The sequence below is a fragment of the Protopterus annectens genome, chromosome 8.part1 (genome assembly GCF_019279795.1).
Source record: "Protopterus annectens isolate FY-2018-M chromosome 8.part1, PAN1.0, whole genome shotgun sequence".
NCBI lineage: Eukaryota > Metazoa > Chordata > Ceratodontiformes > Protopteridae > Protopterus > Protopterus annectens.
In genome coordinates, this window is record NC_056742.1 from 546,202,635 (window position 1) to 546,346,813 (window position 144,179).

The window sequence follows — 144,179 nt, forward strand, 5'->3', positions numbered from 1 at the left end:
GGGTACTGTACATATGTACACAAAGTGACTGTCCCATTTGTTTTCAGTACTGTGGAATACCTGTAGTAAGATGTGCATTATAGACTCCATGCAGCATGTATACAAACCAGATGGCTTAGTGATATGCCCAGTGACCTCAGTGTGCATGGTCCAGGGTTCAACACCTGCAAGCCTTGTTGATACTGTCAATTAGACAGTTGTAAGCAAGTGTAAATGTGTTTTTGTGACAGTAAGCAGCAGGTACATGCAGGTAACAGACATGTACAACTCGCAGTGCACTTGAAATGCCCTTCTTTGGCAATCCTGCTGATGTCACCCACCTACGAATACACCTCTGGGAGTACTGTAACCTAATAATTTCCATGGTGTGTGCTGTAACTGTGTAATGCTGCAGTGTGTTAAACTAGTTTGGTAGGTGTTCTAGTCTCAGACAGGTCAACTGTGTGTGTGTGTCTGTCTGCCTGCCTGTGAAAGAGACATTGCCTTTAGAGTAGGCACACTCTTTACAATTCACACACCAACCTTTGGCAATCCTGCTGATGTCACCTACCTAGAAATACACCTCTGCGACTGCTGTAACCCAGTATTCACCATAGCGCGTGCTGCAACTGCGTATTGCTGTAGTGTGATAAACTAGCTAGGTAGGAGTTTTATTCCAAGTGAGGCCAACTGTGTATCTGTCTGTCTGCCTGAGAAAGTAACAGTGCCTTTTAGAGTATGCACACTCTTTGCAATTCACGAGATTCACACAATATAACAGAAGTAAATAGGATATATAACTATGCAACTAAATTAATAATGGATAGTCTTACCACAAAAACACATGGTAGTATGGGAAAGGAAGGGAAGAAATTGAATGCCATCATGGATGTACTGAATACAGAAAACTAGCAGTTAAGACAAGAAGTGTCATTGTTAGAAGAGTATAAATGAAGAAACAGATCAAGAAAAATACTCAGAAAGATAGACATGATAAAAGCAATGCACAGTATCAGAACAGATCAGAATCTATTGTGCACTGCTGCAAATAATAAACTAAAAAAATCAGCACAGGCAGAAAATCTTAGAAGATATGCAGATAAATATAAAAGAAAAATACAAAATAAGCAATTTATTGATGACCCCAAAAGTTTTACAGAGAATTGGGAAACAAAGTAAAAGGAATCAAAACACCACCAAAAAAAGAAGAAACAGATACATTTTGGAGAAATATATATGAAAACCCTGTGGAACATTACAAAAATGCTAAATAGATAGAATTAAAAGAAATAATAATAAGTTCAAATGTGCAGCATATGCAATGGGATGAAGTAAAGACCAGAGAGATTAAACAAAGTTAAGAAAAGCTCCTAAATGGAAAACCCCAGGCCCAGATGCAGTATCTAACTTCTGGTTAAAAGTGTTAACATCTTTATATGAAGATTTAGCCATGAGTAAGAACTATTTATATGCACACCACGAACAGACACCAGCCTGGCTAACAACAGCAAAAACAATAATCCTACTTAAGACTGAATCTGCTAACTATCCTAAAAATTATAGACAACTTGCTTCTGAAGACCTATAACCTATACACTGGAATTGATGCCGACAGAGTTTAAAGTCATTTAGAAGAAAACTCAATCATGGCAGTAGAACAAAAGGGTAATAAATGAAAGTCCTGTGGAACAAATGATCATTTGATGTTAAATAAAGTCATACTGGAGAACTGTAAAAAGGGGAAAAATCTATATAAGTATGGTATGGATAGATTATAAAAATGCATTTGACAGTATCCCAAATTCATGGCTAAAAGAATACTTAAAATGTACAAGGTATACACTATACTGATTGATTACATTACAGTGACCATGAAACAGTGGCAAACCACTCTGCAGTTAAGCCATGATAAAGGACATTTTTTTATTCCATGGATAATTCAAAGGGGGACATTCCAGTGTCACTCTCTTTCACCACTACTCTTTTGTCTTGCCTTTAACCCATTAAGCTGTCTACTTAACAGATTAGGCCATGGCTCTAATTTGGCTCCCAGAAAACAACAAAGTGTAAAGACTTCTCATTTTCTTTTTGTTGATGATTTAAAACTGTATAGTTAATCAGATGAGGAACAGAAAGCTCAACTGCAAGTGATCAAAACTTTTTCAGATGATATAAGAATGTCATTTGGTCTTGATAAATGTGCAAAAGTAACCTTTAAAGCAGGAAAGCTGCAGGACCAAGAAAATATCAGTCTGGGAACAGGAATGTGGTATAAAGGAACTTGAGTAAAAGAAAGTGTATTAAAAAAATAATTACACATCTAGATCTACAATCATAGAACTGCACTTATCTGCTGACCTCACAAGATCCAAACACTGAGAAAATGTTAAGGCATGAGGAGATCAAGTCTAAGATTACTTCCCCTGCTTAGTTTAGCAGAAGCATATCGGCATCAAGCAGGAATGGAAATCAAACCAGAAATAAATAAAAATCAGGCAGCAACTGAATGTGCCAAAAAGCAAAAGAAAGAATATAAGGTGAAGTATCAGATGAGAAGGCAAGAAATGTGGAAAATCCATAATTATAATTGCAAGTACAGAAAACTCCTGGAACAATCTCATGTCGATCAGGATCTAATGCTGGATGGTTAAGGAGAGGTGAATTTAAACCAAAAGATGAAAGGTTAATATTGGTGGCCCAGGATAATAGACTATGCACACATTGGTTTGCAATGTCCATTGAACATGTTGGAGAAACAGACAAATGCAGATTTTGTAAAACAAAACTGGAAACAGTTGCACAACTTGTTGCTGGGTATGATACATTAATGACAGAAGGGCTGTATACTGAAAGGCATAATAATATGTCAAGACTGTTGCATTACAAACATTATAATACTGAAGTAGATTAGAAGCATTGGAAACATGAGCCACAAGGCATTATAGAAAATGATGAAGTTTATATCACATGGGATTATCCATTCCCAATAGTTCAAAAAATAGATGCGAGAAAACCAGATATAGTGGTCCAGGAAAAGAAGACAAAAGTAGCATCGATCATTAAAATTGCTACACCCAGTGATGACAGTGTCTTACGTATAGACAGACACAAAGTCATAAAATACTAGGATTTACAGGCAGAAATGAGGGTAATGTGGAAGAAGGAAACCCAGACAGTTCCAATAGTAGTAGGAGCATTTGGTATCATAAAGCAGAATTTACAGTCATATTTAGAATATGTTACAGATATATTAAACTCTGTATGAATTGCAGAAGGAGTTATTTTAGGGCACATCATGGGTGCTGCAAATAGCACTTTTGGTTGACAGTAAAGATTGAAACAGTACTAATTTCATGAACTTTAATTATACTTTGACTTAGGAATGGGGTCCATTTCCATCATGGTATTAGAACCCCAAAAGTCTTGGAAAACTTAAAAAGGGATGAAACATACAGTATACCCTTCTAGGAGCAGGAAAAAGGACTATGACATCAGGGTATTGCCAAATGTAATTAAGAATTTTCAGGGACACGCCCATTAAAGGTTCAGCCTCTCACAAGGATTGCTATAGCAACTATTGATGTGATGAAACTGAGTTTGTGGATTACTCTATTTCTGCTGCATTATCTTCAAGACCTCACCAAACTGGGGGGTATGAGATGGACAAGGAGGGAAAGGTAGCCCATTGTGATCATCTGCAATCTTCAAAATGTGTTCATAAGCTTGTAAAATCTCTAAATATTTATATTAGCAGAGGCATTTCTTGGACTTCTTAATGATTAGAGAATCTATAAAGCAAGACTCCACCTTCTTAAGCTTAGCAAATAGGTCAAACTCTGCAGGAGAAGAAGGATGAACTACTCTCTGTGGTAGTGTGAATCCCAGTGGGAAGAGCAGGAGTCTACCATGACAGGTTACTGCTGAGGACAAAGCACTGGCTTGCATGGCAGGATCTGGGTGAGATAACTGTGTCTCTTTATAAAACTGAGTGAGAGGGACTCTACCTTTCATATTAGAATAACATTGGTAAAATCACAAGTGATGGGAGAATAGACAGCTATAGAACAGGAAACCAGACCAGATAACAGAGGGTGGACCAACACTGGATAAATCAATATACATAGGCTGCTACCCAAGAAACAAGTCTCACTAGAGCTGATACCTACTCTACCAATATTAACTGGACTAGTATTTGTATGGCAGCATCTATGGGATCAGTACTTGCAAGGAGACTCTAAGTAGAACCTTTGCAGATCTTGAAAGAAGCTGACAGTCAGCAATCAGTCAATTACCCTCTTAAAGGCTGATGATAATTTTTATAACCATTTTCTGGTAGTATGTGGGCCTACTAGATCAGTAGAAAATGGACTAAGACAGACAACAAGGTAAACAGTTTGCAGGTGTGGATACAGGCCTTGGTGAGAAAGTTTGCTCTTGTATATTGATATGAGCTTAGGTGAGGCAACAAGGTAAACTGTTTGCAGGTGTGGATACAGGCCTTGGTGAGAAAGTTTGCTCTTGTATATTGATATGAGCTTAGATGAGGTAGACAGTAAGCTCACTACAAGTAAACATAGACAACCTGGCCTTGTATTCTGATGGTTGCTTGAATAGTTTGTACATTTTCTCAGACTTTTCAGTGAAACAGCATGCCAGCATGTAACACTACTGAATGTCTTTATTAGTTTTCTCACATTTTTTTCTAAATTTTATAAACCTTTCTGTTAAATAAAATTAAAAATTCAATACACAGGTGGTTCAGATTCAAACGTTTACTAGTGTACACCAGGAGGCAAAAAAACATACAAGTACAGAATTTTGTCTAACATGAAACAGGAAGCACACAATCTTATATAGGTTTAACATTCAAGCTGTGCCCACCTTACTGACGTGATATGTCACAGGGCATCTACATCACTTCAGCTTACAGTCCTCTATTCATAAAAGTGCTGATGCTGTATATTTAAAAAAAGTTTTCCTCTGGTAAAAATACGGCCTTGCTATCCACCTGGTCAGACATAATGTATTTCTGTAAAGTTACTTCTTCAAGGTTTCATATCAGTTCGAATACAATAGCAGATTCAGTCTTTTAATACACATCTTTGTTCACTGTTACACTTTCCCACCAGCTGCATGCTATCTCAGTAACACATATACAAGGCCAAATCATGCCAGCAGGAAAGAGCAGAAGATTTCATTATTTCACACATTTAATTTCCTGACCCAGCAGATAATCACTTGTGAAAAGCCTAAACATTAAAACTTACAAAGCTAGCATCTGCCAGGGTCGAAGGTCAGCTTGCTTTAAGCCACACTACAGTTTCAAAACTACTTACATTTAAACATGAATTAATCCTTTCTGTTATATGATTAATAGAATAAAATGCATTATATACTACTTTCCTTTTAAACTAACATTTCTCATATATTCAAATACACATTTTTCTAACATTTCCCCCCCTATTAATACTTTTTATTCTATTTTGAAGTATGCACAGTATCATTTCATCTCCCAACTTCTTCCACTTGGGATTTTCAGCTAGGTGAGTCATTCAATCTATACTTCAGAAAAAATGTCATCTGAGATCAATTTTTCAATTTCAATATCTTGATACAAAGATTCAGTAACAGATACATCAATAAAATCTTTGATTAATCTTTTCATGCAGGGAATTCCACAGCAAACACATGCTCCAATTAGGAGTATACCCACACAAATGGCAATCAGAATATTCATTAGGATGGAACCCCACCCCCCCAAATAGATTCTGGAAAAAGTCCGTCAGTGGGTTTGGGCCTGGTTCAGTCATGGCTGATACTTGCTGAATTACCTCTAGGTGATTATTAATTTCATGTCTGTTATCTGGTATATACGCACAGCATTCTTATAGTTTCATAGTTTCATAGTATAGTACTAGGCTATCTGCCCTGGGGCATTTGTAAGCCTAGCCATAGTGATGTGGCTTTTGCCACCCCATGAAATGGTACAAAAATGTACAGAATAAATCTAGAATACTGTGCCTCTGTCTAGTAGTGACACAATGAAGGTCCCCTTATATAATATAATTAGTTTACTGTGCCCCTGTCTAGCAGTGACACAGATGTGACCCCTGGGGTAAACTTTCGATCTCCCATCCACTCATCAAGATTTCTCTTGAAGAAAGTCAGTGAGGGGCTCTGCCTAATACGAACTGGAATCCTGTTCCAAAGCATGGGAAGCCTCTGGGTTATGAATCTATCCCTCCAGAATGTCCTATTCATACTTGTGCCGAGGTTTAAGTCTTTAGCGCTCGTGGTCCTGATGGATTTGGATTTTTTGAGGTGGAGCATGTCCATCAAATCCTGATTGGACATGGCCTTGTACGTCAGGCAAAGATCACCTCTGAGCAGGTGGTATGCTACTGAATAGAGCTGAGGTTTCTTTAGTCTGGCGAAATAAGACATATGTTGGAGACCCTTGATCCTTTTGGTGAGGTACTTTTGTGGTCTCTCCAGCTGTTGCAAGTGCCGGGTGAGGTACATACCAAATGGGGCATTGTACTCAATCATGGGTCTGATGAGGGAGGAATATAGGGGTACAATGACATCCTTGGATCTGGATGTGAATCCCTTCATGATGAGGTGTGCAAGGCAGAATGTTTTTCTAACCACTTTGGCAACGTGGGTGTCAAATGAGAGGTCGCTGTCTACTTGGGTCCCTAGGTCTCTGATTACTATTTCCATACTCAGTGGGTTTCTGTCTATGTGATAATTTTGGGTACTTTGTTTTTTCCAAAAGGGATGACTATACATTTTTTGGCATTTAGTTTAAGGCCGTGACTACGGCACCAGTTGTCCATTTCAGTGAGGCCTTTTTGTAGGATGTGTGTGCCTGCTGGTGTATCGACTATGGCGCCCAGTTTGCAGTCATCTGCGAACTTTGTCAGCCACAGCCCTCCCATGTTTGCTTTAACATCCGAGAAATAAATACCGAACAAGAGGGGTCCCAGGACAGATCCCTGTGGGACACCACTTGTGACTGGCTTTGACTCTGACATTGCTCCAGCGATTTTAACTTTATGGGTTCTTTCCTTTAGCCAGTTTGTAACCCATCTAGTGACATAAGGGTTTACTTTTAAGCTGTTTAGCTTATCTATGATGGCTGAGTGGGGTATTGTGTCGAAGGCCTTAGCCAAGTCCAGGTATGCTGTATGGACTGATTTGCCCTCATCAATGGCTCTAGTGACTGTTTCAAAAAAGTCAACCAGGTTTAAAAGGCAGGATCTGCCCTTCACAAAGCCAAACTGGGTGGGGTCAAGTGTCTGTAGGTCCCCTATGTCTCTGTTTATGAGTTCCATAATGATTCTTTCCATAGCTTTGCATACCAGGCTAGTTAAGCTTATGGGGCGGTAGTTTCCAGGGTCTGTAGAGGCACCCCCCTTGTGGAGTGGGACCACTGTTGCTGTACGCCAGTGTACAGGTACATATCCCGAAGTAAGGCTAAGGTTAAATAGCATTTTTATGTGTGGGTTTAGCTCCTCTTGGAGTTCACGTAACACGCACCCAGGATACCATCAGGTCCCATTGATGCTGTGTTTTTGCTTTGTTTAGGGCGGTTCTCACTTGGACATCTGAGATGACAGGAGATTACATTCAGCTGGGATAATTATTTCTTCTTTTGGGGTGAAGGAGGCGAAATTTGCACTGAACCTGTCAGCCAGAATGTTAGCAATATCTGTGGGTTCAGTGTATTTTTTGTTGTTGTGAACCAACTCTGAGCATATCTGAGGGTTTCTGCCCAGGTTTCTAACATAGCTGAAGAAGGCTTTGTGGTTATCTTTGGTGTCCTTAGCGATTTTTCTCTCAAAGTTTGCCTTGGATGTTTTTATGAGAAAACATAGTTTTCTGCTAATGTTGATGAGAGACGTCTTCCCTTCATGGGATTTCACTCTGACGTGCAGTAGCTTCCTTCTTTTGTTATACAATTTGTTTATGGCTGAGGTCCACCAGACAGGACGCTTACATTTGGTGGAGAGGGACTTGGATTTGTTTGGGATTGCATGATCCATGCATTCTTGGATATGTCCATAGAAAGCATTTGTGAAGGATTCGGCATTGCGGGATGTGGTATCCACTGGCACAGTGGGTTTAAAGGATGCCATCTCTGTCTTAAGAAGAGTGAAGTCTGCTTTTGAGAAGTTTTTCACTGTGGTCTTTTGTGCTGGGGGTGGAGGTGGGATATGTATATCCAGGGTGATTAGTCTGTGGTCAGATCTCACTAGTGAGGGGTATACTTCCGGTGTGGAGCATTTTGTCCCCATGTTTGTGATGATCAGGTCTAGTATATTATCTCCCCTAGTGGGAGAGGTGACTAGTTGTTCCAGGGCATTTGAATTTATGAATTCCAGGAACATTTGGGCTAGGGTATTAGGGCTAGAATAATGTACCCAATCTATGTTTGGGTAGTTGAAGTCTCCCAGTATGATGGTATTTTGTGATACATTCATATCCTCCAATGTCTTCAGGAAGGCTGAGTGGGGTTCTTGAGATTGGGAGGGTGGTCTGTAACATGCTACCAGTTGTATAGCAGTTTTGCCTATGGTTAGTTGCACCTGTATGGTCTCTGATGCTTCATGTGTTGCTACTAACCTGGAGGTGTGGGTGTCCTTTATGAATATGGACACTCCCCCTCCCTTTGTGGTTCGGCCCGGGTTTTGGGGCCGAAAAGCATGATACGAGGTATAACTTGGTAGTGCTGGGGTGCTCTCAGGAGCCTTGAACCAGGTTTCAGTTACTTCTTCTTTGATAAGCGCGCACATACCACCTCTCACCGCTAGGGTGAAGTCAAGAGCCATTTGATTTTGTAGCACAACAGTTCTCATTGCATTCATTTCATCAGTCACCAGTTCTAGGGCAGAAAAAGTTGCGTTACTCATTACTTCGAGAAGTTTCGACAACTTCCTCAGCTCCCAGATCGATTTGACTGCTCAATAAGCTGGGAATATTCCTGCCCAAGATATAACACTGTCACTCAAGTCCATATGAGTCAATTTACTTTTGTCTTTCACGCTATTATGGTCTTTCCAGCCAGCTTCAATCTTTCCAACTGGATTCAGAGGTTTTTCAACTGGACCTTCGGATTTTCGGGCTGCTTCTCTCACGTTTCGTATCTTACCCAAAGGTAACTCTGCAGTATGTCTTATTGCCGGAACCAAATAACCCAAAAAACAACTGCTGGACCAATTCTCAGGTAACTATTTATATGCCTTTTTCCCACAAATAAAATAACAGTTTTCTACTTTAGTACTAATAAGCATTAGCCCTGCATGAAACATTTTCTGATCTATAACTGGCAATTGTTTAAACAAAACTAGATTCTTGCGAATGTCATTCATGGTTGTTTTCAATGAGTTCAAATATGAGTCATAATTAGTATTGCAAAAAGTATTGCCATTACTATTCTTAATATAACATTGGTAAGATATGGTTATATTACAATTGCTCCAGCCCACCTGGAGAGTATCATTTTTATAAAAACATACAATTCCTTTTTGTGTGACAGGTAAAAATAAAGCTATTTTATCCTGTGATCTCACAATTCCTGTATCAAAGAGTAAATTCTCCCAAGTCTCATTTATCCCCAAAGGGACAGCGGACATTATCAGTCCTCCATATGCTGTTGGTATAGCTGTACAAACCCAGCAATTTGAAATGTTCTTAGTCTCTGCATATACACATTTCATAGCTAGGTATGTGTTAAAATTTGGATGCCAGTCTATAGACGTTTCGTCACGCCTTCCCACTTTCACTTATGTGGTTGTGTGTAGGATAAACCACAACAAGAGGAAAATTGTCACAATTACAGTCAATAAATGTATACTCAGCAAAATGATTATGCAACATCTCTGGGGTTGATCTAGATTTCTATTCACTTTGTTTTTGGCCATCTTGGTCTGGTTGTATATCAGTCACAAAGTTTTTATCAAGTTGAAAGTTCTTTACTGGTTTGCAGTGTGTCAAATAAACCCAGGACGTCCTCTCGGCCACTTTGACTGCAGTAGGTGTTGCCAACAGAACCTGATACGGTCCTTCCCACATTGGACTTGCCCAATTCTTCCTTTTCATCACTTTCAGCCACACCCATGACCCTGGGGCCAAGACTGCTTCCATCGGCCTGGTCTGTTCCTTATGTGAAAAAGAGTTAAACTGCAAAACAGATTTATTTGTTAACAGTTTCCTCATATAACTAGCTAATGAACTGTCAGCCTCTTGCTTTGCAGGCATGAGAGCTTTCCACTGAGGCACATAATATGCTCTCCCAAAAACCATTTCAAAGGGAGTCAAACCCTTTACATTTGGAACCGTTCTCATACTCAGCAGTGCTAAAGGCAGACTGTGTATCCAATTCTTTTGGGTTTCCTCAACTAACTTCCTAAGTTTATTTTTGAGGGTACCATTGTACCTTTCCACCAGTCCTGCTGACTGTGGGTGGTAGACACAATGGTTCTTTAAGGAGATACCAAAAAATCTCCTAATTTGCTGAATTGTCTGGTTCACGAAATGTGTGCCATTGTCACTATAAATCCTTTCTGGAATGCCAAGTCTAGGGATTACTTCTTTTATCAGGGCTTTCGCCACTGTTGCTGCATCTGGATTCTTGGTTGGAAAAGCTTCTACCCATTTGGAAAACATGTCTACAATAACTAAACAGTATTTCTTCCCTTCACACTTATTCAATTCTATGAAATCCATACAAATAGTATGGAACAGATATGGTGGTATAGGAAAACTTCCTTGCTTGGTTTTAAATGCCCCTTGTGCATGGTGTTTGTTACAAGTATGACAAGCTGCACAAAATTTTTGTGTGTAATTTGTGAATCCGTATGTTTGGAATATTCGGTTTACTAACTGTACCATCCCCCCTGTTGAGACATGGCACTGCCCATGGCTCAACAAAGCTGCATATCTAAATAAATTAGACGGCAATATAATTTTTCTCTCTTTGGAAATGTACAGTCCATTCTCAAGAATTGCACCTCGTTTTACCCATTTTTGTTTTTCTGCTTTTGTAGTAAGCGTCTGCATTGTTTTTAACATGTCTAAATCTAAAATCTCAGAGGGTTGTAATTCCTCATTCAAAAATAAAGTTTCTGAGTCTAAGGCTGCTTGCTTTGCAGCTGCATCAGCTCGTGCATTGCCTTTTGAAATCTTATCCTGTTGTTTTGTATGAGCTACACATTTACAAATAGCCACTTTGGTAGGTAACTGAATAGATTCTAATAACTCCAAAAAAAATTGCGCATGATTAATAGGTTTTCCACTAGATGTTATCATTCCTCTATTTTTCCATTGTTGTGCAAATACATGTACTGTAGAAAAAGCATACCGACTATCAGTATATATGTTTACACACTTGTTTTTTGCTAAAGTACATGCCCGCGTCAAAGCTATCAATTCTGCTGCTTGTGTAGATAAGTTATGTGGTAAGGATTGGGCTTCTAGAATTTCAGTGTCTGTAACTACCGCATACCCCACCAGATTCTTTCCTGTAGGACCCCTTCTGCATGAGCCGTCCATGTAATATGTCACCTCGGCATTATCCAAGGGCATATCTGTGAGATCTTGTCTAGGTAAAGCTAACTGTTCAATTTCCTGCAGGCAGCTGTGTGGTGTGCCATCCGCAGGAGTTGGAAGTAATGTTGATGGATTTAATGTCATACATCGTTCAATTGTCATATGAGGTTGGCTCAGCAGTATAGTCATACATGGAAGATGTCTAGCAGGAGAAAGGTATGCCACTTTTTCTTGCAGTAAAATTATTGCAACTGCATGAGGCACTCTCAATGTGAGAGGGTGGAATAACACCACTGAGGCTGAAGCCTGTACTGCCATTGCAGCTGCAACTACTGCTTGTACACAGTGAGGCAAAAATCGCTCCACTGGGTCTAACTGCGATGAATAATAGGCTATGGGCGTTGCTTATCCCCATGTTGTTGCGTCAATACTGGTGTCATATATCCTTGCTTGCAATCTACGGTCTGAAAGAACCGTTTGTGATAATTTGGAAGTCCTAAAACTAATGAAGAAGCTATCAACTGCTTCAACCTGCAGAAAGCCATTTCTGCTTCAGGTGTCCATTGTAAAATATCTTGTGCTGCCATTGGTGTCTTATATATCAAGTCAGTTAGTGGAGCAGATTCCAAAGCATAATTTGGTATCCAGTTCTGACAGAAATTAGTTGTACCCAAGAAAGACATCATTTCCTTCTTGCTTGCTGGTTTGGGTGCTTGCAAGATTGCTGTTTTTTTCTCCTCTTCTAATATTCTACCTTCATTGGATATTACATATCCTAGGTATCTAACTTGTTTTCTCCAAAGTTGTAACTTACTTTTGTTTACTTTGTGTCCTTGTGTTGCTAAAAATTTCAATAATGCTACAGTATCTTCCCTGCATTGTTGCTGGGTGGGGGCTGCTAGCAAGATGTCATCTACATAAAGTAGAATTTGACTACCTCCCGGTGGGGTAAACCCTGCCAAGTTGCTAGCCATTTCTTGTGCAAATATTGTTGGGCTCTCACAATATCCCTGTGGTAGTCGAGTATATGTATACCTTTTACCCTGAAATGTAAATGCAAACCAATATTAACTATCAGGATGTATAGGTATTGAAAAGAAAGCATTGCTGATATCTCCCACAGAGAAATACTTCTGTTGCGGTTATAAATCATTTAACAAAGTATGTGCGTCTGGCACCATAGGTGCTCTAGGTATTACTGCATTATTTACAGCTTGTAAATCTTGTACCATCCGCCATTCCCTATTCGCTTTCTTAACAGGAAATAGGGGTGTATTACATGGTGAATCAGGAGATTCTACCAGTACTCCTTCTTTGAGTAATGCTGCTATTATAGGTTTGATTCCTATTTCTGCATCCTTTCTCAAAGGGTATTGTCTTTTCTGTGGTCTAAATGCTGACTTTGGGGTAATTGTAACTGGCCCTGCTGTTCGAATAAGTCCTACATCTGACTTGCCTGTTGACCAAAGAGTTGTTGGAATTTCACATAAGGCCTTTTCTTCTTCTTCTAATAAAAATGCTAATCAGCTGTCCTCGCTAGATTGCAAGTGAACAGCTGGATGTGTCTGTGTCAACCAATTCAGTTTTTGTTTTTGTATCCCTTGTTCTGATAGTTCTAAATCAGTCTGTTTCTCCCATCTTGTTACTTTTTCTCCTAAGTTTGCCCATTTTACACTTTTGTTCTTTGTCAAGCTGACATGTGGTAATCGATTTGATCTATATAATGCAAGGAATTCTTGAGGTAATGAACAGCTAACTACACTGTTCCCCTCAGTATCCCAGTACAAAGTATGCAATACTAGTCTAGTTGCACGATTTCTGAACAATTCTTGCTCATACTCTCTATCAGGTCCTGGTGTAGTACAGTAGTATAGAATACAGTGTAACAAATGCTGTCGATCAGTGTCGAGGGAGGGGGCTTTACTGATGGCTACGTTCATCAGTTCCTCAGTTACTGCCCCTGGACCAGTCGTGACTAGGTCCTGGCAGTACCAGTAAAAAGTTTCACCCTCCGATCGCACTACAAAGGTATCCATTTGTCTCTGTGCCTCCATACCTTGTACAGTTGGAACTACTGCTATGCCAAATATCTGCATAAGGTCCCTGCCCAATAGGTTTACTGGACACTTTGCAGAAACAACAATTTTACTTCTCTGGGTCATACCTGAAACAGGGTCAGTTATTGCTATATAATGGGAAAGTGGTTCCCTGTATAGCTGTCCATTTGCTGCTTTTACTAGTATATAATCAGGTGATTTGGAATGTTCTGGTAACTTGGAGGGGTGTATCAGGGTCCATGATGCTCCTGAGTCACACAGGAATTTGACTTCCCTTCCCTCCACCAGAAGTGTAACTTCCAGTTTCGTATCTGCTAAGTAGAGCTCTAAGCTCAATAATGCTAAGTCCAAAATTTCACTTTCTTCATCCTCCATATCTACTTGCACTTCCTCGACTCCTTCTATCACATTTACATTTGTTTTCTGTTTATTAACTTTTCCTGATGATTTCTGACTTTCACATGATGTATCTTCACTATCATATAGTCAGTCCTCATCTCCCTTATCTTCTGAAATTACCTTTTTGTTTTGCTTACAATCCCTTGCTAGATGTCCCTTTTTCCCGCACTTGAAGCATTCACCTCTCTTTTTCCTTTCTTCAAAATCTTCTGATCATTTGTCAGACTGTTTGTTTCCCTAGGCATTCTTCTTGCCCTTTTTACCTGACTGTAACACAAATACTTCAGCTCCGTCTTCAGCAGTGAAGACTTGTGCCTTCTTTTTCTTTTTACTATTAAAATGTCTTTCAGCATGTCTAGCGTATTCAAGTAAAGCTTGTAGCCTCCCTGTTCGATGGTCTATCATATGCTTCGTAATGAAGCTACTAATAGGTGCAATGCAACCTTTCAAAAATGCATTTTTCAATTGTTGTTCATACGGGGAATCATTCGTTTGGTTCTCAGGAACTGACATACCGCTATGATTATTAAAACATTCTAATAATCTAGCATAGTACCCATCTATTGTCTCATTTTCCTGTTGTATGCATTGATTAATGCAAGTCCAGTCTGCTCTAGGTTTCCATTTCTCAGAGATTCGGTCTGTTAGACCTTTCACTCTGTTGTCTAATTCTGCGTCACTATGTGGGAGTGGTTTAAGCTCTGCATTACGAGGATTCCAGGTGCCACAAATCATGTGCCAATCTGGACCTATAATTTGTCTTACTACTTTTTCTACTTCTTCCCCATTCAAGTGGTAACTCAACCTCATGCCTTGTAAATCTTCTAAAAATTTCTTAAAATTAACTTTCGGATGGGGGATTCCCTCAGTAGCTTTCCGGATATCCTCCGGTGTCCATGGTCTATATACTAAGAGTGTTGGGTCCTGCCCTTCCTGTCCTGCCTGAGGATTTGGAACTTCTATAAGTGGGCATATTTCTTCCTCACTCTCATCCTGTAGGTTTCTCTCTATTTGATATGATTCTACGTCCCTATGTATTTTACGTGTTCGGGACCTAGTTTCAATAGGATCTCTAACAAATGGTTGTGGTCTTGCTGAAACTTCAGATAAAGCGGAGGCGAACCAGCCTGTCCACTCGCTTCATATCCTGAAAAGGGTAAAGGAGGGGGCAAGGGAGGAGGAGGAGGAGCTGTTGCTATTACCAAGTTATCTTCTTTGTCTAAAAATAATGTTTTTGAATTTTTAAGCTTCTGTTCTCTACGATTTGCTTCCTCAATTCACCTGTGTGCCTGAGGAATGCCTAATTGGCGTTGCTTTTTTGCCTGACCTCCTGCATCAGATTTAAGCTGTTTAAGGAGTTTAACTAGTGAAGTTTTATCTAGTTTACCATCAAATTTATATTTGTTAACCCATTTCGTATAATACCTAACGTTATCAGAACGTTGTAATTGCATGTATTTTGCGTTTTCGGTTAGGGGCGGATCTCACAATGTTTTAGTGCACTGATTTCCCATAGTAAAGAAAAATGTTATGTAACCCTTTTTATCACATGATATCAAGTTCTCAGTTCCTTTTCACAGTTTATCTAGAATAACTGCCTACCTTATTCTGTTACCCTGATCTATGACCAAATATACAGTACTTCCTTTTGTCCCTGATCTGCAAAACAAATCTTGACAACAATATACTGTAACCTAGTCCCTGATCTAAAACAGAAAAAAGGCAAATTCTTCCTACCTGAGCCTCCGGTATTGAATCGTCCAATATCCGCTCTTCGGCCACAGATCAGAAAGTGGCCAGCCTCTTTAAACGACAATTCAGTCGGAGGTCTTTTCACCCAAGAAGAACCGTTTCGGTAACTTCTCCTGTGCAGTATTCGACCACCGGTAGACTCTGATCTGCAGCTGTCCGAGGGAATTCCAGTCCGAAGGACCAAACTGTCAAATAAAATTAAGAATTCAATACACAGGAGGTTCAGATTCAAAAGTTTACTAGTGTACACCAGGAGGCAAAAAAACGTACAAGTACAGAATTTTGTCTAACATGAAACAGGAAGCACACAATCTTATATAGGTTTAACATTCAAGCTGTGCCCACCTTACTGACGTGATATGTCACAGGGCATCTACATCACTTTAGCTTACAGTCCTCTATTCATAAAACTGCTGATGCTGTATATTTAAAAAACGTTTTCCTCTGGCAACAATACGACCTTGCTATCCACCTGGTCAGACATAATCCCCGGGATTCATGAACCTTGCGCCAGGCGCACGCATAGCATAGGCATTACAACACCAAATATGGCCGCCGAGCGATTCAGGTACGATCCAATTCCATGTGCACTACCGGCGTGCGCCAGATCTGCGCAGCCCTCGGCGTAGGTATGCTAAACACCCCATGTGCGGTGTGTCACCATGCAAATGAAGGCATATAGTGATTCACGAAGTGGTGCAGGCGTAGCATAAGCCCACGGCAATGTAAACCAAAAAAAAATGGTTTACATTTTCTCAAACATAACATCGGAGTAATGGAAGAGTATCAGACCCAGGTATCACACTGTTAACATATGCCAATGGCGAAATACACAGACAATGGCAAAAGAAAACATGCACAACACGTAAATAACAACTTAAATGGCATATCCACAGTAACTCACATCAGAACCGCAGGACATGTGTGTGGAAGGTGCAACATAATGAAATAATATAACAATGTTATAAAACAGCATCGTAATAGACATCAGGTCCACAGCATAATACACCATGGTATGCATGGAACGCCACAACCACGGTGCAAGGGTTGCCAAGGACTCGAGGCAGTCTTCGGCGTGGTAACTATAAATTAGTAGTCAATGCCATGCAAATGAGGCAGATAATACTGAATCGCAAACTCCCCGTCGGAGTAAGGTTGTACCAAACAGTGCAGTGGTAATACACCGAGGAGTGGCTCAGAGGGAATACATGACATCTGCAGAGGGGTGTGCCACCGTAGCAGTAAGTACATTGGAGCACAGCAAACCTGGGCTGTACATCACAAATCAAAGCTGCAGGACCGGGGTGTGGGCAATAGTTTAGCTGAGAGCACACAATGCGCGCAAAAGTGCATGTGTACGAGGATGACAACATTCCCGGAACCTAGTCATGTGACGCACGCCCCGCAAATAATATCGGAAACAGGAAGGTGATGTGAAGAATATAAGGAAATGCGGAAGAAGTGTAATTGGAGTACTAATGAGCAATCAACACTAATCAACCCACAAAGGCCAATCGGCGGCAGCTGACAACTCTGCATGCAGAAACCTGCAAAACGGGACAGGGGAGGCATATGAATGCAAAGAAAGTAGGGGAGGTAGCAGATTGCAAAGATAGAAGACCTGACACGGCAGAGCAAAGCAGACAGGCAGCACAACGGCAGTAGCACACAAAACGCATGATATGCCATGTTCATGAAAGTAGAAATGACAGTGCTCTGCAGGATGCATGCCAGAAAATGGTAGGTGCAACATGCAGAAATAGTAAGGGAAGGTCGAAAGGTAATCCATGGCAGGCAAGAGTAATGCAACACCAAAGGCAACACCGTTGTAGTTCCATCGGTAAAACACGGAAGATAACCCTTAGATACGGTCGTACAAACACACCCGATGACATCATCGGTGTGCACAGCACAATAGTATAAAGTGTGAATGCACACAACACACAGCCGTGTATTCCCAAACACTGCACCATAGGTGTAAACACACGGGGAACTTTTAAAATGTACATGTTGGGTGCTGCCGTAGCTGTGAACCATCAGCATGTGTTAGAGACAGACGGTGTTGTGGAGGAGGATTCCGACAACCACCACAGGCCTCGGAGGAGAAGGAGAGTGTTCAGACCAAGGGTAACCTACCAGGGGCTACATGACCAGGAGATAGTAGAGCATTACAGGGTGGGCAGGGACATGTTGCAGCAAATAGTGGAGCTGTGCCAGCCACGCCTGAGAACAAGAAACAAAAGAGGGGAACCCATCCCAGTGGACACAAAGGTATGTGTAAGCTTGCGAATACTGGCCACAGATACCTTTCAAAGGCCAACTGGAGATATAATGGGCATCTCACAGGCATCAGCATCCAGGGTACTACACCAGTTCCTGGATGCCATGTTACCACATGCCAATGAGCATATATACTTCCCCAGATCTCAGGAGGAGTTGGCTAGCAATATGCGCCACTTCCACCATGTGGCACAATACCCGGAGGTACTGGGTGCGATAGACTGTACGCACATACAAATCAAGTCACCACCTGGCGAGCTGGGTAGACGCTACATAAACCGCAAGGGATTCCACTCCATCAATTGCCAGGTCATGTGCAATGCCCAGGGCATTATCATGGATGTGTGTGTGCTGGCAGCCCTGGAAGTTACCACGACTCCCATATCTGGCATGCCTCACAGCTGTATCAGGTATTTGTCAGGGGGGACATCCCACAAGGCCATCTCGTGGGGGATGCTGGCTATGCACTGGAGCCGTGGATGATGACTCCCATCAGAAATGCACACACACACATGCAAGAACGCCATAATGAGGCACACACACAAACCAGAATAATCATAGAGCGTGTGTTTGGGATGCTGAAATCACAGTTCTGGTGCTTGGATACGTCTGGTGGAGCCTTGCAGTACTCTCCAGGCACATGTGCCCACGTATTCATAGTATGCGCCATGCTACATAATATGATCCTGCGGAAGCAGCTGCTGCAGGGACATAATGGTGAAGTGCCACAAAGCCCACCACAATTGCCAAGGCCAGTCCAGGCACAGAGGGTTCTGGACCAGGAACACACTGTGCCAGCCCCAGTAGGCAGATGGAGGCCTACCCAATATGCCTATGCCTTGGCAAAGAGGGAACGTATAGCACATAGACTGACAGCGTAGGCCCCATGGACTGACACCTCCCCACCTGCACACACAGTGAAATGGACGGCACACAAACATGACCACCTGTAAAGTGTAATGTATGGGTGGCCTTATGTGTGACTCCAACATAGGCAGCCCCCAAACACTGTAAACCCAACAGCCAGTGGAACATGTGACGCCAACACCTGAACAGTACGTGAGTCCTACAGCATATGGCATTGCTGTGTGCCTGCCATGGTCGCCGCAAGATGTATACACATAAATATATATATATATATATATATATATATATATATATATATATATATATATATATATGTATATATATATATGATATATATATAGATAAATATGTACACATATACATATATATAATACAGATAAGACAGGGAATTAGAGGGATATAAGGTGACTGAGGGGTATCCCGCGATATCTCTACATAGTATACATAGTGCAACGACAATCTGAACATCCGGGAGGTTCAAAATAAGAGGATACCGCCAACCATGGAACATGTAACATACCGATATGCATAACCGCGAGGCTGAAAGCCCGCCAGAACACAGTACTGTAACAGTACATGCACGTGTAATAGTATGATATGAAGGGAGAGGTAGACACTGCCACCGGTGTTGCGGTCCACGTAGGTACTATGTGCAACCGTCCCAGTGAGTGCTGTAGTATGCGTACGTGTGCGCTGAGGGTGCCGTGTGCGTCGCTGTGTGAGTGTAATGTGTGTGTGTCTGCAACATGTGTATGTTGGTGCCAAGTTAGAGGCAGAGCAGAATATTAGGTGTAGGCATACGGTAAACTAGCCTCAGGCATATGTTCACTACTCGTCCCACAGTAGTAGTGACAGCCCCACCCTGGCTAGGTGTGTCGTGACATAGAACGATACAAAGTGAATATGTCCCAGATGGTAGCACAGGAATATTCCCCATAAGAAATGGAAAGGACGTATGTAATAGTCATGCCTGCATGTACGACACTGATATGTTACATGCAATATGATACGTTGGCAAAGTCACACAGCAATAGGTATGTATCGTGGAAATATGTATGTGCTACCCCAGTACTGACCGTGGCCACGTGTTGGCCCGTAAACACCGCTGTGTGTTCTACAAGTGTCAAACAATCAATTCCCATCTGAATATGTGGCAACCAGTGGCAAACAGGCTATCCCAACAACAGGACCACAATGACTGCAAATATCTGGGACAGACTGACAAGGGATATTTGTCACGTACACATAACCGCTGATATACCACAGATGTTACGGAGGTATACATGCATCAAGCTCACCTGCAGGCGATACCGACACCACACGACAACAGCCCAACCTACAATCCCATAACAAAAGACTATTAACTGTTAACTCTCCAAATAGGGATGGAGCACACAGACAACTACACTGGTCATGTAGAGATGCAAGGCCCACAAACCGTATCCGTGACGTACAACCACCGATATCCCCCACTGTAGATAATAAAGGAATGCAAACCGTAATAGCAGCACAAACATACAGTCAGTCAATGACATCTGCATAACCACAACATATCGCGTGGGAGACACAATTAAAGGCGGATGCATAATTGCATGCGTCGTATAAATGCAAACAATAGCCATGTTACAGTTTGGAATGCAATACTCCGTTATCATTTGTCAGCAGGACAGGTACACCCACGTCGAACCAAATAGTACACCTGTCACACACAATCCACGGGTGACTTGAGTGCAGAATATACTTGTCCCTATGCACAGCAGATGCAGTTACCCATAACATAAGACAATACAGACCATCCCCACGAAGGTAGGGCAAATATCCAACGCCCAGGCGGAGAATCCAATTATACCCCAGTATCGACGCGTAATTACCGAATGGAGTAGATTCACAGTTGATATGCACGTAATTACTCACGTACACATAGCCGCTGATATACCACAGAAGTTACGGGGGTATACATGCAACAAGGCCATGTGCAGACGATATCGGAACCAATTAGCAACAGCCCAACCTACACTCCCATAACAAAAGACTATTAACTGTTACCTCTCCAAGTAGGGATGGAGCACACAGACAACTATACTGTCTCTGTAGAGATGCAAGGCCCACAACCCGTATCCGTCACGCACAACCACCGGTATCCCCCACCGTAGATATTAAAGGAATACAAACCGTAATAGCAGCACAAACATACAGTCAGTCAATGACATCTGCATATCCACAACATATCGCGTGGGAGACACAATTAAAGGCGGATGCATACTTGCATGCATTGTATAAAGGAATACAACAGCCGTGTTACAGTTTTGAATGCAATACCCCATTATCATTCGTCGGCAGGACAGGTACATCCACATGTCAAACCAAATAGTACACCTGTCACACACAATCCACGGGTGACATGACTTCAAAATATACTTTTCGATACGCATAGCAGTTGCAGTTACACATAACATAACACAATACAGACCATCTCCATGAAGGTAGGGCAAATAGCCAACGCCCAGGTGGAGAATCCAATTATACCCCTGTATCGACACATAATTTCTGAATGGAGTAGATGCACAGGTGATATGCACGTAATTACTCACTGAGGAACAGCAATTGGTGGGATGAATCCACATGTTGCAGGTATCGACATATATAAGGAGGACTCTCAGGATATTCAAACCGTATGCTCATACCAAAACAGCATTGTACTACCGAAAACGAAAGGAAATGGAAAAATGATACACGGAACGACACACCAACAAGGTATGTAGAACACACGATATGTAAGGTTGTGTAACGCATGATCTGTATTAATAAGCTGTACTGTATGTGAATGGTGGTTGTAATTAATTACACTTGTCTGTAATGCAGAAAGTAGTGAAAGGTAGTTATGTAGTGATATCTTGCTGAGCACACCAACACTTGTAGACACCGTGTGTACAGCAGTGGGACATCATGTACACAGCGGAGACACCACAAGTGATGCCACAGGAGGGCATTAAAGAGAACAATGCCTACCACACCCTGTTGCTGGCAGTGGATGTCCAACAAGGAAGCGCCATAGCAAGGGATAGTACATGTATGTATACTGTCACAGCACGCATGTGTATGAGCATATACCGTTGATGTCATATGTAGGGTGTGGCCGACGTGCAAGTATGCCCTGCATTAGGGGATACTATGTGACATATGTGTAATGTAAAGTTGTCTAGGTAGATATGGCAGATATCATACACAGTATCACAGGCATATCATGCATAACACAGGTATCGCCTGTTGGTATGTACAATAACAGGATACATATGGCCTGTAGGTATGGGACAGAGTAGTAGCATGATAGCTAGTCTAAATGGAAGGGACACCAAGTAACCGTGCCCAAAGGACTTGTAGTAGCTGCACAGGTGCACAGTGGGCAACAATGCAGTCTGGCAGGTCCATGTGTAAGCACATGGGCAGTGTACACAGTAGTGTCACCTCTCCATGGTAGTGTCCTGTGAACAGCAGAGGCAGGTGTCAACTGCACCACTACACAGTACCGCTGCTGTCGTGGTACCAGGACTACGTGTCACTCAAACAGCAAGGGAGGTATCACATGAACAGTGCTACTGTGTGTCCCTGCGGGATGTACACAGGACCTATGTTCCACAGCATGGTGTGTGTTGCGTTCGTGGAAGTAACACAGAAGCCCAGCCCATGCAGTGTGGCGTGTGTGCACATATCCAGGAGCATTTCGTTCACACTGCCCACCGCAGATGGCATGTATGAGGAGTATAGTTTTATATGTATAATACCTACATAGATATATAAATATATATATATTTGTATTCTTCTCTGCCTACTGTAGTCTTTATGTAACCTGTCCTTTTTGGACATTCTTCTATTTTAGACATTTCTTACAAAGATGTTTACTGTGTTGTATTGGGCTCTGTTTTCCTTTGTGTGTGGAGCTTTTCTCCCCGGGCCTCTACTGAAAATGGACATATATCCAGCTAGACTAGCCCAGTCAACAAATGTAAAATAAAAATAAAATAAATATGCATCACTAATGTGGAGGACATGGGCCATGTCAGAGCAGAAGACACCCCTGAGTATGTGGTATGCAGATGTGTACAGATGTGTTGTCCGTATGTCAACTGCATATGTAAACTGTCTGAGCCCAGTAAACATCGTGGCATGTCAATGTTGTGCCATGTAAAGCTGTAGCTGTTGTGGAAGGTACACCATAAATGTGGTATTGTACCCTTGACTGTGTGTAGATGTGTGTAGTTCACAGGTACAATGGCTACCTATGTACCAGCATCACACACAGTACAGATAGGTGTGGCCTTGCAGAAGGATATCCATGCCACAGTGGAATACGGTAACCACAGGACTGTGTGTGGCATATGTGTGTACTGCAACCATGTACAATGTGATATGTTTGTACGGGACCACTATCCATGTGATAGTCAGTGGGTGAATGTTGTTATGCAAAGGTGATGTGCATGCACCATGTGTAATGCACCCTGATGCCATGATACGCATATGATGTATCCGCCACACTGACACCCGTATGGTCGGTATCGGTATGAGCTGGTGGAGCAATAATGGCGCTTGGTATGTAGGTGTGTGAAATCTAGGCACGGACAGTACTCTGTGACAGCATGTTCTGTATGTAAGCATATAGTGAACATGAGTGGCCCTATGACTGAGGACTGTGTAATGCAATATGTACCTGACATGTAGTAGGTACTATGTTATGCTGGCACCACTGTGTGTACAGTCCATGAGCCACATAGCATAACATCCTGAGACACAGGGTATGATGTGCAGGTGGATGTGTATGTTGTCAATACCAGAATGTGGAATGTTGCTGAAAGGCAATGTGAGGACAACGTATGATGTGTCGGCCTCCATACCATCCTCACCTGCCCATGCAACTGTATGACAGGTGGCCAGCATGTGTATGTGCCTTGCTATGGAATACACAGGCCCAACACGGGTGCTAGGAAAGGACTCGAGGTCATCAATGTGTGTGGGAATCACGTTCCTGAGGATGTGCCCCATTGCCATGCAGAATGGTCCAGTCATGGATGTATGACTATAGTCCCACTCGTGCAATGCAGTGCCACCCATGTGTAGTGCGATAAATGCCGCTGTGCGGCAGTCAGGGTCCACAATGTCCAACAAAAGGCTAGCAGTGAATATAGTGGCCTGGTGCGGAGACATATACCGAACAGGTTGGTGGGACATTACAGCCAGGGACATTGGAAGGTGACATTGGGCCAGTGTCCCAGGACATATTGTGTGCATGTCAGTACTGTGTATGTGACCACAGGGACACTACGATGTCCATGTACGGATTGCAACCCTGTAGTGAGTGAGAGTGTGTATTGTCGGTGAGTACGCCATCGCCTGGCACGTTGCCAACATTAGCTCGGTCTGCAATGCTTGGGTGACTATTGTATGTGACATCAGATGTGGATGTTGCCAAAGAATACTGACATACCACCACAATGCCTGAGGCCCCACACCGCAATGTGCAGCAGTCATGTTTAGGTAGCTAGCCTTGGAGTATGTGATGATGGACCTCGGGGACCCACCATGGCTGACAAGTGATGCACCCCACACATGTGAATGTACACCACTGTGCAACAGCCTGTGCATGTGGTTGGACATCATATATGCATAGAACATGACCACCACAGTGGCGTCTGTGAACTGGTCAGTACCGCCATGTCCCTGTGTGGAATAGCATGATTCCTGCTATTGTGTACACGCTACTGCAGCGCACTGTGGTATGTGTCAGCATATGTATGTGCAGTGTCCATCTGCTTGGGTGTAATGATGTTAACAACTGCTGTCAGCAGACGTCCGTAGTAGTTGTTATAGTACACATGTTCTGTGTATGCTGTGATGGGTGTGTTTCCAGGGTGTGGCTAGCAAGGCCGTGTAGCATATGTGTTGAATCCACCAAAGAGGGGATAACCCCAGGTGTGTCACACCAGTAACATGGAGGTAGTGTTCATGCTAAGGGTAGTGTAGGTATGGTATGTGTTGTGTATTGTTTCATCCAGCTGTGCAGAGTGCATGACTCAAGCATGCGTAGGTACATGGGTGTCTATCCCAGGGAAGTGTGGGTTACTGTCAGCACACAGTGATGGTAGCTGTCTGAGGCCCAATGTACACTATAACAACACAGACTGTACGTAACCTGTGGTGTACACTGTCGACTCTGTTGCGTGTTACAATGTGTATAGCGGTCACAAACACGGTTATCTGCACATGGAGCACCTATGATGCATTGTGTTAAGCAACTATCCAGGATGTGTGCAAAACACTGTGTGATGTGTGAACCCCTCATCTGTGGGTGTTCCGGTCCAGGTATGTGCCTGGAAGGTACGGTCCGTGTACAATCCGTAATCGCAGGTGTGCTGCGCAGAGCATGGAGGCAGGTCCCAGTCATCACAGAGATATGTGAGTGGTGCAATAGTGTGTGTGCCTCACTTGTGTGCATCACAGTGGAAGATGCAAGCATTGTTCCACATGACCCCATGCCGTGCCTGCCAGTTACAGCCCTGCCGGTGACAGTTATGTGAAACTGCCAGAGAGGCAGTATAGCATGTGATGATGTACATGTGTGCTCTACACCCCAGGCCGATGGCTGCAGGTCATGAGTGCCACAGCATTGTGTTTGACCTGGACTGTCATAGCGGTTGGATACCACATGCCTGTACAATAACAGTAGGAGCATAGGCAACTGTTGCAGTGACACAGTAGGTCAATGTACAGTGTCCCCGTGTCCAGACCACTGCCGACTGTACACCATGGCTAGACACACACCCAGAGGGCTATAACACCGGTGAGCCATTGCATGTCCCAGTACACATAGTCTGTGTATTGCCATCACAGGGCAGTCACAATAACATGATGTAGGAGAGATATATTGTACCAGGTGATGTGTCATGTGTGCGTATGTTGAGTGTCAGAGGTGTTCACCTGTCCGCAACAACTCAGTGCATGATGCCTCGTGTAACATGATGTGTGGAACTACAGTGTGATTCACAACAGCGTCATCCGTGATTGGTGTGTTGTGAATGGTGTAACCCATGAGTCTGCGGGATATACACTGATGTTGGCTGCCATGCTGGTGGCCACCAGTGGTGCCTACAGTGGTCATACAGACATATTGCATATATTGTTCTTGCAGGAATGTCCATTGTTGTAGATGATGTGGTACTACATGATGGTAGGTGTGTGTTGTGAATGTTACCCATCCAGACGTGACCGTCAGGTGCAGTCATGGTTGTCAAAAATATTGTACCGCTCCAATCCAGGAACCACAAAAAGCAAAAGAACCACGACCATCAACCACAGGTTAGCAGATACTGACAATGAGGCACCGACCAGGAATGTAGTAAATCACCATTTAATCCACAGTTATTCACATAGACTGAGCGCTTTCTCAGAGAAATTGCAGTCATGATTGTCGACAGCATCACCCCCATCCACAGCTGTCAGCACCCTGTCCCCAGAATGGGTAACAGTAGCCCTCGTACTGTGTGACTAATGTGCAGATCGTAGAACACCTACTACTGACTGCCTAACAGTGTCATCTAGGAAGGGTATATGATGGCTGGATCACGCTGCTCCAATGTATAAATATGATATCCCAATGAATTACAATGATTCCCATCTAGTAAGCCATGGCTGGCATGTAAACCGTGTACAACAATGACTGTGTGACAGACCCTTCCAATGTGGAGCCGTGATGAACATGCACCCGTTAGAACACCAAATGAGGTACGTTGCACGTAATGATGTACAACTGACAGCTATGGGCACAGCATGGATGCAGAAGCACATCTCCCACAGGCAGTACCGCTGTACGTTGGTAGGGGGGCATTGCACGAGTACATGTGACAGTTGCTGTATTGCCACATGTACGACATATCCGTCATATAGGGGTAGCACTGGTACGTGACGGTTGGACATGCCTGTACATACGACCATGTCCCACAGGATATGTGTTAAGTGTGTACAACACCTGTCGTACCTTCAGCAAGCTGTGAAGTGTATGACTGCCAGTGTACCTGTGTGACATGTTGTGCAATGGGTGCAAAGGTACGCAGTAGCGCATTACATGCTCACATGTCCTGCACAGGTGCATACCTTGACAATACAATACAAAGAGGGTGTTGGATAATAGCAACCTACAAGAGGTGATGGGTACGGGTGGCAATGCACTATCACCTTTCCGGGTAAGGTGTGCATGTCCATGACACATTAGCACCTGAGATGTTAGCAGTACAGCTGTACAGGACGGCATGTATATTTAATTACAAATACCTTTGCGTGTTCCACCAGTGGCCTGTTGACAGACAAACATCAACACAATGTGCAGCATTGACATGTGCACAACACATCACCGCTGGCTACAGTAGAACAGGGTTAATGCGTTGGCATGTGCACAGAACATCAGCGCCAGCTACAGTCGAACACGGTATGTGCTGAACCCCAGCGTCATTGTAGCCCATGCCACAGAGAGAAATGTTATGCATCTGTGTATGTACGGCTGGGTATGGACCTGGCCTAGCAGTATAGCTGTGTCAATGTTGCGAACAACATACTGAATGGGCTGTGTGTGGGAGGTGTGTGTCATAAGTGTATGGTCTGATGGATGATACCAGCATTGCCACTGCCATGTGAACATCCCCATCCCCATAAATGCATACCTCAGCTGTGCTCAACACCATGGTCACTGTGGAAGGGATGGTGCTGTGCGGTGCACCCGCCGACATGGTGGTGACAGCAGGCACTGGATGTAGACATATGAGGTACCCATGTCAGGTCGGGGTACCATCCATGTGCACGGGATATCACCGTGCGGGCATATACAGCACTGTGTTGAACAATATTATAGCACATAGCACCTGTCAGGGGTAATTTTTATGCATGGATGTGCGATACCAGCATGCACCATACACACCCCCACCATGCAGCATGCTGCCTACCTTGCAGAAGGACATTGTCCACACCATGATGATGGACATGCGACATGTCCATATACCCATATAAATGACATATGGAATGGACAGCCACCGTCCCAATACTGATATTCCACAGGCTGGACACATCCCTGTGCCATATATGTGATATACCCTGCCATACCATGCAACCCTGTCCATCAAGGCTGCACGTGCCATCAGTCATACATGGTGCGATGGCCACATGGCACATGCACTATCAACTGACTGGATCAGTAATGTGGCACTGATGCACCTTGTGGTGTCACAATTGCTGTGTGACAGCATGTAAAACATGCGCGCACATGCTATGTTTGACCATCCCTGCAAATGTCATATGATTAGACATTGTCCCATGTGTATCACATGTGCAATACAGGCGAGCTGTGGCAGGATGTCCAACACCCGTACAGTGCTGAGTAGATGAAAATGGCAAAACACATGCATGTACAGGTGTCCATGTGTATGTGTGCAGTGCCACTGCTGACATCCATAACGGCTGCGTCTGTGATGCTATGTGACATATACACAGCATCCAGGTGAACAGTAGTACTGTGGACACATCGGGCCAAGTGCAGAGTGGTAAGAACACAGGTGCAGGCAGGTACACATGTCCACAGCAAGTTACCATCTACATGGAGTATGTACAGTGTGATGAGTTGACACAGAGATATGATATGATATCCACTGCATAACGGTGTGACAGGTGTGGCAGCAACACGTCAGCTGTGTCAGTGTCATGATGCGTCCCAGAGATTACCATGCAGATGTCGTACATGTCATAGCAATGTATGTTCAGCGGTATGCCAGTACATCAGCGTGAATGTGACCTGTCACCATCTTTATGTCTTACAGATAATGCCACGTTCACGACTCCCAGCCTTCAGCCGCCAGGAGGATGAAGTCATCATACCACTGCTCCATGACAACTATGACGTGCTGTTCAGCCATGCGCCACAGCAAGCGCAGCAGCGGGATGACCTGTGGCAGGATATACGCAGGAGGGTGAATGACATGGGTGGCAACAACCGCACCTACCAGCAGGTACGCCAACACTGCACAGACCTCATACAGCATGCGAAACAGCATGCCACTGCAATCGCCAGAGAACAAGGTGGAACGGGTGGTGGGCCACCAACCCAGCCCCCACTCACACACACAGAGGAGCTACTGGCCAGTCTGGGGACACCCAGGGAACAGCATGCAGAAACACAAGCCGCCATCGTGGAGGTGGGTGTCTCCCAACCAATGAGCCTGGAGCTGCCTGGTAAGTCAGTCCTGCATATGAGTATGATATCCACTGTAGTTGCAGGTGTCACTGTACATCATGTAAAGTAACAACACATGCCAGGTATATGGGCACACAAGCCGCATACTACAGTATGCTACATTGTGTATGCAGACGTGTGCATACCATATGCTATCACACAGGTACATGATGTCACATGCACAGTGCGAACTGTGGCTGTCATACAGTCATGGATAATGTTTATACTGTTGTGTCGCCCCTATACAGGTACCTCTGGTGTGTCGCACAGACATGGGTCAGTCGCAGGTGAGACTGTTGTCAGTATCAGGCATGTTACAGTGTAGAGTTATTTGCCATGTGGCCAGGTATAACATGCATACCTGGGTTTAGTTCCAGTCACGTTATACAGGTTGCACCACCAGACACACATGCCACCTGTGTGCAGTAGATACAACCGTTATTATACACCGGCATGAAACCACAGTACCTGTCAATGTGATATGTGCGGTCAGCTATGCATACCACGGTGGAGGTGTTCTACAATGGATGCATATGTAGTATGCATTGGAACAACATTCGTGGTACGCACACAGTACCACACAGTGAGCAGTGATCTGGGCAGCACACAGGTGTCACCAATGTGACATATGCCCCTACATTGTGTGCACACATTGTGACCCGCTACCTGACATGTCCCAAGCTTGTGGTGTTCTGTCTGCAATATTGTCACACCATCACATGACCTACACCCGACATAACAAACATCCACACTGTTGTCTGCATAGCCCTGTGGATTGTGACACCTCTGACATGTATGGGTGTATGTCACATGGGACACCACAGACATGTGTACAAGATGCCCATCACACACAATTGTCCAAGTCCCGTTCACACATGGCCATGGGTGATAGCCACAGGCATGTTGCCACACAGTACGCCTGATGTGGATAGACCCCATTGCACATTGTCCACACATAGTGCAATCATAGCCGTAGTGGACCACCTGTACATTTGATGTGTTACACCGGACAACCGGAATGCCTGTCTGCAGCCACCGGAGGTGTCTCCGATGTCTACCATATATGTGCTGTGGAACAGCATGACTGTGTTGCAGTCATGGCAATGCAATGCGTCCATGCTATGCATTGCACAGCAACATACATGCATCCTGTTGCCATGCAGTGGCACAGTGCCAGTACTCCACACTGTATAGCTATGTACACGGCTCACACTAACCACACCTGCACATACATATGTGCTAAACATGCAGCCTATCTGTAGGCTGTACACACAACACTGCACTGTGAAGCCCATTATGATGTGGTGCATGTGGCGGGACACCATTGTGTCACACATGTATACATGTCACTGCACATGTCAGCGGAGGACATGTCAAGGTAACGTCAGCCATGTGTACTGTTAACCTGTTTGTGGCCACATGGTGTATCACGGTGATGCATGCAAACTACCATGATTGTGTGTACTGCATGCCTACTGATATGACACATGCTTGATGTAGTGTGCACCCCAGGGTGGTATGCATATTAACACTATTAATGTCTGAGCTGCATTCCCTGTGCTGTAGTGCAGGAATGCTGCATGCCATCTGAAATATCACATGCATGGTGTGTCTGTCTGTGTGTGTGTCTGTGTGTATGTCTGTGTGTATGTCTGTGTGTGTGTGTCTGTGTGTGTGTCTGTGTGTGTGTCTGTGTGTGTGTGTGTCTGTGTGTCTGTGTGTGTGTGTGTCAGTGTGTAATGTACCTTACAGTATGTCTTTGCATTCACAGGTGGTGTAGCTGTGTTACCCCCCTGCGGTCCATCTGATGTTAGTGTCCCCACAGATACTAGTGGTGATGACCATATGCATGAGGTACAGGCAGGGTTGTCGCGGGCAGAATCTGCGCCATTGGTTACCATCCCACCTATGTCCCTCTCATCCCCGCAAACGGTTCTGATGCCAACACATACCACATCACCGTTGCCCATAGAGGAAGGACAGTCAGCGTCTGTTGGCATTGAACAGGAATGTGCGGTAGCTACAGAAGGTGTGACTACACACCATGTTGCCAGTGTAATGACTGGTGATGTGCCACACAGGCATGTGGCTGGTGCTGCTCGTAGGAGGACCTCTGGCAGACATGCACCTGCAGTACAGGGCGCAGCAGCTGGTATCACCAGACGCATGTTCCAGACTGTAACGGCGGCACAGGCATGTGCAGAACGGCAGAACCAAGAAGGGCAGAGGCTGCAGAGGGCTGCAATCCGTGCCCTAAAAGACAACATCCAGTCATTGGCGAATGCTCAACAACAGATTGCTAATCTACTGGATAGGCGATTAGGTGAAATGGTTGGAATCCTCGACCGAGGCATGGCAATCCATGAGCATGAGCTGTCTGTGCTGGAACACCTGGTAGGGGTGAGGCGTAGGACACGTGGGCGTAGGCCAGCAACACCACCTAGTGGAGGTCGACGTGTGCGTGCCACCTCTCATGCCCACTCACATAGTGCCGGTAGCAGTAGCAGTGCAGCTGGTGCTGCACTGTCCACACCAGGACACAGCAGGCCACATGGACGTGGCCCTGGCTGGTACCATCGTGGACACAGTTCCAGTGGACATGTGTCATCGGACAGTAGCCACTTTATACCTCCACCTGGTAGTGCCCGTGCAACCCCAGGCAGGCACAGGTCACGTGGCCGCAGACGGACACAGTGAGCTGTACAACCTGCACTGTACAGTCTGGGGCTGTCAATTATACCCCGTGTAGGCATCACATATGGCTGAACTGTGTACACACATACCCACACACAGCAGACACAACTGTAGGGCTCCACCACATCCACATGCATTCTGCACAGACATGCCCAGTAAACTCACTGGCCCTTACACACACACATGATGCTATCCATTGGTGCAGCCTATGCCCCTGGCTAACATATCACCCTGTGCATATGATGAAGCCTCTGCCGCATCCCTGTCATCCACAACATCGGTGCAGGGTTATGCAAATATATTCCGATGCACAGGGTGGACAGGATAGTGAGAAGTGTATGTGATACCTGTGTATGCATAGCGTGGGATGTGTATGTTGCAGTGGTTGTGTATGAAAACTGACAGATGCGTATGTGATGTGGGTTGTGTACTGTCAACATGCAGCAGACATACCATGTTGTGCAGGTGCAGCATGCATTGTGATGTGTTCACGGTATGTGTGACGGTTACATGTGTAGCACCATGTTGGTTCTGATAACCTGAATCCCTCCTATGGTGTACTCGCATGTGCCTACAGGGAGCACTGTTATCGGTCCCCATGTGTAGCTGTGGACTACCCACAGGCACATCTGGCAATAGCAGCATACTACATGTACTCGCAACCTGCCTGGACACCTACATGACACACATGTCTGCACATATACTGCACCTGACGCATGTGGACGGTGCCACAGGCTACAGTGGACAGAGACGTCACATACATAGCAGGACACACTACAGGTATGGTGACATGGTGCAGGTGTCATACACAGCGTGCTGGCCACTGACTTCACGTGTCACCTGTCAGCTGTGGGGCATGCTGTGCAGCAGTCAGACCCTGTAACAGTACAGGAATATGGTTGCAATCGCGGGGTGTACACCACTATGACGCACACCCCATAGTGTGCAGATGGGGACACCTGCTTGTGTGGTCAGCACCCTCACAATGATATGCACCCACATGCCATGTCACAGGGGGCAGACTTGCACAGGTGGCCAGTATGGCTCACACCTATGGCATTGACAGGGTTGTGCAATGCAGCACCAGTACGGGATGGTCACCCTGTGTGGTTAGTGTCCGTTCACAACAGTATATTTGCATACACCCTCACACCAAGCAGCAGACATACAAACATGTTGACACACACACACTGTGGTGACCACACATGTATACACGGAGAGACAATGTGTTGCATGTACTGCACCATCCAAATCCATGCACCCCACACTGAGGTATGTACAGATCTCTACTATGGTGTACAGGGATGTGTAGCACGTGGGACATATTCCCCCCGAGATGTGGCATACATGGGCACACATTCATGCCCACATGTCAGTGCTGGGAATACTACACCCGCCATATGATACGTGTGCAGGCATGCAGCGGTATGTAGTGCATTATGTGTACCAACACTGTATCCGGCAGATGTGCTGATATATGCACTTGGTAGGTGGTAGGTGTTACAGTTGCCATGTGACATACAGGCGATGACACCTGACCGCTGGGTATGCATTATGTCAGCACTGTCATGTAACAGTGACATAGCATACTGTATGCACATGGCAGGTTAGGATGGTGTGTGACACACCTGTGAGCCACCATCTGCACACATGCATGTAGACAGGTGTTTAAACACATGATGTACACGCATACCTCCATACGTGCTGTTTCTATGCCACCATATAATGGCCCCTATGATGGGTACGCATGTGGTAGGGTGTTGCAACTATGTTATGGACATCGGCCACTGCTCATGCATGGCTGCTCCGTGCACAGTGCATGTGTCACATGTGTCTCCTGTTGCCATGTGTGTATGCATTGCTACGTTTTGACATGTGTGTTGACATACATGAAACATGGACTGTGGTATGGTATCACAGCTGTCACAGGCAAACAATACAAGGGTATGTGTCCCAGTCAACACCGCTACACCCTGTAGTGGGAGCATTCCACAGACATGGGTCCACCTTCCATTCATGTGTGTAGCACCACGTACGCCAGTGTTATGCATGTGGTACATCACAGGCTTTGTATGTGTCACGTGTGCAGTCCATGCACACATCCAGACAATCACATGTATGACATATCCGGACGTTGGTTCACTCTGGTACAGCAGCAGTCGTGTGTCACAGCTCTGTCAGGGCCGTGGTATGTGTGGAGCCGACCTGTCCATGTATACAGATATGGGTGGACAACATCACACATGTTGGATCATCGTTAGTACATGTGTACTCTGCACAACTGGTGTACACCGCTATACAGACCTGTGGACATATGTCACATGTTGTCGGACCGTGAGGCTTACTGTTGCACCGATGACATGGTGCTGGCATGGCAGCTACAGTGTTCACTGCAGTGTGTACATGTTTGACCTGCACCCGTGATGCCTGTGATGTCATCTGTGTGTGTACGAGTAACTGCATGTGTGACCACCCTGTGCATGTGGACAGGTTTACCTTACCATGACCTGCAGTGTGTACACTCCGTCTGCATACTGGACGGCGCGTAGCAAATGCTAAGTGTGTGACCATGCCCAGTAAGCAGTTGTGTAGATGGACACACAGTACAGTGCACACTGCACCCTTCTGTGAGTATACCCTGTGTGCATGTATGTTTCCCCTTTGCAACCGCTAAGTGTGTGAGCATGCCCGGTTTGCTGTTGTGTAGGTGGACACACAGTACGTTCCACACTCTGCCCTTTCATGATTATACTCCATGTGTATGCATGTTTGCACTTTGCAAATGCTAAGTGTGTGAGCATGCCCAGTAAGCCATGCATGGACACACAGTACATTCGGCACCGAAGTCTGATACTAGGCATGTAGCCATGCCCAATGACATCCTGCATACTCATGGTGGCCGTCCAGGTGAATTATATGTAGTTGCTATGCCACAATGGATGCCTACATCATACACACTGGTTGCTCTCTCAAAGGGTGTACTGGCTGTGGTGCATCCCGTATCCATTTCGTGCTGTACTGCTCCGTAGATAGGTAGTATTCCTGAGTGCAGCACTGCCATGTTACTGTACGTCCACCTTGGGATAGTAACATGCTGTGTGACTGCTCATTCTGTATTCATTCCCTATCGGCATCCTTGCAGATGATATCACCCACCTAGGAGTATGCCTCTTGACAGTGCTGTGCTCAGTAATCTCGGTAGCGTGTTCTGTAAATGCATCATGCTGTAGTGTGTTCATGTAGTTAGGTGTAAGTTCAACTCCCAGCCCTTCCCTGTGTGTGTGTGTTTCCAGCCGCCTCTGGGGACAGTAATGCTTTTAGACGCTTCACAACACATACATTTGCTATCAGCATCTATTCCTTTGCGGATGATGTCACCCACCTAGAAGTATGCCTCTGAAAGTGCTGTGCTCAGTAATCTCGGTAGCGCATTCTGTAAATGCATCATGCTGTAGTGTGTTCATGTAGTTAGATGTAGGTTCAACTCCCAGCCCTTCCTACTGTGTGTGTGTGTGTGTGTGTGTGTGTGTGTGTGTGTGTTTCCAGCTGCCTCTGGGGACAGTAATGCTTTTAGATGCTTCACAACACATACATTTGCTATCAGCGTCTATTCCTTTGTGGATGATGTCACCCACCTAGAAGTATGCCTCTGACAGTGCTGTGCGCAGTAATCTCGGTAGCGCATTCTGTAAATGCATCATGCTGTAGTGTGTTCAAGTAGTTAGATGTAGGTTCAACTCCCTGCCCTTCCCACTGTGTGTGTGTGTGTGTGTGTGTGTGTGTGTGTGTGTGTGTGTGTGTGTGTGTGTGTGTGTGTGTGTGTGTGTTTCCAGCTGCCTCTGGGGACAGTAATGCTCTTAGATGCTTCACAGCACATACATTTGCTATCAGCATCTATTCCTTTGCGGATGATGTCACCCACCTAGAAGTATGCCTCTGACAGTGCTGTGCTTAGTAATCTTGGTAGTGCGTTCTGTAAATGCATCTTGCTGTAGTGTGTTCATGTAGGTAGGTGTAGGTTCAACTCCCGGCCCTTCCAAGTGTGTGTGTTTCCAGCCGCCTCTGGGGACAGTAATGCTTTTAGACGCTTCACAACACATACATTTGCTATCAGCATCTATTCCTTTGCGGATGATGTCACCCACCTAGAAGTATGCCTCTGACAGTGCTGTGCTCAGTAATCTCGGTAGCGCGTTCTGTAAATGCATCATGCTGTAGTGTGTTCATGTAGTTAGATGTAGGTTCAACTCCCAGCCCTTCCCACTGTGTGTGTGTGTGTGTGTGTGTGTGTGTGTGTGTGTGTGTGTGTGTGTGTGTGTGTGTGTGTGTGTTTCCAGCCACCTCTGGGGACAGTAATGCTTTTAGATGCTTCACAACACATACATTTGCTATCAGTGTCTATTCCTTTGCGGATGATGTCACCCACCTAGAAGTATGCCTCTGACAGTACTGTGCTTAGTAATCTCGGTAGCGCGTTCTGTAAATGCATCTTGCTGTAGTGTGTTCATGTAGGTAGGTGTAGGTTCAACTCCCAGCCCTTCCCACTGTGTGTGTGTGTGTGTGTGTGTGTGTGTTTGTGTGTGTGTGTGTGTGTTTCCAGCCACCTCTGGGGACAGTAATGCTTTTAGATGCTTCACAACACATACATTTGCTATCAGCGTCTATTCCTTTGCGGATGATGTCACCCACCTAGAAGTATGCCTCTGACAGTGCTGTGCTTAGTAATCTTGGTAGCGCGTTCTGTAAATGCATCTTGCTGTAATGTCTTCATGTAGGTAGGTGTAGGTTCAACTCCCGGCCCTTCCAAGTGTGTGTGTGTGTGTTTCCAGCTGCCTCTGGAGACAGTGATGCTTTTAGATGCCTCACAACACACACATTTGCTATCAGCGTCTATTCCTTTGCGGATGATGTCACCCACCTAGACATATGCCTCTGACAGTGCTGTGTTCAGTACTCCGAGTAGCGCGTTCTGTAATTGTGTCATACTGTCCTGTGATAGGGTAGGTAGGTGTAAGGTCAGTTCCCATGCCTGCCAGATGTGTATGTGTGTGTGTCTATGCTCCCAGCCGCATGGGTTTGTAGGTTATGGTTTTAGATGCTTCGCAACACACATATATCCTGCTGACATCTCTGTGTTTGCGGATGTTGAGACGCAGCTAGTGGACTGCCTGTGTGTCTGCTGTGGTTAGCGACCTCCGTAGCATGTTCTCTATGTGCGTCCTGCTGTGGTGTGATAGGGTAGTGATGTGTAGGTTCCACTACCGGCCTTGCCACATGTGTCTGTCTGTATCTCTCTCAATGTATATACATATACATATTTTATGCCCATGGCGTTGCTCTTGCATGGACAGCTGTCAGTTCCATGTATCGCATATGTGCACAGCTTACACATAGCAATGTGGTACGATGCAAATCCAAACATTGTCCATGCAACGTCCGTGTTCTGGGAGGTGTTACACGCCCTACACACATCTGCTGTACACACATCTTGGCAGGCAGCTATCCTTGCTGTACTGTCACTGTACTCGTACACGCCATAGACTTAGTGTATCATTTCCTGTTTATGGTGTGTGTATGTCTATCTGAGCTGTGTGCATGGCCGTGTGTATGTCCCACTGTAATCATCTGTGCAGGTGTCGCCAATATGGGTAATTCATGTGGACTGCTGTTTAATGTGCATATCAGCACATACCTGCGGACAGTACTGCCCTTCCTACTGCGGCACATTTCGTCATCTTGCAGTGGATAATAAAGTTTCCACACACATGTATCTGTGTCTGTTCATAACACTCCACCTCAAGGAGCGTATATCTGGACAAGGCCTTATGTGATAGTGGGACACTCAGGGTCAGTCATGCCATGTTGCTCTTAGAAACATTGATAGTGGGCACAGTGATATGTTATGCATGCGTATGGCATTTCTGTCTGATTTGGCGTCTTCATCGCATGTTTGCCGTTGTTTCCTGTCGTCAGTTATCATGAGGGTGCCGGACTGTTACTGTTACGTGGAACACAGCAAACATATGAAGCATACTTCTACACAGTCTGCGTACATCTGTGCAGTTGCAGAGTATGTGTCTGATACAACATACCTACTGTCTGACTACAATACACACACAGTGTATGGCGGCATGACAGACCACATGACATTACCTTGTATTTGCACGACACACCCACGCAGACAGTTGTACTCCTCACACAGGTCTACATCTGCTTATCCACACTAATTGTTCTTTCATGTACCATATGTGTGCGTCGTATTTGCGCTTTCCATCAGTGGCGGGGCTCACGTACGACTATGGGGGACTGGTAATTGTTATGTTGACACGTCATGACACCCTGGGGGACACTCTACTTTTGTGTCTGGTTACCTTCCACATTGACCTTCACGGGGCATATGTTGTCATTCACATCTTCCGGGATATGACTTATACATGTTTGCACATTTGTCCTGCTGTCTTTCTTCTCACCTGTCCGCCTAGTATCACCGGTTCAGTATATGTATTTTGGACAGGTTAGCTCCTTCATACCCTTGACCTGTTGTCATTATGTGTACACGCCCTGACGTTCGGCCTTTGCCCTTGTTATGTTTCACATAGTGATGTGCCTTCCTAGCTGATTGCTACCTAGACATTACGGACTGTGCGGTAGGTGATGGTGACCGCTATCTCCATTGCATGATTGGTGACACTCATAACATCCGTATGCATGGCTACGCCAGTATTCGCACAACGGTCTGACTTTGTCTGGGGTATTTATAATATAGTCCCTATCTGTATTTCCTGTACTATGCCTTACTGCAGCTGTGTTATTCTGACAGTTTTCCATTTATGGATACCATCTTGGTCGTACGCATGTCCATCCATGGGAATCGCCTACAGGACACTGATATAGGGCTGTACATATTTCCAACCTGCTTTCCGCATTATCCAGTGGATGCTTTGCACCATTAGTGGGGATAAAGGCATGTGCTATACCCACATCCCTCCCACGGGGCGGGCCTACGGATTATCCACCAAACAACACCTAGACCCATTTCTGCATACCCAGGTTCCCATGCCTGCAACCCCCTCCGGTACACATTACACATGGTTAATGTGTGCAGTACTGGGATGTGGATGCACTTATATGCACTCCCCACTCTAGGGATATCTGTTCATATGTCCTGCATTTCATGGACACATGTGTCATCACCCTTGAACCTGCTTTTAGTGCATGTATAGCTGATTCGTATTTGCGGGTGTTACTTCTTTTGCGTCAATCGTAGCAGGTGCTGCGAATGGATACATTTTTGGAGTCCTACAATGGACACCAATATGCATGTTTAAAGTGTAGAACTTGCTGGACTGTCACTTTCTGGCCAATGATTTTGACTGCTGCTGTATGTTCCCCATTCGTGGATGTCTGTTTGACTACCCATATTATCTATTACTTGGCATATTTATATCCATGTGTCATATATATGGGACATAGGTCTGTTGTGTGTACATATATACATGTAAACTCCTCGTTTCATACCTTGCTTTGTTAATGTCTGTGGATTACCTGTGTACACACATCTATAACCATACCATACCTTTCCACTGTACAGATACTGGCAGAGTGTACGGATGGTTGACCCTTTATCTTAGGTGTGTTTTACATTGACCTGTGTCTATCTGGCAATTTGCTGGCTTTTCATGTGAGACTTACGGTGGCACCTTCTGACAAGTAGGTCAGGTTACAAATGCATACCCTTCGTCAATCCCTGCTACTAACACACCCGTTATTCTATCCACTTTCTATGTTTGTCTTAGCAAATATCATGTGTTTTTCACTATTTGTACCAGTACTTTGCATGGCATTGTCCGGTTCCATACTTTCAGAGGCTGACAGTTTTGAGACATGTATAACTAACGTGGGGGAAACAGCATTAGGTTACTCTGCTGTGAGCAGATCACACACGCAGAGGCACACTTGCATTCCCTTATTGTGGGTTACGCGCAGGCGCACATGCATATCCGTATTCTGGGTTACATATGTTTACCGAGTCTGTGTGCTTATGTGGCCTGTATTAGTTGTGACAGTTCCAGGGACATATCTCTGATCCAGTTAACGGACGTATGCGGAACACACTTCCACCTTTACATATGTCACTGTCTTTGCGGCACAGAAGCATTAATTACACGTTCACATTTATATGTTCTATAGTCGTAATTCAAATGGGACTGCATTCACGTTGGCCGATTGCTGTGACTACTACACGTTTCCGTTTGGTGTTCTGTCTCATTTATATGCATACCCATGGTACATAGCTACATTAACATATTCCCCCCCACCGCACTCACTTACGTCACAGGCATCCATTCTCCTGCTGAGAAAAGTGTGGTACTACATGTTACACATTCCCTATTCCCTAATGCTCTTGACCCAGGATGCATATGGCGTAACCGCAGGGATATTCAGAACACAGAGGCTTATAGCCCCAACGCATACAGGTCTTTGATTGTCAGGGTGTTTCTGTGGTGCTCTGGGTTTGGTCTTGTCCACCTAGTGTACAGAACTGCCCTGACCATGTACGAATGTCAGATGAGGCACATGGGCACGGTTTGTCCATGTTCATTATACCATAACCCCCCCATTATTCCAAACCGTGCACGCTGATTGGGCAGCGTGCCCGTTGTAAATCGAGTTATAGTAATGGAAAACTGTCCGGTCGCCCGGACCTATTTCTATTAGTATACCTCGGTATTTAAAACCTGTGTCGCTATGTTACATGGGTTTGACATAGCGTGACAGCTTTAAATAAGCCACGGAGATGTCCGTTGCTTACTTTGAGGCAGTCTCGCTATGCTATACACATTTAACATAGCGAGACAGGTTGTAAAACAAAGCAACGGGGACAGCAAGCTCTCCATTGCTTTTTTGTAGTGTTTTGCTATGTTAACTGGGTTTGACATAGCGAGACAGTTTCGACATTAGCAACGGACATCTCGCGCAGTACATCAGCACCGCCGCGGATGCCAGACTTCTGCGGATGGGCAGCAGACAGGCATTATACTATGCCATTATGTAAGGGAATTAATAGTTTATTTTCTTACATGATGTCATGGTATAATAGCAATAACCCACTTATGGGTGTAGGTAATGCTGTATTTACCCACGGTTGCCTTTGTTTGGTCCCTTGGGCTTCGCCCTCGGGACCACACCATGCCAACCGTGGGTATATCCGGCATTACCCACACCCAGGCATGGGTTATTGCTATAATATTCAATCCGTGCTTACAGACACGGGTGTTTGGACAACCGACAATAGCTTATGCTGTTGGCATACACTGATGTGGGTGATGCCGGTTATCATACATATTCCATGTTGTGCGCTGTTCCCATTCACAATTGTCTATCCCCTGTCATCATTCATACGTGAATATTTATGTAGCACATGACTGAACTATGTATTACCTGCAGGTATGCTGTGTTACAGTGGACATATGTGGCGGTTGCTTACAGTGTATATGTGTACGTACCTCTGTGATACTGGTGACTACCACACATCCTTCACAGCATTGCATGCGTATGTACATACTATTATTCGGTGGCCTGTTGAAGGTTGTGAGAGCACCGATTACGTGTCCCTATTTGTGCACGCATCGTGTTAGTCTTTGTCCAGCTTTTGTTGCTGTCACGGGTTGGACGGTGGTGTTGGTGTGTCATTGGGTTGTGTTTCTACTGCCGATACTTCAGTGGGGGGTGGGGTTGGCACTTGTTCCTCTTTGCGGGGGAGGCCCCATTATGGACATTTGTGTCCTGCATGGACACTTGACACGTGCCATATGTCCTGTGATATTAACACAGTAGTGTATTTCTTACCTTCATTACTACTTGCATGTTACAGGCATTTTGTATCTGGTACACATAACTATTATATTGGATAGCTGAAGCTATTCACATGCTATGCAATAACTGTTCATTCTGGCATATACGTGTTATTCTATCCTTTGCATTGGCCATGGGTGTTTTACCATACAGATCCACACATCTATGAGTGATGTCCCACCTTGACAATCTGTGCATGTGGCAAGCCTGCTGGGGTGGCCTGCTTGGTGGACGGCTGTTCCGCCCTGTGTATTGTGTTTGGCATGTCTGCATAGCTACTCATCAGTACCGTGGCTGCACATACTGCTTTGTCCAGATGTGTACAGTTATGGACACCGTGGCGTGTGAACACCTATGGGGTTTCGACAGGTCAGTAACCACACGCGGGATGTACACATTCTGCCAACACATTCACATGCAGCCATTTGGATTTCAATACCTGAGATGGGATGTTGACATATGTGGGGTACATATTTGCAAGCCTGTCACTGCCTAGGACAATACTTCCTACTACTTATGGGATATACCCACTCTGTGTAGGTGTGCAGCTGTGCATGGCTGCTAGCTGGATTGGGTGGACATTTGGACATGGGTGCGGGTTACGTGCTATGACGGGGTTGTTGTGTATTACATTTGCATGCATGGGTTCTGCTTCTGGATATTCCGATTCGGCATATGCCATCCTATGTGTATGTGACAGTTACGTTGCTGTGTATGGCACATTTTACTATACATATGTTTGTGTGTGTTTGGGATATCTGGTGTCTTTATGGTTGTTATATGGCCACGACTGCCCGGCTGTGTACTATCACTACCACTGTGGGACTGCTGGTGACCATGCCCATGGGGCTGGTCGTGTGTATTTGCGGCGCGCTGACATGATGCAGTACACCTCCGCTGGGTATGACTGCTGACAGTGAAATACGTAACGGACACAGTATTCTGAGTATCATGTGTTCCATGGACGGGAACATTTTGTATGTCGTGCATTTATGTTTTAGTTTTCCATTTTGTGTGGACGGGTACTATGTAGCATACTTTGCATACGTTTCATTATCCACAGACACTGGTAGGTGCGGTTACTATTGCAGGCGGCCTGTAAGACTCAGCACATTAGGTTGCTCATCGCCTGCCGACTTGGCCACGCCTCCGAGCACAACCTAGTTAGGCTCCCTGGAATCGTGCACGTGCCCTATGCACGTGGTTGTGGTTGCAGTGCACACTCATTACTATGCATGTGGTGCTGCTACACCATTTGTACGCTGCACGGCCGGCACAAGCCTTACACCGGCCTTGCGCCGGGCTTCATGAATCCAGGGGAATGTCTTTCTGTAAAGTTACTTCTTCAAGGTTTCATATCAGTTCAAATACAATAGCAGATTCAGTCTTTTAATACACATCTTTGTTCACTGTTACACTTTCCCACCAGCTGCATGCTATCTCAGTAACACATATACAAGGCCAAATCATCCCAGCAGGAAAGAGCAGAAGATTTCATTATTTCACACATTTAATTTCCTGACCCAGCAGAAAATCACTTGTGAAAAGCATAAACATTAAAACTTGCAAAGCTAGCATCTGCCAAGGTCAAAGGTCAGCTTGCTTTAAGCCACACTGCAGTTTCAAAACTACTTACATTTAAACATGAATTAATCCTTTCTGTTATATGATTAATAGAATAAAATGCATTATATACTACTTTGCTTTTAAACTAGCATTTCTCATATATTCAAATACACATTTTTCTAACACTTTCTTTGGTAGGTAATGGCTAAAGGATGATGCAAAGGGCTCTTTTTCCACTTTCTGGTGCTTCTCTGATATCAAAAATGTCTGTAGAACTTTTCTTCAGTATCTTTTAGTGTTATATTTCAACCTCCTATACACTGAACACCTTTGTATGTCCTTTGTGTGTTCTGGAATGGAGCAACACAAATTAAACTCCTGGTGTTCAATCTGCAGGGGTACATTTATTTGCCACAGGGACATTTATTTTCTAAAGCAATGACAGCTAAAGCAGACAAAGATCTGCCTGAGACATTGGCTAAATAAAAGATAAAAGTAAATAGAAAACTACTTTTTAAGTGGCAACAAGGGTATAGGAATACGTGACAAAAAAGAGCATCAAAATAAGTTGTAAGAAGAAAACATTTGTCTCAGAAATGTTATCCTTTGTTCATTGAATTAGTCCCACTATGCTTGTGGCCTGTTTTCAGGAAAAACCTGAGGTGATATTTATATAGCTCAGGGGACCTGTATGCTGAAATTTGTACTACAGATTTCTGAGGACCAGCAATTGCAATGCATTCAAGCAATGATTTTTTAGAATGTGTATACAAACTCATTAACAAAATCTACCGTTGTAAAGGACTAGTATGTGGTCTGAGTCACACACCTCAGCCCTACATAATTTGTATTTGTTAACTGAGGTTTAGGCAAATGGAAGATGAAAGAATCAAACTCATAACTCATAGCCCTAATCCTCTGTACCATCTGAGAGACCTTTTCTCATAAAAGTGATCAATATCCCTGAAGTATGTATGTACACAGCTGCATACTTGGAGTACAAACTGCAACTGTAGCAGGAACCATGCACTCAAAGGTGAGATGTTGCTCAGCTGTATAATATCAAGCAGCAATATCATCTTAACCCTACAGGGTGGGAGATTAGCATAATGGTTAAGGTGTTTACCTTACAAACAGAAAGTGCAGCGTTTGATTCTCATATGTGGTAATTAGCTAGGCTTAAAATGGCCCACAAGGGCAGTTAGCCTAGTGCTAATCTATAAACCTATGAAGCCACACACATTACTTTGGTAAAGGGATGTAACTCTACAGCCCATAAATACATAAAAACACTGTTTCAACTGTACCTGTCCTGCTCCTCAGACTGAAATGCAACTGCATTTCTACCAATGGGAGCTTCCATGCCACCAGATCCCACTTTACCATACTATGTAAATGACCCCAGCTTTGCAGTCATAGCAAAGGAGAATGAAATTATTATTACTTTCTCCCTTCCTTGTCTGCAGAGATGGAGGTAAGAAAGGTACCACGCTGTCAACCCTTACTAGACTCAGAGCAGTATCATCGGGGATAGCTATTGTTCAACAGTATAAGGATAAGACAAACTGACATGTATGAGCAACATCTTATGGGCTGGTCACTGCTGTACATAGCAGGAAGATCTCAGAGAAGCTGTCTTGTAGCTTCAACCATTCTGACTATAGTATTCAGACAGTATGCACCACAGCTATGGTGAGTGAGTCTACTACATATATGATATGCTCAATGTCATGGCAATGAAACAACATGCCAATGTGACAGCCTTTCCACTATACCATAATCATCCTTGGAGTCTACAATAGTTGCTTTGTAGACTTGCATGTCTAGCCTAGGCACATTCCTTATGTAGTATATTGATCCCCCAAATAACTATGTACAGGAATCTCCCAGTGTGCCTGTCAGACCCTAAACTGCACAATCTTATCTTTTAAACATATTTCATCGGTACATGTGTCTGATTTCTTTTTCTTTTTGCTTTTTCCTCACAACCTTCCTTCATTATTATTATTGGCCTGCGCCGCATGCCCTGTCTGTGTTGGGTCAACCAGTGAGTCCATGACCCCCAGACTTATTCTGGTAAATCACTAGGTCTGGTTATGGATTGCATGCAATGGGGCTTGGCACATCTGAACTTCTGTCTGTGTGGGGAGTAACTTTGCCCTACCCTCTTACTCCTTCTCCCCTTTTGTGGCAGTGTAGTATGGTCCTGGGGGCATGCAGTGTAGGAGCTGCAGTGTATCACCCCACCTCCGTGGCAGCTCAGTGAAGCACCATTTCCTCCTGCTGACCATGCTTTCTTTGGTAAAATCCCTGGCCTACACCAGGAATCGATGTCTGTAGATGCCTATTTACATATGCCACCCTACCCCAGGATGGGCATATCCATCTCTCCCTGCGAGCCCATCAGTTGCCAGAGATGTTAATCAAACCTGGGTTACCTGGGTCATAGTCAAGGCTTTATCCCTCTATGTTACTAGAGTGGCTGGACATGTGTCTAATTTTTTACTGCACTTCCAGTTGCAAACTCTTTCCATCAGTATTGTAGGCCGTCACTGGACACTTGCCTTAACCACATGCACCATGCCATTGGTATGCATTCTTCTTCCTGTGCAGCAATGCATGGTCCATGTTTCACAGACATCATAGGTCTGTACTGCACAAGTTACAGTAGCAAGAACTTTGCCTTCATGAGTCATGCTCCATTTGACAGCATGTACTATGCATACCACATAAACTTCTTTTAGGGAACTGCACACTTTGTTGATGACTATCCCATTGTGATTAGAAGACATGGAAATTGATGAAAAAAAAGCTCTTACTGAAGCTTTACATGAAAGAAAGGTTCAGTGTTGCTGGTTCTGAGCAGTAGTTGCACAGCTTCTGTTCTGTAAAATAAAAGATGAGTTGTGAAGATGCCATAATGGTTCAGGTACACCAAGTTGAGTATCCTGGTCATATGACTTTTCCTTTTCCTGGAAATGCCAAGTAATATATATATATTTATATGGGTCTAGTTCATTTGATCGAAAGACCATTTGACTGAAACCCTTTTGGTTGAAATTTCATTTGATCGAAAACCAGAATTCAAGACAAATAACAGGGACTTGTCCCCCTTCCCAATGCCGTGCGACCCTGGAGTTGGTATATATAGTTAGGGGATGTGTGGGAGGTGCAGCCCCCCCACCTAGTTTCCTTTAAAAGAATAAAATAACACAAAATGTGCAGATTTTAAATGAAAATAGGTGGGGGGGGGCTTCACCTCCCACACACCCTATCTATATATACCAACTCCAGGGTCGCATGATATTGGGGAGGGGGACAAATCCCAGTTTATGCCTTGAATACTGGTTTTCGATCAAATCAAATTTCGACCAAATGGGTTTCAGTCAAATGGACCCATATATATATATATATATATATATATATATATATATAGATGGATAGATATAGATGTTGCAATATAATGAGCAGATATACTGCATTTTCAGAATGAAATGTAAACGTTCATGCAATAAAAATAGTTCTACAAACTTCAGAAAGCAAGACTTACTGCTCAGTCCTTCATTAAAGAATGCTATTCTTAGTGTGACAGTAAAGTTCTCAAAACAGGTAAATAAGCATAAAGAACAAATGACTGAAAAAAGTGCAGCTTAATAAAAGAAGCAAATCCAAGCCACATTATTAAGGAAGGGATTGATTGAACTGCTTGCATCAATTATCATAAGTTCTGAAATTGGTTAAAGTTGCTAATGTTATTTCTTTGGACCAAACCATTCCAAAAGAATAAGTATTATGTCATGCATTTGCATGGTACCAGATATGTACTGTGCCAAGGAATTTTCAATGGAAACAACAGCATAAAGATTTTTAACCAGCTTATTTAGTGATATCCAATATCTGTTGCATATTTTACTTGAATAAATTGAAATATTACTTAACAGGAACACACTTCTGGGTTATACATTCGCATAATAACATAATAACACATGCACACTGTCTGCACTATACAAATGTGATGGCCTACTTTGGTTTACTGACTCAGAATTTGCTGCCATAACCATACAGTGGATCAGCTTACCACCTCTCTGCTATGCCATCACAGCAAATCTTAAACATAACAGTCTGAGTTAAAATGTTTTTCAGTTTGACCCCCTGTCTTCTGTGGGTGTTCTGCTCTCATATCTCATAACACCCAGGCCTCTAAATATGATACCGCTGAGGTTGCAGTACTTCTAAGAAGTGCCAAATAGATTGTTCCTTTTTAGCAGGTTGTATGTCTACAGAAGAAGCCTATTTAGAGATCAGGGTTGCAAGGGCTATGGGGTTAGACCCCCTTCATTGGGGGTACAGACTGTCTGAAAATGTTATTAATTTAGCTCTGCTCAATTAACATCTATGGTGCTTAGTTAAGCAGAGGGACACTGTAGTTAGCATAGCTGACATTAGGCATTTCATCTTTGAGAAATTGCAGAAGTAACTCATATGCTAACTAGGCACAGTCCTCAGATATAGATACACTGAAGTTAAACAGAACACCTCACAAATAAAAACTTGTACTTTAGCAACCCCTTCACACTACTTCAAAGCTTCATATGGACCTAAGCAGGTGGGGGTATGTTTGTTAAGTTGTGTGACATACTGTTATCAGAAGATCGATAAATTTACATACAATAACTAGATGCATTCATAATATAAGGATAGCGTATGTATTTATTATTTATTTATTTATGTATATACTCTGTTAACTAGGATAGGCCAAATGAGCCAAAAAAGATCCCCTTTCAGTGGTGTCCAGGGGAGGAAAAAAAGCTCAACGGATAACATTCAAAAACACAGAAACAATTATAGTTATTGTATAAAGAATGATGTGTATATGGTAGTGATAAAAATAGACATACTAAGAGAAAAAGTACTGATACAATGTTTCATATGACATTATAATAATACAAAAGTAGCTAAAATATATGATTTTATGCAAATATTCCAAATTTATGTGTATGTACATATATGCATATATTTATAGATGCATTTTGCTTTGTCAAATGCTCATTCTGTCAACAGAGTATAACGCTTGCACTTTAAGTTGATTGAGAGATCTCAGAATTGATGTATACAATTAGCAGGAGGTGTGGTGGTGCATCCACTCACCACCTAAATGGAGGGTGCCCCCCCTCAAAAAAAAAACAGTCCCCTAGATTCTGTATGCCTTGCACGGCATGTAGGATCAGTGTAGCAACTCTTGCAGGCAATATGTCTGCCATGCGATCCAGGTACAACCTGCAGGGGCATGCATGAGCACTCCTGCACTAGTCCTGCATGGACTAAGCCCCTATATGCAAATCACCCCATTTGCAGGAGAAATCCATGCAAATGAGGTGAATTTGCGAACCAGGAAACTTGCAACCGGCCATGCAAGACTAGTGCAATCAGCAGAAATGTACTCGGTTAATAACCGAGTACATGTCTGCAAAATCCAAAACGGAGCCGTGACAGCTCCAAATAAAGGCTTCATATCAGTCAGGAAGCATGCCAATGGACAAGTATAAGGACATTGGCATTGAAAACAACATAATTAAAAAAATCAACTTTTATTTTTTAGCCGATCTCGGCTGTTTAAGCACAGGGCAGCGGAGTGTAAATGGGATTGGGGGGAAATAAAATAAACCTAAAATAAGCATTCTAACTAAAATCACTATTCTGCCATGCAAGTCAATGGCAGATAGAAGACAACATGGCCAGTGAGTAGTGGTTGCTAAGGGGGGAGGCTCAGTGTGGGACATGTAACTAAGCATTACCAGGCAATCCTATGCAAATGAGGGGAATGATACTGAATCTCAGTTTTCCCCAGCATGCTAGTCAGGTTCCAACAGTGTAAGAGTAAGAATAGCTTGGTGCAAGCCTAGGGGTTAGCTGACATCATGGGGGGGGGGGTGTCAGGCATACTGTAAGTGGACTGGAGACCTGTGGCTCAGGTTTGCTCCTAGCTAAGCACAGCTAAGCAGGGGGGGGGGTGTCTGACTCTGCCTAGCACTCTGTACATTGCCTAAGTGGGTGTGCATGCCACGCACCAGGTTTTAAAGGTTTAAAAAAAAAGTTAAACCAGGAAATAGCAGTTCTGTGCACATTTGAGCACTCTGTTTGTGTGGCGCGCCCCTGGGCTTAAACAGGAAGGCAATGGAAAGGGAAAACAGCAGTAGGAAGGTAAAATAGAAGATCAAGCATAGCTGGCAGGTGAAATGTATCAAAATCAGCCAATTACACAGGTAGCAGACCAGCCCAGCTCAGAACACTACTATAAACTATGCAAACACCTTCCCCTCTGGTTTTTCCCACACTCTACACCACCAGTGTAAACAAGCAGGGAACTTTTAACACTCACAACAGCAAAATGATAGTGGCTGCAACAGCTATCATACAACAACTTGTGGAAGAGGCTGAATGTGGTGAGGATGTGAATGCTATCAACCAACCCACAGTGAGGAGATGGAGAAGAGTGTACAGACCCATAGTAACCCACCAGGGGCTACATGAGCTGGAGATAGTGGAGCGCTATAGGGTGGACAGGGACCTCCTACAGCAAATTGTTGGGCTGTGCCGGCCACACCTCACAAACAGAAATAACAGAGGGGAACCCATCCCAGTGGATACCAAGGTATATGTAGGCCTAAGAATATTAGCTACAGGTACCTTCTAAAGGCCAACTGGGGATATGATGGGGATCTCACAGTTATCAGCATCCAGGGTACTCCACCAGTTCCTGGATACTATGTCAGCACGTCGGTGAGCATGTACATTTCCCCAACATCCATAAGGTGTTGGGCAGCAATATGCAACTGTTCCACCAAATAGCAGAATACCCTGAGGTAGTGGTACTATAGACTGCATGCACATATGCATCAAAGCACCACCCGGTGAGTGGGGTAGGGTCTAAATCAACTGCAAGGGTTTCCCCTCCATCAACTGCCAGGTCGTGTGCGATGCCCAGGGCATAATAATGAATGTGTATGCTAGCTGCCCTGGAAGCTATCACGATTCCCACATCTGGCATCTGACACAGCTGTACCAGAGATTTGCCAGTGGGGACATCCCCCACGGTCACCTACTGGGGGATGCTGGATACGCACTGGAGCCATGGCTGATGACACCCATCAGAAATGCACACACACCCAAATAAGAACTTCATAATGAGGCACATGCACAGACCAGAATTATTGCAGAGCATGTGTTTGGGATGCTCAAGTCATGGTTCCAGTGCCTGGACACATCCAGTGAAGCCTTGCAGGACTCATCAGTTACATGTACCCAAATTGTCCTCATATGTGCCATGCTGCACAATATGATCCTGCAGAAACAGCTGCAGCAGGAATAGCACAGGGAAGGGCCACACAGCCCTCCCCCCACCATTGCCAAGGCCTGCACAGGCACAGAGTGACTCAGAGGAGGAACAACCTGAGCCTGCCCTAGTAGGCAGAAGGAGGCATGCCCAGTATGCCCTGACCTTGGCAAAGAGGCAATGCATATCACATACACTGACACAGGAGGGACCCAGGGAATAACACCTCTCTCTGACTCTCACATACAGTAAAAGGGATGCCAAACATTACACTACCTGTGCTCAGTCATGTGTAGGGAGTGTACTATGTGCATCCGACTTATGCAGCCCTGCAGCACCACCCTCATTACTGGGACACCCACAAGGTAAGTGACTCACACATGCCAGTCAGGGAGTTCACATATGTAACAACAGTCACAGCCAGCAGGATAGGTGTAGACAAACACAAACAAAGGCTGTGCTATGGCCTCTGAATGATGCCTATGGGTACCCCCCAGGCCTACACAGACTACAGCAGGTCAGGCAGTGGGACATTAGTTCTGAAGGGTAGAAAGTCAGAAACTAATATGTAGGTAAATCAAAGGTAAGATCTGTAGTACACTGGTATGCCTGTAGTCAGCATGATAGGTAAGAATATTGAATGAAATGGAGTACCTGACATACCAGTACAGTCATAGCAAATGTGTAAAAGTGTCAGGTGTGCCCTCCCCATTCTATGTAGTAATGTAATAACAGTCAGGTGTGCCCCCCCAATCCTGTGTAAACATATAGAAATAGTCAGGTGTGCCCCCATCCTATGTAGAAATGTAGTAACAGTCAGTGTGCCCCCCCCCAGTCCTGTGTAGAAATGTAGAAATAGACAGGTGTGCCCTCTCATCCTACGTAGAAATGTAGTAACAGTCAGGTGTGCCCCCCAATCCTATGTAGAACTGTAGAAATAGTCAGGTGTGCCCCCCCCATCCTATGTAGAAATGTAGTAACAATCAATGCCAAATGATCGACAGATACCCTGCAGAAACAGTATGCTACCTGTAGGTGTACAACACAAAGGTCAGCACTGCAGTACAAACTATCTGGACTTGATCCACACATTCAATACAGACAGACATGCAGGGCATGCTCACACATTTAGAAAAATGAAAAATGAAGGCAATGTCAGTCAACAACATACTGAAAGGTCATACTGGGCATGCTCACACACTTAAACACATGAAGGCCATGTCTGCAAACATCAGTGGACCAGACATATCTGGCAGTCACAGATGTTAGTGCAGACACTCCTCAGTATGCACCACACATGCTTTGCACACACAGTGTATAGGAATACAGACATATATCTAAGGACAACACACTATAACAAGCCAAAGATAGACATACATAGATGTGTGGAAGAGGGTGACTGTGACAAGGAGCCATCCAGGCCTGTCCCACCCAGTTCACAGCCAAAGGTCCACAACTACATGAAGTACAGATGTCGCTCACTGTAGATAATAGTCACTGGAATCTGTCAGCATTACAGACTATGTAGTGCATGTGCTAGCTGTGCAACATGACTGTACAAGGAAGTAGTCATCTAGCAGCTTTATACATGTACCTGTGAAATCTGACCCTGTGAGTGCCTGCATGTGGTGAGTCAATCTTTAGATGAATGGGTTATGGCCCATGCACACACACTGCCCTCCCCATAGCTCTACTATGTCAAGCCTGCTGAGGTCATCCACTGTGAAATACACCTTTGGGAGAGCTGTAGCCCAGTAATATCCATGATGCATCCCATAACTGCGTACAGCTGTAGTCAGATAAACTAGTTAGGTAGGAGTTACAATCCCAGACATGGCAACTGTGTGTGTGTCTGTGTGTGTGTGTGTGTGTGTGTGTGTGTGTGCGTGTGTGTGTGTGTGTGTGTGTGTGTGTGTGTGTGTGTGTGTGTGTGTGCGTGTGTGTGCGTGTGTGTGTGTGTGTGTGTGTTGCTGTGTAGAGAGCAATGCTTTTTAGGGTAGTTACACTCCCTACAACTCAAATGCTCTACTTTGGTAAGGCTGCTAATGTCATCCACCTAGAAATACATCTCTGGGAAGGTTGTAGCCCAGAAATCTTCATAGCATGTGCCATAACAGTGTACTGCTGTAATGTGATAAAATAGTTAGGTAGGACTTGGCAAGTGTGTGTGTGTGTGTCTGCTTGTGTGTGTGTGTGTCTGTCTGACTCTGTGTAGAGAGCTATGTTTTTTAGGGTAGTCACACTCCCTACAATTCAAATGCTCTACTTTGTCAAGGTTGCTGATGTCATCCACCTAGAAATACACCTCTGAGAAGGTTGTAGACCAATAATCTCTGTAGCGCGTGCCATAACTGCGTACTTCTGTAGTGTAATAAAATAATTAGGTGGGAGTTCTAATCCCAGACTTGGCAAGTGTGTGGGCGTAAATGTGTGTGTGTGTGTGTGTGTGTGTGTGTGTGTGTGTGTGTGTGTGTGTGTGTGTGTGTGTCTGTGTCTGTCCGACTCTGTCTGTGTAGAGAGCAATGCTTTTTAGGGTAGTCACACACCCTACAATTCAAATGATCTACTCATGCAAGGCTGTCAGTGTCATCCACCTAGAAATACACCTCTGGGAAGGTTGTAGCCCAGTAACCTCCATAGCGCATCCTATAACTGTGTACTGCTGTAGTGTGATCAATTAGTTAGGTAGGAGTTCTAATCCCAGACTTGCCAATTGTGTGCGTGAGTGTGTATGTGTGTATGTGTGTGTGTGTGTGTGTGTGTGTGTGTGTGTGTGTGTGTGTGTGTGTGTGTGTGTGTGTGTGTAGAGAGAGAGCAATGCATTTTAGGCTAGTTACACTCACTACAATTCAAATGCCCTACTTTGTCAATTCTATTGATGTTATTCACTTGAAATACACCTTTGGGGAAGGGGCACTACAGTAATCTTTGTGATGCATCCTATAACAACATCATGTTGTAGTGTGGTATAGAACTCTGGTATGGGTTCTATCCCCACACATGGCAGTTGTGGATGTTTTGTGTGTGAAAGAGCCAAGAGGCTGGGGTGCAAATCCATACCCCTAAATGTGACATCAATGCCAGTTGAACAATGTTAGCAACCCTTGTATTACCCAGGGTACACTGTCAACCCATGTCTCATACACACACACACACACACACACACACACACACACACACACACACACACACACACACACACACACACACTTCCCTAGGCAACAGCCACTGTGGTGGTAGTGCCCTGCTTATTGCCCACTGATAGTAACCATGGTGTGATTGCAGTGGGCTACAGATGACATGGCACCCTGTCCATTAGTCCAATAGGCATGTACTTGCTAACAGTTAATCTCCCCCATGTTCCCCACTGGACACCTGCAACACTTGTGTTGCCATCAAATGTGACCCACAAAGGACATAACATGCCTGAAACACAAGCCATGTATGGACAAATGCCACTGACACCAGGGAATACTAGTATCATGCTATCAATGTAGCTGCAGGGCAAACCTTCTGTCCATGAACAGTTCCCACTACATGAGACCAGGACTGGCACATCTGATGATAACAATCTATGTAGACAACATGGGCCAGACACCCCAGGTACAGTTCCACATGTCACTGTACATGCATGTGGGAGGTGTGCACATCCCAGACACTGTCCATATCATGGACTAAGGAACACATACATGGCAAGCAATGCACAGCATTGGCCACACGCAATAGTCACCCAGGTGACTGGATGGTGAATACAATACCCACATGTGCTGGGCAACTCTAGACACTACACCCCTGAGCCACAATGCAGACCATTGTAATGTGGCCTGATGACAAGGTGTGCCCATCACCTAGCCTTGTATAGCCGTCTGGCACCGTAAACAACAACGCACCTGTGAAGCAGTGCACACATGCATGTCAGTACAGGCACCCATGTCTATTTGTGTGGTGTAAGAAGCGTATGATCACATTCACACTTACTACAACCCCCACTGCCATACTGACACCTCCACATACCATTTGCACATATAAACTCCGTATGACCCCTGTGGTGCATGTGATACCTGCACAGTACTGTGTTGTGGCAATCCCACTAGTGATGAGTTGTATTCCTGGCCCTGCCAAGTGTGGCAATGTGTGTGCATCCCTGTGAAAGTGTGGCTGTGTTGATGCTGACACCTGTTTATGCGGGCAGGCACGTGTACTACACCTACCACATAACTACCATATTCCTGTTGCAGATGTCACTCACCATCACATATACGTTCTGAGGGCTCCCCAACATGTAACCTATGTGGTGCATCCAATAACTGCATGGACATGTGATAGCACTGCATAGTCGTAGGGGGGGTTGATACCCTGTACTGGTAGGTGTGTGACACAAACATGCATAGGTTTACCTCTCCCACCCCTTCCTGGCTTTTCTGTGCCTCTGTCTGCCTCTCTTACTCCCTCTCTGGTGGATGTAGAGACTTACACCTGCTTTGCTTAGGCAGCAACATTTTTATTTTAAGTGATGCTCAGGGTCAGCTGATGGTCTCTGCACGAATTGCAGCCCTCCTCTAGCTGATTGCATGTGGAACAGCTGGGGTAACATTCCCATAGCCAATTGCATGGAAACACACACCAGTATCTAGGAACATCATGTTGGTGGTGGGCCGTTCATTCACTGTGAGCATGGACTCGATCTGTTGTTTGCCAAACAGCATCTCAGATGGATTGGGGTTTACCTCTAACAACATACACTGTGGAAACAGGCCAACACACAGGAGGGGGATGTGCCTGACTTGACTACAGACTGTAAATGCTGCTATACTGCATTTGGAGTAATATTGGTTTAACAGGGTGTGTGTGGATATGGCTGTCCTACATGTTTACATACCTGCCATGTCAGTGCTATGTTAATGAGGGAACACCCATCTGTAGGACCATCTGCAGACTGGCCAGTGTGTGGTGCCTTTTGTTTCAGGTGTTACCCACAGAACACCTATCTGTGAACTGCAGAAGGTAGTGTGAGGATTGCAGTCTGTAGATGGTGACAGCCGTGAGAGTTGCTGACTACATATCCCTCATAGGTCATATGGTGCAACAAACCCTGTTACAACAGTAAATGTATGAGGTTATCACAGCAACATGTCAATATTGGCCCTGTGTATGTACGTCCAGCCACAACCCTGACAACCTTTGTATGTATGTCATGCAGTAAGGGGTGCATATGTACTGTACACAATAATTAGTGACATCATATCTGATATGCCAGTGAGATATCAGACTGCTACACATGTAATGAATAGTATGGGGTTATATTTGATGACATAACCTGGACATTCTGTGGTTGTGTGTATAGTACTGAGGTCTGTGTACTTATGGTGATTGTCAGCAGTGTGTGTATTGTTAATATGTACCTTGGCCTGTGTACAGACTGTGGTAGATGTCCTGTTCTATCTGATGTTACATACTGCTCTACTGAATGTTACCCTATCGGCTTACATGTTTGTAGGGCCATACACACACATGTCCCATACTACAGACAGGCAGCGGACCACACTGTGTAGTGGCTCAGTATATGTAGAGTTAGTGTGTGGGTGGCACATATGAGGTTGGTGTTGAACATATATTCCATATAATGTAATAATACGCTAGCATGGCATATGTAGCTGTGGCTGTGTTCAGATTGGTTGTAGTGATGCACTTACACACAGGTGTATGTTACTCTGTGTATGCTGTGGCATGCCTGTAGAGCCTGCTATCTATGTGCAGGTACATGTGCATTCCCCCATAGGAAATGTAGGCCAGTGTTGAGCCGGTCTGCCTGTAGCCTGCACAGTGCTTTGTTACATGCTTAGCAGCTTATTGTACTTAGTCTGTGAGATGTAATGTCCAGTTACTTTCCAGATGTACTGCTGCCGGGCCACCATAACAGTCATGTATGTCAGACAGAGTAGTGGTATGCTGCACAGATGTATGTCAATATCTAGTGGGTGGTATGTGGACATGGCACCTCCTTACGTAGTGGTTATTATGTGGCAGGATAGACAGGGATGTGTGAATGCATAACCTATGGTGGCAAATGTATACCAGTAGTTACGTGTTTTATCCATCTACATGGCTGTTAATATCCACATTGTCAGGATTGGTCCACATGTCTTGCACTAAGAGGTTACTTGTATACCTCTGGACTGTCCAGATTGTGTCAGACTGTCCACATATATTGGCCATTATCTCTGCTGTAGTCCACAGGAGCATTACGTGCTAGCAGTGATACTGTACTATGATGTCCTTCGGATGTCTGTCAGTAGCCAATGGTGCACATGTTAAAAGCAGATGTGACCTCCCACACACACCATATCCGTGAAGACAATCAATATTACAGTAGTAATACTCTACATGTATACCTGCTATACATACCTGACGTCCCCTTGCACTACAACATTGGGACTACAGGGGCTGAGGTAGGGCTACATTCCATGTTCAGGACATATTGTGATGATATATGTACATATACTTATCCAGATATCTATATAGACATACAGATATACATATCAACATACATAGAGGGATATGTATGTGTACATAGATATACAAATAAACACCCAGATATATACATACACAGAGCAATATATGTCTACACATATACAGATAGTGATACATATGCACATATACATATGGATATCTGCATATATATTGACAGTAGTAGGTATGTCATAATAGATATGTATGCACATATAGTTATTGATATCTACATATATACCAACATAACTAGGCATATCTGTACACATAGGATGTGCATACATATATGGCTATATATACATATATCTATATATACATATACGTATATCTATGTATACATATATCTATATATACATATATGTATATGGGAGCGGTACAGAATCCTGAAAGCCCAAAGTCCCGAAGACCATCAGGGTGAGCTGCCTTAAGGTATATAGATGTACATTACCATACAATCCACCTTGGTTAAATGCAGGCCTACTGCCACCTGCCATATAACTGTTCTGTTTGTCAGTGTGCTTGTGATGGTGTCAAGTGTGCCTTGTTATGTAGCAGTTACATCCCATTGTGTCAACTGAAGTCTTTACCACCTAGGGATTGTCTACAGAGTGTAGATAGAGGCTACTGAACTATACACCTGCATTACTTACCGTTGATTGTTTGGTATCATGTGGCCCTGTCTGTCTTTACTATTGTACTACTTGATGGCCTTGGCCTGGACAGCAACATTTGTACTGTATTAGTATAACTGTTTCACAGTTGCATTACTCAGTTTATATGGATGTCCATGTCTAAACAGCTATATGACATGGCATATACAACTGTAATAGTAACAAATCAAGCTTTCCCATTTATGCACACCTGTGTGTGGTATTTCCTTTGATATCTCTGTGGGCATAGGAGAAGGAGAAAGCTACTACATGACAGAGCAAAATCCCAAAAAGGGAAGGCGTCACTGATCAGTACTAGCAAGAAACTACGATCCCTCATAAAATCTTCTAAGGCCAGCCTTGAAAGAAAAATTGCACAAGACACTAAAGATAATCACAAGGCCTTCTTTAGTTATGTCAGAAACCTGGGAGGCAGCTCCCAGATATGCTCTGAGTTAGTGCAAAATGACAAAAAATTCACTGAACCCACAGACATTGACAACATCCTGGCAGAAAGGTTCAGTGCAAACCTCTCCCCCCCTTCCCCCCCAAAAGAACAAATGTCTATCCCAACAGAGTGTAGCCTTCCTGAGATCACAGATGTACAGGTGAGAGCTGCCCTCTCCAAAGCTAAAAACACAGCATCAATGGGACCAGATGGTGTCCCGGGCTGCGTCTTACACGAGCACCAAGAACTAAACCCTCATAAAAAGTCACTGTTCAGTCTCAACCTTACTACAGGATATGTTCCCAAGGAATGGCGTACAGCAACAGTGGTCCCACTCCACAAAGGTGGTGCCACAACAGACCCCGGAAACTATCGTCCCATAAGCCTGACTAGCCTGGTCTGCAAAGCTATGGAACGTATCATCATGGAAATCATAAACAAGGACATTGGGAACCTCCAGACACTGGATCCTACCCAATTCAGCTTCGTTAAGGGCAGATCTTGCCTCTTGAACCTGGTCGACTTCTTTGAAACAGTTACCAAAGCCATAGATGAAGGGAAGGTAGTCCACACAGCCTACCTGGACCTCGCAAAGGCCTTTGACACAATACCCCATGGGCATCATAAATAAGCTCACCAGCTTAAATATCAACCCCTATGTCACAAGATGGGTTGCAAACTGGCTCAGCGATAAAACCCACATGGTCAGAATAGCAGGTGCCATGTCAGACTCTAAACCAGTTACAAGTGGTGTCCCACAAGGCTCAGTCCTGGGACCTCTCTTGTTCGGTATATATTTCTCTGAGGTACAGGCTAACACGGGTGGACTATGGCTGACCAAGTCCACAGACGACTGCAAACTGGGTGCTATAATTGACTCTCCAACTGACACAAGCATCCTCCAAAAGGGTCTCACAGAGACGGATAACTGGTGCCAGAGCCATGGCCTAAAGCTAAATGCCAAAAAGTGCATAGTCATCCCCTTTGGAAAAAAAAGGTGCCCACAAATTACCACATAGGTGGTAATCCATTAAGTACGGAAGAAGTAATTAGGGACTTGGGGACCCAAGTAGATAGCAATCTCTCCTTTGACAATCACGTTCCCAAAGTGGTTAGAAAGACCTTCTATGTAGCCCACCTTATCATGAAAGGGTTCACATCTAGATCAAGAGAGGTCATTGTGCCCCTCTACTCATCACTTATCAGGCCCATAATTGAGTACAATGCCCCATTTGGGATGTACCTTACCCGACACCTTCAGCAATTGGAAAGACCCCAAAAGTATCTCACCAAGAGGATCAAGGGGCTCAAACAGATGCCCTATGCAGTTCGGCTAAAGAAACTCCAGCTCTACTCAGTTGCGTACCGCCTACTCAGAGGCGATCTGTGTCTGACATATAAAGCCATGTCCAACCTAGAATTAATGGACATGCTTCACCTCAAGAAATCTAAATCCCTTAGAGCTACACGCTCCAGGGACCTAAACCTCAGCACAGAAATAAATAGGACATGCTGGAGGGACAGATTCATATCCCAGCGTCTCCCCTCACTCTGGAACAAAATCCCAATCCATGTCAGGCAGAGCCCCTCACTGACCCTATTCAAGAGAAATCTTGACGAATGGATGGGAGATCATAAGTTTACCCCTGGGATCTCTTCTGTGTCGCTGCTTGAGAGAGGTACAGAAAACAAACCTTAAAAGGGCTACCTTCTGTGACCTACTATACAGAGGCACAGTCAACTAATCTAAAAGGGTGACGTAAACCAAACATACTCTGGCTAGGCTTATAAATGCCCTAGGGCAGATAGCCTAGTATCAACCTATGAACCTATATGTTGCAGGCAATAAATGTCATTTGTATGAGTGGCTCATACAGTCGCCAGTTTTTAAGGTGGTAACTGTAAGAATAGTGGCTGTTCCATATTGTGTGCACATACTACATATGTAACTTACTATACATATCTCTGCATGTGTATGTGTAGTTACATATATATATATATATATCTATGTATATATATATATATATATATAAATATATATATATATATATATATATATATATATATATATATATATATATATATATGTGTGTGTGTGTCTGTGTATATGTATCCTAGGAATACCCATGTCGTATCTGGTCCTGGTTATGGGCTCTGCAATACTTGGCACTGTATTGCAGGTGGGACATGTTTGGCTGTGGGGGGGGTATATCTATTCGTACAAGATGTATATTGTTTGGGGCCTCTCAACCCCAATAATGTTGCATGTGGACATATTATGTTTTTGTGATTTCCCCATTGTTATCTACAGATGTATGTCCGTATATATATATATATATATATATATATATATATATATATATATATATATATATATATATATATATATATATATGTATTTGCTGACATATATATAACCTGCCGTATATATTTAGACATATAGATTTAGACATTCATATCTATAGATGTAGGCATTTGTATGTATATATGTTCATATATATCTATATATATATATATATATATATATATGTATATATTTCTATAGATATTTATATATATATATATATATATATGTATATCTACAAATATAGATATGTTGTATCTGTTTAGATATTAATATATTTAAACACACACACATACATCTAAATGTTTGAATACATTCTCTGTACTGTTGAATGACTGGGCTGGATGATATGTTTTTGAAAACTTCAGAGTTATGTAGATCTGACAGGGCTTAGTGGTAAATCACTTTGGCTATGGTGTGCAGGGTTCTGGGCTCAAGCCTTGCAGAGGCTGTTTATTTTGTTGCTGGGAAGAACACAGGCCATTGGATACAGGGTGATTAAGGCACTTTAAAGCAGTTGTAAGCGAGTTTGCACAGGTTTACGCAGAGGTAAGCACTGCTAACTTCCGGTTACAGTTTCTTATACTCAGCTTTTAAATTGCTTAACCTGTGTAGGCATTGCTTACCCCCACACAAACAGGCTTAAACCCGCTTACTGCTGCTTAAAAGTGCTTACTCCCACTTACCCCCGTGCTAATTTCTTTAAAAGAAAAGAAAAAGGAGTTGATAGGAAAGTGGTGAAAAAAGAGGCACAAAGAGGAAACGACAGTAGGGAAAATAGCCAAGGATGTGCAGGAAGGGTGTAAGGAAGGTCTATAGCTGCCCGTTTCTTCTACAGCAACAGCTGTGCATATACATTGAATTCGGGGGTAGATTTGGATACTCAAACCCCTGGGAGGGGGTGATGACAACAAAAATAAGTTGTTATGCCAATTAAGCCAGATTACATGTGTCCAGTGGACATGTGTGCAAAATGGACAGCTATGTATGAGATTCCCGTTTTTTCAGGTGAGAGTGGGATGTTGGGGAGGGGTAGTAGGTATATTTGGAGAGGTAGGTTGGGTAGGTTAACAGACAAGACAGACAAGACAAACAAGACCCATACAGGGGCGGTATATGACACATGTGGAGGGGTAAACACCTTGATGGGGAGGGATGTTGGGAAATTGGAAGCCCATGAGCCCCCTAGTGGAAACAGTGGGACAGAGGCTCTGACCCATGGGCAGTCACAACTGCACCTTCACAGCCCCAAAGGTGGCTGTGCTGGGGGCTGAATCGCAGAGCCAGGCTGACTCTCTAATCATGACACATGGCCCTCAAGCTGGCTTAGAAGATCACCAAACTGCTGGTTGATCTCTTTATGCACCACAACCCTGACCTGGCGATGAGTGACAGGTGCCTGTCCGTGCCCACAACCAGGGGGGTGAGCCCCACCCCCTGAGGCAGTTCCACCTGAAGGTGGTGCAGGACCAATGGACAGGGAGGTCCCAGGTTGGGCCTCAGACATGCTGGTGCCCAGTGCCATGGCCAGCTAAGGTGAGACAGGTGGGTCCGCTGGGACCGGCCTTCCCAAGTATGCTATAGCGTTTAGGTTTCATTGTCATATGTGGGTTGGTAATAGTCAACACATTCCAGGGTTAGGTATAACAACATGCATAGATATTCCCATTAACCCAGACACCAGATACGGAACAGTTGCATAGCAAACAGAACACACACATATATGAGACCACAGTGGTAATAAAAACAGCATGCAGGTACATTGATGGCACCATGCCACCAAAGTTGGAATAATTCAATATAGCACATGCATGGGAACCATTAATATATTTATCAAACAGTTGGACAGTATCAGAACATAGGTGACATTACATACCATTTGGGGTGGGTATGTTGATTATTGTTGGAGATATGTTGGGGGGGGTGTAAATTAACAACTAGTATATCCCAGCAGTCCACATTACAAGTCTTACTACACTACCCTATAGCCTTAGTTTGGACAGTGATATGGCTGTCGTCATCATTACACATGATCTGGTTTTACCTGCAGTATACACCTCTTACCTAGTATACCTGTGGAGGGAATGTTTGTTAATACTAACTGTTTCTACACATACTCCCAGATTCTGTGTTGATGTTGTGCACATAGCTATCCAACTCTTTCTGCACAGCCTCTGGCCATGTGTTGACCACATGCTGGTGTACCGGGACATATCTAGAATATTGTCCTCTTCCACCTTTATTGACCTCACACTCACACACACACATACATGCTTTCCTACACAGTTATATTCTGTAGCACAGTGTGGGTGACAATGATACCTTATTATTCAGAGAAACTGCAACACTCACAATTCCCTATGATATCAGAATAAACAGTACCAGTACAGGTTATAATGGTCTGTATTTCTCAGCACAGTGTTCGTATCCGACGTATCTGTGGGAGCAATGAGTGTTAGCACTACCTGACTATTGCCACACAAACTTCCAGATTACACATTAGTATTATGCACATACATCTCACTCTGTTACTGTACACACTCTGGTCACAGCTTGACAACATGGGAGTGTAGATAGGACATACCTGAAATACTACTCTCCTAACAGTTTCGGGGGTTGCTACAGTGACAGGTTTGTTCTCATAGGTGTTTGACAATCACTTGTATTCCTTGTTTGCTGGCTAAACATCTGGGATCATCCCATAGATTTACCAGGGAGACAAGCAGCAGATATGGGCCCATATACTGGACAGTCTGGCCTCATCTGTACAGTTGTGGGGTATGATTCTGTATGCAGCCTACATCCACTCCCAGGATTCAGACCATGTCTGTGTCTGCTACAACATAAACACTGTCCATCACAGTTGTGTCTGCTATATAGATATTGCTGTATATCTCCTATCTGCTTTCTGTCTTATAAATCCCCTGTGCTTTTGCATTCTGACCTTGTATTACAACACTCTTATACCAGATTTCCTAGACAGTTATATGTTGTAGGGCAGTGTGGATGACAGTGATGTGTAATACCTCATTATTCAGAGCTACTGCATCAGTCGCACTGCCATACAATACCAATGTAAACAGTACCAGTACTGAATATCATTATTGTATTTCTGGGCACAGTGTTGGTATTTGACAGACCTGTGGGAGAAATGTTTATTAGCACTACCTGAATGTTCCCACACACAGTACCAGATTCCACATTACTATTATGCACATACATCTCACTCTGTTACTGTACACACTATGACCACAGCTTGACAAGTTGGGGTGTAAATGGGATATACGTGGCTTCTTAGTCTCATAAGATATTCTGGAGTTTCTAGTGTGCCAGCTTTGTTCTCATAGATGTCTGTCAATCAGTTGTATTTCCTGTTTGCTGCCTATACATCTGGGATCATCCCACTGATTTCCCAGGGGGACAGATTGATAGGCAACAGATATGGGCCACTTTACTGGACATTCTGGACATTTCTGTACCGTTGTGGGGGTATGATTCTGTATGCAGAGTACTACCACTGGCAGGATTCGAACCATGGCTGTGTGCGCTGAAAAAACAACAGTTCATATGTCAGTTGCATGTGCTATTTGACTTTAGTTGTCTGCATTCCCCCTGTTTTCTGACTATGTGTCTCTCAGTTGTACTAAATGGCTTCTGGGGATTACACCTGTCATATACAGGCATTCCTACACATTCAATTTATGGTGCACAGTGTGAGTAACCGTGTTTAATACTACAGTACTATTACATTTATTTTATTTATTTTATTTATTTATTTTACATTTGTTGACTGGGATAGTCCAACTGGATGCATGTCCATTTTCAGCGGAGGCCTGGGGAGAAAAACTCCAAGGGTAAGCAGATACAGCATTACATAATACAAACAGACTATTTACAGTGATTACATAAGTAAGCAAGTTAAACAAGTTCCACAGGTTAGAGTTAATCCCGAGCATAAATCAGGATTAAATTAAATTACACAGTAAACTGATTAACAGATTTTTACACATTCTAGAGAGAGTTAGCCAGGCTTGATACATTGACATAGCCAGTTAAGTGCCAAATGTTGTTTGAGTCTAGTTTTAAATTGACCTAACGTAGAAAGTAAGGTAATATCAGCTGGAAGAGAGTTCCAGGGTCCACTTACAGAGTTTGCAAAGAGAGAGTCACCGGTTGTTATTAATTTTGCCAGTCTGAATTAGTAGTTTGTTAGAGGATTAAAGCGGTCTAGGATTGTTATAGGGGGTTATAATATTTTTAAGTGCAGGAGTATTGCCCGGATTTTAGAGGAGTTTATAGGCCACGATCAGTTGGTTATACTAGATTAGGCTGGGTAGTTCAAGCCACCCAAGCTGATTTAGACTGATGCAATGATGTGTCCTAAAAGGCAGCCCAGTGGCAAACCTGGCAATGTGGTTGTAGCAAATTGAGAGTTTGTTAAGGACAGTCTTGTTTAAATTTGAGAGTAGAGGGGATGCATACAGTAGGGTTGAAAGTATAAATAATGATTGCTAATCTACATTACCATATGATACCAGAGTATACACATGCAGTCCAGCAGTTAGACCTTTATTATCAGGCTATTACACTTTTATTGACATACAAACGATATGAGACTCTTCCTGTCATAATCTGTAGTGTATGCAGTACTTGCCTTGAACTATACAGGTTTTATACAGGCAATTAATTTACTACTACTTTTAGTTTTATTTCCTATGACAGTAACTGCATGAGTATTACTGACCTGCCTCACATTGCAACCTCGCCAGGTGACTGACGTGGGCCTCCTGGTTTTCGGCCCACTCCATTGCAGCTGTGGGGGACATAAGAGGAATATTTAACCATACCTATCCATGATATACCTGAGCTGGCAATTATTACACACATAGTGGGGTGATACTTACACACGACTGGAACATCTCCTGACGCTCTAGCCTTTTGGAGCCACTCCTCCAGGAGGTCCCCCTTCAGGTCAACATAGTGATTCCTGACCTGCTCACCAGTTCGGGGTATGCCAGTGGCACTGGTGAGGTCACGGGTGAGATAGTCCCAGGCCTCCGCCTTATATTGGGAGCCCTGGTACTGGCCCTGCAGCAGTCTCTGATCATGGTCTTTGACAAGGAGTCCTGCCATGACCTTGGACTCCTGGATGCACCAGTGCTGCACCTAGAAGTGCACACCTTCTCCCCTTACTGCCATTGTGCCTGCAAGGGGAAGCTACAACCAGTTATGAGATGTATTCCCGCCTCTTGGGTTTAAGTAGGGCTGATTTCCTGCACTTTTCCATGATTGGCCAGATTTGAAAAGGCTAAGCTATGGGCAAAACTGCTTAGCTAGGGCTGGCATTATTTAAAGGGATATAACACTGGGAACATTGAGTTAGCTAGCCTAAACTTTGCTTATACCTCCTAAGCTGGCCTGTGCAGTGCTTAGTGTTGCTTACATTAGACTTTGCATTATAATTCCTTTTTGGCATTGAGTTATAATTCATTACACCTAATACGTATGCCTGGTTTCCATGATTCATATCTACGTACACTGTAAGGGGTCCTTGTGTTTTACTGGGGACTTCAACACACTATTACAATTACACCTGACTTCTGGCCTTACTGCTGTACTCCGATTTACATATTTATGTTATGTAGTGGGTTAAGGCACATATGTCTGTATACTGATTCCTTTCACAGGTTCAGTTTGGTTTTACTATGGTGAATACTTGTTTGCTGATAGCTCATTTATCTGTGATGGCTTGGTGGTTAACTACTGTGACTATGGTGTATAGGTTCCTGGGTTCAAGACCTGCATGGCTGTTTAGTTAGTTGATGGCCAGAACAAGGGCTGTTGGAAACAGAGTAATTAAGGCACTTTTGAGCATTTGTAAGTGTGTTTGTGTGGGTTTGCATAATGGTAAGTACTGCTAACCTGCCATTGCATCTGCTTACAGAGAGTTAGCTTCAGGATTGCTTAATGAGTATACGCATTGCTTACCGCCATGCAAACAGGGGTAAACTCACTTACTAGTGCTTAAATATGCTTATTGGTGCTTAAACCTGCTTACTAGTGCTTTATTCATTATGACACTGACACCTCACATGTACATTTACTGCAGTACTCCAGTTCATAAATATATGTTATTTAGTGGGTTTTGCAACATAAATATTGATCATAACGTGCTTTGCCATGGAAAATAGAATGTGTTGCAGTGAGACTCGAACCAGGAATGCCTACTTGTAAGGCAACTGCTTTGCCCACTACACTATTGCTATGCTGCGTCTTTTGCATATATCGTCCTTGTTATCCTCTTCAGGCATTTAAGCTGCATTAACTGTAGCTAAGCAATGGGCACACCCATGCACCTACGATTAGCTTTAATGGGATTTTTATAAAAAAAAAAAATAAAGTATTTGTTCATTTCATTTATGTATACTGTTGCTGTTGTACACAAGGGGAACTGTTGGTGGGGATATGCAGACACCTATGAGTGGTCTCGCTCATTTTTGACCCCTTTCTGCTGTTCTTCATTGCGGGGGCGTGTATATTCTGAGAGCTCTGCTCTCAGACATGCCCCCACCACTCTTACACGCTCCGTGTAAGACTAGGAGCTCAGGCAGCACGCCTCATTACTATGCATGGCATGCTGCTGTCCTGCTCCTAAATGGTTGCCTCCATGCAGAACTAAGCTAGTCCTGCAGGAGGAATAGTAAATCTGGGGGAGTGTTTTTGGCTTTACATTCTCCAAGGATATGCTCAGTAACCTAATGGTATGTTTAAGTGCACCCATTTGTTCTGTGAGTGTGCGTGTGTGTGTGTGTGTGTGTGTGTGTGTGTGTGTGTGTGTGTGTGTGTGTGTGTGTGTGTGTGTGTATATATATATATATATATATATATATATATATATATATATATATATGCATAGATAAATAGATACAAATATAAATAGAGATATTGTGTTTGTGTGTAAATGGTATGAGTAAGTGTGCTTGTACACGCACATGTGTATGTGTGTATTTGTGTGCATGCGTTTGCATTTATATGAGAGTATTTATGCCCTGCAATGGAACACTGTCTCATCTGGAGCAGTAATCTGCCTTACAACCATTTCTTCCATTTCCAGCTGTGGCAGGGCTCAGATCCACTGAAACACAAAATTATATGACATGGCTATAAAAATATATAGACGCATAAATGTTTACGTTGCCTGTGCCTGAAGATCATCTGGAACTATGTTACCTCAGTGGCACAGTAACCATCAGAGTTAAAGAAAAAAAAATGTCATTGTTAGAATAGCAGAATGTAGATTTCCTAAAATTAAAAAAAAAATCTTCTGGTAAGCCTAACAATGAAACAGGGCAATTTTGCAGAATTATAACATTAGTACCCTCTGTAATATGATCTTTAAAAAATCAGGCAAGCAGACAAGAAGTTCCTATAATATAGTTTTCGACTAACTGTTATATATAATAAGTATATATTTTTGAGTGCCAGTATGGAATATTTCACTGGTTTGAGTGTGTGTGTGTATGTGTGTGTGTGTGTGTGTGTGTGTGTGTGTGTGTGTGTGTGTGTGTGTGTGTGTGTGTGTGTGTGTGTGTGTGTGTGTGTGTGTGTGTGTGTGTGTGTGTGTGTGTGTGTGTGTGTGTGAGAGAGAGAGAGAGAGAGAGAGAGAGAGAGAGATGCTTGCTTTTGTACTTATATGCGTTTAATGGGATTATTTAATATTTGATAGTTAGAGAAGGTAAGGGTGTTATCACCTACTGCCATGCACTTTCAAACAGAAATTGGGCAATCATGTTAACAATGGAATAATGAAAAATGCTGTACTAGCAAACCTCTGTTACACTTAGATCATGATAATTAAATTATCAGAGAAATGAATGGACAAAATACAGCACATGTTACAAGAAAGGCAAATAGGACAGAGTCATGCATCTCGTCAACAAGTCAAACAGCCAGAAAATGTCCTAAATAATACAATGTGGTAGTTATTGTTGGAATACCTGTTTGATAAAATCCAGTCAATTCAAATTTAGCCAGTAGTATTCCATTGTTACTGTGTCATATGGTAAAATATGCACAATATATTTATCAAAAAAAAACACTATTACAAGCCAAGCCAATGACCAGAGGTCAGAATTAAACCCTATACCTTGTATCTGTGAGGTTAAGAACAAAATAATTATAACAACCCCCACCCAAGTCTTGCGCTGCCCTGCAGCTTAATGAATCTCCATCACCCAACTTTAACATATTTATACATTTTTAAATTTTTTTCTTCATGTATGTCCCCTCTACTACCATTAAAAGCATCTTTATGAAATTAATGTAATATGCATGTCAGGCATAGCTCTGAAATAAAATAAAAAAAAATGTAATAGATGGATAACAGTGGCTAGTAGAAAATGTGTATTAAGTTTTTTCAGCTCTTGCCTTCAACTGCCTGCATTCATAAAAGGCTATAAGGCTGATGCCATGTTTTTACGTATGTTTTTATCACAACGGACATCTATTATCAGTAATATATGTAACTGCAAGCTTATGACAGATTACAGTCCTACTCAGAATTGCATTTATATAAGCCTTGAAGTCAAAGAGTCATTCAGCATTTTAAATTTTGCTTTGATACACTAGATTTCCAAGCCATAGTTTTATTAGATCTGGAATACATTAACATTCGATTGCTAATCTTCTCACTCTGCAATGATGTTACTGTTGCTTAGATACTCTCAAATTAGAGACACATAAGCAAAGCAGTGTTTATATCAGATAAATATCTCAAAACCTTTTGGACAGAAAATAACAAATATCCTGTCCAAAGAACTGCAAACAAAAGGGAAAAGAGATAAATTGTAACGACAAGTGATCACAACCATTTCATAAAATGGGGTTTCTGTTATTTCCAAACCCCGTCACTGCTATTTACGAAATCACATTTCCTGGTAACACAGGCCCATTACAGTAGCTTCTACTGTGTAAGACAATCATCCATTTTATTATACTGAGTTCACATTACTTCTAAATTATGGTACTGATATTTTTTCAGTCACTTCTTGATCATTAATTGGTCTATTTTATATGGTTAGTTTTAAATAAACCCCCAAGAAAGCCAGCAAGAGCTAAATCAAATGAAAACTATATCCACTATATGTAAAACTTCCTCAGTCTCCAGAGCAAGTAATCTACAAAATTCATTATGTTGAACAGAATCTTATTAAACATAATAATTTTATAATAATTTAAGCTCATTATTGGCGCTTGACTTTCTGTAATCAGAATCACTTGACTCAATAACCTTTCTATTATAAAAATTGCAATAAAGATATTCCATTTTACAAATGCAGTATCTTTATTCTTGTCCTTAGCTGTTGGACTTAAGTTAAATCCTCTTTAAATTGTTTAATAAAAACAATTGAATAAGGCTGAAATAGTGCTGCATATGATGCCATTAGGTGTTAACTATAGCTTGCCCCAGGTTGCTATGTGGGTTTCCGAGTATAAAAGTACATTAGTTTTGTTGCACATATTACAGTAGCTTGCTATGCATATGACAGTGTCTTTTACTGTAGCACTGATATTGTTTGAAAATTCTATGTTTGCTGTATTTTAACATATTGTGTAAAATTTTACTTACTGTGGAGCTTTTCTCCCCAGGCCTCCACTGAAAATGGACCTGTGTCCAGTCGGACCATCCCGGTTAACAAATGTACAATAAAATAAAATAAAAATATGTAAACTTTTGTGTGCAGTCTCCAATTTATCTGCTGTATTTGTTGTAGCAGTTTCCACATCTGCCAGTCTTTACTATTTTTTGCAGGGATTTGTTTCTTGTGTAATAGTGTTCCCTTTCTGAAGGACTGTAAATTAGCACTCCAGCTGTTGTTGTTAAATAATACATTTGTTGCATGCAGCTGATATAAAATACTACTTTACCTCTGATATGTATGTTAACTGTTGTTATTTACTATATTTATTTATTTTTCTGTTTTTGTTTTTTTTTTGTTTTTTTTTTTTTGCTTACATTCTTTCCTCCACTGGTTGACCAGGGGGTTTGTACAAACTCTACCATTTCACTGCGCCCCCCTGAATCACCCTAAGGGGCACATGTGCATTGCTACAATGTAAGGACTTTTGCCACCCACTTCCAGAATGATGCTGTTCTCCAATATCCTTATAGGTGGACACCTCTTTTCTGGTGTCTAGTTTCCAAAGGCTTAGCATAATCATTACTCCCATTCTACCACTGGCAACTCTTGTGCCTGGGCTGTTAACTGAGCATAGGCAATCTAGGTCATGGGCATGTCTCTATCCCAGTACTCAATGGAGCTGGCAATGCAATGTTAATTTTATATCCCAGCTTATCATCATGTTTTTACTAATATTAGAATATATCAAAAACATCTATTTGTAGGAAAAAATGGATTCAAATTATAACGGACCATGAGTGTCAAGTGAGAAAATTACATGCTGTAATTATTTCCTATTTGTTTCAAGTGACTGTCAGGTGGAGAGATATATTTCCTCTAAAGATGGGAGGCAGACGATTTTCATCCTTAGTTTATTGATAATGGCACATGGTAGTAGTTGAAAAAGTTTGACAGTGAAGAAACCTTTTTCTGTTCTTCACCAGTGTGTTCTTTCATTCACATTCCTACTCCATTGCTTCTGCTGCTGCAGAATATTGGTGGATAACAGAAAACATATAATGATAACTTATTGAAACAATGTCTGCCTATCCGACCAAACACCACTCCCACAAGGCAAATAACCCCACCTCTAGATGAGATGAACCAAGCATGGGTGAAGACCACCTTTATTTTTTTGGTTCTTCCAAATAAGACTGTAACATTGTCTCTGTCACACCATTTTAACCCATAATTTTGGCTGTGAAGATGAAGACTAGGAAGTAGTTTCTATGCTGGTTAGATGGAGACAAGAATCAGCAAGTAATCTGCAAGGAAATCATACAGATGAAATGTTAGGGAGAATGGAACACATTGCAGATAATCATACACACAAAATGTTAGGGAAAACGGAATATCACATTGCAGATAATCATACAGATGAAATGTTAGGAGAATGGAACACATTGCAGATAATCATACACACAAAATGTTAGGGAAAACGGAATATCACATTGCAGATAATCATACAGATGAAATGTTAGGGAGAATGGAACACATTGCAGATAATCATACACACAAAATGTTAGGGAAAACGGAATATCACAATGCAGATAATCATACAGATGAAATGTTAGGGAGAATGGAACACATTGCAGATAATCATACACACAAAATGTTAGGGAAAACGGAATATCACATTGCAGATAATCATACAGATGAAATGTTAGGGAGAATGGAACACATTGCAGATAATCATACACACAAAATGTTAGGAAAACGGAATATCACATTGCAGATAATCATACAGATGAAATGTTAGGGAGAATGGAACACATTGCAGATAATCATACACACAAAATGTTAGGGAAAACGGAATATCACATTGCAGATAATCATACAGATGAAATGTTAGGGAAAATGGAATATCACATTGTAGAATGACAGCTCCATGGGTACCTTCATAATTCAATAAACAGTTAAGTGCATGTGGTTGCTAGATCCTAAGACAAGAGTAAATAGACTGACTGTTTTTTTTCAAGAAGTATGGAGATATGCTTGACTGTATCCAGTATCCTAACATATTCCAAGTTTTGTGAGTGGAAAAAGGAATAAGTTAGGAATGCCTATGACGAAGTATGCAGTGCTCCATTGATGATTTTCTTCATGGAGAAAGAGAGAGAGAGAGAGAGAGAATGATTCCCACCTGTTTTGCAGCAACTTCTTTATGAGTCCACCCTCCCAAAAAAAATAATTTTATTAGAAGTGCAGACCCTATATACATTGGTCTTTTCCCCCCTGGAAGATGTAGTTGTGGATATTTGAAGTAGTCTTGTACTGTGAATGTCCCCCTCTAACATTACCAGTGCTAGTGAAATGGGTCTCTATGTGGGTCATTTTGTTTCCTAATTATAGAGTATATCTTTAGTTCCTTGTGTGACCAGACAGAGGCATGGTTTTGGGTCAGGAACTGGCAAGCAACCTTTTGTACACATTGACAAAATATATAAAAGGCGATGCCAACATGGCTCAGATTCCAGAAAACAATCAGATTCCAATGATAATGAAAGAACTTTAATAAAGAAGTGAGCACTTTCACATACTGGATGCTTCTTCAGCCTAAATACATTCAATAAAAATCAATTGCATTTAAATATAATTCATTAACACCTTAGCCACTCAATGGAAGCCCCCATTCACAAAATCATAATACGTGACTTCATAGGTACTAATCATAAAACATTGATTGGCTCCTATGAAGTCATGTATTATGATTTTCTGAAAGGGGGGTTCCATTAATGAATGGTATTTAAATGTAATTGATTTTTATGGAATGCATTTAGTCTGAAGAAGAAGTGTCCATTGTATGAAAGCACTCACTTCTTTATTAAAGTTCTTTTATTGTCCTTGGAGTCCAATTCTTTTTTGGAATCTTAGCTGTGTTGGTGTTGCCTTTTATATATTTTGTACTTAGTCATTTTTTAGACACCATTTACCTTGCAGAGGTTTCATGCTTTTTGTTGGACTTTTTGTAGACATTGGTTAAGCTGCTGTCATACTTCCAGAACATGTTTTTTTTTATTAGTTGTCCAAGTGAGCGCATTAGAAAAATATACCTGTTTCCAGGACTGACTTCAGACTATTGGCTGATTAGATGACTTAATTGAGGCACATTTCTTGACTCCCATGACTCAAGCACATAACAGGCTGGCTATGACTGGAAACCTGATCACAATCTTCTATATTATTTCCATTTTTATTGCTGTAATTATTGTCAAGTTGTCGTAGTCTGCTCACTATGAGGAAGATGCATACATCTGGCACATTTAGAATCAATTATATTAGGATGGGCAGATCTTAGATCTTCTATGCCAATTATACACAAACAACAGGAAGAGAGTTTCACAAGCAATACAGACAAGGCTACATAGCTGACCTTGCCATAGGCACATTTCATTGGCATGTAGGTGGTATGAATGGGATATCAAATCTTTCTGCAAGTTGAAAATTATTAGACTAGTATCTAAACTTCCTAATACAGCATGCTCAGACGTGCAACAACAAACCTGCATCTCAAGCTAAAAGAAGCCAACCACATTATTCTATAATGGTGCAACAGAACTTTCAGGTGTTATAGGTGCCAGTGACACAATTTGCATTGCTATCCACACAACATTCACTTAGGCTGCTCCTGTGTACCTGAACATCCATGGGTAGTACTCAATGAATATCAAGGTGATGCTCCTTTTGGAATGTACCTCACAAGACATCTGCAGCAGCTGGAAAGGGCACAGATGTACCTCACAAAGAGGATTACTGGTGTCAAACAGATGCCCTACACTGACTGTCTCAAAAAACTCCAGTTTTACTCCGTAGCATATCGTCTATTCCGAGGTGGTCTCTGCCTAACATACAAAGCTATGTCAAACCCAGAGTTGTTGGACATGCTACACCTAAAGAAATCCCAATCCCTCTGAGCTACATGCTCTAGGGACCTAAACTTTGTCACCACAATAAACAGGACATGCGGGAGGGATAGATTCCTGACCCAGAGACTTCCCATACTCTGCAACAAGCTACCCATCTATGTCAAGCAAAGTTCCTCATTAGCACTCTTCAAGAAAAATCATGATAAGTGGATGGGAAATAGGAAATGCACCCCGGGATCACTTCGGTGACTCTGCTCGACAGGGGCACAGGAAAATAACTTTCTTGGGTGGCGTAAGCCAGGGAACCTTGTTGGCTAGGCTTACTTAGGCCCTTGGGCCGATAGCCTAGTACCTACCTATGAACCTATGAACCTATGATGTGTGATCACACAGGTTAAATAGGTGTAGACTGACTATCTGATTTGCATGCCATACATCCTGAGGACAACCACAATGCAGCCATCTTGCATTTATCAATCCTGCACAATGCTTTTGAGCCTGGAAGGAGACCACATGAAAGCCTTGTGGAAGGCATAGCCTGATGCAGCCATGAAGTACTAACATTGAGAATTGGCCTCTTCTGGAAAGGAGGCTTACCATACAGCTGATCAAGCTGAAACATCATGTATTTGTATGTCTAAAGATGTATAGCCAGTGTCAGCAGGAATTTGGTGAAGCATTGCAATATATTATTAAGGCACGTGCCATCTTCAGTGCTTGATGCACACTCCACAGTAAGATCTTGCAGATATGGCTGACCACTAGGGTACCACCAGGACCACAAACTTTAGGGGAAACATGAGAATATGGAACAGACCTATCACCATCAAGTACATATAACTACAGGGACATAAAAATGCCTGATAGGTAACAGATAACCACTACCTTCATCTGGTATATCTTTGCCATAAGGAAGCACATGTTTTGTGCCAAACTGCAATGAATGCATGATATATGGCATGAACTGAACACAGAGGACAGAAGGTAAGACCTGCTACCATGCTGGATAATGTTTGGATGATCCAAATTGCCATGTTATATTTATTTGGCAGGCTGAATACTATGTACTAGTCTCAAGAGAAGGGATAACCATAAACCACATGCAAGACCCTACAATACACTGCCTGCTGCCCACATAATGTGATGATAAACTAGTAGTATAAATAGCAATCATCACTGCAAACCAAGTTATAACCTGAAACACAGCAATGAGAATGATGCAAGCTCCATGCAATGGACAAGATTCCATGTTCACCCCACATATAATGAATGCACTGATAAGTCACATCCCCTACAGTTATTTAAAGAATGCATAGAGATGGTTAATCAGCAACAGGTTATTACTCATCTGATCATAGTGAAGATGTACAGCTAGTGAGCTCATGGTGAGAGGTGTTGTCCCATGTCATGGTGGTGAATGTGGCTGCTGGAGTAGGAACACTGTGGTGTGCTACTGCACCAGTTCTCAAATGACATCTATGAGTTTACAGATTCCCTGATGTAACCATGAAGTGCTAACATTGAGCAATCACTTCTACTGGATAAGGACTGACTGCAGTTGTGTAAATCACAAGTCACACTAAGACTGCTCATGATAAAAGTACTCTGCTTAGATTATGGTCACTGCCCAACAGTGCCACTGGAATACATTTTTGTGAAATGAAGTTATCCCTCAATATCCATGTATGCAGTGCAACAGCATTGCCAACAGCAGCATTCACAGTATAGAAAGCACCAGCCTTATCAACAAAGGTCTGGTGCAGTTTGACAATGACATTTGTTCATATGCTAGAGAATGTAAAAAGACATCAGCGTCCATAAGTGGTCCAGCTATTAAAGGAATTATAAATGGAATTCAAGCAATACAGCTCAGGACTGCCATCTTCAGTGCACCCCTTAATTTTGCCTAGAATGTGTGCTGCCACATTTCTACATTTGGGACCACAAGGTGTGTGTGTGTGTGTGTGTGTGTGTGTGTGTGTGTGTGTGTGTGTGTGTGTGTGTGTGTGTGTGTGTGTGTGTGTGTGTGTGTGTGTGTGTGTGTGTGTGTGTGTGTGTGTGTTTGTGCTTAAGTCTCTGACTGCCATGGAGCATGATTATTTTTTTGCCCAAGCCCTAGCAACATGAAAGCATGCCTATGCATAGCAGTCATTGTAGACTCCAGTAAACGTGACAGCATCATCAGCTCTGTACTCTGAAATGGCATCAAAACCTCAAGTAACTCCTTCCACGTCACCACTGGGCATTCCACTGTAGTCATGGTGTCAAGATGTAGTCTTATATGTGATTGACATGCCTGAGTAACTGTTGTTTTTCAAGAGAAACATAGACACAGACACAGTGACAAACGCTACTGACTCAGAACTCTATACCAACAAAGAGCCAACCTACCATAATGCACACTGGTATTCCCTGAAATGGTCAGGGCACAGAAATATCCTGCAGAGCTGTCCACCCTTGACTTATGCCACACGTTACACCTTAGACTTTTCACCTATGAATGTAAGGGCACAGATGCCAAGAAATTAAGAAAAGGGACAAAGATGACAGCTGATGGTGTGATGGAGTACCAATGTCACCATAACTGTGAACCCCTGTTAGACATATCAGTTAGCAGACTGATGACCAGTTACCCATCAGACAGTACCAGGGGGTGAGTGGCCTAAATGATGCTTCCAGCCCTCACTCTTCTTGCATATTCGCTTTGGCACCTGAATATCATTCACTCTGCACCTTTATTCTATCATTATGCCAACGACAGTGTTTACAAAAGTGACTGTCTTGCTTTTTTATTAATTTTCCTATAGCCAAACGTTATGGACAATCTAAAAAACACACCTCTTTTAAACTGGCATCATAGATGCAATTGTCCAACTCTATAGCTAAGCTGCTTTTTTACTCTGTATTGGCTTAGCAAACTAGTGATTAATCAGAATGTAGTCATTACTGTTTGTATGCATTATTTTTTTACAAAATTAGTCACCATCCTAGACAACTTGAGCACAGCATTTGCAATGCTGCAGTGCTTAATGTTGCTGTTTCATATCAATTAACTCCCCAGTTTGGTTTTCAGATGATCAGCTGCAGTGCCCTCTGTCCAGAATTATGACATGTTCTCTGTGTCCATGTATTATTTTTAACAGGTTCTCTCATTTCTTTCCACATCACGGTGATGTGGTATAGATGAATTGGCATGCCTCTAAATTGCATGTAAGGTGTATGTGCTATGTGATAGTTTGTGAACATATGCATCCTGCAGTGAATTGGTGCCCCATTCAGGATTATTTCCACTGCCTTACATCAAGTGCATGCTGGGAGGTGCTCCATGTCTACCCAGTACCTTCAGCTGGATTAAGTGAGTAATCAGAGAATGGATGGATGGATGGATGGATGGAAAACTGTATATAATTCTTTATCTTATTATATCATTACTATCTGTTGAATAGGTATTATAGTCCTTCATTCACCAAGATCCCTCTTTTACAATTCTTCCCCTTCCTAGCTTTCCAAATTGTTCTAACTCTACAATGTGAAATTTAATCCTGACTGCAAATATTATTTGTTTTATTTATTTATTTGCAATTTGTTAACTGGGAAAGAGTCCAATGGGCCATACAGAGTCCATTCTCAGTGGAGACCCAGGGAGAAAAGATCCACAGTACAATAAGAAAAAAAAAATTATATACATTGGTAGTATACATTATCTAGCATATTGGATTACAAAGTTAAAAACAAACTTAAAAATAGGGATGAAATAAATCACTAGAGGTAGTTATTCAAGGAGGCTGAGTGCAAGTACAGTGCCAGGTGGAAGAAAAGTAAGTATGGAGAGAAGTTTTGAAGTGGCCAGGATTTGGGATTGTTCTGATAATGGTAGAGCACTCCAATTCTTAGCTAAAGAGTAAGAGAAGAGAAGCTGGCCAGACAGCAGGTTTGGTTTGTGAACCTGAAGAAGTAGCTGATTCTCAGATCTAAGGAGCCTAATCAGGAGGTAGAAGGTGAAAATAGAACTAAGGACAGGACAATCAGAAGGTTTAGAGATAAGTTTGTGAGCAGTGGTAAGCTGCAGATATTTGAGGTAGTTTGGAAGTTCCAGCCATTTTAGGGAGTGAAGAGCAGTACAGAGATGGGAGGAGTTTTTTGAATGCGTTTCAAATTTTGCAATTTTATTATAACATGTCTCAAACTTAGCTTTTAGAGAGGTTTGGAGGTTGGTAAGTAGAGGAGAACCATGCATTAGGGAACGGAGTAGGTAAGTGGAGGCAAGGGTTTGTTTGGTGGAGGGCCCAAGGAATAGGTTATGCCTATAGAGAATTCAAAGTTTCTGATGTGTTTTTTTTTATGTTTTGTTGCAGGTAAATATCAAATTTTAGGTGTTCATCTATGAATACTCCTAGAAGTTTAGTGTGGCTAACAAATTCTATTAGTGCTTTGCTTTGGGAGTAGATATTAAACATGGTTTTGTCCAATAGAGTAGATTTTTGGGGGGTGAAAAGCATGACCTTAGATTTATTTGGGTTAAGGGCTAAGTGACTTTTAAACATTTAGGATTCAGGGCTGGAAAAGGCAGTTTTGGTTTTGAAGTGGAGTTAAGAAATGGAGTCAGCTGTACAGATGATGGTTGAGTTGTCTGCATATTGAATAAGGGGTCCATTGGTTATAGATGTTATAGATGTGTGGAAATTGTTAATGAAAATATTGAATAGGAGGAGACCAAGTACGGAGCTTGAAGCACTCCAGTAGAGGTGTTAACATAAGAAGAGATAGAGTTTCACCATTTGACAGCCTGCTGCCTGTCTTTTAGATAGCTAGAGAACCATTTCAGAGGGGTGGTGAAAGGCCAAAGTTAGGGAGTTGTGATTGTAGCATAGGGAGGAAAAGAGTATCAAATGACTCAGAGAGATCCAAGAATATGGCAGATCCTACTTTCCTGTTATCATGAGCTCCGTTACCTGTATCCAGGAAAGAAATAAAGGGCAGTTGTAGTGCTGTGACCAGGTGTGAAACTGTTGTGTGGAGGACAGGAGGTGGTTATGAAGAAAGCAGGGCATCAGCTGAAGATGAGTGCACTTTTCTAAGATCTTAGAGAGAGGGGAGAGGATAGCAATAGGACAACAGTTGGAGATATCTTTGTTTTTGTCCCTTTTATGAAGAGGAATAATGTAGGCGTTCTTCCATAATTTGGGCACATAAGTTTCTTGACTGGATCTGTTCATTAGGATACTTATAGGGAATGCAATAACATCGGCAACAATCTTTAGAAATGGGGGTGAATTGTCAGGCGCATTACAGGATGGTTGAAGCTTGAAGAGTAGTCTCTTTAATAGTTGTGGTAGAAATGGGGTTGATATTAAAATTAGGAGTACAATGATGGCTGGGTTCACAAGTGGATGTGGTTGTAATAGAGCTGGGGATGGTGGGGGGGGTTGGTAGAGCAGAGTCTTTTATACTGTGTTTGTCATGAGGAAAGCTATAGGTAATGTTGGCTATAGAGCTTATAAAGAAAGAGTTAGAGAGGCAATTTCATAAGGATGTTTGTCAGGGTATGGACAAGGTTTGTTTTTTGCACCAGGGTTCAGGACAGATGAGATGGAATTCCAGAATTTTTAGTGGTTTTCTTTATGGTTACACTGCAGTTATGTGTAGTAAGCTTTTCTGTCTTTATGTGCTAGCTTTTTTACCTGATTATGTAGCTGTTTAAAGTGTAACAGGGTATACTGTTTTTTGTTAGTTTGATATTATTTCCATGATTTATCTCTAAGGTACATCAGAGTTTTTCTGGGCTTGGTCAGCCAAGGAGCATAGTTAGTTTTGATACTTTTTGTGTGGAGTGGTGCAAGGCTATTCAGTGTGTCCAGGAATCTAGTACTGAAATAATCAACAACATTGCCTAGTGTGAGTATTTTTAATATGTGCCAGTTAATACTTTGAAGGATATCAGTAAAGATTAGAAGGTTGAAGGCAGTAAGGTTCCTTATCTGTTTGTATTGGTTTTGATTTTGGAGTGCTAAGGGGGAGCAGCAGATAAAGGCACTCAGTGTGTCTGGAAGAGTGCCTGCTTCAGATATTTTATTGGGGTTGGAAATGAGAATCCAGTCTAGGGTGGATCCTGTGGTGTTATCCTTGTTTGGTCTGTTTGGGGTATTTATTAGCTGAATAAAGTTAAATAGGTTAATATTAGAGGTATGGGAGTAGGAGTTAAAGTTTAGTCAGTTGATATGTATGTCACCTAGGATAACAGATTAATTTTTAATGTTAGTAGAGATCCAGGCAAGAATTTCATCAAGAAGAGGGATGTTGTTTATGGGGGTCAAGTAGAGAGCTATGATACAGAGATTTTTGAAGTTGTTAATCTGTAGGAGACCAATGATAATTTTGGTATTTGCAAATTGTGAAATGGGATTTGTGTAGGGTGCTATGTTCAGTGATTCATGAAAGATTAGTGTTACTCTGCCTTCTTTCTTGTTGGACCTGTTGGATCTTATAATTTGAAAGTCAGAGAGAAGAAATTCTGAGTCTTTGATGTAGGGTTTTAACAATGTCTCCATGATGGCAATGATGTCTGGTTTATTATGAGCAATCCATGCATGTAAATTAATGATTTTGTTGTGAGTACTTTGACTATTTATAGTTGCCATGTAAAAGAATTTATGAGAGCTAGCTCAAAATGGAGGAGGGGAAACATCACTTGCAGTGGGGCCTGGGATGGGATGTACTTCTCCTGATACAGCAAAGTAGTGCAAGTAAATGTATAAGATTAAGGCTCTTGTTTTTTGGAAGATTTGAGTTATGTTGTTGAAAAGATCTGGTGGTGTGACTTGTGGGAATTATGAGAATTTTGTTTATGAGAGGGGCAATTTTTAGCTTGTATAGGAAGAGGGGGTTCCATTTAGATGCTCAAAAGTCCTTTTACACTAATACAAAAAGAGCGACACATATTGCGTGAACCACGGAAACGCCGAATGTCCAAAACCGCAAAATTCGAAATGTCGAAGTGTCATGGTTGGCCTGTCTGCAGTATAGCTCCATAAGGTAAGTGTGCGATAGTTACAGACCTTAGGGTTAGGGTGCGGGTTAAGGTAAGTGCATAGATAGGTAATGTATGTAAGGTTTAGTGTAGGGTTAGAATTAGGGTTTTGTTAAATGTATGTGTGTGGATTATTTATTTTGTTTTGGTATATCTCTGTAGGGTAAGTGTGCGATAGTTATGGACCTTAGGGTTAGGGTGCAGGTTAAGGTAAGTGCATAGATAGTAATGTATGTAAGGTTTAGTGTATGGTTAGAAGTAGGGTTCTGGTGTTTTACTTTAGGGTTAGAAGTTTCAGGGTGGTGCTGCGGTAGCGTTGTCGCCTCACAGTTAGACGTTGCCCATTCGATTCTCAGTTAGAACGTCTTCTGTACGCCCGACATGTGTGAATGGGCATTCCTTCATTGAAGGTTGTGCGTTAGGCCCGGCAAGCCAGTACGTAAAAATCTACTGCCAATCATTAGCGGACTGGAGTTCTGCTGTGGCGACCCCTAACCGAGAAAAGCCGAAAGACACAAACAAATTTTAGGGTTAGAAGTAGGGTTTTGGTTAGTGTATGTATGTGGTTTATTTATTTTGTTTGGGTAGGCAGTATGTAGTGGGAGGTGGAGTTGGCCGACTATGGGGATTCGACTTTTTGAATTTCGCGGTTTAGTGTGTTTGGCATATTCGCGGTTCGCACAATATGTGTCGGTGTTTTCATATTTGCTTAATAGGATTTTCGCAAATATAATATAGACCCGGAAGAGGGAGTTTATTTGATAAAAGTTAGGAGATACATAGGTATAGCTTGTAAGGCCTGTAGAAAGAAAGGTAGATGTGGAATAATGAGGTGAAAAGGAAATGTGGTTTAGGGCAGTGAAATGTAGTATTGGACAGAGAAAAATAGAGAGAAGTGATAAGCTTTGAAACTGTATTCTGGGTGATTGCATTTGTAGGAGGATGGGGTAAGAGAAAGTTTGAGTGTGAGTTATTAAAGAACAGTGGAGTTATATGGGGATGAAAGTAAAATACATTCCTTATTCAGTCTGAAAAGACACCAGTCCTGTGATTTCTCCCCCAGATATTCTACTGTTCCTTATTATCTCATTGCAATTCGAGTTTTGCATTTTATTTTATTTTTTTATTAATTGGGTAAACTCACTAGGCACACATTCCTCATTTTAAGAGTAACCAAAGAGTACTGTCTTGTTATATTATTTGCACAAAGTTACATAATAACAAAGGGAGTCTAAGACAACCAGACCCAAAACTATACAATGAAGCTTGTTAACAGGTCATAGTTTTAATCTTCTCTACCAAACTACTAGTCTAGTCCATCTTAATTGTTAAAATGGATGTCACACTTCTGCATTCTTTCTATTGCACCTCATGCATTTTTTGTGAACTACTTAAGCAATAACTCACTGCTGGGTGTGGGTAATGCTGGATTTACCCTTGGTTGGTGTGGTTTGGTCATGAGGGTGAAGTCCGAGTGACCAAACAAAGCAAACCGTGGGTAAATCCAGCATTGCCTACACCCAGCCATGGGTTATTACTATTACACAATGACATTATTTAAGAAAAAAATAATTTTCTTAAATAATGTCTTTGTATAATATGTCTGTGCTGACCTTCCACATTTTGTTGGTATCCCGGGACTTTTCTGATGTACTGCACATGCGTCTGGGACTTGTGTTCCCACACTTACACAGTACATCAGCGCTGTGAAGAGGTAGTAACGGAGAAAGGAAGATGTCCATTGCTTTTTTTTCTTTTTTATAATCAATAAACAAAAAGAAGAGAATGGGAGACTTTTTTATGTTCGGGAGAGTCGGGACAGAAATAATAAAAGGATAATCAGGTAAGTTTTTTAAGTTTTGCAGAATGTACGTGATTATCCTTTTATTTCTGTCTGTGCCATCTCCCAAATGTAAAATGTCTTCCATTTTAGGTTCATAGGTTCATACTAGGCTATCTGCCCTAGGGCATTTATAAGCCTAGCCAGAGTGTGTTTGGCTTTCGCCACCCATTTTAAATTAATTTTGCTATGCCCTTTTTTTGAGGTTAGTATACTGTGCCTCTGTCTAACAGTGACACAGAAGTGATAGCCGGGGTAAACCTACGATCTCCCATCCACTCATCAAGATTCCTCTTGAAGAGAGTCAATGTGGGACTCTGCCTAACCTGGACTGGGATTTTATTCCAGAGTGAAGGGAGCCTCTGGGTTATGAATCTGTCCCTCCAGCATGTCCTATTTATTTCAGTGCTGAGGTTCAAGTCTCTCAAGCGCGTAGCTCGATGGGATTTGGATTTTCTGAGGTGCAGCATGTCCATTAATTCCGGGTTGGACATGGCTTTATACGCCAGGCACAGATCGCCTCTGAGCAGGCGGTATGCCACTGAGTAGAGCTGGAGTTTCTTTAACCGGGCAGCATATGGCATCTGTTTGAGCCCTTTGATCCTCTTGGTGAGGTACTTTTGGGGTCTTTCCAGTTGCTGCAGGTGCCTGGTAAGGTACATCCCAAAAGGGCATTGTACTCAATTATGGGCCTGATGAGGGATGAGTAAAGAGGCACGATGACCTCCCCTGATCTAGATGTGAATCCCTTCATGATTAGGTGGGCTATATAAAATGTTTTTCTAACCACTTTGGCCACGTGGTTGTCAAATGAGAGATTGCTATCAACTTGGGTCCCCAGGTCCCTAATGACTTCTTCTGTACTTAATGGATTACCACCTATGTGGTAATTTGTGGGCACTTTGTTTTTGCCAAAGGGGATGACTATACACTTTTTGGCGTTTAGCTTGAGGCCATGGCTCTGGCACCAGTTGTCTGTTTCTATGAGGCCCTTTTGGAGGATGCTTATGTCAGCTGGAGAGTCGATTATGGCGCCCAGTTTGCAGTCATCTGCAAACTTGGTCAGCCACAGTCCTTCTGTGTTGGCCTGTACCGCCGAGAAATATATACCGAACAAGAGAGGTCCCAGGACTGAGCCTTGTGGGACGCCACTTGTAACTGGTTTGGAGTCTGACATGGCTCCAGCAATTCTAACCATGTGGGTTCTGTCCTTGAGCCAGTTTGCAACCCATCTAGTGACATAGGGGTTTATATTTAAGCTGGTGAGCTTATCTATAATGCCCAAGTGGGGTATTGTATCGAAGGCTTTTGCGAGGTCCAGGTAGGCTGTGTGGACCACCTTCCCTCGCCAATGGCCTTGGTGACTGTTTCAAAGAAATCGACCAGGTTTAAGAGGCAGGATCTGCCCTTAACAAAGCCAAACTGGGTAGGATCCAGTGTCTGTAGGTCCCCAATATCTTTATTTATGAGGTCCATGATGATCCTTTCCATAGCTTTGCAGACCAAGCTAGTCAGGCTTATGGGGCGATAGTTTCCAGGATCCGTTGAGGCACCACCTTTGTGGAGAGGGACCACTGTTGCTGTACGCCACTCTTTGGGTACATATCCTGTAGTAAGGCTAAGATTGAACAGTAGTTTTATGTTTGGGTTTAGCTCTTCTTGGAGTTCATGTAGGATGCAGCCCGGGACACCATCTGGTCCCATTGATGCTGTGTTTTTTGCTTTGGAGAGGGCGGCTCTTACCTGAGCATCTGAGATGTCAGGGGGGCAGCACTCTGTTGGGATAGATATTTGCCCTTTTGGTGGGGAGGGGGGGAGAAGTTTGCACTGAACCTGTCAGCTAGGATGTTGGCAATGTCTGTGGGCTCGTGTATTTTTTGTTATTTTGGACTAATTCTGAGCATATCTGGGAATTCCCACCCAGGTTCCTAATATAACTAAAGAAAGCCTTGTGATTATCCTTAGTGTCCTGTGCAATTTTTCTCTCGAAGCTGGCCTTAGACGATTTTATGAGTGCCCGTAGTTTTTGCTAATACTGATCAGAGATGCCTTCCCTTTTGGGATTTTGCTCTATCATGTAGTAGCTTCCTCCTTCTATTGTATAGTTTGTTTATGGTTGGGGTCCACCAGACAGGACGCCTGCTTTTGGAGGATTGGGTCTTGGTTTTATTTGGGATTGCATGATCCATGCATTCCTGAAGGTGTTCATAGAATGCGTTTATAAAGGATTCTGCGGTCTGGGCGTATTTTCCACAGGCCCGGGGCTTTGAAGGATTTCCTCGGTTTTGAGGCGTGTGAAATTTGCTTTAGAGAAGTTTTTCACTGTGGTTTTCTGGGCAGGGGTGGGGTCGGGATGTGAATATCCAGTGAGATTAGTTTATGGTCTGATCTTACCAGTGAGGGATACACTTCTGGTCTGGAGCATAGTGTCCCCATGTTGGCGATGATCAGGTCCAGTATGTTTTCCCCTCTTGTGGGAGTGGTAACAAGTTGTTCCATAGCATTTGAGTTTATAAATTCTAGGAACCTTTGGGCTAGGGTGTTGGAGCTAGAGTAATGCTCCCAGTCTATGTTTGGGTAGTTGAAGTCGCCCAATATAATGGTGTTTGGAGAGACCTTCATATTTTCCAGTATTCTCAAGAAGGCCAAGTGGGGTTCCTGTGTTTGGGAGGGTGGTCTGTAGCAGGCTATAAATTGGAAGGCAGTTTTACCCACAGTTAGTTGCACATGGATAGTCTCTGATGCTTCGTGCTGTGCCACCAACCTGGAGGTTTGGGTATCTTTGACGAATATTGATACTCCCCCTCCTTTTGTGGTTTGGTCCAAGTTTTGGGGCCGAAAAGCATGGTATGAGGTATAACCTGGTAGTGCTGGGGTGCTCTCGGGAGCCTTGAACCAGGTTTCTGTTACTGCACAGATATCAATGTTCTCCATGCTAAAGAGAGTTTTGAGTGCGTGCATCTTGAGGTTTAGACTTCTGGCGTTGAGTAGCATTACTCTTAGTTTCTTATCCCTTGTGATACCTATGGAGGTGGGTTTGTCTTTGAGCCTTGCCTAAAAAAGGCACTATGGGGGTAGCAAGAGCCTTTGCCAATATCCGAAAGCCCAGGGGTGACAGGTGCAAGCCGTCCCTAGCGAAGCATCGTGGCTTGTCGAGCATGTCATCCCAGGCTGACAGGCATTGGATCCCCTTTGAATGACACCAACACTTAAGCCAATTGTTGAAATTGATCATCTTGTCTTCATATTGTGGCATCATTCTTGGTGAGGGTAAGATGCTACTCAAGGTCAGGGTCATACCGGCCTGGGCTACATGCTCAGAGAGCTCCTCTATGTCTCTTTTCATGTAGTCCAGGGAGGTACGTCTCAGGTCATTCACACCAGCATGGACAATGACTGAGTCATATTTGTACTTGCCTTGGAGTGACCTGAGTGGTGGATCCTAGCGCCCGACAGGCAGCTCACCGTGACCTTCTCCTTGTTCAGCCTGGTGAGTGGGACGTCAGTGTGCCTAACGATAGAGTCACCTATTACAAGTGTATCAGGTGTGTTGTTTAGCCTTAAGGGCTGTGACTGTTCGGCACACTGGCTTTGTGAGCTATGTGTTGCACGTGTTTTGTTTTGGGGTAGCAGTTGCTTGGGTGTCTGCTTTGGAGGTCTCTGCTGCTTAGGCAGATTTTTATTTAGAGCCTCCGAGTATGTTTTTTTAAAAAAAAAAAAATACGAGATATACTAACAGGAAAAAGTCCAGGAGACCAGACTTTTTTCCGTTGGTATATTCTCAGATTTACAACGGGCTCGCTGGTTGGGCTGGCCAATCAGGTCCCTATCATAAGTGCTAAGTTTTAAAACTTCAAATCATTAAAGGTCGAACCCTAATGATCGAAATTTTAAAACTTAGAATCTTATAATGGAGATTGCCGTATAGCACGGAAAGGGAAGATTTGCCTTTTCTGCACTGTAGTGCAATCTCAAAGTTGGTATATTTAAGTAGCGGGGGGTGTGAGGGGTGCAGCAGGGCTTGCCCCCCTGCTTAGAGCATTTTTTGTTTTGTTTTTTTTTTTTACTTTTTTTATTTTATTTTCGAAGTTCCAATACTTTGATCATTAAAGTTTGACCTTTAATGATTCAACGTTTTGGAACTTCGATCATATGATATAGACCCAGCCAATCAGTGTGCTCGTTTTTGAATAATAATGGCCAGTAATTCTATAATCTCACTTTCTCCACAACTTGTTGGGAATACAGAAGTAGCTGGGTAAGATTAGCATCCATTGACTCCACTCTAGACCTATCAATACAAATGCAATACAAAAATCATTTCACTTCTGCTCTAGCCTCCTTTTTCCTTCACAGCATTTATTCCTACCCCACTTCCACTTTGGCCAATTTCTCACCTCGTCATCCCTTCCCACAGCCAACAAGTGCAGCCACCTCACCAGTGGAATATTCTGATCCTTTTCCTGTTTGGATTTTCTCTCTTTCTGCCTCTAACATCAATTCCTTACTCCAGACCCTTGTTGTATATAAACTAACCATTTCTGTGTCTGCAAACCAAATTAATTTTGCAGAGTCTCATTCAATGTGAGACCTAGCTCCCTTCCTAATTAATTCTTGCTGCATGCTCACCCATTTAACTTTTTTTTTCAGTTCCAAACACAACTGCTATCTCTTGTAATAACTATTATTTTCAAGACATCCCTAATATCTCACTCAACTTTTCTTCATTCCCTCCATTACTCTTATCAGCATGTCCTCCTTTCCCCTTTCAATCACTTATCTTCTTTATGTTGCCTCCTTTATGGTTTCTCTTATTTCCTGCTCCTAAACCACTGACATATTAAATGTCAGAATATACTTTTCCAATCCCAGTATACCCTGTCTTTGTTAAACCAGGAGTATCCCCTCTTCTAAATATCTTTCATACATACATACTAAAATCCTGTCTCTCATTCTCTTTACAGCATATTGGAATAGTCCTAATCCTATAACATACCTAAAGAAAGAAAGAAAGAAAGAAAAAAAATCATACTTTTAACAACATCACTCTATCCTGATAAATTTCACACATCCTCTCCACTCATCTCTTTTATTTATTTATTTATTTATTTATTTATTTATTTATTTTAACATTTGTTGACCGGACTAGTCTAACTGGATATATGTCCATTTTCAGTAGAGGCCCGAGGAGAAAAGCTCCGAGACATTACAAAGAAAAAAATATATACAAAATAGTCCACAAGAACAGTAGAAATATAAAAAATAATTATATAGTCCATCAAAAAAGCGGATAAACAAAATAATTACGTCAGTTTAAAATTGATTGGCAGCAATAATTATGGCAGAAAAACAATATATATTTTTTTTCTACCATTTAGGAAAGTATACAAGGAAAATTGTTCTTGATTCAGTTTATATAGATAAAAAAATATATGAGTATATAAAGAAAAAAAACAAAAAGAGGACATAAAAATTCGCATAGCACAGTGGGAGTTACAAGAGAAAAAATGTTTAATCACGTCATATATAGAAGGTAGAGAAGTCTCAGCAAAAAGAATTAAATTAGGGAGTCAGAAATAGAAAGAAGGCGCAAAGTATCAGTCAGGCTTGGAGCAGGGGCAAAGCCATTGGGTTTTAATGATGTTTTTCATTTTTTTCTTAAAAAGGTTGGTGGAGGTAAGGCATGTTATTTCAGTTGGAAGTTTGTTCCAAGTATTGCCAACTGCATTTGAGAATAGGCAGTCCCCAGATTTGTTAAAGGATTTAGTGGTGGCAACTTGTAGCTTTTTAGCAGATCTTAGGGTAGGAAGGTTTTTATAAGAATTTACTAGGCTACATAGTATGGGAGTATTTGTAGGATGATGTAAAACCTTGTGAATAAAAATGAGTTGCTGGTAAACTAGTTGGTTTTGTACTTCCAGCCACCCTAGAAGTTTAAGATTAAGGCAATGGTGAGTATGGAAAGGGGCGCCGGTGGCAAATTTGGCTATGTTGCTGTAGACGGTTGCTAGTTTATTTAGGTTGCTTTTGGATAGATTCGTATAGATAGGGGAGGCATAGAGTAGGGTGGAGATGAGGTGAGTTTGGGCAATAGAAATCTTTGCTGACTGTGTAAGAAATGGTCTGATTCTATAGAGGAATCCAAGTTTTCTATTTACTGATTGAATAGTTGAGTTAATGTGTGTGTCAAAGTTGAGATGGTTGTCTGTTATTACACCGAGGAGTTTAGTGGTAGTTTCAGGGGCTATTTCTGTGCCATTGTTTGATTTCACTATGAAATTGATCGAGGGGGACTTCTGTGTGGGAGTAAATAGTAGTAATTTTGTTTTTTTCGGGTTCAGGAGGAGACATCTTTGATGAAACCAGTTTTCAACTAAAGTAAAGACTGTTTGCGTGTTAGTATATAATTTTGCAGGGGAGGATGTGGCACATATCAGAGTCAAATCATCTGCATATTGTATGCATGTAGTTTGGGGAAGGGAGGTTTTTAGATCATTAATGAAAATTGCGAAAAGGAGAGGTCCAAGAATGGATCCTTGAGGGACACCAAGGGTGATAGAAAGCTGAGAAGATAGATTGTCTTCCCTCAGGGCAGCTTGTTTTCTGTTTTCAAGGTAGGATTGGAATCATTTTACTAGTTGATGATCAAGGGAGAGTGATTCGAGTATACCTATCAATAGTTGGTGGTTAACCATATCAAAGGCCTTTGAGTGGTCTAAGAAGAGTGCAGAAGATAGAAGGTTTGTATTCCTGTTTTTATTAATGCAGTCTGTAAAGGATAGGAGAGCTGTTGTAGTACTATGGTGTGGCCTGAAACTGTGCTGGCAGTCAACTAGTAGGTTGTTTTGTAAGAGGTACTGAAGTAATTGCCAGTGGATACATCTCTCCATAATTTTTGCAAGGGGAGAGAGTAGGGCTATTGGGCAGAAGTTTGATAGTTCATTTGAGGTACCCCCCTTATGCAGAGGGATGATATAGGAGATTTTCCAGATGGATGGGACGTAAGATTCAGAGATGGTTCTGTTTATTAGGATAGATATAGGGTAGGCAAGTACACCAGCTGCAATTTGCAGGAATTCAGCTGGGAGAAGGTCAGCTGATGGTGTACATGGTTCACGTTTAAGAAGAAAGGAGTGTATTAAAGATGTTGGAATAGGTTGAAGGTTAAAAGACTGGGGTAGGTTGGTTGATGTGGGAAATTTAGTGGTGGTAATAGGTGGTAAGGTAGTTGCAAGAGACTGAGCTGTTTCAGAGAAAAATTTGTTAAAGGTGTCGGCAATTTGGTTGGGAGGGGTTTGGCTTAGATTAGAGGGGGTAGGTGTTTTGGACTGTCCTAGGTGGAGTCATTTGTTGATACCTTACCAGAACTTTTGAGGATTGTTTTGTTGAATTTTGAGGTAGTAGTTTTTTTTTGTCCAGGATTATGGATGTTTTAGTGGTATTACGAATTTGTCTAAAATTTAGGTGATCAATTGGGTTTTTCGTTTTTCTCCATTTGGACCCGAGTTTGTTTCTTAATCATATGTTTAGCCTTGTGTCCTTAGACAGCCAGGGGGCTGGTTTATTTTTTGTTCTAACAGTACATGGGAGCATGGTGCTCAAGAATCTGCAAAAACGTTTTGTTAAAGTATGAAACGGTTACGTCAAGAGGTAGGTATTTTAGGGGAGACCAATTGCAAGCTTTGAGTTCAGCTTAAAAATTACTTGGGTTGAAATATTTTTTGTTTCTGGCAGTTCTGAAAGCTATTAGATTATGACTGTGAGTCTTTTTTCTAGAGATGTAAGTAAGAGAATGGTCACTAATATTGTCGGGGAGTATAACTGTTTGATAAGTATGGGGGTCATTATTTACTAGTATCCAGTCTAATATAGTTTGTTTTTTGCTAGGCTTGTGGGATCTGGTAGGGGAGGTAATGGTTTGGTGGAAGCCTAAGAGGTTTATATGTGTAGTTGGAGTAGCAGAGGTACAGGTATCCCAATCAATATTAAAGTCACCAAGGAGTATGGTTTCTTGTGGTAGGGACATGGACAGCCAGCTTAGTGTATTTTCTAGAGTACTGATATTGTTCCCAGGGGGGGGGTGTAAGAGCAGATAATGTATATTGATTTCTTAGCATTAATTTGGAGCTTTGACAATAAAATTTCTACGTTGTTAGGTGGTGGAGGATGTAAATCTAATGATGTGACCTTCAGTTCAGATTTGAACAGTATTGCTACTCCACCTCCCTTTTTATTTAGACAGTCTAGTCTGAGAATGTTATAGCCAGGAGGGAAAATGTCATTGTCTTTAGTTGTAGGTTTGAGCCACGTTTCAGTAAGGCATAAGATGTCAAAGGAATAGATGTCTAATAGGGCATGTAGCTGGGTAATTTTATTATTAACACTTCTTATATTGAGGTGACCTATAAGTAGAGAGTTTAGACTTTTTGGGACATTGAGGGGAGTGGTAGTAGGGGCTGAAAGAGTATTAGGAGTGGTGAAGTTAGGACCAGGGTTTGGGTGGATATCACCGTGCAGTAGTAAGTAGATTTGAGGGTTACATATTAGTTTGAACATTTTATAGAGACAAAGGTGTCCTTTTTTCATTTGGAGATATTTAATATGGGTTAGTCTATGAAAGTGTGGTAGAATGAAGGACGAACAGGATGTTGTGTTACAGTGTGTTAGGGAGGTGATATGAGAGAGAGGGCTTGTTTGTCTTGGGAGGTGAAGAAATGTAGCAAAAGCTGGGGATTCATAGGAAGTTAGGAAATAAGATATAAGTAATGAGGTGAGCCCAATGGATAAGAAAAGCATGTTAAGGTGAAAAGGCCTACAATGGTTATACATATTAGGAGATGTAGGGTGGAGGAGGTTAGGCTAAATGGAAGAGGAAACTGAAGACTAGTTGTGATTTGTGGAGGGATTGAGGGACAAGGTGGGTGTGAAAGGTAAGGTTAACCAAAAAGGAGCCAAAGTTTGTTAATTGATATAGAGTTGTGAAGAGATGTAATTGGTAGATTATGGTTGGGGGAGTGGCTAAGGAAGTATAAGGTCAGGTGTACTGGGGGTGGGTGGAATTTGGGTGTAAGGTAGGGGAGCGGAGTGAGCCCGCAGGGCAAACGGAGCGGGTAGAAACAAGAAAACTGTTTGGCATGTAGAAAAAAAACAATCAGTCAGTGAAATGCTTAATTCTAGAGGGAGAGATTAGTTTACCGGTCTGGATAGCGTCAGGAGATGCTATAATGGAGGCAGTAAGAGACAAAATAGTTTACTATGGGAAATGATAGTAGAAATTAGAGGGGAAATGTCTGGACAGTGGGAATAGCCTTGTGGAGGTGGTAGGAAAATGATATACTTGAAAATCCTATGTGTCTGGAAATAGAAACACTGTATATAGGAGGAATACCTTAACTGGGATAGGGAAGACACAGTATTGCAGTCAATACAATAGAAATTGTACAGAGAGAGGGGGGGCAGAGGGCAGAGAGGGGGATATGGCTGCTGGCTGACCTAGGTTTGGAAGTGTACGTTAGTCTGCTAGAAAGTAGTAGTTACAGTAAACGCATAGTAGCCAGGTTTGTAGGAAAAATTACATACTTTCTGACTTCCTTTCTTGGAAGGTACAGAGATAAGAGGCGGTTAGATGAGGCAGTAGGAGATTATTACTAGGTCCCTTTACTTCAAGCAGTGTGTTTAGCTCCTAGTTCAGGATGTGCAAGGTTGAGGAGCTTGGAACTTTGGGATAGAGAAAAAGAGTTTCTGACTTCCTTTCTTGGAAGGTACGGAGATAAGAGGTGGTTAGATGAGGCAGTAGGAGATTATTACTGGGTTCCTTTACTTCACGCAGTGTGTTTAGCTTCCTAGTTCAGGATGTGCACGGTTGAGGAGCTTGGAACTTTGGGATATAGAAAAAGAGTTTCTGACTTCCTTTCTTGGAAGGTGCAGAGATAAGAGGTGGTTAGATGAGGCAGTAGGAGATTATTACTGGGTTCCTTTACTTCAAGCAGTGTGTTTAGCTTCCTAGTTCAGGATGTGCAAGGTTGAGGAGCTTGGAACTTTGGGATAGAGAAAAAGAGAGCAAAAATAGATTTGTTAGCTTTTGTATTTCCTCCTTAAACCTTATCAAGTTCATTCCTGCCATCCTCACATGTGTAATCCTCAATATATAGATTATGATTTTTTTTTCATCTTAAAGTCACTTCCCTTTCTTCTGTCTTATCTTTAGCAACACTGTTTTCCAGCAAATCTTACTTTTCATATCTTTCAAACTCCTTTAATAATAGCTCCACCTTTGCTTCCAAATCCTCAAACAATAGTACGTTTTCATCCACAAACAACATTTCCTTCACTCTTCTATCCAAATACTACATAAACAAAAGGAATAGTGTGTGAAAACAACACTAATTGTTTGTTCTTCTCTGCAGCTCCACTCCTTCTTCTTTTGTTTCTTTAGTCAACAGCTCAGTATCTAGTTTATAACACTGAACTTCCATTTACACTATATCATCCACAGTTTTCAACAAAAAAGAGTCAAACCACTGAGTCAAACACTTTTCTAATATCAAGCAAAACCATTCAGAATCCCCTTCACCTTCATTAGCTCTTTTCTATCTACGAATAAATAGGGTAGCTATCAAATGTATGCAGAAGCATAGCTGGTTCATTCAGTGTCCTGTACCGGTACGACAAACTAGCACCCTACCCCCTTAGCTCTACAGAAAGTACCTAATACATGCACTGCCACCTCCTCCAGTTCTTCAAATGAAGAGCAAAAAATAAATGTTCACTCCTTCTACTGACATGGCAACCAGATGTCCAGATACATGACCCCCCCCCACCTTCTGATGCAGCCAATCACATCCAATTTCTGTAAGACACCCTACTACCCTCTTTCCCCTCATTTTAGTAAAAAAAAAAAAAAAAAATGGTTACAGTTTATGCCCTTCACCGAACACTACAGCAATCAGGTTTTAGTTAACAAAAAAAATTAATAAATAAACAAATCTTTTCTCTTTTAAAATGTAGCAAGCAGTTGCTACAGTTATACCCTGCATGGAGCTATACAGCTCCATGGTTTTAGTTGAAATAAAGAAACAAATATTTTTTTTTTCTTTTAAATAATAGCAAATCCCTTGCCACAAATTATGTAGCAGTCAGTACAGATTATATCCCACATGAAGCACTACAGCATTCAGGTTTCAGTTAAAAAAAAAAATATATATATATATATATATATATAGAGAGAGAGAGAGAGAGAGAGATTCACTTTATATCCTCAAAATACTAAAATATCGAAATTCAGTATGTTGAGGCTATAAAGTGGAAACCTGAAAAGAATGAAAACTCAGAAGCGTGAAATTCAAAATCTCGCATACTTAGATTTTGAATTACCGCTTCTGGAGTACACAAACACTCACCTTCCTCCCCACACACAAACACAAGCTCTGTCCTACATAAAAGCAGGGGGGGCAAGCCCCCCTGCTCCCCCCATGCGGGGGGCTGCGCCCACCACACCGCCCCTACTTAAATATTCTAACTCAGAGGTCACACTACATACAAAAACACACAAAACACCACCACACAAGCTACATTCTCCTCGCACACACACATCACAGTAACAAAACACACACCACAGCCCCTACCCAAAACCCTTAACACAAAAACACTTACCTGAATCCATAACCACAGCGAAACACCAGAAGCGCTAATTCAAAATCTCCGGTATGCAAGATTTTGAATTTTGCGCTTCTGAGTTTTCATTCTTTTCAGGTTTCCACTTTATGGGCTCGAAATACTAAAATTCGATATTTCAGTACTAAAATTCGATATTTCAGTATTTGAAGCTTTTAAAGTGAATCTATATATATATATATATATATATATATATATATATACACACACACACACACACACACACACACACACACACACACACACTCACACACACATATATATTTTTTTACTTTTAAACTGTAGCAAGCAGTTTCTAGAGTTTAAACCATACATGGAGTGATACAGCACTTAGATTTGACCCCAAATGCAATATCAGCTTTTAAAAGCCAGTATTCCACTAAAGAGTGATTTGGAATTTGGATGATGGCTATCTCAGCATGTCCCCTAGCACTTTGCAGATGGGGCAGTTGTCACCTTTGCCCTACCCTAGTGTGCTACTGGATGTATTTTGACTGCCCATCTTGTGCAGAATCCACCCATCCCTCCCTCAATGACTTTAGACAGCACCTTTTACAGTCTCATAATAAACACATTTGCAAGCTGTTTAGCACCCACATTAATAAGTGAGATTGATTTATAATTCCAATGATCCACTGATATGTCAAACACTTCTGCCAGCTCTTTCATATCCACATTAATCTATGAAACTTAGTATATACTTCTGTAGATCCGTTGATATAGCAAACAGTTTTGCCAGCTTTTTAGTATCCACATCAATACGTATGTTTGGTGTAGAATTCCATGGATCCTTAGATTCTCTCATAATTTTGGCAAAATAACTACCCTTGCCTTCCTGACTGAAACCTTTCTGACTTCTGTACTCCCAATGAATACATGTCTAAGAATCTTAGCCGTATCTCACACTGCTGTCATACACACTTTCACCAGGACTCTATCTTCTCCCTCTACCTGTCGATTTCTTTACATTTGAGTTACTTTATATACCTCTCCTGTATATAATATCACTATATGATGTCTGTTCTTTTTCTTGCTCCAGCTTCTTTCATCTCCATACTCTGTTTCCTTGCTCTTGACTCTCTTACTAGATTCTGGCTTTGCAAAACTTCCTATAAAACCTGTCCATTGTTTGTCTTAATTTCCCCTTCTTTCTATTGTAATGCCCTCCTCAGTCCTCATATTGTCAATCATTAACTTCTTCCTAATGTTATCTTCAACACAAAACACGTTTCACTCTTCTCCTCAATCTCAGCATCCACCTTTCTTCCTTTCATTATAAGCTAATTCCCTTATTCTGCCACCAACCAAATGTAATATAAGTGTATAATATACATATGCACAAGAGTGCACAGGCACACACATATACACATTTCAGTGTATGAGTTTAATGGAGAGATGCATATTAGCTGTATAATTAACTTTAAATCTTATCATAATAAAGGAAGTTCACATCTGCATTGTTCCTTATATATCACTCACTGTTTAGACATGAGCACGCCTGAGCAAATCGTTCTGCTTTTATGTATATGTCTATAACCATAAAAATAACATATTCTGTCTTGTAAGATCTGACAGTACTTCTGCATATGCATTTTTCATTAGAAACAGAATTTAAGTATTTTAGTTTTATTCTACTGACTTTACATAATTAACTTTACTCTTTTTATAAACTGCATTACAAGTTTTCCATAAAAAAGATTTGAACAAAATCTGTGGTACTATTTAAAATGTAAATTGTATTCATTGTCTTTTAGCCAGATTCATAAATGTTTAATGCTGTCAGACTTTTGCAGCCTGTATGCATGCACAGGGCCTCTGATTCATGAAAATTCATGTAGCTCAATGCAAAGCACATAAAGTCAACATGTGCTAAATACTCATATTCTTATGCAGATTAGCACATTATAATGCAGTGTATAATACAAAAAGTTAACTGAATAATAATGAATAATCTGCTGATGTCCTTTAAGTGGAGAAGTCTGAGTTTTTCCCAAAACATGGAAGATAAACAAGAGTAGCATTAAGATTTTTACAATGTTCTGCATTGCTAACATTGTCAAAGCTGTCAGAGTTTACAAATCCTCATTGCATGGAGAACTTGATGGTGAAAACATTGGTTTACTATCAAAATGTTGAATGACACAACATATTTGAGTCATTTCATCAACTCATATGGTTGAATTTGTGAATATCGTTTTTACCATATGTCAAAAATGGTAAAAATGGCATTCGACATTCAAACCAGTTCAGCTATTCCTTTAAAATCATATTACAGGAACCAATTACTTCCTTGCTTTGGATTTAATGAACTAGGAAGGTTTTGATTCACTGTTTTTAACATTCGCCCATGTGATTACAAGATTCCAAAATCCATGTTTCATTCAAAATTTTGATAGTAAACAGAAAACACTATATCAACAGAAGGGGCTTATGAGAGTCCATTGGTATCTGCTGAAGTCATGGTTTACTACATGACAGCCAAAGAGACCTGGCTACCATCATTGCAGGGAGCACATGGTTTCACCACATACTCACATATGGATCATATCCTTACATGCCAAACCTTATGCATGTTAGCAATACTACAGGTAGCAACAAAATTCTGCCACATGTAGGCAGCACAGTGGCTCAGTGGTAAGATATTGGTCTCACAACTACAGAGTGTGAATCTTATCCTTATGTCTGCATACATATTCTTCAGGTACTCTGGTTTCTTCCCACCTTCCAGAAACATATTAAGTAATGGGCTACACTTAATTCATACCTTTCACTGCCCAGATTTTCACAGACTGTCCAGATTTTTAACTTATATTTTTGGCCTGCTCCTCAAAAAATGTGTGGTTTTCTGGCAAATCACAGATGTTTGAAGTCACTAAATTATGGCAAACATTTCAGTTTCAGACTTTATATCCTTCATAAAATACACGCTAACACAAAACCTGCAATACTATCATCTCTCTAAGTTTATAAGAGCAATATTTAAATTCAGGCCCTATCTTTGGGTTTTTATCCTCCCCATTATTTTAGGCTTTGGCCAGATTTCTAAATTTTATATATATATATATCATATATATTGTGTATATATATATATATATATATATATATATATATATATATATGTGTGTGTGTGTGTGTGTGTGTATGTGTGTGCATGGCTGCAGTTCACCTGGTTAAATATTCATTTTCTTGACTAAGTGAATGTGTTGTAATTTTATTGAACACTCAATTTATCAAATGTTATTGTTGCCAAATGCTCGTTTTGCCAACAAAAATGAGTGTCTGCATTAGTGGAGGGAGTGTCCATGTGAGTGGTTGCTGATTAGAATTAAATTAAGGCTAGGTAAAGGAATAGTTTTTGTAGTGTGCGCATGTGACTGCATGTGTGAAGTCTGCATGAATGCCTTGAGTGAAGGTTAGAAAAAAAAAATAAAGAAATACCATATTGGTCCACTAACAGAAAACACAAGGACTACATATGTGATGTAATGCCTTTTACTGGACCAATACAGGCTTTGAAATTACTTTAGCTTTTCAGTTGGCATGAACCTTGCGTCAGTAGTTATTAAGTTACTGACATTAAATGCAATGGTTAAATATCCACTTGTGCCTGGAAAAGGAATTACATAATTATTTCCAATTGGAAAAAAAGAAATCTTGAAAAATGCCAGCATAGAAAAAAAATGCAGCTCGGACTACGGAGACAGACACTGTGTGTGTGTGTGTGTGTGTGTGTGTGTGTGTGTGTGTGTGTGTGTGTGTGTGTGTGTGTGTGTGTGTGTGTGTGCCAGGGGGAGAAACTGAAATTGTTAAAAGTGCAGTTGTGTAAGGTGAACTTACTATAACAGTAGATGTTAAAATAATCACTGCTACAGTAGCCTTAGCTATATGGGTTACATTTGGCCAGGGATATAACAGCTGACCAGCTTCCAAAGCTTCTGTGCCCTTCCACATGCCCAAACTATCATGTAGCTTGAGCAGTGTTGACTAAAAGACAAGTTTGGGAGCAAAGTTCTTCAAAGTTTTTCTGACAGCAGACAGAAGAAGGCTGAGCCATGAAAGGACAAGGCTAGTAATATAACAAAAAATAAATGTCTACACCCTGGCATAACAAACACACCAAAAAAGAAGGGAGATGGAGGGAGGGAGTGGCTACTGCAGTGGTGATTATTCAAACATCTACTGTTATGGTAAGTTCAACTTACATAGCTGTGCAATGTTCTTCATATCGATCACTGCTGCAGTAGCCTTAGCTATACAGGTAGATTACCGTAGCTATAACTATATTTTGGAGGTAGAAGGAGAGGAGTCCAACAGCCCCTGGAGAATGGTCCTAGCAAAGCATAATCTAGACCCAGAGAAGAAACAAAGCTCATAGTGCTTTGTAAAAGTATGTATAGAGGACCAAGTAGCAGCTTCTACAATATGTCTAGAATCCATCTCTTTCAAAAAATCCATAGAAAAAGCCAATGTCCATTTTGAGGGGGCCTTAACCCTGCCTGGAATAGATTTGTTATGGTGAGTAAGACAACTAGTTGGAAATATTATGTTTTAACATGGGGTGTCCCTTGTTGCTACCTTCAAAAGAAATTAATAATTCATAGGTTCATAGGTTCATAGGTAGGTACTAGGCTATCGGCCCAAGGGCCTAAGTAAGCCTAGCCAACAAAACTCCCTGGCTTACACCAACCCAAGAAAGTTAATTTCCTGTTCCCCTGTCGAGCAGAGCCACCAAAGTGATCCCTGGGGTGTATTTCCTATTTCCCATCCACTCATCAAGATTTTTCTTGAAGAGTGTTAATGAGGAACTTTACTTGACATAGATGGGTAGCCTGTTCCAGAGTATGGGAAGTATCTGGGACAGGAATCTATCCCTCCAGATAGTCTTGTTTATTGTGGTGACAAGGTTTAGGTCCCTAGAGCGTGTAGCTCGGAGGGATTGGGATTTCTTTAGGTGTAGCATGTCCAACAGCTCTGGGTTTGACATAGCTTTATATGTTAGGCAGAGATCACCTCAGAGTAGGCGATATGCTACAGAGTAAAGCTGGAGTTTTTTGAGACGATCAGTGTAGGGCATCTGTTTGAGGCCAGTAAATCTCTTTGTGAGGTACTTCTGTGGCCTTTCCAGCTGCTGCAGATGTATTGTGAGGTACATTCCAAAAGGGGCGTTGTACTCTATAATGGGTCTAATGAGTGTCGAGTAGAGGGGAACAATGACCTCTTTTTTCCTGGATGAGAACCCTTTTGTGATGAGGTGTGCTATGTAGAAGGATTTCCTGACTACTGTGGCAATGTGATTATCAAAGGAGAGATTACTGTCCATCTGGGTCCCAAGGTCTCTTATCACACATTTGGTGTTAAGAAGACTGCCGACTATGTGGTAGTTCATGGGAACATAGTTTTTACAAAAGGGGATAACAATGCACTTTTTGGCATTGAGCTTGAGGCCATGCTTCTGACACCAGGCATCTGTCTCAGTGAGGCCCTTCTGCAGGATGTCCACATCATTTGGGGACTTGACTATAGCTCCTAGTTTGCAGTCATCTGCGAACTTCATTAGCCAGAGGTCTTCTGTGTTAGCCTGTACTTCAGAGAAGTAGATACCAAACAGGAGAGGTCCCAGGACTGAATCCTGTGGTACTCCACTTGTCACTGGTTTGAAGTCATATTTGGAGTCTGCAACTTTTACAGTGTGGATTCTGTCAGTGAGCCAGTTAGCAACCCATCTTGTGACATATGGATTTTATACCTAGTTTAGTGACTTTAGCTATAATTCCAGAATGGGGGATGATGTCAAAAGCCTTGGTGAGGTCAAGATAGGCTGTGTGAACTACCTTACCCTCGTCTATGGCTTTGGTGGCTGCCTCAAAGAAGTCAACCATGTTCAGGAGGCAAGATCTGCCTTTCACAAAACTGAACTGGGTGGGGTCCAGAGTTTGGAGGTTACCAATGTCTTTGTTTATGAATTCCATGATGATACATTCCATGGCCTTGCAGACGAGGCTCATCAGGCTAATAGGGCGATAGTTCCCAGGATCAGTGGTGGCTCCCCCTTTGTGGAGTGGGATAACTGTTGCTGTGTGCCATTCAGTGGGCACAAAGCCTGACATGAGGCTATGACTGAACATGGTGCTTAGGTGGGGAGCCAGTTCGTTCTGAAGTTCATGTAAAATGCAGCCTGAGATGTTGTCCGGTCCCATGGATGCTGCATTTTTGGCTTAGAGAGTGCTGCTTTTACCTGTGAAGTTGTGATTATAGGGACTCTGCATTCTTCCTGTATAGATATGGGCCCTTTAGGGGGTGAGAGGGGGGTAAAGTTAGCACTGAACCTATCTGCCAGGATGTTGGCAATATCAGTTGGTTCTGTAATTTTTGTGCCATTGTGCTATAAGTCCGAGCAGATCTGGGTGTTGCCATTGAGATTCTTGACATAGCTATAGAATGCTTTGTGGTTATCCTTAGAATAAGTGGCAATCTTGTTTTCATTGCTAACTTTGGAGGATCTTATAAGGGATCTCAGCTTCTTGCTGAGGCTGACCAGGGAGCTCCTCCACTCATGGGATGTTACTCTCTTTTGCAACAATTTTTTCCTTCTGTTGTAGAGTTTGTTTATGGCAGAGGACCACCAGATTGACTTCCTTTTTTTGGAGGATAGCATCTTGGTTCTGTTTGGGATAGCACGATCCATGCACTCGTGTAAGTGCTTATAGAGTGCATTTGTGTAGGATTCAGCAGTCGTAACTGTATCGTCCATCTGCATGGGTGTCATGAAGTTCACCATTTCTGTCTTAAGAAGCATGAAGTTGACTTTGGAGACATTTTTTACCATGGTTTCCTTAATGGGGGGTGGGGGCGGGATGTGGATATCTAGGGTGATTAGCTTATGGTCGGATCTGACCAACGAGGAGTTGACTTCAGGTGTGAAACAACGGTCACTCATGTTGGTAATGGCTAGGTCTAGGATATTGTTGCCCTTTGTGGGGGTGTGGATAAGTTGATCCAGGGCTTTGGAATTTATGAATTCCAGAAAGTGCTGAGTGAAGGAGTTGGTATGTGAGTAGTTTTCCCAGTTAATGGTGGGGTAGTTGAAATCGCCCAATATTAGGGTGTTTGCTTGAACCCTAATATTTTCCAGTATATCAAGAAAAGAGGAGTGGGAATCCAGGGGCATGGTGGGGGATCTGTAGCAAGCTATAATTTGGATTGCAGTTTTGCCCAGAGTTAGTTGCACTTGGATAACCTCGGCTGCATTATGCTGAGCAACTAGCCTGGAGGTGTGGATATCCTTAATGAATATGGACACACCTCCGCCTTTGGTGTTCTGGTCCAGGTTAGATGGCCGAAAAGTGTGGTATGAGTTATAGCCTGGTAATGCAGGGGTGCTCCCTGGAGCCTTGAACCAGGTCTCAGTCACTGCACAGACATCGATGTTCTTCATTTTAAGGAGTGCCTCGAGTGAGTGCATTTTGAGATTTAGACTTATAGCATTGAGTAGCATTACCCTCAGTTTTTGCTTACCTGTTCCTGTTATGGTGGTAAATTTGTCATTTGAACCTTGCTTAAAAAAGGCACTATAGGGGTGACAAGAGCCTTGGCCAGTATCCAGAATCCCAGGGTTGACAGGTGCAGGCCATCTCTGGCAAAGCATCATGGTCTGTCAACCATGTTGTCCCAGGCAGACAGATACTGGATCCCCTTAGAATGACACCAGATGCTTAGCCAGCTGTTGATCAATCATTTTGTCCTTGTACTGCAGTATCAATCTGGGCAATGGCGGGATGCTACTCAGGGCTAGGGTCATACCTGCCTGGGCTACAATATCAGAGAGTTTTTTCATGTCTCTTTTCATGTAGTCCAGGGAGGTACATCTCAGGTTGTTCACACCAACATGGACAATCACAGAGTCATATTTGTACTTGTTGTGGAGTGACCTGAGTGCTTGGGTTATGTGGCAGATCCTGGCACCCGACAGGCAGCTGACAGTGACCTTCTCCTTGTTTAGCCTGGTGAGTGGGACATCAGTGTGCCTGACTATAGAGTCACCTATGACTAGTTTGTTGGGTACAATGTTTTGCCTTATGGGCTGTGGTTGAGTGGCACACTGAGTCTGTGGGCTATGTGTCATTTGGGTTGTGTTGGTAGTGGGAGTTTGCTTGCTTTTCTGCTTTGGAGGTCTCTGTTGCTTGAGCAGATTATTATTGAGAGCCTCCGTGAATGTTTTTGTGTTTCTATACATGGATTTTAGTAGTGTAAGTTTAGGGGGACTATGTGATGAATGTGGTGTGGTGCAAGTCTTTACCTTCTCCTCTTGACTATCAAGTTCAGTCTTGGTTGGAGAGAGCTTTACCTCTAGTTTGGCTAGATAAGTGCATCTCTCACAGGTTGTAGTGATGGGTGGTAGGAGGAGAGGGTGTTCTGTGTACATGAGGCAATTGCTACATTGCCCCAAGATGTCCAGATTCATCAGATAGATAGGAGAGAACACTGGGAGCTGACCCTTGGACATGCCTGAATAAAAAATATTTTCTTCTAGACAAGTGAGGAAAGTGAGTACAAGAGCTGTTTTTCTCTAACCAAGTGAGGAAAGTAAGTACCAAAACTGTTTTCCTCTAGGTAATGAGGAAGGGTGAGTGTTGTAGTAATTTGTAGTTTATTTAGTGCTTACAACAAGTTCTGAACAAGTGCTGAGCATGGATAAGCAAATTCAGGTACTAAAACTAAGGATCTGTATCTGGATCTTGTTGTAGATAGGCTACCTAGTGCTTACCACTTCCACTGATAAGCTAGAAGGCTTCCCTCCAACACAGAAAGACTTGGGGGGGGGGCACAGAAGTTTATGAACAGTCCTGAATACAGCAAATCTGTATCTGGACTAAACTAATTGCAGGGAAGGTGTGAAGCAAGCACAAATGCAGGCTTTTAAACCAGAAAGTTGAAAGAGATGGAACAACTGCCCAAATGGCCAATAAACTACAATTTCTAAGCCAGAAACCACTCTTGTGATAGGTAGGCTACCTAATGCTTACCACTCCCACTGATGAGCTAGAAGGCTTCCCTCCAACATAGAATGGCTTGGGGCATAGAAGCATACAAAATGTCCTAGATACAGCAAATCTGTATCTGGATTAGACTACTTACAGGCTTACAGGAAAGACAGAAAACAAGCTTGCAATTTATATATATATATATATATATATATATATATATATATATATATATATATATATATATATATATATATATTAGTTAAGTGGGTTGGCTTTCTCAAAAAGTTCTCTCTGTATTAGATAGAATGAGCTAATGACAGTAGCAAAAACACTTTAAATGCAGTACAAGCTGGCACACTTGTGTGTGTAGCAAAATTAAGGCAAATACAGTTAAGTTAAAAATGACAAAAACAAGTTTATGAAAAATCAAATGAGCACTTAAACACTTAAAAGCACAAAGAACAGCAAATTAAGGTATTAAGGTAGAAGACAGTTATGTAAGAGCAGCTCAAAAACTATTTAGTAACTTTTTGTGTGTGTGTGTGTGTAGAGGGATGGAACAGAGCAGGTTAAAATGTTATAGGGGATGTCCTTCCCAAGTGCTCTCTCTGTACACAGCAGAGGAGATAGGACTGGTAGGAGTGTCGGAAATCAAAATATGATCTCACTGTACTCAGTTGAGTGAGCAAATGAGATGGGCCCAGTAGAAATGTCCAAAAACAGACTTACAGCAGGGGCGGGTAATTCCAAAGCAACCAAGATTAATACCACAACAAGAACAGGGAGAAGGGGTGGGAGACTAACTGCAGCTAGAGACAGGGAGTATTATCTCCCTGTATTATATTATATATAAAAATCATCTACAAATTTCTAATCTTAAATAAGTGCAGAGAAAAGTATACTTAAATCAGCTTTTGTTACTTGATTTATGCAGGTGAATCTCAGCAGCCAACCACTCGGAAGATGAGCAAAATGATTGAAAAGTGTGACCAGCACAGATTATAATGCAAACAGAAACCCCCAGGCTAAGTTAACACAGGATTTCAAAAGCAGTCTAACAACTTTCAATGTATCCAGATGGCTACGCTTTTTCACACTTCAGTCAACTAACTGCAGCTAGAGACAGGGAGTATTATCTCCCTGTATTATATTATATATAACAATTATCTACAAAATGTCTAATCTTAAATAAGTGCAGAGAAAAGTATACTTAAATCAGCTTTTGTCACTTGATTTATGCAGGTGAATCTAAGCAGCCAACCACTCAAAAGATGAGCAACTGACCAGCACAGATTATAATGCAAACAGGAAACCCCCAGGCTAAGTTAACACAGGATTTCAAAAGCAGTCTAACAACTTTCAATGTATCCAGATGGCTACACTTTTTCACACTTCAGGCAACTAACTGCAGCTAGAGACAGGGAGTATTATCTCCCTGTATTATATTATATTATATATAACAATTATCTACAAATTTCTAATCTTAAATAAGTGCAGAGAAAAGTATACTTAAATCAGCTTTTGTCAGTTGATTTATGCAGGTGAATCTCAGCAGCCAACCACTCGGAAGATCAACAAAATGATTAAAAATGTGACCAGCACAGATTATAATGCAAACAGAAACCCCCAGGCTAAGTTAACACAGGATTTCAAAAGCAGTCTAACAACTTTCAATGTATCCAGATGGCTAATTTTTTTACACTTTAGGCAACTAACTGCAGCTAGAGACCGGGAGTATTATCTCCCTGTATTATATTATATATAACAATTATCTACAAATTTCTAATCTCAAATAAGTGTGGAGAAAAGTATACTTAAATCAGCTTTTGTCAGTTGATTTATGCAGGTGAATCTCAGCAGCCAACCACTCAGAAGATGAGCAAAATGATTAAAAAATGTGACCAGCACAAATTATAATGCAAACAGAAACCCCCAGGCTAAGTTAACACAGAATTTCAAAAGCAGTCTAACAACTTTCAATGTATCCAGACTTTTTCATACTTCAGGTGTCAGAAAAATATGCATTTATGTATATGTTTAATGCTTATTAGAAGCTAAAAGGGTTAACACATTTTCATTATATTTTATGTACAGCTTGATTCTGTATGAAATTATAAGATGCTTTTTCAAACTGCAGTATGCTTTCTGAAATTGCAAGATGCACCCTGACCTAGTATTTGCTAGCACAGCAAAATTCATGTTATGCCGTTTGGAAATGTACTGAGAAGCAGGTGATTATCTGCTAGGTCAGGAAAATGAATGAATAGTGAATGAATAGAACAATACTGTTTTCTATAATATGATTGAATATGAACAATCAGCCTTTTTCGTGTTATGAGAACATGCACAGCTGCAGAAATGAAGAGATACATCAAACAAAGACTGCTTGAAGAATCTGTACTTGCTTTGTGCCCAAATTAGCCATAGTACCTTGAATGGTAACATAACATAGTGGGAAGTTGTATCTAACCGGTGGTCGTCAAGGCCACGTTGTTTTTCTTAGGAAGTTTTTCATAAAATTGATGGTGCAAGCAGAAAATCAGGGACAAACAGCTGCTATGAAGTAATGATATTAGAACTTGTGATCTGTTACGTCAGATTGGTAGGCAATGTCTTGTTAGAAAATGTATAAAGATGGATCTACTTCCTGATTTTAGTTAGCCAAACTCTGTATTAGCACGTTTTTGTCTCCTTGCTGCAAGATTAAAGTGCCTTAACCTGAACCTGCCGTGTATTGATCTTTTTGAAGTTAATTTTTCCTTTGACAGATTGGTCCTTCGAGCCGGAAACTCTCACTCTAGCTCAGGTCAGATGGGCCCGGTGGCATGAAACCGTACGGGGAAGAGGCCACATCGGTTCTTCTGCTCTGAAAGACCTCTGACTGAATTGTCGTTCAAAAGAGGCCAGCCACTGTTTCTGATCTGCGATTGGAGGATGAGTCAATGGTTCCATCAGTGAGACGGTCAATCACGGAGGCTCAGGTAAGGAGGAATTTACCTTTTCTTTGTTTCAGATCAGGGACTTGTTACACTATTTGTTTTTGTCAGAGAGATTTTTATAAATCAGGGACAAAAAAGATTGCTGTCTTGTCATAGATCAGGGAAACAGGATAGGTAGGCAGTTATTCTAGATAAACTGTGAAAAAGAGAAATCGTGGTACCACGTGAAAAGAAGGGTTACGTAACATTTTCTAACTAAATTAAGACAACATGGGAAATAAGTGCACAAAAAAATCCCGAGATCCGTCGTTAACTGAAGATGCGAAATATATGCAATTACAACGTGCCGACAATGTTAGGTATTATACAAAATTGGTTAATAAATACAAATTCGATGGCATATTAGACAAACCTTCACTTATCAAACTTGTCAAACAGCTTAAAACAGACGCAAAGGTCAGGTAAAAAGCAACGCCAATTAGGCATTCCTCAGGCACACAGGTGGCTTGAGGAAGCAAACCGCAGGGAACAAAAGAATAAAAATTCAAAAGCAATGTTTTTAGATAAAGAAGACAATAACTTGGTAATAGCATCGGCCCCTCCGCCCCCTCCAGTTCCCTTACCAGAATATGAAGCGAGTGGACAAGCAGATCCACCTCCGCTATACCCAACTGTCCCTGTGAAATCAAAACCATTTGTCAGAGATCCTGTCGAGACTAGGTCTCGAACACGCAAAACAAGAGGGGATATAGAGTTATATCAAATGAATGGAAATTCACAGGCTATGAGCAAAGAAGAGATATGTCCGCTCATAGGAGTACCAAATCCTCAGGCAGGACAGGAAGGGCAAGACCCAACTATCATAGTATATAGACCGTGGACACCGGATGACATCCTGAAAGCCGCAGAGGGAATTCCCCATCCAAAAGTTAATTTTAGAAAATTCTTAGAAGACTTACAGGGCATGAGGTTAAGTTACCATTCAAATGGAGAGGAAGTGGAGAAAGTAGTCAGATAAATCGTAGGTCCAGATTGGCACATGATCAGTGGTAACTGGAATCCCCGTGATGCAGAACATAGGCCACTCCCACATAGTAACGCAGAACTGGATAACAGAGTGAAAGGTCTGACAGACCTAATCTCTGAGAAATGGAAGCCTAGGGCTGACTGGACTTGCATTAATCAATGCATCCAACAAGAAGGTGAAACTGTTGATAGATATTATGCCAGATTATTAGAGTGTTTTAATAACCATTGTGGAATGCAGGTACCTGAAGACCAAACACATGATTCCCCATATGAGCAGCAACTAAAGAATGCATTTTTGAAGGGTAGTATTGCACCCATAAGTAGTTTTATTACAAAACACATGGTTGATCACCGTACAAGTAGATTACAGTCATTACTTGAATATGCGAGACATGCCAAAAGGCATTTTAATAGCAAAAAGAAAAAGAAAACCCAAGTATTTGCAGTAGAAGATGGAGCAGAAGTCTTTGTAGTACAGTCCGGGAAGAAGGGCAAGAAAAATGCCCAGGGAAACAAATAATCTGATAAGCGATCAGAGAAGTTTGAAGAGAGAGAAAGAAAAGGGGTGAATGTTTTAAATGCGGGAAAAGGGGACATTTGGCAAGGGATTGCAAGCAAAATAAGAAGGTAGCCACGGAAGATAAGGAGGGTGAGAACTGACTATATGGTAGTCAGGAATCACTAGAAGGAAATGACTGAGGAAAGACAAATGTAAATGTGATAGAGGGAGCAGAGGATGTGATAGAAGAAATAGAGGATGTGCAAGAAATCACAGATAATGAAGAGAATGAAATTTTGGATTTAGCATTATTGAGCCTAGAGCTCTACTTAGCAGACACAAAACCAGAAGTTACACTTCTGGTAGAGGGGAGGGAAGTTAAATTTCTGTGTGACTCAGGGGCATCGCGAACCCTGATACATCCTTCCAAACTACCAGAAAATTCAGAGTCACTTGATTATATATTAGTGAAAGCAGCTAATGGACAGCTGTATCAGGAGCCACTCTCCCATAACATAGCAATAACTGACCCTGTTTCAGGGATGACCCAGAAGAGCAAAATTGTTGTTTCTGCAAAATTCCCAGTAAATATTTTGGGCAGAGACCTTATGCAGATATTTGGCATTGCAGTAGTTCCAACCATGCAGGGTATGGAAGCACAGAGACAAATGGATACTTTTGTAGTACGACCGGAGGGTTAAACATTTTATTTGTACAGCCAGGACTTGGTTATGACTGGTCCAGGGGCAATAACTGAAGAGCTGATGAACGTAGCCATCAGTAAGTCCCCCTCCCTTGACACTGATAAACAGCATTTGTTGCATTGTACTCTATACTACTGTAGCACACCAGGACCTGATAAAGAATATAAACCAGAACTGTTTAGAAACCATGCTAACAGATTAGTATTGTGTAATCTGTACTGGGACACAGAAGGGAACAGTGTAGTTAGCTGTTCATTGCCACAGGAATTCCTAGCACTTTATAAATCTAATCGACTACCACATGTCAGTTTAACTAAGAACAAGAATGTAAAGTGGGCAGACCTAGGAGAAAAAGTCACAAGGTGGGAAAAACAGACAGAATTAGAACTATCAGAACAGGGAGTACAAAAGCAGAAGTTGAATTGGATAACACAGACACACCCAGCTGTACATTTGCAGGCAAGTGAGGACAGCTGAATAGCACTCTTACTAGAGGAAGAAGAAAAAGCCTTACAAGGCATACCAGAAGCTCTCTGGTCAACAGGAAAATCAGATGTAGGACTTATGTGTACAGCAGGACCAGTTACTATCACACCAAAATCAGCATTTAGACCACAGAAGAGACAATACCCCTTAAGAAAAGATGCAGAGATAGGAATCAAACCTATAATAGCAGCTTTACTTAAGGAAGGAGTACTGGTAGAATCTCCCGATTCACCATGTAACACACCCTTATTTCCTGTTAGAAAAGCAAATGGAGAATGGCGTATGGTCCAAGATTTACAAGCCGTAAATGACGCAGTAATACCTAGAGCACCTACGGTGCCAGATCCACACACTTTGTTGAATGATTTAAAACCTCAACAGAAGTATTTTTCTGTGGTAGATATCAGCAATGCATTTTTCTCAATACCGATACACCCTGACAGCCAACATTGGTTTGCATTTACATTTCAGGGGAAAAGGTATACATATACGCGACTACCACAGGAATATTGTGAGTGCCCGACAATATTCGCACAGGAAATGGCAAGTAACCTGACGGGATTTATCCCACTGAGAGGCAGCCAGATTTTACTTTATGTAGACGACATTCTGCTGGCAGCCCCCACCCAGCAAGAATGCAGAGAAGATACCATAGCATTACTACAATTTTTTGCCATTCAAGGACATAAAGTAAACAAAAACAAACTGCAGCTTTGGAAAAAGCAGGTTAAATACCTGGGATATATAATATCCAAAGAAGGCAGAATATTAGATGAAGACAGAAAAATAGCAATTTTACAAGCACCCAAACCGACTACCAAGAAGGAAATGATGTCCTTCCTAGGTACGACTAATTTTTGTCGGAGTTGGATACCAAATTATGCCCTGGAATCTGCTCCACTGACCAACTTGATATACAAGAAACCTATGGCAGGACAAGATTTATTACAATAGACACCAGAAGCAGAATCAGCTTTCTGCAAACTGAAGCAATTGATAGCATCTTCATTAGTTTTAGGATTACCGAACTATCATAAACGATTTTTTCAAACTGTAGAATGTAAACAAGGCTATATGACATCAGTATTAACACAGCAACATGGGGACAAGCAATGCCCCATAGCTTACTATTCATCACAGCTAGACCCAGTGGTATGATCCTTGCCCCACTGTGTACAAGCAGTAGTTGCAGCTGCAATGGCAGTGCAGGCTTCAGCCTCAGTAGTGTTGTTCCACCCTCTCACATTGAGAGTGCCTCATGCAGTCGCGATTATTTTACTGCAAGAAAAAGTAGCATATATTTCTCCTGCTAGGCATCTTTCCTGTATGACTATATTGTTGAGCCAACCTCATATGACAAATGAATGATGTACAACTTTGAATCCGTCAACCTTGCTCCCAACCCCTGCAGATGGCAAACCACACTGCTGCCTGTAGGAGATTGAGCAAAAGACACTGCCTAGAAAAGATCTTATGGATGTTCCCTTGGATGATGCCGAGGTGACATACTATGTGGACGGCTCATGCAAAAAGGGTCCTACAGGACAAAACCTAGTAGGGTATGCAGTAGTCTCTGATACTGAGATTTTAAAAGCAAAGTCTTTACCACACAACTTGTCTGCACAAGCAGCAGAATTGATTGCTTTGACTCGAGCATGTACCTTAGCAAAGGGTAAATGTGTAAATATTTTTACTGATAGCCAGTACGCTTTTTCTATTGTACATGTTTTTGTGCAACAGTGGAAGAATAGAGGAATGATAACATCTACTGGAAAACCGATTAATCATGCGCAGTTTATTTTAGATTTATTAGAATCTATTCAGTTACCTCAGAAAGTAGCTATTTGTAAATGCATAGCTCATACCAAACAACAGGATAGGATTTCAAAAGGTAATGCGAGGGCTGATACAGCTGCAAAGCAAGCAGCTACAGCTCCAGAAGTATTTCTTTTGAGTGAGGAATTACAACCTTCTGAGATTTTAGATTTAGAAATGTTAAAAACAATGCAGACATTTACTACGAAAATAGAGAAACAGAAATGGGAAAAACCAGGAGCAATTCTTGAGAAAGGGCTGTACATCTCCAAGGAAGGAAAACCAATTTTGCCATCTAACTTGTTTAGATATGCAGCTTTGTTGAGCCATGGGCAGTGCCATGTCTCAACAGGGGGGATGGTACAGTTAGTGAATCGAGTGTTTACGATGTATGGATTTACAAACTACACAAAAAAATTTTGTGCAGCATGCCATGTTTGCAACAGGCATCATGCACAAGGGGCACTGAAGCCTAAGCAAAGGAGTTTTCCTACACCACCATACCCGTTCCATACTATTTGTATGGATTTTATAGAACTAAACAAATGCGAAAATAAAAAGTACTGTCTTGTCATTATAGATATGTTTTCCAAATGGGTGGAAGCTTTTCCGACCAAAAATCCAGATGCAGCTACTGTTGCAAAAGTCGTCATTAAAGAAATTATTCCTAGATTTAGCATACCGGAAAAGATCTACAGTGACATTGTGCATACCACCCCCAATCTGCAAGATTAGTAGAGAGGCATAATGGGGTTCTGAAAAATAAGCTTAGGAAATTGATTAGTGAGACACAGAAGAACTGGGTGCACTGTCTGCTTCTGGCATTGTTGAGCATGAGAACTGTTCCAAATGCAAAGGGGTTAACTCCTTTTGAAACACTGTTCGGGAGGGCATATTATATACCTCAGTGGAAACCTCTCATGCCTGCAGACCAGGAGGCTGACAGTTCACCTGCAGACTATATGAGGCGATTTTTGAATAACAAACTTCTGCAGTTAAATTCTGTTTCAGATAAAGAACAGACCAGACCATTGGAAGCAGTAGTACAACCGGGATCGTGGATTTGGGTGAAGGTTGTGAAGAAAAGCAATTGGAGTTCACCAAAGTGGGAAGGACCGTTCCAAGTTTTGCTTGCAACACCCACTGCAGTCAAGATAGCTGAACGTGTATCCTGGATCCATTTGACACACTGCAAACTGGTCAAAAACTTTGAACTGGACAAAAATCTTGCTACTGTTATACAACAAGAACAAAATGACCAGGTATAGAGTAAACAGGGATGCAGAACAACCCCAGAAAAATTGCATGATCATCCTGTTAGTTATACTGATAACAATGATCTTTTTGCTGTGGCCTTTCCTTTTTTCAGCCACACGAGTTGAACTGAACAAATGTGATGCATTACTCATAGACTGGCATCCAAATTTTAACACTTACCAAGCAATTAAATATGTGTATGCTGAGACTTTTAATGTTTCGAACTGCTGGATTTGCACAGTTATACCAACAGCATACGGGGGATTATTGATGACTGCTGTCCTCCTAGGGGTCAATGAGACCTGGGAAAATTTGATTTTTGAGCCTACACCTGTAAAAATCACAAGACAAAATAGCATTGTACCTACCTGTTACACAAAAAGGAATTGTATGTTTTTATAAAAATGACACTATTCAGGTGGGTTGGAGCAATTACAATGTGACTGTTTCTTATAAATGTTATATTAAGACTAATAAGGCAGAAACTATCTGTGATGCAAACTATGACTCATATCTTGAGAAAATGCAAAAAACTATTAGTGAAAAAAAGCATAATCCTGTTCTTTTGAAGCAACTTTCTATTATTGACAAGAAAATGTTTCATGCAGGGCAAGCATATATCAATACTAAAGTAGAAAATTGTTATTTTGTTTGTGGGAAAAAGGCATACAAATGGTTATCTGAGAATTGGTCCGGCAGTTGTTTTTTGGGTTACGACACACTGCAGCTTTGCCTCGAGAGAAAATTCGAAACGTCAGAGAGGTCAGCATTAAACCTGGAAATCCAATCAAGAGACCTGAGAATCCAGTGAGACGAATCGAAGCAGGATGGAGAAAACATAATTCCGTGAAGAACAAAGATAAACTAACACATATGGACTTGAGTGACACTATTATATCATAGGCAGGCATAGCCCCTGCATATGGCGCAGTGAAATAAATTTGGGAGCTGAGAAAACTGTCTAAACTTCTTGAAGTTATGAGCAATGCAACTTTTTCTGCTCTCGAATTAGTGACTGATGAACTAAATGCTATGAGAACTGTGGTGCTTCAAAACCGCATGGCTCTCGACTTTACCCTAGCGGCGAGAGGTGGTACGTGTGCTTTAATCAAAGAAGAATGCTGCTCGTATATTCCTGACAACCAGCATGAGATAAACGACCATCTTGAGGTGATTCAGCAAGTGTCGACCATGACCAAACCAGGTCCAAACCCTCTGACGGACTTTTTCCAGAATTTGTTTGGGGGGGTGGGGGTTCCATCCTAATGAACATCCTGATTGCCATTTGTGTGGGATTACTCCTATTAGGAGCATGCATCTGTTGTGGTATTCCCTGCATGAAAAAGTTAATCAAAGATTTTATAGACACATCAGTTTCTGAGACTTTGTATCAAAGTACTGAAATTGAAGAATTGTTGAAAAGTGAAATGCTTTCATAAGTCTAAACTAAATGACTCTCTTAACTTCAAATCTGAAATGGAAGAGGTTAGGAGAAGAAGCAAACTGTTTATGCTTTTGAAAATAGAATAAAAAGTATTAACAGGGGGGAAATGTCAGAAAAATATGCATTTATGTATATGTTTAATGCTTATTATAAGCTAAAAGGGTTAACACATTTTCATTTTTAGTTTATGTACAGCTTGATTCTGTATGAAATTATAAGATGCTTTTTCAAACTGCAGTATGCTTTCTGAAATTGCAAGATGCACCCTGACCTAGTATTTGCTAGCACAGCAAAATTCATGTTATGCCTTTTGGAAATGTACTGAGAAGCAGGTGATTATCTGCTAGGTCAGGAAAATGAATGAATAGTGAATGAATAGAACAATACTGTTTTCTATAATATGATTGAATATGAACAATCAGCCTTGTTCGTGTTATGAGAACATGCACAGCTGCAGGAATGAAGAGATACATCAAACAAAGACTGCTTGAAGAATTTTTACTTGCTTTGTGCTCAAATTAGCCATAGTACCTTGAATGGTAACATAACATAGTGGGAAGTTGTATCTAACCGGTGGTCGTCAAGGCCACGTTGTTTTTCTTAGGAAGTTTTTCATAAAATTGATGGTGCAAGCAGAAAATCAGGGACAAACAGCTGCTATGAAGTAATGATATTAGAACTTGTGATCTGTTACGTCAGATTGGTAGGCAATGTCTTGTTAGAAAATGTATAAAGATGGATCTACTTCCTGATTTTAGTTAGACAAACTCTGTATTAGCACGTTTTTGTCTCCTTGCTGCAAGATTAAAGTGCCTTAACCTGAACCTGCCGTGTACTGATCTTTTTGAAGTTAATTTTTCCTTTGACATCAGGCAACTAACTGCAGCTAGAGACAGGGAGTATTATCTCCCTGTATTATATTATATATAACAATTATCTACAAATTTCTAATCTTAAATAAGTGCAGAGAAAAGTATACTTAAATCAGTGTTTGTTAGTTGATTTATGTAGGTGAATCTCAGCAGTCAACCACTTGGAAGATGAGCAAAATGATTAAAAAATGTGACCAGCACAGATTACAATGCAAACAGAAACCCCCAGGCTAGGTTAACACAGGATTTTAAAAGCAGTCTAACAACTTTCTATGTCTCCAGATGGCTACACTTTTTCACACTTCAGGCAACTAACTGCAGCTAGAGTCAGAGAGTATTATCTCCTTTTATTATATTATATAACAATTATCTACAAATTTCTAATCTTAAATAAGTGCAGATAAAAGTATACTTAAATCAGCTAATTGATGCTAACATTTGTCAAGATAGTACCTGAGTTGTCTGTTGACATCCAATGTATGGTGTATCCTTTCTCCGGGTCTATATTAGAAGCACGAAAGCTGAAATGGGCGAATGCTAGAACATCGACATATAAACGCCGATCTACAAAAAGAGCGAAGGACAGAAATGCTGAAAGTCACAATGCCGAACAGATTCCCGGAAGCAACAACACCATACAGGTAAGTAAAACCAAAGTAAACAAACAGAATGTAAAACACTTTTATAAACTTTTTTGCAGGAGGTGGCAAGCCTCTCTGCACCCACCACACACCCCCTACTTATATATATATATATATATATATATATATATATATATATATATATATATATATATATATATATATATATATACCAACTCCAAGACCACTCTACAGTGGGGAAAAGGATATATTTCCTCATCCCCACAATCACCCTGCTGGCCAGGGAAATCCATTCGGCATTGTGTCTTTCGGCATTTCCGTCCTTCACTCTTTTCATAGATCGGTGTTTATGTGTCAAGGTTTTAGCATTCATCAATTTTGTCTTTCGTCATTTTTATATAGACCCCCTTTCTCCCTCATTTTTACATACAGGAAAAAAAACAGGGAAATATTTTGGCCTAAAGTAAACTCAGATACCACTTTAACCATAAAAAAGAAATAGTTTTCAAAGAATCCCTATCCTTCCTGAAAATGAGGTAAGGTTGACTTAACATAAGAAATTGCAACTCAGATACCCTTCTTGCAGATGAGAGAGCAATTAGTAAAACTGTTTTCCATGTTAAGAACCTCAAGTCATCCTGATTAGCTGGTTCAAATGGAGTAAATGTTATATTTTCTAGCACAAATTTGAGATCTCAAGTAGGGACCACCATTTTTCATGAAGGCCTCTTATGCAAGACTCCTTTCAAGAACATTTTGACATGTGACTGCCTTGAAAGAGGAGGATCCATGAGCAGGCATTCTGAAATTACCAATAAATGAACTTTGATAGAAAAATAAGAAAGGCCGTAGGATGGTAACTCACACAAATTTTGTAATACCAGAGAACAACGAGCCCTGGATGGGTGCTAGTTATGTTGATGGCACCAAGCAGAAAACCTTTCTTATTTGCTAATATATGATTTTCTAGTAGCAGACTTTCTTGCCTCCATTAGTACCTGCTGCACATACTCAGTAAACAGATGTCTAAAAGTAATTAAGACCATATCATTCAGGAAGTCAATTGAAGATGATTGATGGGGTGTATGAAATGCCCATGTTTCTGTTTGAGTTGAGCCATTCTGTGAGGAAGCTTGTGACAATCGCCCCAGCCATTTCCAAAAGAAGGGCAACCATGGTGCTCTGGGCCAGAAGAGAGTCACAACAATGATTTTGGGGGATTCAGTCTGAATTTTCAAAAGTACCCTGGATATTACTGGAAAGGGTCCTAGGGCATACAGGGACAACTTTGTCCAAAGAAAAGGCATCTGCCTTCAAGGTCTTCTTGCATGGAGTCCTGAAACAGAATTTTACCAGTTTACTATTCAGAGAGGAGACAAAGAGGTCTATTTGAGGAACTCCTCACAGATGGATCAAATCTTGGAAGACCCACAGATCTAGTTTCCATTCATGAGGGTCTGCCCTGGTCCTGCTCAGCATATCTACCACACAATTTTGCTCTGATGGAACTTAGGATGCCTGTAGAGTGAGATTGTGCTATGAAGATATAACTCAAGCTAAGGTGGCTAGTCTGCAAAGGGGTACAAGCTGGTTTCCCCTCTAGATTGTTGATATACCACAGCACTGTGGTATTGTCTGAAAACCACTTGAAGAGGTTCCGGGAACCAAAGATGGTTCAAGGAATTGAGTACCTTGATCAGGGAAAGCATCTCCTTTATATTTATGCACTTTTATTTTTATATTCCTTGGTGTCCCACACCCCCTGCACTTTTATTTCTCCTGAAACTACTCCCCAAGCAGTGTCCAAAACATCTCTGGTGACCAATTGCTTTGGAGCAGAGAGGGAGAAGGGAGACCTTGATTTTAGGATATATGTTGTCTCCACCGATTGATTGATTTTCTGAGAAACCCTGGTACTGGGATCTGAAAGGTAAAGGGTATTGATGCTGGGACCAAAGAGATTTCAGATACCACTACATATTTCTAATGTGGAGTATTCCTAGGGGTATCATGAGAATCATGGATGCCATGAGTCCCAAAATCCTGAGGTGTTCCCTTGCAGTGGCCTAACTCTGAGTTGAAAACCATAGAAATAGATCTAAATAAAGATCGTTTTTTTTTTTCCTGCTTAAAAAATGCTCTGTGAACTGAGGTGTCTAGTTGACATCCTAGGAACTCAATCCTATGTGAGGCAGTCAAGAAGGGCTTCTGAATATTCTCTTGGAATCCCAGCTTGTGTAAGAGAGAGATCTCTGACCCAAGAGAGAGATTCCTGACATTCTGAAAAAGACACTACAAAGATAAGCAGGTTGTCTAAATACGGAAAATGCAGATATCCTGTAGCCTGCAATGAGCTATAACTGAAGCTAAATACTTTGTGAACACTATTGGTGCATTGGATAGTCCAAAGGGTAAGGCAGAGAACTGATAATGTGATCCAGGCATGCAAAACTGTAAGAAATGCCTGGAGTCTGGATGAATACGAATGTGATGATAAGCATCTTTTATGTCTAGTGATAGCAGGAAACTTGAAAGTGGAAGAAGAGGCAACAGGTTGTGAAGTGATATCATTTTGAATTTGAGTACTATCATATACAGGTTTATGAAAGACAGATCCAAAACTGGTCTCCAAGTTTTTCTTTCTTTGAGAATAATAACATCCTTGAATAAAACCCCTTCTCCGCCTGTGAATGAAGAACTGGTCCTATCATTCTTTGGGACAGCATGTGATAAAGAACTGGTGGAAACAAAAGAGTCTGACCTGCAGGATGAGGAATTACTACCTGGAAAGAAGGAATTTCCCTCCACTTCCATCTGTAAACTTGATGAATGATTCTCGGAACCCATTTGTCTGAAACAATCTGTTACCAAAGACAAAAATGGAGATTCCAACTTTCTGGACGAGAAAAAGTGCCAGGGTGAGAGGGTGTCACAAGGTCTCTTGAATAGTCATTCAGACTTTTTGGACTGTACTGGTTTTGAGAGGTTTGAGACTTCTTTTTAGAACTTCCTTGCTACTTCTTTTTATACAGAGCTGACAAATCCCAGATTTCTTGCATCAGCTTGCCCCGTTCATCACATTTTTATCACCTCTGTAGCAGTGGGGTCAAACACTATATCTTTATCCAAGGGAGATATTAAAATCTCGTTTTTACATCATCTGGGGAATTCTGACAAATTCAGCCAAGCAAACCTCCTTAAAACAGTGCCAGTGACCATAGCACTGGAAGAAGTATCAACAGTCAAGCACACACTGCAAACACCTGTGCAATAGAAGAAAGTAAGTTATTTAAAGTAGATATTTCTTCACCGAAAGAATCTGTACATAAAACATTCCTCGTATTTTCATAATATGTCAGAATAAACTGTAACATACTGAAATTCAAAGTTGCAGAAGTACACATTTTTTCCCATTCCTGTCAATTTTCCCATCCTTATTAGAAAAGAGTAGAACTAAGTGCTTAACAGCAGAGGAGTCAACTAGGGCTATAGTTTCTGGGTCACGTTTGGGAATTGTCTTTAAAATTTATAAAACTGAGGAACTTTATACATCCTATCTGCCTTTTTAGAAACAGCTGGCTATCAGGAAAATTGTAGGCAGTAAGACACACATCCTCTAAAGTAGACAGGACAGCAGGAATGGGTGTAGGTTCTGGAAACTCCTTCTGTAACAACTCATAGAATTTTCTGATGGCCTGAGAAACCTCAGTGTTCTCCCTCTGATAACATAGGGACATTCCAGCAATAATGTCAGAAAAAGAGAAATCCTCACAGGGAGAATCAGAAAGTCAGCTCTCCTCTGAGTCTGAATCAGAAATATGAGGATAAAACCCATAATTGGTCCCTTAATCCTCCTGTTCACATTCAGAATCTTAAATCTCTTCAGGAAAGGAAGCATCCCTCTTTCTCTTACCGGTAACTACTCTGCAAGAAGGATCAGTACCCCAATTCAAACCCTGAACTAGTTCCAGTAAACTACTCCTATCCAAAGAAATTTGAGGAGGAGTAGATATATGCTTGGTTTTCAGTTTCTTTTTGACAAGAAGCCAACCATGTTACTAAAATTAGATGCTTCTTCCCTAGGGATGGGCACAGCATTCTGACACAACACAGGATCATAGGAAGTTACTAAGCTAATGGTCCTAGGGCCTTTACAAGCTTAGCCAAATTCTTATCCTTTTTTCCACAATCATCACCTATAGCCCCTGTCCAACAGGGACACAGGTGAAATGCCTGGGATGAATGTACAGTCACCCATCCAACTGTCCATATTGAGTTTGAAGAGGGCCAAAGAGGTACTCTGTTTGACATGAAGTGGGAGTCTGTTCCAAAGATTTGGTAACCTTTGGGAGACAAATCTGTCCCTACATCAGGTTTTATTAATGTCATATACAAGGTTAAGGTCTTTAAAGTGAGTAACCCTTGTACCATTTGACTTACAGATATGCAGGATTACCAGTAAAGCAGGGTCAGAGATTGCTTTGTATGCATGGTAGAGATCATCTCTAAGCAGTCTGTAGGAAACAGAATAAAGTGACAGTGATTTCGGACAGGGAAACCTTTCCTGTTTTCCTCTCCCAGACCAACAAGAGTGGCTCTCCTTTGACAACTGAGGGAACCCCAACAGCTGCAGAAGACATGGTTAATCCCTGATCCATAGTAGATGTAGGTACTACACCAGAGGGATCCGGGGTAAAAGATGAATGGTCTGAGGTACAACAATTGGCCACAGCAGAGTTACCGACCTGCAATTCAGCAAATTGTTAGCCTACTGTGGTGGCAAAGACTGTTTGCTTAATTTTTTAATTTTGTGGTTGGAAGAAGGACTGACCATGGGACTGAAAATTTGTTCCATGGTCAAGCCAAAAATGGTATCTCTACCCTGCAGAAAACAAGCAAATATGTCAGTTAAACTACCAGTCCACAAAAGTTACTTTTTTGACAGAAAAAAAACACAGTAAAAAACACTTTCAAACACTATGGCAGCCACACAATAGAAAAATAAAAAGAATTTCTCCACAGAAAATATTTTATCATTAAGTTAACACTACTTTTAAACTGACAGAAACAATGAGTGCTCCATTTAACAGTACATTACAGTCAAATAACTTTCATGAAGAGGAAAGTAGCAAAACATCAATAAAAAATAAGAAAATGGAAGGTTTTTTTTTCCCAAACAGAACTTACCTGCTCAGCTAATGAAAGCACAAGCTGAACATTGATCCTTGCAACCATCAGTGGAATAGATTTTTTGGCATCAGGAAAGCACTGTAGGGCTTCATGCCCAAACTTATTTTTAATCAGGCCAGTTCAGGTTGACACTTTGAGTGCATGGAAGGTGCCCTGAAACTTTGGAAGCTGCCTGTTATGTCCTTGGCAGGATATAACCCATACAGCTAAAGCTACTGCATGCATACCTCTCAACTGCCCAGAATTTTGCAGAATGTCCAGATTTTTTTTACTCATATTTTTGGTCTATTCCTCATAAAATTTGTGGTTTTCTGAATTTTTGTGGCAAATCAGTGAGGAACAAATTCATTAAATAATGACAGGTATACGAGTTTCAGACTTCATATCCTTCAGGAAATGCATGGTAATGCAAGACCTTTTATTCGACGTTTATAAGAGCAATATTTAAAATTTGTCCCTATTTCAGGGGATTTGTTCCCCATTATTTTTGTCTTTGTCCAAACTGTTTCTGCTAAGAGGTTGAGAGCTATATTGCAGCAGTGATTGATGAACATGATGTTGATTTTTCTGCACATCACTGAAATTAACTGCATATATATAGTTGATCAAGTTTTCAGAAACTTGAAATTCATATGGTCAAGAACATATAATTTGCAGGGGGTGCAGGGGGGCTTGCAAAATCATCATGTCAGGTGATGTGCAGTGTTAGACTGCAGTCTACGGATGTCGAGAAAGATCAAATTCGCAACAGGAATTCTGACGCCAACATTCCAAGTCGAAGTTTTTAGTCAACATTTAAGGTATGAATTTATTTTGACTTTCAACTACATGATAGTAAACCATATATATATATATATATATATATATATATATATATATATATATGGATAGCATGTCACTTTATGATCAAACATTCTTCTACCACATAACCCTACATGTAAAAACTCCATGCATGGCTTCCTCATCATTACAGGTCTTTAAACAGTACTGGGTGGTACTGACTGCCTCCAAATTGCCATTGTAGTGCCATCTGGTCCACAAGGACTACCATTCTATCAGACAACCTTATCCATTTCTGAATGTGTGTAACAACGTAGGAATAAACATGATGCTTATATTTGGCAGCAGTAAAGTGTGTTAGCCATTTAACTAAGGAAAATAACATACTGAGGCATCACAGATGAGTGCTGGCATGACACATAGGCTACAGATGTGTAATGCAGATCATATGTTGAAGATACATAGCTATGTTTAGCTGATTACCCTTCCTCCTTACTCACAGGTATATACAGTTATTGTTCACCTGTTCCTAATGGTTGACACTGGCTAACATCTGCCACAGGGACAGCTGAATATGATACTTACATTTATTTACAGTAGGCCAGGAGAATTACAACCAGGACCAAGTGCAAACACAGTCGGTGGTAGAGAGTGTCTTGACACAGCTGAGACATTCATGTACCTCTACGTTACTTGCTGGTCAATGAGATACCAATGTAGAATCCATAAACTGGCATTTGTAAAAATGTCAATAGGTGCAGTACATCAGGCAGAGGAAGAAATGATGTGCACATAAAGAATCCAGCAAAAAAACTCATGTATCAGGGAGAACGTGGCAAATAAACAAAGAACAAATGAGCACAGCTGCAGAAATATCTATACCACTACGTCTCTGTCCTTCTTGCCCTACTGAGACAGTAAATGGAATACTGTAACAATGGGAAGTAAAAAATATGCAGATGTGTGTGTATATTTTATGCTACAGGCTATGTAAAACAAAAATGCAACGGGTTTCATTATTTGTACTAATCACAAACTATGTGGGGCCTTCCCCTGAAATCAATTATTGTAGGACAGTCACTGGAAGATGAACTGTACATAACTGCCTTCTGATATGTCCATCAACTGAAATTTTTCTTTCTCTAAAATAAATAGTACTTCTGAATAAACACAAAACCACATTTCTCTAGACAGTACACCTCCCAGTATGTCACCATTTATTTATATGCTGGCTTGTTATCTGGATCGGTGGGTTGGTCCCAGGCCCCATTACAGTAATAACCAGCATCATGTAGAAAAGCAGTAGAATCTTGTCTGTGCAGATATAACACAACATATTATTATAATGCACATACAAAGAAGTAAAGACATAATAATCATACAGAAACATTTTACAAATAATATAATGGCCCTTTTCACATGTATCTGACCAGACATATGCAACAACTAGAACGTCCATAGAGATACCATACTAAAAGGATACAAGGCCTAAACATCATGTCCTACATGCACTGACTCAAAGCCCTGTCACTATACTCGGTACCCTACATACTGCTAAGAGGTGACCTGTGCCTGGCATACAAAGCATTATCTGACCCATTAAACAAATTTACTGCACATCAGCAACTCAAATGGCGTCAGAATTACTCTGTCTAGGCATCTAAACCTCTTCTGCAACATCAACAGAATGGTTTGGAGGAAGAGGTATATCTCACATAGGATACTGCTGCTGTGGAACAGACTCCTCATACACATAAAACAAAGTTCATCCCTGTCCATATTCAAGCTTAACTTAGATCTATGGATGGGAAACAGAAAATTTAACCCATTATTGCCCCCTGTAACACTGTCTGGTTCGATTCTCAACTAGAGCATCTTCTGCGTGGAGACATGTGTGAATGGGCTTACCTTCGTTGAAGGTTGTGCATCAGGGCTGGTAACTCGGCATTTAAAAATCAACTACCAATCATTAGCGGACCGGAGTTCCGCTGTGGCGACCCCTAACCGGGAAAAGCCGAAAGACACAACAACTGCCCCTGTACTACTAATGGACTGAGGCAACTCCTACATGTTTTAGCCCATGCATGTGTCCCCACAAATTATTGATGGTATGATCCCAGTTATTCTCATTGGGGATAATATATAATTATCAACCATGGGATGGGTAAGGCCACTCTATAACAAAATGGGATAGGTTATTTCAAGCACAGAAAGGAAATTTACCAGGCTTAAAATGGACTGCAAGAGCAGCTAGACTACTACTTACCTTTGAACCTATGAACTTATAAATGTAACTGAAATTCTCAGCAGAATTATTAATCATAATGTCTCGCATACCAGAATAGCTCTGCAAAAAAAAATATATATATTAAGCACTAAGTACACCAAATTGTACAATCTCCATTACTGTTTTAGGACTTAGTGTATCTCTAAAGCAGTGACAATCAATGGATTTAGTAAGATGTCATTTAAGTTTAGTTATTCTAATTTTGGAATTCCACAGGCAGTATGTCCCAACTGGCTGGTGCAGCTGTAGTGGCAAATTCATTATGTTGAGATACAAGAATTAGTACAGAAGCCACAACAGTGATACAGTATTTTAAAAATGAAGAGATACAAAGAGAAAAAGATCAGAACAGTATTAAAACAGTATTTTCCAGAAAGTCAGCTATTATATTGTACACATACATTTTAAAAACTTAGGTTGCTTTGGGGGAGCAGTGTGAATGGTGCCTGCTGTACGTAGAAACAGAGAAGACGGATACATACCAGGCATGTGTAACATGCAGTCCAGCACAAAACATGGCATACACTGTGCAATATGCCATTTATGTGGATAGTCACAGAGATATACAGGTGCCACTGCTGCATATCAGTCCAAAGGGGAGTTGCCACTGGATGAATAGCAATGTCTTCATTATGTCAAGGCAACGGGCAGTGAAAAACAAGTAATGACAGACATTCCACATCTATGCAACCCTCCATCTGTGTATATATATATATATATATATATATATATATATATATATATATATATATACACACACATATATGTGTGTGGGTGTCTGTGTGTGTTACAGCATGTGTCACTCATTTTCCTGCCTCCCATGATCAGCAGCCACCTGAGACTGCATACATGTCCTCATCTTTCTCAGTGCATGATCCTAACTGTTAGTAAGGTGTTCATAGCAGGTCTACATCACTTCATTGAACAAAAGCAGTCATCTGTGATTTGACTGCCTCACAGTCATATTTTTGCTGTCTTTCTTCTTATGCATACTGGAAGAGGTAAGGCCTGCTTATGCACAGATTGCATGAGGTGGTGTTCTCATCATTATATGTGTTCTTCCTACATGTAATAGCATCCTTTCTGGTCATCAAGGACTCTATGGCATAGACAAGAGATGTGCAATTATGTTATATGGTCTGTAGCCATTAAAAATAGAAGAATACCATGCACATCACCATTTAATAATTGACAGCAGATGTGCAGGCCTGTGATGTAAATTATGGTTTTACAGTAGTCCTAATAATGATTCTCAAATAGGCTTCAAAGTTCAGCTACCATTCTGAAGACAAAGACAGAAAATGTAGGCATTCAGTGAAGCATATATTACAGTGAAATAGTCCTGCTATAACTGTTATGTATTGTGTAGCAAGCTTAGAGCTACCAGAAGTAATTCCTTGCACAGGATACTGTTATGTGTAAATGTAGCCATGCAATAAACTACATACAAGAACATAGATCTGATGCACAAGCATTTAAGCTTGTCTCAAAGAGATTCCTGCAAATTGATGAATAAGAAATGTGACTGTCTCTACTTACTTAAGAATGTATATATATATATATATATATATATATATATATATATATATATATATATATATATATCATTGAATGAAAGCATTTATTCTCAGATTGCTGATATATTTCACCATTACATGACACAAATTGCAGACTTCAGATTTAGTAAAATCGTAACATAAGTTCATTGAATTCTAAGCTGTTTATACTCAGTGCATGTCTGTACAAATCACAGTAGTCAATTAACGTTTTTCCTTAGCCATCCAATAAAAATAGGTATGTGACAAGATTGACTAACCCAGCATAAAAATATAATTAAATAAAATGCATATTTGCTTTGTAGAATATGAACAGCCAAAGCATGTGTTTGAGGGAATTGAGTATGTGACAGTCTGTATGTATTAAAATGTACTGTGTACTGTGAACTTTGAATGAACTCTGAGCAACGAGAAAATACTGATCAACAAGAGTCTGCCTGAAAGCAGGAAATGTGCCTTTTATGGAAATGCATCCGATTTTCTTTCTTTACCCAGAGATATGATGATGTGAATTGTCTTATGTTTACGGGTAAACCTTTGATTGGTTAATTGCCCTGTATAGTGATCTAATTGGTTCATTTTTATATTTTTGTACTATCAGCAATATCACCAGTATATAAACGTGTTTATTCCTTTGTTCTTGGAGTCTCCCTGATGCTTTCCATGAGGCTCCCGCACGTGTGTACTGTAGATAATAAAAACCACTGAAAGAGAGAAAGAACTGTATCTGTCTTCATTTTTAAAGTATTCTGAAACGTAATAATTGGTACTGTTTACTCGTATCTGAATTGGGAACAAGCTGCAGCAGTCAGGAAGTGGAAGAAATACTGCTAATGAAAGGGCCCATAACAGATTTTTCTGTTTTGCAGTGTTTCTTTCATCTCTCTGTCTGCCTGCCTTAAAGATTTGAAATTTTTTTTATGCAGAAAAATATATCATTTCTCTCATTCAGTTGTTTTAAGGTAAGTGGCATGCATTTCTTCTCTGCTATTAACTGTGCAGTATGAGTGTGGGGTAATACGGAAATAATGGTGTCAAAAGTATGAAATGAGGAATGATAGTGGGGTAAAAAGACGTTTATATAATGCCTTAGCTAAACCTGTGTTAAACAAGTATAGCTTATTGAGTGAAAATGGGAGCGAGTATGGGAAAAATAAATGAGCCAGAAAGAGGTACACCAGCTGGTTATATGTTTTATCGTGTGTCCCGGGACAGTTGTATGTTTTTAAACCAATGGATCGCCCCAACTAAAAATGATGGTAACCTTGCCTTTCCTGAAAATGGTAGCTTTAATAAAGATATATTGATTAATTTGCAAAATAAATTAAAAAAGAAAGGAAGATTACCAGGGTTGTGTTGGGCAGCTTTTAATGATTGGATGTGTGAAGCTAAAGAAAGGGAAAAGGATTCAGTCATCAGTAGTCTTAAAGATAATCAAAAGAAACTAAAAGAGCAGATAAAGGAACTGTGACATACTGCGACTAATCTAGATGTAGCAAACGGTAAACACTTAAAGGAACCGCCCTTTAAAGGATTGTATCCTGTACAAGAATTAAGTAAATTACAAATAACTGAATCATTTGAGGATGATAACCCCTGGTTTTCCCCACCCTCTACAGCTCCTCCACCATTATATCAGCCCTCGCAGGTTCAAGACGGAGCAGTGAGCTCTACAACAGAGGGAAGAGGCCGGCGGGGAGAAGAGCAGACCACACTCGACTCTGGAAGTGGAACTCAGGCAATGGGAAGTCAGCCTAATAGACCGCTTATAGAGCGACCTGACCAAACAGATACAAGTAAATCATCACCTAAACTAACCCGAAGACAAAAAAACAGCAGAAAAGAAAAGCACAAATGCTTTTTGACCCTAGGTCTAGCCAGTCGAAAAAATATTATAATAAAAAGGACGTATATTTACACAAGGCTAAAATTTATAAACAATGTCCAATTGTAATTGAAGACAAAGACAATTACAGTGGACCGGATAAATCTAATCCAGACTCTGACTCTGAATCGGGCACTAGCCCATCAGATGAAGAGAGAGTATTTCCATTGAGAGAAGTCCCAAACCCAGCCCATGCTAGAGATGTGGGACAACCGGCTACAGTAGTGGTGCCTAGGGCGTGGTCAGCAGTTGATTTTCAAGCCATTACCAAATCACTTCCACCTATTCGTAATAACCCAGCGAAGTTTCAACACATATTGGCAGGACATAACTGTTTGCAAAATCCTACCATAGAAGAGGTTAGAGCTGTCCTCCAATACGCTGTCCCAGCCGATCTCATGAAACGTATCTGGGATCATGCTAATGTTCCTACACCAATACTAAAGCACAATATGCAAGGGGAGAATGGATTTAAAGTGGTTAGACAATGTATAGTTGATTCTATCACTGTGATTGTGCCACCTACCCCCAATTGGTCGAAAATTAAATCAATCATACAGAAAGAGGATGAGCCTATAGACGAATACTTAAATCAACTCACTGAAGCCTTTGAGGCATATTCTGGGTACCCAGAGCCCACCGAAGGACCAGCACAAAGTGGACTGTCAGCTGCCTTTGTGGATGGGCTACGCCCTCAAGTGAGGGACAAGTTGAAAAAAGTATGTTTAAACTGGCCTAGCTTGGGCCTGCATGACTTAGTCCAGCAGGTACAATACCTCCCTGATCATTTAGCTAAAGAAAAGAAGGATTTACAGGAGAAATTAGTAAAAGCACAAATCCAAATGTGTAATATTTTTGGTCAATGGGGTAGAGGACGAGGGCGAGGAAGATGGAGGGGTGGACACCAAGGATCAGGAAATCAGAATAGACAAAATTGGCAGGGAACACAGTCGGCTCCACCCCAAAATGCTAGTAATGAGACAGAATGTTTCAACTGTGGCCAACCAGGCCATTGGAAAAATGAGTGTCCGTATTTGGCTGAGCAACCTGCACCATACACAGATACGTCACAACAGTGGAATTCTAGTTGGACACCATCCAATCGACAGCAACCTCAATGAAGGTTCCCCGAACAGAAACAACAGCAATTGTGTCCTTTCATTCCTGTGGATCAGGATGGACCACATGTCATGTTACTGGTTAAAAATAAACCCTATCTGTTTTTATTTGATACCGGAGCAACTAAATCCATGTTAGCTGGCAAAGCAGCCATGAATGTTCCACTCTCTGACAGAATAACTAGAGGGGTGGGTGTCTCTGGTATACCTATCGAATACTCCAAAACTATTCCAGTCCCAGCCACCTTGGGACCTCTGCAGGATAACCTTGCATTCCTAGTAGGACCTTCAGCACCATTAAATCTATGAGGAAGAGATTTGCTTTGCAAAATGTGGGCTACCATTTTTTGCACAGCGGATGGAGTTTATCTCCAAGTACCTTCAGACCAACAAGATAGTACCCTGGCAGCTTTGGATGACTCTGTCATCTTACAGACGATGTGTATTCAGCCAAATCCTAGCAGAGATGAGTATTTACATTCCCTACCCTCTCACCTGTGGACTACTCATGACAATGATGTCGGATTTTTGACCTCAGCTAGTCCTGTAAAAATAACCCTAAAACCAGGAGCAAAGTTACCACGAGTGTCACAGTACTCTTTGACGACTGAGGCTATATCTACCACTTCAACCATCTAGTATAGGTACATTCCCATGTAGGAAATGTCAGGCTTGCCCATTTGTATATAGAACTTTTTCTAATATCAATAATATACCATTTTATTCAAGTGGTTCATACACTTGTAGAACTAATAGGGTGGTTTATGCAATCACATGTGGATGTCATAAGTTCTATATAGGGCAAACTAAAAGAATGTTTAAAGTCAGGCTGTTAGAACATCTTAGGGATATAAAAAATAAAAAAATGGAGAGCCCTTTGGCTCAACATTTTTATGAATTTCATAATGGTAGCACTGACACCTTAAAAGCAACTATTTTACAACAGATAGCAAAGTTAGAGTCTGATGTTGCAGTTGTGGCAAAATTACTTTTAAAGTATGAAACTGTTTTTATTTTAAAGTTTGGCACTTTATTACCTAGAGGCTTAAACACAGAATGCTGTTGGAAAAATGTGATTTAATTGAGTAATTTTATTATTTAATTGTATAATAGTTTTATTGATTGATTGGTGTGATTATATATACTGTGCTATGTTATTGAAACTTTACTCCTTGAAGGCTTACAGTGGCCGAGGCACTAGAGTTTGAAGACAATAAACCTGTTTTGGATCCTGGTTGCTGTTTCTGTGTCGTGCTGAATCAACCTTTCCAGTTTTAGTTTGTTTTGTTGCTGTTTACTATCCATGGCCAGTGATCCAGCCATAAATGTACCAAGAATTTTCAGAGAAGACAATGGAGGTGGTTCCCAGCGAACACTAGATGGGTTCTTCAATACTAATCCAGACCGGAATTATGACCGGGTAGAGAGAACAACAGGTACTGAGAATACTGGGGATATTCCAGCATGGGAGCGCTTCCTTGCTGAAACAAGAAGCAAACGTTCTAACAACCCTTTTGCGAACATTGGTAAGCGTCCCATGGATGTTCCTATTGAAGTTAAATCTACCATCTCTAAACTGACTAATTTAATGAGTAAAGAAACAGCTACATACTATAATATTAACAGTTTATCCAGATATCTCGAACTAGACATTATACCTAGAGGGCTCAGGGCACTCAAATTCCCTTCTGAGCCTTTTGATTCAACATGTCAGCTGGATAAATCTTTTCAGACGAGATGGGAATGTGCAGCCCATCAATGCTCAAGAGAATGGATCAAAATTCAAATAGAACGAGATAATATCAAGTTGGTGAACCTAAAGAAAGACATTAATGTAGTATGCAATAGTCTAGTCACTGTATTAGACAGGAACAGACTTGATTCCTGTCTTAGAGACATTCAAGAAAAAGTCAATGGCTTGGAAAAGAAAATTATTGATCAGAAAATGTACAAAATTCAGAGAGACTTAAGAGATTTTGAAAAGGGCAATGTGTACCTATATCGAGCCAATCAGCGGTCTCGTACATCAGCTCAGACAACGAATCAACCCATTGAGAATGGCCAGAGACGTGACAGTACTTCGAGCGTGATGACACCTAATCAGAACATGGACAATTTCATGCACGCAAGAGAGGCGAGCGAGTATCCGGAATTACCTTCTCCAGCTAATCGCCATTTTTTTCCCGAACAGTTTCGGAATGCGGGAAACTTTGGTCAACAACGGAAAAGAGGTTTTGGCGAGCAGGAGCATTACAGGAATGGTCCACAAAGACTGTGGAGAGACAATAAAAGAACAAGATGGTACTAATTTCGAACTACTTACTAAAAATGTGATTAATTTGTCAGGCTGTAATATTTCTGAACACTTTTTTTCTGTTTTAAACTACGGATTGAAATTTGTACCTACAGTACTTCCTAAAATATATGAATGTAAAATAGAATTATATAGCTTCATTAGGAAGCTACATTTATGGTATTATTTCAATGTTTTAACATCTAAAAACTTTGTTATGGATAGTAATTTCAATGGAAATGTGTTAGAACAGAGTGATTCAGAGACAGAAGAATCTTTTATTTCTTGTGACAGTGAATTTTTTGAACATAGGTATATAGACACCTCAGGCATTAAAACAGAACGTACGTTTATGCCTCCATGTTGTAATGATGGCATTAAAAAATTACACGCAATGCTAGATTTTGAATTAGAGTTTGAATTAAAACATTTTGATAGGAATTCAGTCACATATAACTTGTCCAAGATAGAATGGCAAGAATTGAGAAATTTTTCTAAACAAACAGAATTGGTCATAAAGCCCTCGGATAAAGGCAATAAGATTGTGATTATGCATTACACACAATATTTGGAAATGTGTTGGGATTTATTAGGAGATGAAACAGTGTATTGTATAGCTCACCAGGACAGTATTGAACAGGCAAAAATTAAATATGAGAATCTAATTCAAAGAGGTTTACGGTTGGGTTTCTGGTCTGAGAATGATGTAAAGAAGAAACTTTGCCTAAGTGATACTAGTTGTGCTTATTTTTACTGTCTCCCCAAACTACACAAAAATATAAATAAACCACCAGGTAGACCTATTGTGTCTGCTAGGAAGTACTTTTTACATAATTTAGGTGTTGTGTTACATAAAGTATTATTGAAAGAAGCTGCCTGTCTTCCCTCCTATATCAAAGATTCTTTTGATTTTTTGGAAAAAATTAAATCAGTTATTTGGAATGAGAACATGTTTTGGATTACTTTAGATGTGAAGAGTCTTTATACGAACATCCAACACAAATTTGGCTTAGAAGCTGTGTTTAACAGCATGGGAGACTCACCCCACACACATTATATATTAGATCTTGTACAATTTTGCTTAGAAAATAATTATTTTTATTTTGATAATCTAATTTTCTATCAAAAACAAGGAACAGCAATGGGTGCACCATTTGCCTCAATGTATGCGAATATATTTATGGGTTTGGTAGAGAATGAATGTATCTATAAGAATGATTTTGTAAAGAAATATGTGAAATTGTATTATAGATACATAGATGATTTGATATTTTTGTGTGAGGGGGGATATGATGACATACAGAATTTTGTACAAGAAATCCAAATTAATAGATTTAAAATTAATTTTGATGGGTTACAATATGGGCAGTCAGTAAACTTTCTAGATATTAATTTACAAGGTACTGTTGGTTTGCCTATAATTACAAGTTTATATAGGAAATTTGGGGACCCACATGATTTTTTACAAGCAACTAGCTGTCATCCTGCACATATTATTAGAGCATTGCCATATGGTGAATTTTTAAGAATTTCTAGGTTATGTCGTAATGATGAAGTGTTTTATAAGGAAATTCAAACAACTAAAAGGATGTTTTTGAACAGAAATTATGATAGTAAATTAGTGGATGCTGATATAGAAAAAATCATAAATATGAGATATGATGGGTACAATAAGAAAAAGATTATTAATAGTTATACAATCAATAGAGAAAGTCAAGTGGATAATAATTTATTTGTAGTGTCCACATACAATGTATGTAGTGATATGATAAAACATAAAATATTACATTTTGGGGAGTTTTTAGAGAATTATAATGAATTAAGTAATTTAAAAATGAAAAAATTAATTTTTTCCTATAAAAGAGGTAAGAGTATTAAGGATATGGTGGTACGAACAAAATTTTTTAATCCAGGGAATAAAATACCACTTCAGCCATCTAGTATAGGTACATTCCCATGTAGGAAATGTCAGGCTTGCCCATTTGTATATAGAACTTTTTCTAATATCAATAATATACCATTTTATTCAAGTGGTTCATACACTTGTAGAACTAATAGGGTGGTTTATGCAATCACATGTGGATGTCATAAGTTCTATATAGGGCAAACTAAAAGAATGTTTAAAGTCAGGCTGTTAGAACATCTTAGGGATATAAAAAATAAAAAAATGGAGAGCCCTTTGGCTCAACATTTTTATGAATTTCATAATGGCAGCACTGACACCTTAAAAGCAACTATTTTACAACAGATAGCAAAGTTAGAGTCTGATGTTGCAGTTGTGGCAAAATTACTTTTAAAGTATGAAACTGTTTTTATTTTAAAGTTTGGCACTTTATTACCTAGAGGCTTAAACACAGAATGCTGTTGGAAAAATGTGATTTAATTGAGTAATTTTATTATTTAATTGTATAATAGTTTTATTGATTGATTGGTGTGATTATATATACTGTGCTATGTTATTGAAACTTTACTCCTTGAAGGCTTACAGTGGCCGAGGCGCTAGAGTTTGAAGACAATAAACCTGTTTTGGATCCTGGTTGCTGTTTCTGTGTCGTGCTGAATCAACCTTTCCAGTTTTAGTTTGTTTTGTTGCTGTTTACTATATCTGGTATTGCCCCTGTTATTTCTGCATTGGAACGACAAGGGATCATAGTACCTACCACAAGTCCATGTAACACCCCAATATTACCAGTGAAGAAACCCGGCAAACAAGCTTACAGATTTGTGCAAGATTTGCGAGAAGTTAACAAAGCTGTTTTGCCTGTCTTCCCAATTGTACCAAACCCAGCTACTATTTTAAGCTGTATCCCACCTACTGCAAAATGTTTCACGGTAATAGATATCTCATCAGCTTTTTTCTCTATTCCAGTGCATCCTGACAGTCAGTATTTATTTGCATTTACCTATAAGGGTCAACAGTATACTTGGACTCGATTGCCCCAGGAATATGTAGAATCCCCAACTTTATTCTCTAGAGAGATGCATAGACAGTTACAGGATCTACAACTACCATCACGTTCAGTTCTAGTCCAATATGTAGACGATATCCTTATAGCTTCGCTGGACTGTAACTCATGTAGGGAAGATTCCCTTCTAGTGTTAAACTTTTTAGCTATGCGTGGATTTAAAGTAAATAAATCAAAATTACAATTTTGTCAGGAAAAGGTGCAATATTTGGGACATATTATTACAATGGGTTCTCGTCACATACTCCCAAATCGTATAACTTCTATTCAAAAGGCCCCACGCCCTATAACTCAGAGACAGCTTCGAGGATTCCTTGGCCTAGCAAGATACTGCAGACAGTGGGTACGTAATTTTTCGGAAATTTCGGCCCCCCTGTTACAACTTTTAAAAAAGATATCATAGAACCTTTACCCTGGACATCACACCACGATGAGGCTTTTCAGGCGATCAAGACAGCCTTAGTAAATCCTCCAGCCCTATGATTGCCAGATTATTCAAACCATTTGTTTTCTTTTGCTGTGAGCGAAACAAAACTGCCTTGGGTCTCTTAGCCCAGCAATGCACTGGAGGCTACCGGCCTATTGCTTACTATAGCACTCAACTAGATCCGGTTGCCTCTGGTTACCCAGCTTGTTTACAGGCCATAGCAGCTGCTGCTGTTTTGATTGACATGGCAGTTCCACTAACCCTGGGACATGATACAATACTAGCAGTCCCACATGCAGTTCAGGTGTTACTTTTGAAAACAAAAACACAGTATCTTTTGAACGCACACCTTACTAAATATGAATTGAGTTTAATAAATAATCCCGCCCTGCAAGTCATATGCTGCCCACCACTGAACCCTGCCTCTTTAATACCAACATCGGATGAGGGCGAACCACATGATTGTGTGCTTGTAGTTAACTCTGCTCTTTCTCCTAGGTTACACTTGTATGATACTCCTTTGCAAAATCCTGATTTGATTCTTTTTGTTGATGGATCCTGCTTACGAACAAACTCTGGAGAATTCCAAGCAGCTTGGTCAGTCTGTACACCGACTGAAGTTTTATGATCAGCACGATTACCCCCAGGCACTTCCACGCAGGCTGCGGAATTAGTGGTACTATCGAATGCATGCAAAATAGCTAAGGACAAGTCCGTCACTATATATACTGACTCCCATTATGCCCTTGGTGTTGTCCATGATTTTGGTATACTATGGAAAGAACAAGGGTTTTTAACTTCTTCCGGGTCACCCGTTAAAAAACATTTTTATATTAATAACCTGTTACAAGACTTATTGTTACCATCTGAAATTGCTGTTGTAAAATGTGCAGCCCATCAATCTAATTACTGTTTTGAAACTAAGGATAATAATTGTGCTGACTGGGCTTCAAAACAGGCTGCTCTTTTACAAACTGTTCAGGGACATTTTTTGCAGCCTCTGCAATCAATAGCTACATTTGATACTACAGTGTTGAAAGCTTTATAGGCTGAAGCTCCAGAATCAGAAAGAAAATCAAGGCTGGTGCAAGGTTGTTTTAAACGTTCTGATCTCATTTGGCAACATTCAGATGGCAGACTGGTCTGCCCAATGTCCATGTTAAATTCCCTTATTAAAGCATATCACTTGCCAGCTCATGTTGGGGTACAAGTGCTAATAAAACAAATCCAAAAGAACTGGTTTGCCCCAGGACTTTCTGCTTCTGTACAGCATTTTTGAGCATGTGCTCGACTTGTTTACAGTATAACATTTCAAAAGGCACTATGGCTCCCACACAACCACTACCAAAACCATTGGGACCATTTTGCACTTTGCAATGGGATTTTATTGAACTTCCACCTTGTGCTTGTTTCAAATATGTTTTAACTGTTGTTGATGCTTTTTCTGGGTGGTTAGAAGCCTACCCATGCACTAAGAATTATGCTATTTCAGTTGCTAAGAAACTTTGTTATGAACTGATACCTCGTTTTGGTGTTCCCTGTCAAATATATTCAGATCGTGGAACACATTTTACTGCTCAGTTAATTGATTCACTGTGTAAAATGTTAGGCATCACTCTAAAATTTCATTGCCCATATAGACATCAGGCATCAGGTATTATTGAACACATGAATCAGGCACTGAAAACAAGACTGGCTAAAATTACTACTGAAACGGGCCTCACTTGGGTACAGGCCCTACCTCTAGCCCTACTCTCTATGAGAGCTCAAGTACATCCTACTAAAGGTCTTTCTCCTCATGAAATCCTCATGGGCTGCCCTATGCGTATGCCCATGACTCCACCACCACCTTTTTCTGAGTATGATGCATTTAATCATAATATTCTCCTGTATTGCACTTCTCTTGTTTGTTTTTTACCATTTCATCATTGCCAGGTAGCAGCAGCTCAACAAACTCCTGATCCTTTCCTGTCCTCGGCACTACATCCAGGAGACTGGGTATACATCAAGTCATTCTCTCGAAAAACAGCTCTTCAACCACGTTGGAAAGGGCCCTTCCTGGTTCTACTGACCACTTCATCAACGGTTCGACTACAAGGCTCACCCACCTGGATTCAAATATCACATGTCAAGAAGGTAATCCCGTCTGAAGATCAGCAACCTCTACCTTTTGTTAGTCCAGATTCTCCACCTATTGCTACTCGTACTCGAAGCCATACTGTACCAGTACCTGACAATGCCTGAAGTTTATCCATTTGTACAAACTCACCAAGCGCAACCGCCATTTCCACAAAAGTACTGCACAACTATTTTGGTGGTTATTCTTATTGTTTTGATATTTTTACTGTGGCCATTTTTACTTCCTGCTTCAACTACAACTCATGCCAAACGAGCTGTATGGCATCCACCTTTCAATACCTATCAAGCCATTAAATACGCATATGCATCATCCCTCAACGTCTCAAACTGTTGGGTTTGCACTGCTATTCCTATTGTTCATGGGGGATTAATGCTAAACATAGTCCCTTTAGGGGTTAACGAAACTTGGATGAATTTGGTCTATGATGCATCAAATGTTATTTCAAAGGACAAAATAGCATTACAGTTGTCTTTCCGTCAAAACGGAACTGTGTGTTTTCAAAAACTTGGTAAAACCAGAGTCGGGTGGAGCCATTGTAACAAAACAGTGGTATATAACTGCACTGCAGACAATTCAGGTTGTGTGACAGATTTTTCACCTGTAAAAAGACTTGTTAAGGACTCTATAGCTAACTTTTCCCAGAAAATAGAAACTGTTTATTCGAAAATATTCCAAGGACTGCAGGACACTGGGGATCGTTTCAAACCTATCAACATCACCATTAAAGTAGAAAATTGCTATTTTGTGTGCGGAAGAAAAGCATATAAATGGCTACCAGGAGACTGGTCTGGTAGCTGCTTCCTGGGCTACCTGGTTCCAGCTATTCGACATGTATCTGCATTACCTAAAGGAAAAATTTGAAACGTTCAAGAGATTAAGAAGCCTGCCAGTCCTGTAGGTCAAGTTGATGCTTCATGGATTTATCACCATGACTTAGCTCATGCTAGTACCAAAGGACTGTCCGTTATGGACTTGGGTGATGATGTCATATCATGGGCTGGTATAATTCCATCATACGGAGCAGTGAAATCAATTTGAGAACTGAGAAAGCTATCTAAATTGCTTGAAATACTAAGCAATGCTACATTTTCTGCCTTAGAACTAGTGACTGATGAATTGACTGCTATGAGGGCTGTAGTACTCCAAAATCATATGGCCCTCGATTTCACCCTTGTGGTGAAAGGAGGAACTTGCACTTTAATCCAGGAGGAGTGCTGTAAGTTTATGCCTGATAATCAGCACGAAATTGAAAGTCATCTTGAACTGATACAAAAAATTTCCGAACTCTCAAAGGCCAAGGAGGCCGATGGTTCAACATGGGCATGGTTAACCAACCTGTTCTCAGGCTGGGAAGGTGGACTGTTGAAGCTGATTTTATTAATTGCAGTATTAGCAATTGTTGCTTTTCTTGTCTTATTCCTAATCAAAGCACTGATCTTGAAATTAATGTCTTCAAAAACTGTGAAGAAAGTGCCTAAGTTTTATATGCCTGCAACTATGAATATAGATGATAAAATGGCAATGTTTTCCAGTAATGAAAAGACCAGTAGCATGGTTAGGCTAGAATTGGGACAAATGTATGATAGGTTAAGTGATGATGCTTACACAGCATCAAATGGGGGATTGTAGAATATGAACAGCCAATGCGTGTGTTTAAGGGAATTGAGTATGTGACAGTCTGTATGTATTAAAATGTACTGTGTACTGTGAACTTTGAATGAACTCTGAGCAACGAGAAAACACTGATCAACAAGAGTCTGCCTGAAAGCAGGAAATGTGCCTTTTATGGTAATGCATCCGATTTTCTTTCTTTACCCAGAGATATGATGATGTGAATTGTCTTATGTTTACGGGTAAACCTTTGATTGGTTAATTGCCCTGTATAATGATCTAATTGGTTCATTTTTATATTTTTGTACTGTCAGCAATATCACCAGTATATAAGCTTGTTTATTCTTTTGTTCTGGGAGTCTCCCTGGTGCTTTCCATGAGGCTCCCGCACGTGTGCACTGTAGATAATAAAAACCACTGAAAGAGAGAAAAAATTGTATCTGTCTTCATTTTTAAAGTATTCTGTAATGTAACAGCTTGATGGGAAAGGAAGCCATTAGTTCGCCTACCAGCATTTAAAATTATACTTCCCATGCATCACTTGCTTATTCCTTCCTTTCTATACTTGTCCATTTCCTCTGGAATGCCTCGGTTGATTTCCTGTCTACCACATAGTCTGACAGTCCATTCCTTGGTCCAAACCTCTGCCTCTCTCTCTCTCTCTCTCTCTTTCTTAAAAGAAGGACTTCCACAGCCAGCATTTAGTTGTTTCCTTGTGCAGGGTAACCCTACCTCTTAACCTCTTAGCTCAAGCAATCTCGACAAAGCCAAAAATAATAGGGAGAGAAACGCTCAAGAATAGGGACACATTTTAACTACTCCTCTTATAAATCTCAAAAAAAAAATGACATTGGAAACTCAAATCTCTGTCATTATTTAGGGACTTCAAACCTCGGCGATTTGCCAGAAAACCATAGATTTTATGAGGAACAGACCAAAAATATGAGACAAAAAAATGTACATTCTGTAAAAATCTGGATAGTTGAGAGGTAAGAGTGTGACCTCTTTACATCTCTCTGATATGATCATATGCATCAAATAGACTGTCTCCCCATCTCTTCTGGTGTCTAGCAATAAGAGATCCAGTTTCTCTAGTATCTGGTCATACTCATTTCCCTCCATCCCACACACCATTTGGGGGGGCTTTTCTGTGGAATCCTTCCATAAGACTCCAGTGTATTTGCCAGAACTATTTGCAGTACTGAAGATGTAACCAAAGGCTCAGCAGAACAGAGCCATTATTTCTTTGTTCTAAAGCATGTTCCTTTAACAATACTCTCTGCTTCCCAGAATTCTATTTTCTGACACCACAGCTATCTAAGTTTGATTCTAATTGTTCAGTGCAAGTGTGGTAAACAAAACTATAATCCTTTTCCTGCTCTTTTATTACTGGCTTTATTGCTCTCATTCAATGCTTCACACTGTGATTTTTGAGGATGAAGTGCAGTGCTTTCAATTTATCTGCAGCGAACCTTAATTTATATTCTTATACCCACATAGTCAGTCTGCTCAAATTCTCCATGAACACTTCCCCCATGTTCTACTGCTACATATTCAAAGATTCAGATTCATAGATTGTTACTAGGGTTTTCTAAGCCTAGGTAAATTTTCCCTAAAGAGTAATGACCCCCTGTATCCAAACAGGACATTGAGAGCCAGGCGTTTATAAGCTACCTCTGTCGATAACAAACATGGGTGCTAGGCCTGGTGTAAATTTCCTATTTCCATCCACTGGCCTAGGTTGCACTTAAATTGGGTAATAGATTAACCTAGCTTCACATGGATGGAAAACCTGTTCTACAGGAGGGGCAGTCTCTGGGAAACATATCTGTCTGTCCAGCATGTTCTGTTTAAGTTACAGACAAAATCCAAGTCCTTAAATCTTGTATTTCTGGTACTATTTGGCTTACAAATATGCAGGAGTGGTGGGAGATTGGCATAATGGTTAAGGTGTATACATTACAGACACAAGGTACAGGGTTTGATTCTCATATGGGCTAATTGGCTTGGCTTAAAGTGGCCCACAAGGGCAGTTAGCCTGGTACTAATCTATGAACCTATGAAGGAGATTCATAAGTGTGGGGCTGCAGATGCCTTATAAGCCAGGCATAGATCACTCCTTGACAATCTATAGGAGACTGAGTAGCGGGACATGGTTTTAAGATGCTCTGAGTAGATCAGGTTTGTTACACTTTGTATTTGTTTTGTAAGAGCTTCTGAAGTCACTCTAGTTGCTGCATATGCCTGGTCAGGTACATACCGAAGGGAGCATTGTACTCTATAATTGGTCTGATAAGAGCAGATTACAGTGGGATAGTGATCTCTTTGGACCTAGATGCACTGCCCTTACTTATAAGTTGCGTAACATAAAAGTACTTCCTCCCCACTGTAGCCACGTGGTGGTCGAAGGGAGGGCTACTGTCTATGTGCATACCCAGATCCCTGACCATTGCTCAACTCTTAGGAGTGTATTAGCAATGTGGTAATTAGCTGGGATGGTTGATTATCAAAGGGTACAATTATACATTTCTCAGTACTGAGTTTAAGACCATGGCTTTGGCACCATTTGTTATATTTATTTCTGTCTTCAGTGAACAGGCTGATTCCATTTGTTGCTCTGTGCGAACTGTCTAAAATAAGTACAGTAAAGAGTACTCAACCAAGGACAGACCCTTGAAGTACTCCACCATTCATTTCTCCTATTTCTAATATTGTTTCCATTCACCACATCCCTGTGGAACCTGCCTTCAGCCATGTCACAGCCAAGTTTCTCAGCCCCATTCCTACCCTGATTACCTATTCTTTTTTCCTAACAGCAGCCCATGCAGAAAAACACAAAGGTCTTAATGAATTGTAGGTAGACCTCCAGAAGAAAACTGCCCTGTGATCCTGACATAAAACTTGCTCAGGTTTATCGGACAGCTACTTCTAGCCAATAAACCATTTTGGGTGGTCTCCTGAATGTTATCATCATCGATGAAATCAATTATCCTTTCACACAGGATTCTATCCATAAGTTTCCCTACCACCACCACTGTTAGGCTAACAAACCTCTCTTTGAACTTTCCTGCTCCCTGCTACTTCCTCCCCATCCAAATTTGTCACTCTTGTCATCTTTTAGTTCCCAGATAGCTCTATACGGATCAGTGGTGGATCCAACAACACACAATCCAGACTCCTTGGGGGAAGCTAGGTGGCAGATCATCTGCTCCCTGTACTACATTCTTTGTTAGGATAGCCAATTCTCACTCCACTTCTTCTTTCTCTGTCTTTAGGTCTATATATTGCTCTTCCATCTCTGCCCTATCCTATTTCCCTGACATTGAAAAGTTTCTTTCCCTATCTTTGATGATGATCAGGGAAGTAAATAGTGTGGGAAGAAATAGCCAGGGAATTGTTATGGCTAGGCTTGTATAGGCCCTAGGGCTGATAGCCTAGTACCAACCTATGAACCTATGAATACTGAGATGAAGTAATCATTAAACACCCCTATTTTTTCACCCTTTTTTCTGTGATGCCCCTCCATCCTTACTTTATCCATATTCCTCTTCCTTCGTAGTCTACAGAAGTCTGTATTAGCCCATACAGTTGCCATATCTTAAACGTATTATCACTGTCATAGTTGTCCAAGTTAGCCTTAACATTTTAAGGTATCACTGTCTTTAACCTTAATTAGTAATTGATTCCAATATTTAACAATCCTATCATAGAACTAGGTACTGGGAATATTACTTCTTGTATGTAGTCTTAGACGAGAAAATCGTGCTTGCTTGCTTTGAATACCATGTTCAATTCACCATTCAGTATCCTGTAAGATAATGTATAAAGATTTAGCACTTTTTAAGTCTGAGACAAGAAAACATGTTGCTCTGACAATCTATCTGTCTAATAAGTCAGTGGATCCAATCAAGAGCCATAATACTAGATTTTGACCTAGCATACCAAAAGGGACACCCAAACTTCAGTATTGACTGTAAGATATTCAGAAATAAAAAGCAAGATTTTATTTTTCTTTACAGATTTGATAAATCTGTTAAAATAAGTATACAAGTTTCTAGAGAGAACCTCTCTCTCAGCTAGAATACGGACTACCCATTTTCACATCCACCTCCCTTAAAAACACCACCACACTCCAAACTATTTTTCTAACAGCATCTGCTGATTCATTACAAACCTACCCCGATATGACTATAACTGTATCTCCCAGAAAAAGACAAATGGCTAGCCATATAACAAAGACCTAACCGTTTGTTAGGATCACAACTTTAGAAACTACTCCAGCTCCAGACATTTACACTTTTTGCAGCTAAACTTCATGAAAAAAAAACTTCATCATTCAACCTGAGACACTACTCTCAGGTCATACCAACTCTCATTATCCCTAGAATTGAACTCCACAGCACTACACGTGCATTCTCCAGACAGGCCCCTACTCCTTGGCAAGGTATCCCTATCAACCAAAAGGAAAGTAGCACTTACTCCAAATTCAAAATCTAACTCAAGCAGCACCTCATGATACTAGACAAATCCTCCCATTTCAGCTCAGAACATATCACCTAAGAAACCCTATTCCTAATTTCCACTTCTCTTCTCGCAGTATTTCTGAAGGTTGATCAACTTTAGAAACTAATATATATATATATATATATATATATATATATATATATATATATATATATACTGTACTGCTTGTTTACTAGAATTTACATGTAGAATTTTTCTTTGTAACTAGTATGAACTCCTGTGTTATTGCTTACATTTCTACATTTTTTGTTTGTGAAATGTGTCATATTTCAACTGGGCTGAGCATGAAACTGGTCAATGTTGATCATTATACTATATCAGCAAACAAGCATAAAACATACATAAATAAAATCCAGTGACTTAGGTTCATACGTATGTACTAGGCTAACAATTACCACTGCATTTATAAGCCTAGCCATGAAATCCAACCCAGTCATGTCCCTATGTATCTTGGGTATTTATTAGGAGGTGGTATGTTAGCTGGGAAGATTCTAGAAGCAATGTGTGTGGTGTGGGGGGATATGCTAGTCTGGGCATTACTGACTGCCTCTGTTCATCAGAGACATGAGGAACAGACCTGGGTTGAAGTGTCAGTTTCCCATCCATTGGTCAAGGTTATGCTTAAATAGGGTTAGGGATGTACTCTGCTTCACATGGGTGGAGAACCTGTTCCAGAGTGATATCTGTCTCACCAACATGCCTTATTTATATCAGAGCAAAATTTAAATCCTTGGATCTAGTGATTCTAATGCTTTTCATTTTGTGGATGTGCAAAAGGTCCATCAGAGCTGGATCAAAGATGCCTTGTATGCCAGGCATAGATTGTCTTTCAATAACCCGTAGGAGACAGAGTATTGTGATAGGGCCTTAGGTAATCCATATAAGACAACATATTTATATCCTGGATTCTACTGGTAAGGAAACACTGTGGGTGTTCCAACTGTTGCGTTTGTTTGATCAGATACATGCTGAAGGGGGCATTATACTCAATGATGGTTCTGATAAGGTCTGAATAAAGTGGCACTATGACTTCCTTGGATCTGAACGCCATGTCCTTTCTTATACCTTAGCTATATGTTAGTCAAAGGCCAGATTACTATTTGCATATGTTCCCACATCCCTGAATACCGGGTCAACTCTTAGGGGTGTTGTATCAATGGAGTAATTAGCCTGGGTGTCACTTTTCACAGAAGTTACTATAATGCACTTCTTGGCATTGGGTTTAGTCTGTGATTTTGGTACCAATTATCTGTCTGTGTTGGACCCTCTTGAAAGATGCTTATGTCATGGGGGAATCTATAATAGCTCCCAGTTTGCATTTATCTGTGAATCTGGTTATTCTAAGGCCCTTGACATTAGCCTTTACCTCCTAGAAGGAGATGCCAAGTAGGAGAGGTCCCAGCATGGAGCCCTGAGGTACTCTGCTGGAGACCAGTCTCTTAATAGAGCTGATATCACCAATCCTGACTTCCTGGGCACTGTCTATGAACCAAATGGCAATTCAGCAAGTTCTGTAGGGTCTTATGCTCAGTTTGTTGACTTTGTCCAATATTCCTGAGTGAGGTGTTGCATTAAATACCTTAACCAGGTCCAGGTAGCCAATATGCATCATTTGTACCTCATCAGTTGCCTTGGTGACATTCTCAAAGATGTCCACTAGGTTTAGTAGGCATGAGCTTCCCTTTACAAAGCCAAAAGGGTTGGGTGCAGTGTCTGAAGTTTGGCTATATATTTGTTTATCATTTACATGATAATTTGTTCCATGTCTTTACATATTAGACTAGTCAGACTAATAGGTTTGTAGCTTCCAAGGTCTGTTGATGGTCCACCCTTGTGTAGTGGGATAACCCCTGCAGTTCTCCATTCTCATGATACAAATCCTGTTTTGAGTGACTCTAGTGGTCCTGATAGGTCATGTTTAGAGGTATTTAGCTGGCATCCTGGGATATTGTTGGGGTCCATTGAGGTTGTGTATTTGTACTTAGTGAGCACTGCCAGGATCTGCTCCCTGGAAATAGTAAATAGTTGGGGGGTATGCTAGAATGTATTTCATGAGGCAAGGCAGGGAGAGGAGGAGGTGGGTGAAGTTTGCGCTGATTTTGTCAGCTAGCAAATTTACTGTGTTGCTGTGCTAGTG